Genomic DNA, 144,179 nt, shown 5'->3' with positions numbered 1-144,179 from the left:
ATTGCTGCGAGTTAGCAGACCCTTACGCATGAATGTTCCTTAGTTTGGAAAGGTACCTTGATGTTACACAGATAAGCATCTTAGAAGGAACTTAATAGATATTTTACCTTAATTCAGTGGGTGTTAATACAGAAAAAATGCTGGAATGCTATTGCCTGTGCAGAGTTATGTGTCTCCTTAACACCGTTAATGCAGTGTGAGTGTATGAACAGTGTCTTCATTTCAAATGTACGTGTGAGTCAAGAGCACTTGAATAGCATCAGGCCATTTTAAAGGCTGGAATGCTTTTTCACAACATACAGGAATCACTTAAAAGCTAAGAAAACAGTAAGACTGGTAGCAAATATCTAATACTTGCCTGCAGATTATGCAGTATTTGTAGAAACAAATGTATCTGGATATTGGTATCTCTGTATAAGATCAAAATAATGGGACTTTATGACTTTATTGTGACTCCTCAGATAAGGCAAAGGAATTATTGAGATGATACTACAGCAGACTGGCAAGCTTCTAAAATCAGAGGCATTTTTATTGAACAGAATAAGGAGATGCATGGTTTGATCCCTATCTTAACTGTAACTGCTGAGAATAACTCCTGTGGTTTTCAGTGGTTTAAAGATCCAGACAGTGCCTTAAAGCTCAAGATAAAATACAGGCTTGTTGCAAACTTTGGCAGATCTCCATCTGAATTCAGTTCAGTGAAATCAGGATAAATTGCTAAATTTCTTTATTCTGATGGTATCTCAGTTTGAAAGAAAAGCACAAAGACTTGTTTGTGATTTTGGTTTTGAGTGAAATTGTCTTGATTTTTCTTTGGAAATTTCATCCTGGTTTTACCTTCACTATTTTCTTTAACTATTAAAATTTAATGCATTGAGATCACTATCAGCTGGGGCTTGGGTTTATTTTAAATACACAGATAACTGACAGTCACTGTAATAATCTATTTTAGCTATTCTCTAACTGGAGCAAAGCCAGGATCCGGCATTTTGAAATTGAGCTTCCTTTTGTTTGATACAATTGTTGAGTTGGTCAGTTCCATGATAGTTTAAATATTGGTGCAATGCATTTTCTGCATCATCTAACATACAGAATAATGCTATATGTTATGGGCTCAAGGCTATTAATGCTGCTGAACTTGAGGTATAGCAGTTTCCTTTAGCAGGTGAAACGAACTTGGCGTCACACAAGATCCTGCGGAAATTATAAGAATGTGCAGGACCATTCTGCTCCAGACCTTTGGATCAGAACATAAGGTCATCACTCATTCACACTGCAGGTGAAAAGGCATTTCAGGAAGCATAAAACCTGTTAGAAGTAGCCATCTCCACCCTTCAAGATGAAAAATCCCACCTTTTTTGAAAGGTCTCCATGCTGAACTTTCTCTGGCCATATTTAAAATGTAGGAAATCAGTCCTGTTCCGAAGGGAAAACCCTAAATAATAAAGATTTTGTCAGCAAACTGATACAAGCCAGAGAGAAACTAAAGGTGAATCAAAAGTGAAAAATATCATGACTCATACAGGGAAAAAAGTATGTTTTTATAGCCATAAAAAAAGATTCTATTTGGTTCCTTAAACTATAATTAACCCAGAATATGGCTTATGCTGCTAATTGCTAGACTTAGTATCTGTGTGCAGAATGATCTTTGATAAAAACTTTTTGAGTTCAGAACTTTTTCTCAGCTCTAACTATCAGGACTCAAATTGTGCATGTGTACATTGCAGGATCAGTTCCTAATTATCCACAACAGACCTCTAAGCCTAGATAAATAAGGAAATTCCACTTATGGTAGTAAAAATAAATAGCAGGAAGATGCAAATCCATTGCCCCAGCAGGGCAATGCCGTTAACATTATACATGTCTTCATGGTCAGTTAACACCTTAGATGGCTGGTTGGAACCCAGTATTGTCTCAAAACTGTTCAGGTACATTAAAAAGGGTACAACCAAGCCAAATCCTCCCTGTCCTGGCTTCAGAGCAGGACGGGTTTGCATGTCATTAGCTTGCAGCCCAGACAGCTATAGCTACAGCTGGCTGTGTCTCGCTATTATATGTATTTGAGACTAAGCTGAAGTTTGGCACTCGCATATTACTGGACCTGTGTCTAAAACTCTGGCCCACACACATGTACTGAGCAGCTGTAGAAATGTGCCTGCTCAATTCAAAGCTGGGTTTATCTTTGTTATTTTGGGAACATCGGTTTTCTCTTGCTCTAAAAAGTGAGGGGGTTTGATTTTTTTTTTCCCAAGTGAAACAGGCATAGATAAGTTCTGTCTCATTTATCTGAATAGTTCTGTCTCATTTATCTGAATTCAAACTATGCATTCTCTAACTGAAAATATGTCGCATTTCCCAAAGTTACTCCAAACAGGAATAAAAAAATCTCTAACTCTTCTTTTAGTGCTAATCTGTAACACTGTGCTTAAATGAGTTGTCGTAATACCTGAGGAGGTAAGAGGTAAGAGCGAACTCTGGAAAAGCAAAACATAGCAGGTTCTGTTCAGTACTGATGTGAGATGGGAGCTGTAACATCTTTTAAAGTCAGCCTGGCTCAGAGCTTCCCAAGCCTGCTGCATGGAACTGGCCTCCTGACTCAGAACTGCCTTGGCTGGGGGAATCATTAAATAGCTAAAAGCAATTGAAAATGAACCAAAAGCCAAACCAACACCAGAACTGCAAAGCAAACACCAATACCCCCAGGTTACCAGGTATGCTGGATGCCTGGTTTGGTGCCTACTGCAATGAATGTGAATTTCCAACTTGCCTTCGCTAGGCCCAACCTGAGGCTGCAGGAGTGGGATTCATCTAAATGCATGTGCTTTGGAGCTCTTGTCTGACCCCCATGAGCAATCCATATGAAGCACTGGAGCACTGTGAAATAGGCACTCCTGGAACAGGGTTTGTTATTACCTGTCCCCTTTAGAAGGAAATAACTGTTCTGGAAACACAATTTTCCCCTGCTGATCATGATGGGAATCTCAATGATGCACCTGCCTGTAGATGTCCCTATCTTGTTTGTCTCAGTTAGGTAAGATGAATTATACACTCAGCAACTGGTCCAAGATTTCAATAGCAAGTAGGAATGGGACATAGCAAAGAGCCTAGAGATCCTTGTGGACTGGGCACCAGGTTGTATGTGCACCTCCTGGCATTTTATGTGTATACTGTTTATAAGGAGTAATACAGAATAAAGCCTGCGGTAGCCTTTATAAGGAGTAATACAGAATAAAGCCTGCGGTAGCCTATGTGCTGCCATAAAACACATGGTAGCCGTGTAGGAAGTGCCTAAATGCATTTGACCTGTGACTTGTACCTAAGACTGCTCACTTATTTGACCTGTATGTGCTTAAACTATGGTTTAGGACTTGCCCCCAGTGCAGAGGCAGGGATCAGTATTTCAGGTGCTGAAGTTTCCTTTGAAATCCCTGCAGGAAGGATGCATGCAATTAAGGGAAAGAGCAGCTAAGAGGGGAAAACTGCTTCAAAGGAAATACTATCAAGCAAGTATCTTTCTAGTAAGTTTGAGCTTCATTCTGAAGATGCTCATTAGTGCCTCTCTCATTTCACTGATGATGGTGCAGGTGCTCTTGTGAGCCAGTGTTGCAGGATCAGGTTGTTCTTGGGTGTCATAAAGCTGTAAGGAGGATGGACATCTTCTCTTCTGTGTATCTCTGGCAAGGTGATGGTGAATGTAGGCACAGATCTGGGAGTAATACCTGCACTAGAGGATGGTTATTTATTGCCATCGCTGGAACTAAAACCAAGCCTTTCTAGAGGTGGCTAATCTTTTCTCTTTAATATGATACTTTGATTGTAATGTTAAGTGTGTGCTTTGCTGAAGTGGGACCTTGACTCTGCAGAGGGAACTATTCTCGAGCTCTTGGTACATGAAGAACATTTCCCATTAGGTCATAAATTATTTACATTCAGGTCTAGTGAAATCCCTCCTGAGTTAGTGATGTATGGGAAAGTCAGACCTACAAACTTACTCAGTTTGAGTAACTCTTCTGGTAGATCTGGAAATATTTAAGCTCATTCATTTTTTATAGTACTGTAAATTTAAAGAATTTAATTTTCTAAAAACTTGTTTCTTCTGCTCTGTCATACCAATTGACTGTCACAGAATGAACTCATAAGCACCATTGTAACATTTGTAACATAGGTAAGTGTTTGCACAGCATTTGCCACCATCTGAAATACATCAGATTGGTGTGGATCCTATGTCTGCATCAACCCACAAAGAAATTGCAGGAGGATAGAGGCAAGTGATGGCTTTCATTTGGCCCCATCCAGCTCCGAGGGCTGGAGCAGCTCTGCTCTGGAGCCAGGCTGAGAGAGCTGGGCTGGGTCAGCCTGGAGAAGAGAAGGCTCCTGAAGGGGAGACCTGAGAGCAGCTCCAGTGCCTAAAGGGGCTGCAGGAAACCTGGAGAGGGGCTTGGGACAAGGGCCTGTAGGGACAGGCCAAGGGGAATGGCTTGAACCTGCCCGAGGGGAGACTGAGGTGAGCTCTTAGGCAGAAGCTCTTCCCTGTGAGGGTGCTGAGGCGCTGGCACAGGGTGCCCAGAGAAGCTGTGGCTGCCCCATCCCTGGCAGTGCTCAAGACCAGGTTGGACACAGGGGCTTGGAGCAAGCTGCTCCAGTGGAAGGGGTCCCTGCCTGTGGCAGGGGTTGGAGCTGGATGAGTTTTGAGGTCCCTCCTAACACAAACCAGTCTGTAATGAGAGGAAACAGCCCTGCCTCTCCATGCTATTGGACTCCAGTGCCAGCAGCAGCAGTTCAGTGCATCTGCTCTCTGCAACCCTGCTGTGCCTGTGGCCCCATGGCAGGGAGCAGCTTGGTGCTGTGCATGGTGGAGACCCGTGCTCTGCACTCACAGATGCCCAACTGGTACGGACGTTTCCCCTGTAGGAGCATGCAGCTGTGCCTGCTCTCTCCTTGTATGAACCACAGAGCAGCCATACAGGATGGGAGGTGTCAGGCTGGAAGAACATGAAAAGAAGTGGAAATGAAAGGTATTGTGGTTTGCTCCAGCATTTGTATATACATGGATCAGTCTCGGTATGTCTCTTGGATTTTGAGGACATGCAGCGCTCTGTAGCTTACAGATTATTAGTGGTGAAGGGCTTTGCCAAGAGTTGAAATGCATTTTTCTGCTTGTAAAACATCCCAAAATGTGGCAATACCATCATAAGGAGAGGAACAATATAGTAATTCTTTATCTTGAAGGCTTAAAGGGAATTGTAAATGAAGACCGAAATGGGAATTCATAAAGAGCTACCAAATCTAACTCACTGCAGTGTCAGTATCTCAACTGTAGAACAAGCTGGTGAAACAAAGACATTCTTTACAGACCATAGTTTATTTTAATCAATGACTATTCCAGCAGAAGTTAAGGAATGAAAGGATTTTCTTAAATGTTAAAAAGAATTGTTTTGTGCATCTATTTAATTAAAAAGCAGCAGATAAGCAAACCCTGACTGAATCGTGAACACTGGCAAGTGACCTTCGATGTGATTTGGATGTTTGGGCACGGTGACTTAGCTTCTAGATCACCCAAAGAGTTTTGAAATCTGCTTCTTCTCTGTAGAGCTAAATAAGACATCACCTGCACAGTCCTCTTCTTCTGGGGCCTTTAGAGGCTTTTTGCATATTACAACATTTACTGTGGCATCATGAAGAAAGAGAGAAGGCTGCAGGAGCTTCAGAAGAGCCAGGTAATTTGCAGTCGCTTGTTTGGAAGCAGGGTTTTGCTAGGATCTATCACCAGGGTTTGTATAGCTGATCAATAAATGGTGCTCCCTGTTCGTCTCAGGAGAAAAGTTCCCTTCCCCAGTCCCTGGCAAACTGCTCTCCACCCTGGTCCTTCTTGCCCCAATGGCAGCAGGAAGGCAGGTGCACTGGACTTGTTCAGTGAAGAACCAGAGGATGCTGCAGCATAGAATTTCCCCTTGACCCACCTTTCAGATGCCCAAGTTCGGACCTGTGCTACTTCACATCCTCCAAATGACACAGATGGCAGGATAGAGCCAATCGGAAGCACTTGATAACAAAATGGCAATTCATTTTGCAATTCCTTCAGCATTCATGCTAACAATACCGGTCCTGATGGGCTCCTTGGGTATGAATGTAGCTTTCAATATGCAATTCCATAGGAATTACACCACTGCTCAGCTCTCATTAAGTCTGCTTTATTGTAAAGTGTTGCTGAGAAATCCTCCTATTATTGATACAGGACAACTGCTTTGCTTCAAAGAACTGCCTGATTTCCAAAAGCCCCTGCGTGTGTATCTGCAGGGTTTTTTTAAATGCTCTCTTTACAGCACATTATCTCACTTTGTTTATATTTTGGACACTAATGTGATGTGTTTAAGTATGTAAATTGCCATAATGTGAGGAAATTAGATGTTAAAAATAGCTGTGGAGTACTGAAGAGAGTGGAATGGGATAAGGTGGCCAGGGTGGGAGGAGGTGCTCTTAGAGCCACAATTTCTCTCTCCATCTTTTTAGGGAGATAAATCCCTCCCTGAATTCAAGCCCCCAAAGAAATCTGATTACAAGGCACTGCCTTCTACAGATGAAGCAGTAAGCAGGTAAAACCCTCATGTTTATACAAACACCTCTAGTCTGCAGGTCTGGACATGGGAATTCAAGGTTACCCCCAGCAGAACTGAATCCGCTTTCTAGAGAAGCAGCTGGCATCCATTTAATTTAACCTCATGATCTAAGTATGAAGTTAGCAATCCCAATCTGACCCATGCAGGGGGTGATGATTTAGCTGCTAGGTACCTACATTTTGCCCACTGTTAGCAGTGTCAGGTCTTGAGAGCCCTGGAACTACCACTGGCACTGTGGCTGAACTGCATGCAGTATAGCTTGGATGGGCTGGAGTACAAAGTCAGCTCCAAACTACATTAACCCCTGATCTTAGGGTTTATTTACACTCTTTCTATCTACTCTTTACAAAAGCTCTGGACAAAAGGAGTGATGAAGTGGTTTAAATAATGGCATCCTTGTAGAAGAAATTTTGTGGAGCTCCTGGAGATTTTCAGTTGTGAATTCATCTTCAGCTTCTACTCAAAGGCCTAAAGTTCATTCACCTGCATTTGGGTGGATGGGTCAGTCATTCCATAAACAGCTTGAGGCCAAAGTAGTGAAAGCAACAAATATCAGCTCCCCAGCTCATGTTTTTCGGCAATCTGTCCCTGACACTGTACTTGTTATGTCCATCCAGCCCTCATTTCCATTGCCTAAAATCCCAGGTCTGTTAACTTGAATCTCTCATTAATAAGTTTTCCTGCAGTTGCCTATGACGGTCCAAAATTTACTGTCTTCTGATCATGTGCTGAAAGCCGTCTTCACTTGGGCAATCTCAAACACCGGTGCAGTAAGTGGCCAACACCTGCACCCCCACAGCTCCTTTCCTTCTTTTCTGGGTTATGTTACCATGCAGCAGCATCATCAGGAACATAAAGCGCTCAACAGGAGGGCTGGTCATTGCTGCCAGATGCTTGTACAGAGGCAGCCCTTTCCAGGCCCTAAGACCACAGAATCCCAGGCTGGTTTGGGTTGGAAGGGACCTTAAAGCTCACTCAGTTCCAACCCCTTCCATGGGCAGGGACCCCTTCCACTGGAGCAGCTTGCTCCAAGCCCCTGTGTCTAACCTGGCCTTGAACACTGCCAGGGATGGGGCAGCCACAGCTTCTCTGGGCACCCTGTGCCAACCTAACATCACCTTCACCAATAGAGAAGTGCTGGTGGTGGTGGGTGCAGGACTGGGTATTCCTCACTGCTTCCCAGCCATGGGGTTGGTCTCTCTGCTGTAACCTCCCATTATTTTAAATATGAGGAGTGAAGATGTTCCCATAAGAATGAGGCTCAAAGTTACAGTCCTTGTGGGGTGATGTTAGGGTGACTGATGGATATTCAAGCCATCCGTGCACTTGTTTGTATAGTACTGGGAAGCATCTGTACCTGGCCTCCAGTCCTAGAGGATCTGTGTGAAAGCCTTGATAATCAAAACATGTTGCATACTGGCAGGGTGGCATTAAAATCAGTTCTAATGAAGGGTTCTCTGTCATCTCTAGTGATTTGCCTGTCACACCAAACCCTCCTTACCCTTGCTGGGAAGAAGCCTGGGGATGAATGTGGCAGAGACAATGAAGCCCCATGGCCTGCTGCTGTGTTGCTGATTACCATATTAATGTGCAGCGTCCCACCTGAATGCTGGGCAAAGGACAGTACATCTTTAATTGGAAATATAAAGGACTGCTCATGGCCTGGCTTGAACTGGGAGGATTTATGTTTCTCCCTCTAGATGGGATTGAAGGGAATGGTATGATTCACTGCGCAGCGTGCATGTCGACTGATTTACTGCTCATCATTTACATTCCACTAAAGTCAATCAGTGCAGAAGGTCACTCCCAACCTGAATTTTTTCATGTTAAATCTTTTCTGTCCCAGACTCAGTCAGGCCAGGCGAGACGCTTGGCAACCCATGCTCGGTTTGGGGTTGCTAATTTTAATTCTCCATTTAGGAGCAAGGAGACTGTAAAAACAAAGAAAACCAGAAAACGCTTGTGTGTCCATTGACGGAGCCTGTACACAGCCTAAGTTCAGCAGACTCAACAAATGGCTGCTTCCCTTCTATTAAATTTGTACTTGCATACTTGTCACGAGGCTGATGAATTCCTTATGCTCTGGGTCAGCAAGTGTAGTTCTGCCAACCCTGCCCAAATAATGCATTTGTTTGTTTGCCTAAAATTTTGGCCTGTCCCTATCAACATTTGCTGGGCAAAGACTTGAAGGATGACATGTTTTAGATACTTTTTTCCCCCCAGAATGGCGCTTTTGAACACAAGTCACACATTGAAACTATTTCAACATTTTTATAATGAAACTTCCAATAAGTTAAGACTCTCCTTGCAGTGTACTGGCAATTCATAATAGAAAATTAGGACCAGACTTCTGTAGTAGATGTGTGGTCTGATTCTCTAATCACATGTGCAGTTCAACCTGAAAGCTTGGAAGTGGCTTTCCAATAGTCTGACACAACTAAATATGAAGCCTGTTGATTCACTTGTGCAATTTTGTGATGTTACATAGGACCATGTGCTTTGACAAGCTTATGTTTCACCCTGAATTTGTATTTAATTTATTATTGAATGATGATAATAGAGGGTGTTTGCTTTTGCAAGATTTTAGGTAAGTAGGAGCTGAATTTAGAGAGTCAGAGATTCATTTAGGTTGGAAAGATCTCCATGTTCATCAAGTCCAACTGTTAACCCAATACTGCTAAGTCCACCACTAAGACATGTCCCAAAGCACCACATCTGCATGTCTTTTAAATACCTCCAGGGATGGTGACTCCACCACTGCCCTGGGCAGCCTGTTACAGTGTTTGAATTGTGATCTATTGGATTGACTTTTCTTGTTGTCTGACTGAACAAATACAGAAACTAAATATGAACATCATTCTGAATGAAAAAGTGAAATTTCAATTACATTTGAACAATATATACTTAATAGGACTCTTGTGGTATCAGTAATAACTCTTAAGACCACTGTGTTTGTTAGAGTAGAAAAACAAGTAATTTGAAATGTCTATTTTGTTAGGCATTTTTTTATATGTAAAGAGAGTAGCTTGAGAAAATAATGGAGCTCAGCTGCTTCAGGTGCTCTTGGCTCTTTTCTCTCTCCACATTTTGAAGTTTTGAGGAAATGTTGAAAACTTTTGCTGGTGATTTTTTCATAAGAGGAAACACTCAGGCTGGGCCCCCCCCCCCCCAGCAGGAAACTGGCCAGGGTGGTGGTGCAGAACGTGTGTTCTGCAAAATATAGCTGAGGAAGTCATAAAATAAGACCAATACTTGCATGTAAAACACAGAGCTAAGAACAGTTAAACGCAAGCTACATCAGATTTGTGCCGCTTTGGGTATGTGTATGTTTTATTTAGGGAATGCTTAAACAAATGGTTTGACTTCCAGGGGATTACAGAGGTATGTAACTTCTGAGAGTATAATTGTCTTTCTTCATTGGGATGTACTGGTGAATACCTTGTTCTAATTATCTAGCCTTACTGATTAACTCACAGGAGCCGCTTATCGGTGGCCTAAGCCACTTAAACACTTCAGGAGATTATTGCAGCTTAACTGTTTTAGGGGCATCTTAAAGTGTTTACTGACATTGCTAAACTGGTCAGAGCTACAGGGCTCACATGCTTGTTAACAACTGTAACAAGGGCAATAAATAGTCATCAGTAGATGGAGCAATGTGAGCACATTAAGTAGTGTGCTGTCACCTATGGCAATACCTGTTCCTTCTCCATACATACTTTTCTAAAGACCATCCTGATTGAGCTTTCTTCAGTTTCTTTGCAGAAGACACAAGTATTATTCTGTAATTACATACAGCTGCGATGGCAAAGTTGTTGGTGTGTTGGATAATGACTGTAATCTGTGCCAAACTACCCTTCAGATGATTTTCAGCATCTTTGTCTGTGAAAGGTGATAGCAATATAAAATAAGTAGTATAGAAAATCAAATCTGGAAGGTAAAGCAATAAAGGGAATCTCAAACTTTTATCTCAGTGAAACTCATGCTTATTCATTTTTCAACCTCTTGTATCAAGCTTATACGAAGAACCAGAAGGTAACAATAGACTGGCAGAGTAGCTCTCTGGAACTTACCTAAACTCAGGTACGCAGAGTCTATAAATCCTGTGGCGGTTTTGAAAGCAGTAACATTATTTAAAAGTACGCCAGTTTGTCCAGTCAAAATGAAGTAATTCTGTGCTGCAGTTTCTATTTTTACTCCTGTGCTGTGCCGCTTCTTGAATCTGTGCCAATGGCACTTCCAAAAATCTGGAAGTGTTGTAGTGATCTTTATTATTTGGTATTTTCTGCTGCATAAATACACTCACATCTTTCACCCCTATTAAATTAATACAGCTGGAGGACTGAAAAGACAAATTAGAGAGGAGATTTTCAACAGGATGAATGTCAAGGTGCTGGTGGAATTTATAAGCTAATTTCTTTGCATGGGTATGATATTGGGAGGATTGCATGGCCACTTTGCTAAGGTATTGGAGTAGCTTAAGGAGCCTGATGTTGACTAGGAGTGGCCACATCAGGCACCATAGGACTGAATTGCCTGAATGCTCTTGACTTCTTGGCTCTGAGCGGGCAATGACCAGCTTCACACACCCTTCAGGGCAAATGCCACCCCTTGGATGTGATACTAAAATCAGCCAATTAATGTAAAGGGCTTTATCACAGGTTGTCCTAGAAACTTGTTTTGCCCATGATTTGAGTCTAGAGTGCAAGCTAAATAGGAAAAGCCTCTAAAACATGCATTCGCATGAGAACTGTTATTCGTGGTTTGAGCCTGAATTCCTGCAAGAGAGGAAAACTGCAATCCTTAAGAATCAGTGTTAATTCACAATTATTAATATGTTTCCCCCTTAAAGGTGATTCTTTAATTAAGCACCTCCTTTTCTCCTCATCAGAAGTATGAAGTCTATATGAAGTGAGATATTTTGGGGTTGGCTATGGATTAAAATTCAGGTGGTTATTAGCTTTCGCTATTTTCTTGGAAGTTGATGCTCTTCTTCCCCATTCCCCTTCCCTGAAGGTTGCAGAGAATGCTGTGCTTAGCAGAATAATAAAAATAAAACAAACACCTGCCCTCAGATTGGTTCTGTGATAGGAACCACAGAAAACGTGGGAAAAAACCTATCAAAATGCTCTTTGTGTCAGATGTGCATGTTTGGGACAAAAAGCAGAAATGTGTCTGTACGGTCATCTTTGACAGGGTTTCTGTTATGAAACTTGAGTTCTTTTTGGGAAGCACTGGAAGACCATGAGTTCTTGAAGCATTTGGCAGCTTTTCATCTGGATGCAAACTTGCAAAGGGCATTCTATGAAGTTGTCAGACATACGAAAATACAGACCCGCAACCCTGCGGACCTGTAGATATTGTCTTCAATTCTGTGAAGTGGGAACTATGTTCCTGTTCCACATCATGGTAGTTATTTTTGAGACCCTTATAAGTATTTAAGGACACACAAATTCTCACTACATGGAGCAAAATAAAGTCAAAATAATCTGAAACTTTAATGAGACCAAAGGTATAACACTTTAAAAGTATTGCTAACTAAGAAAGTGCAAATATTTTGCTATAGAGTGGCTGGGCCCTGGAATTACTGTGTAAAAGAGTATATGCTATGCCTTTCATTTATGGCTCAAGACCACCCAGTGAGCTATTAAATGGGGAACGAGTTGCAGAAGTTTAATTTCTAAAGGCTGTATTATATCTTGCCTTGTCTCTGTGTGGTCACCTATACTTGTGTAAATAGAGGAATGAACTGCATTGCCTTTGCAGAGAAAAAATAGGACAGGATGAACGCACTAAAGAATTGGTCCCTCTATGTCCTGTTCCAGGAAAATTCCAGTGTCTTTCCGGCCATGTTCACTAAACAAGGGCAATGTTTTCCTTTGTTAGCATTTCCTTATGTCAGTCTCTTGTGTTTCTCCCTTTTCTTCACACTGCAGTGGACCAGTGTGAGCAGCTGTAACCACAGGAGAGTATAAAGCCAGCTCTTAAGGGTCAGCTGAAAACTCAGATCTTACCACATCACTTTCACAGGTATGTGAGGAAATCAGGCTTAAGCTTAAATGGAGATTTAGGGTCAGCATTAAGATGTTGCTCAAGGCACGGCAATTGCATGGGAAGAGCACATGCTGCATTGAATGCAGTAGACAATGCCAAAAAAAATGCAATTAGACCACCTTTCTGGAACAGAAAGTAATTGCAGTTTGAGTAATGGTTTCTCTTATTGACTTTGAAAAGACACTATTATGGATTCATCTAATCAGGGATAAAAATAAAGGCGAATTATCTTAAACCCATGTATTTATTTGTTTCTTTGGAATCCGTTTCATTTCTGTTTAGATACAAGATTGCTTGAGATTATCTTAATCTTTTGCTTGTGTATCATGCACCTATCAAGTTGTATAGAAAAAAAAGAGCCACATTTCCTCCCTTAAGTAGGCTCATATTTCTCCCAATTTACAGGTTTCTGAGCAGTCTTTCTCAATGCAGGCTCCACTCTAACAGTAAAGGAGTTTATTAGTCTATTCTTTTTTCTGTTTGAAAACTTAGCGTCATAGAATCACAGAATACTTTGGGTTGGAAAGGATCTTAAGACCATCTAGTTCCAACTCCCCTGCCATAGGCAGGGATGCCTCACATTAGACCATGTTGTTCAAGGCTCTGTCCAAGCCGGTCTTGAACACTGCCAGGGATGAAGCATTTACCATTTCTCTGGGCAGCCTGTTCCAGCAGCTCACCACCTTTACAGTGCTTCTCCCAGTGTTATATCCATCCTCTCCATTGTTCCGCATTTTTACATCCTCCCTAAACTTGACTTCTTATATTTGGCTATGCCAAAGGGTAAGTTTAATTTGTGCTGTGCTCCTGTGTATGCCAATTAGTGATCAAACTCCCAAAGCCGAATTGTGCTAATGATATGTTTCAACTAATTGTTCAGGTAAAGTCACATGCTCATGAATAAGCAGCACTGACTCTGCATTACAGCCTTGTTCCTGTTTTCCTCTCTGTTTTTTTTTTTTTTTGCTTCTTTTTTTTTTATGATGCAGAGTTGTGGTGCAGATGCGCAGAAATAGTTCACTAATCCTCTGATTTGAGGGCTGTTTTCCTGTGCTCCATTTTGATCCTTTATATTCTTAGTGCAAACATGTCAGGTGGAAGTCCTTTCAGTCCTTAACACTGAAAAATCACTGTTCTGATTGGACCTGAATCATATAGATCAGCTGTCAGTATTCAATGAGGATGAGTGTCGCAGCTCAATAAGCAATGGAGGTACGAATGACCCTGGTATGGGATGTCTGTCCATCACAGGGTGATTGATACTAGACCCAGAGGTGCCTTGTAGAGTAAAAGACCCCCAGGTAAAAAGGTTTGAATTCTCTATTGGATAGATTGAAAGGTAAGAGTTGTCTCTGCTGTCTGCAAACAGTATTTCAAATTATGGTATTGACATATGATAGAAGAACAAGCCAGGCAGGAGGAAACTCTGTACAAGCTTTCTTGGACAGCAGCTTTAAGCCACGTATTTCTTGACCTTTATCTTAAAATTGTCTTTGACTAACAAGAATTTGGTAAAATACATAAATCATGCAAGTCAAAAAGCTGTACAATGTTTTCTTGGTATGAGGAAAGCAGAAACTGATGTGATTGGTTATGAAGAAACTAACTGAAATCTAGTAAGAACATGAGGGATGAATCGCCTTTTCAGGAGTGCATGTCTCGGTCTAGCATTTCTCCTCTTGGTCAGATGGAGAGGCATTTTCTCTACAAAATGCACAAAATAATGCATTTCTTTACACTTTATCCCTTCCTGGATTGCAGATTTTAACACAATCAGATTCTTTGGGGGGCAAAATTTGAGCAGCTCAGCTATCTTTCCAATGTGATTTGAGTCAAAATTGCACTGTTTTGTTTCACGTCGCATTGTATTTCTAACTACAATTATACAGTAACTACAAAATTCCAGGACCTCGAAGAGGCATATGTACCTCAATGGCTCTTGACTATTCCAAGACCTCTTCTTGATCTTGTAATTTTCTTCTTGGAATTATTTGGCCAATGTAATGCTTTTGCCAAATATTCCATGTCCTGTGCTACCAAAGCTGTGGGCGGCCCAAGAGATTTACTGTGAACTTCAGAGAGGTGCATTGCCAGAAAAGACATCATGGGAAGTTACTAGGTGTGGTAGTTAAGGCACATTTCAGCAGAGGGGTCCAAGGGCTGATTTCAAGGTCTTGTCTTGTTTTGTTGGCCACAATATCATGGCTTTGGGCACTCTCCTTGGAGATAATAACTAGCAATTATAAACCTTTAAACATTGTGGTCATGAGACATTTGTCTTCTTTTTCCTTTCCTTTATAATTTACCTACCCAGAAAAGCTTAGCTCAAATCTTACTGACCATCTGGAATCTGTGTGGTCCAGCTCTTCATTGCATTATTGTATCCAAGAATGCAGATGGTAAAAATATAAGTTCCTTGAAAATGGTATAGACAACATGCAGGCAGGGTTACAGTCTGCTTGTACCCATATAAAACGGGTTGCAAAATTCTGTTTGGGTGATGTCGCAACATCTCTGTGGTCCTACCTCAAGGAAATTAATTTTCTATCTCTTGACAGCTCAGAGAATTCTAAATTGTAAAATGATAGAATAATTTTGTAAGAATTTTGATGCTGCGAGGGCTGGAGCAGCTCTGCTCTGGAGCCAGGCTGAGAGAGCTGGGCTGGGTCAGCCTGGAGAAGAGAAGGCTCCTGAAGGGGAGACCTGAGAGCAGCTCCAGTGCCTAAAGGGGCTGCAGGAAACCTGGAGAGGGGCCTGGGACAAGGGCCTGTAGGGACAGGCCAAGGGGAATGGCTTGAACCTGCCCGAGGGGAGACTGAGGTGAGCTCTTAGGCAGAAGCTCTTCCCTGTGAGGGTGCTGAGGCGCTGGCACAGGGTGCCCAGAGAAGCTGTGGCTGCCCCATCCCTGGCAGTGCTCAAGGCCAGGTTGGACACAGGGGCTTGGAGCAAGCTGCTCCAGTGGAAGGCGTCCCTGCCCGTGGCAGGGGTTGGAGCTGGATGAGCTTTAAGGTCCCTTCAACACAAACCAGGCTGGGATTCTATGTTTCTGTGAAGAAGTAAGTATGAGCCTCATAACTCTAGTCTGAACTTCAAGACTTTTCACAACCTGTTCTTTTCTGTCCCCAGGGGGCAACAAAACGTGCTGGAAACCATTGCTTTCCTGGGGAAAAACTGGAGTTGAATGTGCTGCCTGCTCTTGTGAAACTCCACAGGCTGCACAGTGAGGGGAGGAAGGGAGTTGCAGTGAGACTGGCTCTATTTCTCTGCACATGTGCCCATATTGATGGGTGGCCAGGTCATCCTGGGTGTGAAGTTTATCCCGTTACTTGAAGTCTGTCCAGATTTACCTTCTAGACTCTTTCAGTTTTCTCAGTAAAACTGGGGATAAATTCTGCTGATGTTTTTCCCCTCTGCCATCGTGGCCTTGCACAACACTGGAAGCTGGAGTTAAAAAGCATGAGTTGATATTTTATCTAGTTACTTATTCTTAAAAAATCAGACCAGGAAAGAGGATGTCCTTCTGCAGTTTTCAAAAAACCTAGTGATTAGCAACCCTGACTTGTGTTGACTGCGGAGGGGGAATTCACCTGTCAGCCAAGTATGAAGACTGCTTTAGGAGCCAATACACTTGCAGAATACAAAAGAAAAATCTCAGCTTTTTATCATGCTTCTGGGATGAAGACTGAACTGTAACAGTCCTTGTGTTCCCTTCGCCCCTCAGTTTGTCACCCTTCACAACCACAGAGTTCATTGCTTAAAAAAAACCCAACACAAACTCTTCTGTGCGCTGCATGTGGAGTAATGCTGTAGTGACAGAGAGCTATGGAGCTGCTTCTGGGTAAAGATCCATCACCAGCTGACTGATATGTGACCCACAGGTACCACATCTGTTACCTAATGACCAGTCACTTAATTATAGACTAGGTGACATGTTTATAAGGGTGAACTTTAGAATGCTATTAGGAAATGGACAGATGAACTATACTGGTGCCCTCCAGGTAGATTTCACCCAGACTCTTCTGCCTCTGTGGACCCATTACACAGTAATTAGGGTGATTTTTAAGAAGGATGCAAGGAGTTAAATGACTAACCTTATTATTGCTTCATTTGTCACTGTGGTAAGTGCTGCTTTGGGGGAGGTGGCTTGGAAGAAAGTGAGAGAGAGAGAAAGGAAGAAAAGAGACTATGAGGTGTAGAAGCCTCCTCTTCCCAAAGTCCGTATGAGAGGAGTGAGAAGATGAAGGGAAGTGAGTGGTGTGGGATCTGGGGGCACAGGGGCTGTTCAGTAGGTTTCTGTGGCATGGGAGGGATCTCACCTGCCAGCCCTGTAGTAAGTCTTTGGATGACTCTATAGCAGTGGAGTAAGGTAAATCCAAAACCCAGTCCCCAAAGTTATTTGATTTCCCTCAGTTCCTGCCTGTGGAGGGTTTCCAGGCTCCAGAAGTTCCCTTTAAGCTATGCATGGGATGGAGTGCTCTGCTCTCCACTGGCAGGTGGGAATCAGCTCTCGTGAGATTTCTGATAAATACCCTGTCACATGAAATGATTGATTTCAACTGTCTGTGGTGAGATGACTCTTGAGAGTTTTTATGTAAGAGGTCTTCAGTCTTAGGTGTATGACAGCCCCTTGTTTAAGGGCTATAGTGTAACCATAGAACCAAAGTACTCCAGGAGCAGATCATCGCAATTTACTCACAGGGAATACTGAAATTGCAAATAATTGAACAGTTCATGGGAAATCTTCACTTTCCGGTTACAAACATAAAACCCGTTTTCAGTCACTGCAAAATACCAGGAAATAAAATTTTAAATGTTGGTCTGATCTTGCAAAACCTTTGTATTCCCTCACTTTCAAAATAACAGTTTGTTCTCCATCAATTTATAGGTGGAAAATTTTCCAAAGCTCTTACAAGCTTTTGAGGGAAACTGTATCACTGAGCTTTTTTTCCAAAAAGCCAATTATGGCATTTTTGGAAGAGCATCCATCTGCAAATGAGAAACATGTTCAAGTTAATGTCACAACTGATTTAACATGAACAAATAATTTTAAGAAAAGATGATTTTGCCTGAAAAAAATTGGACCATTGAAACAAGCTATAACCTCTCTTACAGTTGAAACTCGTTTTGATACACTTAACAAAACAAGGGAATTCCAAATTTCTCCCACCAGATTGGACTCTTTACAGACACACAAAATAAAATTCCAGATTTTTTTTTGCAGCAGAAGGATTTAATTTTATATTTGAAATCTTCGAAACAATTTTCATTTTTCCCACAGCACTGATGTTAGAGATGGTACCCAAAGCCCAGGTGAAGTCATAGAATCCCAGCCTGGTTTGTGTCGGAAGGGACCTTAAAGCTCATCCAGCCCCAACCCCTGCCACGGGCAGGGACACCTTCCACTGGAGCAGCTTGCTCCAAGCCCCTGTGTCCAACCCAGCCTTGAGCACTGCCAGGGATGAGGCAGCCACAGCTTCTCTGGGCACCCTGTGCCAGCGCCTCAGCACCCTCACAGGGAAGAGCTTCTGCCTAAGAGCTCACCTCAGTCTCCCCTCGGGCAGGTTAAAGCCATTCCCCTTGGCCTGTCCCTACAGGCCCTTGTCCAAAGCCCCTTTTCAGTCACCAGGGGTAATGCATACTGCTAAAAAATATGTTGCTGTACATAGAAGGCAGCTATTGTCTGTTACTATACTTGGCATAATAATTACTAATAACTTTCCAGGCTGAGTTTTTTGTGAAGTGCTGTGCTCCCTTCAGCTGTTGAAAACACCTCCACACCCCAGGATGTGGTCTGACGTTACGAGTGATACAGTCTGCTTTATTACTAATACCTACAAATTAATTAAAGTGGGTTTGATTTTTCTGTTGAAAGGGTCAGTCAGGAGTAACAGAAGCAAGAGGGAGTGGTGGGGTGGCCCACTGGAGGTGCGGAGAAACCTGAGCCACGCAGCACCACCAGGAAATTCCACGGCTGGATTGGAAGCTGGTACCCAGGAACTTTGGGTTTGGGAAATTAATTTCAGATGACTGTGAAATTTGCCTCCTAAATAAATAGTCTGCATAGTCTGAGCCGAGGATGTAATTTAAAACAGCGTGGGGTATTCAGAGCTTTAGAAACCAAAAGGAAAAAAGAGGGATGGGGGTGGAGTAAAGAGTCATTTGAAACTGTGATTTAATTAAGACAATCAGGAACCAGAGTGTTGACAGGAAAATTCAGGCAGTTATCAAGTCCAAGGGTGTCAGTGAAATAATTAAAAGCACGCAGTATGAAATGGCTCTGGCTGCTGTGACAGACACAGGGTTGCCGTACATACTCTGTGGTATTTTCATATAATAACATCACCATTAGGGTTTGGACTGAGCCAGGACTTGCAGGAACTCTACACTGGCCCTTGTTTTGTTACTTTAGCCAGAGCACTTCATTTAGTGAGACCTGGGAAGACACGCAGTGTGGAACTTGCTGCTGCTGCCACCTCCTAATCAGAGGAGAGAGGCCTTGGAAAAAGGAGATGAGGGTGGGTGGGAAGTTGCAATTGTAAAGGGACAAACCCATTGATCACAGGGAGGTCTGTTACTGCCCATAGTTTCCATTTATTTTCATGAGACCACCTCTTCCACTCGGCTGGACTGGCAGTAGTGCACGTCCCCAACCCTATGTGATGTTGATGGCTACTGTTTTCCTTGTTATTTTTGTACACTTCATGGTTGGTGAGACCCTCCCTGCAGTCCTGCGTCCAGCTCTGGAGTCCTCACTGCAGGAAAGACATGGTCCTGTTGGAGAGGGACCAGAGGAGGACAACAAAAATGATCAGAGGGATGGAACACCTCTCCTGTGAGGAAGGGCTGAGCAAGTTGGGCTTGCTCAGCTTGGAGAAAACTCCAGGGAGACCTTATTGCAGTCTTTCAGCACTTAAAAAGGGCCCATAAGAAAGATGGGCAGAGACTTTAGCAGGGCGTGTTCTAATAGGACGAGAGGTGATGGGTTTAAACTAAAAGAGGGAGATTCAGGCTGGATGTGAAAAAGAAATTTTGTACAGTGAAGGTGCTGAGGCGCTGGCACAGGGTGCCCAGAGAAGCTGTGGCTGCCCCATCCCTGGCAGTGCTCAAGGCCAGGTTGGACACAGGGGCTTGGAGCAAGCTGCTCCAGTGGAAGGGGTCCCTGCCCGTGGCAGGGGTTGGAGCTGGATGAGCTTTAAGGTCCCTTCAACACAAACCAATGTGAGTGCCAGTGCATGATGGTGCCAGCCAGCAATGAGTGGAATAGGACAGCCTAGTGCTGATAGATGCTAGTCCTCAGCAGACTTGATTTCGACTCTAACTATGATTTCTAAGAAAGAAAATAAATTTGTTTTAAAGAAAAAAAAGTTTGGAAACGTCTGGAAACCCCTTGCTTTTGAGAGAAACAGAATGCACAGCTTTAACCTTTGCTGTAAACCATCTAACCCCGCTGGGGTTTGAACTTTTATCAATTTCTGAAAATGAGCTTCCAGTCTGTTCTGTATTGATCATCTACCCCATGTCAATAACAGCCGTTGTGAAGGTGAGCCCTGCTTGAAATTCACGTTAATACTACTCATGGAGGAAGGAGCAGGGGAATGTGTGGAAGTAGTTAGAGATTTATTTCACATTCCGAAACTGAAGTCTCTGCAGAATAGTAGGTGGAACTGCCTGGGCATGGAGCAAGCAGCGCAGTCCCGCTCTGCTCCCCGACATCCTTCAGACTCCTGACAGCCCCCGCAGCTCAGCCCCTGCTGCAGGACCTCCTCCAGGGCGCACCGAGGGCAGCCCTGCCCATTGCGCACCCTCGCCGCAAGGGACCAGTGCAGGCGCTCTCTACACCCCGAGCTCTGCGCTGCAGCCGCCGCTAACGCCGCCGCTAACACCGCCGGGGAAGGCGCTCACCAAGCCACCGCCGGCACGCCCAGCCCTCCAGGCACCAACTGTCGCGATATGCCCTGGTCGCTGCGATCGCTGGGCTCTGTTTTACCCGCCCAGGGCGGTGCCGTCCCTCCTGACACCGCCCCTGTAAGTCAGCGGCTCCTGGGCAAGGCCCGTCGAGAGCTCGAGGTGCCCGCAGAGGCTCCTCCCGTTGAGGGCCGGGGCTCATGGGCGCTGCGTTTCCTCTGGCTCCGGTGCGGAGACATCCTCTCCGGAGCTGCTCACCGCAGCAAGTGACTGTCCTTGCGGTAGGATTTAACCTCCTGCGATGGACAGGCTGCAGTACTGGGTTGAGGCACTCCCGGGCATAGGAGAGGCGAGAATAAACACACTTGGTAATGGCAGGTGTAAGGGTTCATGTGCCTCTGCCGTAGGGTGCACATGTATAGTGAGAGTGTGTGTTGTTCTTCAGAACAACTTTGCAGTTGCTTTTCCCCCTATCTTCTGGAAACCCCAAATGCTTCTTGTTTCACATGTGTTTTAGATCGCCATTCCCATGGAAGAGGAGCTGCCTTATTTAATTACTATTCTAATGGAGGGACAAGAGTGCCATTCTCCTTTCTGTGCCTGAGAATACCTACTGACGTGGTGGTCAGGGCAGTGGGGAGCAATGCCTAGTGACAAATCCCAGGGTATTGGTTTATATTAACTTCTGGTGAGGAGGAGGTGGATGGGTTAGGGTTTGTCCTGAAGTGTTGGGAGTTTGCTGAGTTCTCCCATGGAAGCACTGAGCTGATGGCAGAAATCTGTGTGAACTTACAGCAGTGCAATTATATGGCTATGAACACATACATTATAGTTTATTTGTATAATATATAATGCATTCTATGTTTGCATGTGTATACATGTATATAAAAGTTTGGAATGAATGTTTTTATACATACGTGATGTTTGTTTATATATACACAGACATATTGATGGGTCTGTATATTGCAAACAAAATGAACATTACCAGGAAGGGGGGCTGAGCCCAAGTTAGATTTCAGATAATCTGTGAAAGGAGTTAATTAATTGTGAATCGTTGCTCCTGGAAGTCCAAGGAGGAGAGCCCTGTGGTAACAGACCTCACCCCAGCAGATCAATGTTTCATTAGCATGTCTATGGGAGATGTCTGTTCTGTTTTGCACATAAAATGAAACAGGAGCTTTCATCTCCCTCTCTGTATCACTCTGCCTTTGAGAGGGAATAAGTGTCTTTGTTCATTAAACTCCAGACTTCCACTGGTGTACATCCCCCTGTGGTTTTTTTTTTTTTTTCCTTTTACTCTAAAGCTCTCAGTCAGTTTATAAAGAGAGAACCTCCTTTAAGGACAGCTGCCAAGTAAATGTTGGTTTTCGTAATGCATTTATTAAGGTGTAAAAGAGAGGGAAACACTGCTACAAGGATTGGAATGTACTTTCCATATCTGTGTCCATGAACTTCTGCATAGAAGCTTTTGCAGAAAAGTCAGATTATTTGCAGTACTGGTTTTCATCATCAAGCAGGCTACTGAAGGCACAGTTATTTGCATCTTTTAGTCTGGAGCCTGAATTTTGGCAGTGCTGTTTCCTACACTTTCCAAGTTTAATCACTGAATCCCAGCCTGGTTTGTGTTGGAAGGGGCCTTAAAGCTCATCCAGTGTCCAACCTGGCCTTGAGCACTGCCAGGGATGGGGCAGCCACAGCTTCTCTGGGCACCCTGTGCCAGCGCCTTAGCACCCTCACAGGGGTTCCTCACAGAGAGGAACTTCTTCATATAATCAATGAGGTTGGAAAAGACCTTTAAACTCATCAAGTCCAGCTGTTCCCCAGCACTGCCAAGGCCACCACTAACTTACATCACCTAGGGCCTTGTCTACACAGTGTGTGAACACTTGCAGGAACGGGAACTCCAGTGCTGCCCTGGGCAGCCTGTTCCAATGCCTGAGCACCCTCTGGGGAAGGAATTGTACCTAATCTCCAGTCTAAACTTCCCTTGGTGCAGCCGGAGCTCTAACGCCACTAAGATCTTGTATGTGATGAAACTGTAATTATCAGTAGCATTATTTAGAATTATCCTAATAAACAGTTAAAGGTGTTAAGGTTTACAATCTTAAGGCCAAATCATATTTTCCTTATCTACAGAACTATTCTGTTTGGGCTCCTTTTTCCCTGGTTATATAGATGCAAATCAATGTATATCACCAAGCATTTGCCTACTTTAAAAGAACTGCTTGTGACATTAGAATTAGTTGCAGTCTACCATCACTTAAGGAAGCAATATAATTCTGAGTAACGTGGTATAATTCTTAGCAGCCATGTTATAAAAGAAACATTTCTTCTGGTCTCTTTTTTCCCGTTATTGTTGTCTGCTTCAGCTCATTAACCAGTAATCATTCTGGGTCCGTTAGCTAGATATTGATATTGTATGCCCTGTTGCTAGTTGTCATGACTTTAAATTTAGCATTACCTGTATATTTCCTTTAAAAAAACAGTTCCTGCATTCATGTTATTAATGGGATTCTTAGCTGCATCTTAAATAAATTCCTAGCCCGCAGGCTCTCAAATGTAGAAATGTAACTCAAAAGCACCCTGGAAGATTAAAATATAGAAAGCAAAGATAGGGAGTCCCAAATCTCATGATTTCCAAGGCATAACTCTGTTATTGTTGAATCCATTGGTTTGGCAATATTTTTCTTCTAACTGAACAAACATTAAATACCTGGTTTTGTGTCTTGCATTGCTTTCTTTCTGCAACATGTGTTCTCTGTGCTGATAAGGAAGATGAGTGCTGTGAAAAGCCAAGAAACTTCATTTGTTTGGGTTTTTTTTTCTCCCTTTCCTGTATTTTGTTTTTGGGAAATAACCAAAACTCTCAGCCTGAGCTGGAAATTTGGCCAATAAATCATTTTTTTCAAGGCTAGTTTTCAGAATCAAATGCTTCCAAAAACAACTGCAAAAGGGCTTTACTCTTCCAAGGCTCCTTCAGCCTTTCCTTAGAAGTTTTATTTTAGGTTCTCTCACCTGGGCCCAGGTAAACGTTAGGGGCAGCATGGAAAGGTGATGTTAATGGGTGCAGAGGCACATTTTATAAGCAGCCAGTTGAAATGACCTGGCTTTGTTTCTTCAGAGAGTGAGGAACCTCAGACCCTTTCATGTTTAGAGGTCTCCTTTGCCTTGAAATTTTTGCAGCAACAAACAGGGAAAATACCCTGTTACAGTGCTGTCTTTGGAAATGCCCTCTTCTTCTCCTCTTAGAGCACTTCTATTAAAAGAATGTGGACCAGATGCTCACTAAATCTAGATATCTACCTAGGTTTAAATTGAGTAATAGGGACCTCAATTCACTTGGTGGTATTTGTCTTCTATTTACATGCAGGAATTTCATAGACTGGTTTCTTGACTGGGTTTTATCACTGGTTTTACATCAGCGTAATCATAGTTTTGAGCAGTTGGTCCTGATTTTTGCATGTATGAGTTGACTCCAAGGACTTCTTGAAGTTGAGCCTGTTTGTGATCCAGGAGCAATTTTTCCAAGGGATTTTCCAGGCTGGGAAAGTATAATAAGTTTCTTCCCATCCCCAACAGGCACCAGAGACCTGATGATGAGATGGAGAATTGAAGATCTTTGACAAGGCTGCTAATCAAAATCTCAGTGCCAGGTTCTCCTCTGCCAAAAAAAGGACATGTGCTTATTGACTCAGCTTGATTGTAACCATGTAAGTTCAGAAACAAGTGCTATAATTAACTGTGACTGTATTATTGGATCTGTGCATGTGTAATTAACAAAGCAGGTATTTTTGTGTTTGTGGCTTTACTTATTTGTTCAGGAAAACTCCCCACCATTTCCATCAGCATATTAAGGTTAATTAAAATTAATTCTGTTTGTATTGACTGGCTGTTCACGTATGCAGAGTTTGTGCAAATCAAGTGTGTGGCCAGGGCGTTCTTCCCTATAAAATCCATAATGTTTGCTTTCAGAGCTGGGGGAAAAAGAAATCAAAATTGCAGGCTGTTTGAAATTTAAATCAGAGCAATGCTGGTCAATAGTATCAAGGTTACGGTGCCCTGGAGGTTTTGATTGGGTGCTACCAGGCCCATCCTGGGTGACAATGATATTGAAGGTCAGTTGAATGGAGTTTTAGGATTTCTTTTTGGTTAATGCTGGGATTCCTGGCTGAAAAAATCATGGAAAGCCATGATCTCTCTTCATGCAATAGAACTGTACAGGTTTGGGGATGATGTTCAGCCTGTGCAGAGGGAGAGCACAAGACCAGTGTTTGCATTCTGCTAAGATGAGGATCACCCAGCTAAGAGCTGTCTTCTGCTAAGCTCTGAACAAATACGTAACAAGACACAAATGTTGTCCTGGAGAGTTTGAAACTGTAATGAATGGGACTGACACGTATGTGAGGAGGGAACTTGGGGGGAGCCCCCTTGCTGGCTGCCCAGCCCCAGCCGTGTCAGAGGAAAATCAGGTAGAGCCAGCTGTACACAAACAGCACTAACACTGTCCATCATGTCGACATTTAGCTTGTCAGGTTTTAAGCCTCATAGTTAGCCCATGGAGAGGCTGTGGCTAATCACAGTTCTTGCAGCTATTGTTACGGTCTATCTGCAGGCTCAGAATATACTTCTACATGGCCTTACTCTGGATTTATGCTCGTCTGGTTTATTCCCCAGGGAGGGAAATCTCTACAGGGCGTTAATCCAATTTTTTTTTCCCTTCCTTTTTTTTTCTTTCAGAGACTGGCTCATGATTCTTTCAAATGTAAATCTGAACATAATTCTGCGACGACAATAGATTCTATGGCTAATCATGTGGCTTCAGGCTCAGTCTTTATATCTCTGTAAAGCTTCAGGCTATTTCTGTTGAAATACACAGAACATCTTCCAAAGAATAAAATAGTGATGTCCTATGCTATCCAATTGCTTTTCCATAAGCCCTTGTAAAGGTGAACGTGTTCTGCTTTGTTTGTAGAACAGTTCTATCATCTAAAAAGTAGCAAGGCAAAATGTGGGGAGATTTTTTTCCCATTAAAGCTGCCTTTTAATCTGCTTCCTTGACAAGTGTACTTGGTGCTGATGGTATTTTTCCATTCCTATCTACTCCCAGTAAGACTGACAGTATGCTTCTGTCTCTCTCTTGGCTCTGATAATGTTTTTGTACTAACATAACATAATGCCATACAATTAGAAATTATATGTTAGCTGTTAGTCATAGCCCAGTGAGTTTACATTAGACAAAAGAAATTAAATGGGAACCAGAGGAGACCTAGTAAGCGCAGTTTATGGTTTTTTTATATTCAGAAATATCACATTTCTATTGATGAGCATCATTTATGCCTGTATGGGGGAAACTAACTGTGCTACAGGCAAAAGAATTCCTGGTCATTTCTTCACATCCAAATTATGTATAGCTTGTAAATGCAAAGTTAAGAGAGTTTTTCCTCTGTCTTGGAATTGATGGGTTGCTCTGAGATTTTTATCCACTCCCTGAAAGCAAATAGAATTATTTTTAGTCTTGATTCTCTATAACACTAAATGATGTCTTGTAAATGGTTTTCTTGTAGGGAGTTGTTGTGGTTTAAACCCAGCCACACAGCTCGTTCACTCACTCTCCCCGACCCTTTTCTCCGTCTTTCTTCCCTCCCTCTCTTCCCCCCCCCGGCTCCACGCACCCGGAGGGATAGGTAGGAGAATTGAGAGAATGTAACTCCCACAGGTTGAGATAAGAACAGCCCAGTAACTAAGGTATAACAGAAATCACCACTGCTACCACCAATGATAATAATGATAAGAGAAAATAACAAGATAATAGAATACAATAGCGTCACCAAACGAGTTCGACCCCCCCAAAGAGAGCCCGTGCCCTTCTGGGTAACTCCCAGTTACCTCCCTGGGCATGGCATACTGTGGCATGGAATACCCCTTTGGCTAGCTTGGGTCAGGTGTCCTGTCTCTGCTTCCTCCTGGCCTCCCGTCCTCCCTGGCAGAGCATGAGACTCACAAAGTCCTTAGCCAGAATAAACATTACTTAGGAACAACTAAAAACATCGGTGTTATCAGCTCTGTTCCCAGGCTGAAAGTCGAAACACAGCACTGCACCATCTGCTAAGAAAGAGAAAAACTGACTGCTACTGCTGAACCCAGGACAGGAGTGAGAATTCAGACCCTACTGAGGCACTCGAGTCCCTGTGTGGTTGTCCCTGTAGGTGCCTCTCTTTAACAGGCTTTGCTCAGCTGGACCATTGCTGGACCACTGCTTGTCTGCATGGTGTGTAGACATTGTGCAGACACTGTGTGTCTGGTGGTGATGGTACCTTGTACTTCAGAGGAGTTTGAGGGAACCTGTCTTCTGGAAAGTTTCCCTCTATCTCATCACAGACTGTCTTAGGCCCTCACAATCCCAGATGGGGATGTTTGCCGTTTGTCTGGTACCTTTCTTGTTCCTGCCTTTAATACTTGCTTCTAAATTCTTCCTTCATCCATCTGATGCTCTGACGTGAAAATACTTGTAATCTACAGAGCTGCTTGTGCTACTGTTTTGCTTCATGTCTCAGTAACAGTTCCAGGTTACACTTCTTGATGCTTTCTTTGCACCTTCCCTGCTACTCCAGGCTTGGCCTGTTGAATGGCTCATTTACCTCAGCCTCTTTAAAACAGAAAGCACCAACTCAAGTGTTTCAAAGGCCATCTTACAGGTTTTGTACTTGTCTCAGCCACAGCACCTGGCAGGAGCAGTGCTACTGTTCCACTGCTGAGACGAAGGAGTCAAACTGGGCTGGTTCTGATGAGGTGGGTATATCCCTGTTGAGGTGAAACTAAAGCCACTGAACTCACTTCAGAGCTGTGTCCCTCAGGCAGGTTAAAGTGTGAGCAGTGACACTTCAGCTATCCTCTCTGCTTTTGCTGCTTTGTGCTGCAGGTTGGTTCAAACCAGCCCTATTGTGATACGCTTCTCCTTCTGTATTTCTGTGCAGAACAGAGAAATGAGACATTTTAGGTAAAAAGAGGGTGCAGCAACTTATTGTAGGATATTCTACTAATTCTTGTGGAATTAGACCAGGTGTCAGCTTCCCTCAAGTGATGTTGACTAACATGAGTCAGGCCTTCTGCTCTGTTTTTTCTGTAATTTTCAAGGCTGTTTCTCCCAGTGAATCCACAAGACTGCAGGATCACAGAATCACAGAATCACAGAATCCCAAGGGTTGGAAGGGACCTAAAAAGATCATCTAGTGAACCCCCCTGCAAGAGCAGGGTAACCTACAGTACATCACACAGGAACTTGTCCAGGCGGGCCTTGAATATCTCCAGTGTAGGAGACTCCACAACCCCCCTGGGCAACCTGTTCCAGTGCTCTGTCACTCTTACAGTAAAGAAGTTCTTCCTGATGTTAACGTGAAACTTCCTATGTTCCAGTTTACACCCATTGCCCCTTGTCCTATCACTGGATATCACTGAAAAAAGCCTAGCTCCATCATCCTGACACCTACCCTTCACATATTTGTAAACATAAACAGAGGATCTCTCTGTTGTACCTGATACTTGGTCCTCATCATGAACTGGAGGGTATTCTCACATGCAGAGGTGGCACAAGGATCTGTTTCACTGCTATGAGAATTTTATGGCTCAGCCCCGTTATGGTGTGACTCTTTGGCCTGCAGTTAGTTGAATTAGTCTGTTTTATAAATGTGTAAATTTCTGCCTCCCTTCTACCTGGATGTCTTCATAATATACTTGTCTCTATAGGGCTTGGAAGATTAGATTTCATTGATCATTAAATGTATTCATGATGGCTTAAAGTAAAATTGTGCTATCTTTCTGGCTGGGGTTTGCAGTTACCATGAAGCCTTGGATTGGATTCACCTGTTACAACAGGGCACAAAACCTGAGACTCTTTGCCCTGGTGTTCATGTTGTGTTTCATCCCTCAGTGATATTTGTGTAATACTAATTTGGATTCCTAGTAATTGCTGATGGAGCTTTCTTAGGCTGAGATTGCAAAAGTAAGTGAGAAATCTGCCTTTTTCCTTCTCTTTACTTATTCCTGCCTTTATTTTTTTCTGGTGTGCTTGCAGTTTGGATTGAACTGATTTCTGAGTGGGTTTTCTGCAGGTGTACGTGGTCTTTTACACCTGTGATTGTCATATGCGCATATGGGCTTTTGCGCAGGAATAATTTTCTTTGAAGAAATGGGGAAGGAAGACATTCGGTTATTGATTGGTACTTGCCTACTTCTGTTTCTCATTCTTGTATATGTGCAGCAGTGTGTGCCTAAAATGCAGAAAATCTCACAAGACAAAGCCACCAATCTAGGGATGGAGGGAACTGGGGAAAAGTAAAACGTTTTAGGGGAAAGACTGAACTTTTTCCAGGTCCTCCGGAGGACTCCAGAGATGGAGTTAGCTACAGAAACTGATGGGTTTGTCCTAGAAAAGGTTCACTTTGAGGAAGAAAGCCTGAGAAGGGGGGAGCAGGAGAAGCTCCAAACCTGGGTATAAGGGGAAGAAATATTTCACATTTAGACCTCACATACAGGAATGTATTAGTTATTTCCATTTTCTTTCCTCATAATGTCTTTCAAAGATAAATGTTTTTGGGTGCTGTAAATAAATATCTGTAAACACTACATATCTTTATCCTAATGTGGCTTTAGTTCAGGATGTTTTTGAGATGGAGTGAACAGCAAAACATTTCTCACTCAACAGAACAGCAGATCTATAAAATGGGATGTTGGGACCCTTTAACAACGTTCCGGCTGACTGCAGCAGTAACCACAGGGATGAGTGCTCATCTTTCAGGAGTCAGAAAAAGAATCAGGTTTTCTCTGGGGCAGGTGATAAGAGTCTTTTCCATATGGGGCACACCAGGATCTGTAGGTCTCAGGAGCCACACACTGCCAGAAATCTGGGCTGAAGTTCTGAAAAGGATTTTCAACCTGTCTGATGGTGAGATTCTTTGTTCTGATAGGCAAGTGCAGTAAATAGATGGACTAAATGACTTGGACAGTTTCCTCAAGAGATGTCCTGAGAACTTCTCATCATGAACAGCAAATCATTAGGGCTTCAGAGCTAATGAATGGCAGCTCTGCTGCATGGTCTTCAGGTGGCTGATATTAATGAATGATCCCTGTGACATCCAGTGAAAGGAATTGAGCCAGGGGATGGCTTCAGAAGTTACTATTTGAATCCAGAAAAGAATATAGACCAAGGAGAATGGATCCTCTTGACCATGATTGTTCTTCTTAGGCTCTGAAGCTTATAGTCTGACTTGCAAACACTTGCTGTCTGTGTCTCAGTCCTCTGAGCTTCTGACCACAAGTCAGCAAACAGCACCAGTTGGACAGTGAAGACCAATTAGCCCCAAAGCAAAATCGCAGAACAGCCATTCAGAAACATCAGGAGCATTACAGAGATGTAGTTTGAAAACCACTGTCGGAGTATCAAATGTAACTTGTAATAATTTAATGGGGTGTTAGATTGTTATTTTTAGGTGTATAAAACTCCTCCATGTAAATGCTGGCTTAGTTTTTTTTCATAATCTGAAAAAAGGAATATCAGATGACAGAGAAAATGGGGATTAAGTGTAAAATTGGGGTCATTAATAACATTAATTTACTTATTGTAAACTACTTTTGGAAACCCTTTGAAAGGTTGTCTTGAAAACTTGATTTTTTTTTTCTCCTAAGAATTTGATTAAGATGGTTTTAATTTTGCCCATAAGTAAGTTTATTCACAAAACAGGCTTCACCAGATCTACCTGTGCATGTTTCTCATCTCCCTCTGATGTATTACAGAAGATGTTGTGACTGAGTTGGTGAAAATGCGTTCTTTGATTTTGCCTTGCAGTGTGCTCTGATGAGGCTCGCTCTTTCTGTGTCATGCTTACTGAAGGCAGTGATCGCTGCTGGGTGTTGGGTTGCTACTTCCCAACTTTCTTCAGTCACTTTGGTTCTCATGTTCCATGCAGGCACTGGGGAAACTTGCAATACCTTTATCAGATGGTGGGGGTTTATGGAGGGTGAATTTTGAATGGCTGAAATATTCATATCTTGGGCTTCTCTGATGTTCAGCCACCAGTCTGTTACAAAACTTCTGTTCCTGCGTGGGTGTGATAGATCAGCACTCAGTTCCTTCTGTTAGTACATAAGTGGAGGTTTAAAATGCAAAGAAAAGGGTGGGTGGGAACCTTACATTTGCTGCCTTAGATTTTGGAGCATGTGTCAGTGCTCTAAACACTGAAGCTGTTCCATGGTGTTGGTGCAGACTCCACTTAGCTCCACGGAACAGGAAACAGTTTCCTCTTGGAAAACAATTTTACCTCAGGGGGGAAAAAAGCCAACACAAGCAACCAAGGTCTGTTTTAGGGGTTATTGGTGTTACTTGCACAGCCTTAGTCCATTACTCATTAAGGCTGCCACCTGTAGCCACTGATTGCAAGGTAAAGAGGCTTTGTCTTCTCTGATCTTTTCCCAGCGTTGTTTTGTTTCCAGCTTCCAGGTTGGTAGCTGAGGAAGAGAGTGTGGTGGTGTCATTTAAAATTGATTTTTATATGGATCTTTTATCAAAAGGTATGGGTTTTTCTTAGCTATAAGAATCATATTTGAGATTCTGCTTGCTTACTTGTTTCACTGGCCATGTAAATGGAGGTGGCAGCTGCAGCCAGAGGTATAGAAAAGCACAGGTGCTACCTGGAGCTGCAAGAGGGCAGGCGGACAATAACCAAATCTCTCTAATGGTAAATTCACTGATGCTCACTGTGGCTTCTTGCTTCTGATATTCGGTGGTGCATGGATTGAATACCTCTAATTTCTAAGCTTCATTAAAGATTGATTCCAGGTTTGATTTCAGCTCTGAATGAAGATTCAGATTTGTTGTTTTCATCCAAAAATATGTTGTGGTCCATGTTTTAGCGTAAAAGTTTCCTGTTAAATCTGAACTCCAGTTTGACTCCTGACCTGAAGGAAATCCTTTGGGGTCCACCACATCTTCCTTGCTTTTGTTTTCCATTTGTAAAACTCTTCCTCACTTTTTGCACAGATTTCAGCTTGGTGGGGTAGGAACAGGCTGTTCCAGCATGCACTTGGGATGCCAAGAAGGTGTATGAAATTTTCTGTTGCAGAGGAATACTTACCTGAAACATTTCTCCTATATTTGCTCCAGAATCCTGCTATGCCCAATGTCTCTTGCAGTTTGCGTCTGTGAATGTTATAAATTTACAGGCCTAGCAGTACTATTTTATTCTTTCAGGTAAGGAATGACTGATACTTGATTTGGTATTGCAGCAAGTATTGTTTTCTAGGTATCTAAGGCTTTTATAGCTATCTAAGAGGGAATCTAAGCCCTGAAACTGTCCTTGTCCCTGCATCCCAATCCTTTCAGTGTTCAGTGTAATTCTGGGGTACCTGTTGAACTGAACTGGGGGTTCTTGCAGCATTCAAAGTTGCATTGCTGCACTGCTGTTTGGACACAACTTCCATGTTGTGCTAGGTGCAAACCTTGTAGCAAGGTGGTTGAGACACACCTTTGTTGATCTGGTTTTTGCAAGTCTGAATCTTGGTCTGAACTTCAGTTAAATGCTGTGTTCGCTTAACAGCAGTTATGGTGGCTTAGAAGTGCCATCTATACCATGCTTTTTGGGCTACAGAAGCTGTTGTTGCAGGCAAGGCTGATGTCCTCTTGGTGTTCCTTGCCAATCTGCTGTGCATGGCAGCCTTGGAAGAAAAGATCTTGCACCAATTTGTGCAACATTAATAGGATGAAATCCAATGGTTGGCAAGTTGTGACTGGGGCGAGTGTTCTGGTGTTGTCTGTCTGAGGTCTATAGGAAATAGCACCTGAAGATTTTGTGTTTTCTTTTAAATATCCCTATCCCTAAGTGCTTGTGCCTTCCAGATGGCTCCCTTGTAGTTCCCTGTATGGTTCCCTCATGGTTCCCAATCATCAGCACGTTTCACTGTTGTTTGAAGTTTTTCTTTTGTAATATGTATTTATCAGTTTTTCAGCTACCTTCAGGATCAGAACCCTTAGGAGTAAGATCATTTGCATTCTTATTTCTATCGTGTAAATATATGTCTTATTTTGATGGGTTGATGAGATACTAAAATGTCAAGGTTGTAAATTTTGCACCAGTGTTCTGCTCCTGTACTAGCCACAGTTTTAGCACCCAGATTGCCTAATGACAAGCCTTTAGTGGGTGGTGATTGCAGACTCACTTGCCTTCACACCAGGGCATGTATTCTTTGACCCCAAATGCTCTCTGGTTCCTGCTGAAGCACTGGGGCATTAGGTACTGCTTTGTGAGTTTTGTGTCTTTGCTAGGACACAAACTGAATTCCAAGCCTCCTAGCTGGCAAATCAAAGCACAAACAAAACAACCCCTTCCCACACTTTCATGATGAATGGAAGGCTACTGTGGATGTGCTTTTAAGAGGACTTAAGAAAACGGGGCTCCTGATCTGAGTGTTTAAAAGGGGCTTTATGCTTGCAGTGGCAAATGCCACTCTGACAAAGCATTAGTCAAACTTTGAAGGTCAAAGTGCTGTCTGAAGATTCCTTTTCAATCTTGGAAAAGGGGCTTTCAAAGGCAAATTTCAATACTTGACATGCAGCTTTCCCCCCTCTGTTCCAGCCTTGCAAACAACAAAACAACCAATGACAACAGAGTGAAGGAAGGAAAGCAAAGCATGTAAACCAGCTTGCAATCCTTCCACCCAGTGCTGAGCTGCTCCTCAGGGGTGGGGCTTTCTTCTATTTATTGTTTTATTTCTTTTGCATAGTTTCATAGTTTTTTTCTGCCAGTTAAATACTGGTGCTTTCTACGGAGGGAAGCTTGAAAGGGGGAAATCTGATACGGGAGCCTCACAAACCTGTGTATGTTAATAACTGACAGCCAGGTTTTGGAAGTGTTCTATACTGAGCAGGCTGAATTCCCTCCCTACCCACCCAGCTGCCACACAGAAATAACTGAACCAGGCTGGTGTAGTTTCTCTTTCCATAAGAACAACATGAAAAGGAACCAGGAATGGGTGGAGTGAAATTGCCGAATTATTTAGAAATCTTTTCTGGCTCTGATCTCTTTGCAGGTTGAGTATTTCTGGACACGCGGCCAAAGCTGCTCTGCTGCTGGCCAAGAACATGTCAGATTTCACTAGCTAAGCAATGTGGGGTATGGTCAGTGCTGGTTTGGGAGACTTCCAAGGAAAACTCAGGTGCTGTAGGATGTGGTAATTACTAATTCAGTAAATAGACTTCTCAGAGTCAGTGCAGCATATGTGTCCGATCTAGGAGGATGTTGGAGCACTGCTGGCAAAAAGGACTGGGTAGAGGTTGGCAGGACAAGTTATGACCCCATAAAACATTATGGAATTATAAAGAAATATATATTCATAGAATCATAGAACTGTTTGGGTTGGAAGGGACCTTGAAGCTCATCCAGCTCCAACCTCTAAGGTGTCCCCATCAGGAGCCTTCTCTTCTCCAGGCTGAACAAGTGTATCATATGTGTATCGTAGTGGTATCAAGACCTTGTAGTAATGAGGTATACTTCTTGCCTTTGAGATCCAAATTCACATAGCTCCCCTGGCATTATTCCCTGTCCAAAATGCACGTTCTGCCTGCCACAGTGCATGCCACTGTGGCACAGGGCTGTTTCTTTCTTTCTTTGACCAGTGATTCTGAGACAAGGCTTGGCACACAGGAATGGCAAAGCCATTTTACCAGTATTGTCAGCTATAGCTGAACCATCCTGGGACCTTTTCTGGGTTTCAATTTTCAGACTTCCTTGGCTTTCAGTATGCAGAACATTAACTTCTGACAAGGTAACACTTCCTGTCCTGCCTGTAACCATGCAGGGTTTCTCTGAAAAATATGTGAGTTTTGTCTGACCAGGCCTCCCCAGCTCCTGTGAATAGTTGGTGAAGTAGGTCAGGCTGCTTGAGGATGAGAGTTCTGTCTGGTAGATAGGAAATGGTATTTTTCCGTGCAGTCGTAAAAACATTGTCTCCTTACCTGGGGGAAATTGTTTCTGGTGTGTCTGAGTACCTGCTTAAACAGTTCTGTAATCAAGAGGGCCTTAATAAGAGATATGACATCTTTTAAACTTTGGAATAATCAACTTTGAACAGGTACTGTGATGTAAAACCTGATCGTTTCAACAGGAGAGGGTTTTACATGAATTAAGCTGTGGGAAGGTCGAGACTTAGTGCTCGCCTTGTTGAGCTAAATCAGGATAAACTTGAAACTTGATCTTCAGCTAGACTTTCCCCCCTCCCTGTGAGCCAGCTTCTATATTTGTAAAATGTACTTTTTTTTTTTTTTTTGCAGTAAAGATATAGACAAAGTGATGATGAGTCCTGAAAAACAGAGAAGTTAAATGTCTGCATTAACTTAATCCATTCGTGTAACTTTCTGATACTGTTAGTACTGCAGCTTGGCCTAAAAAACCAAACCCAACAAAGCAGAATTTCTTAACAGGTAATCTTTGCTGGATGTAGTCTTCAGTATCACTCCCTGAATCAAAGCCATAGGCTGAAATAGCCCCCTCTTCTGACCAGCTTTTAACAGGTTTTCGGCTGCTTTGTGTCTGAAGGCAAAGCAGAGCATTCCTCATCATGAATGGGAAAAATCCTTTAATTGCTTGTAGATGTTTAAGTCCTGACTTAGCACCAGTCTGTATAAGGAGAAGAAATTTCGTGAACCGTTGTTAAGGAAAATGTTAATTTTCCTGCTGATTTCCGAATCCTGTAGTATCTCAACAACTTGTTGAGTCCAGATAGGTGGGAATTACCCTTCTTGTTGTCACAGTTTTTATTTTTATTTTTTCTTTCATTGAAGGTGCTCAGGAAGTTGTGCAAATTGGAAATAGGCTGCTGGGATATGCTGAAATGAATTTCTGGCTATGACCATTTACCTGTTTCATCCTTGAACTACGTGCATCCAAGACTGTTTTTATTTTAAACTAAAAGCGTGTAAGAATACAGTTTCTGTGGGTACAAAAATTCATATTCAGAGTAAAGTAAAGCAAGCTCTTCCTTTTTGGAATGTATGTATTGCCACGTAGGCTGAGAGAACATCTGGGTTTCTGCAGTATTAGATGGTCTTCAGTAGATTCGTGTTCTTTCAACAAAAGTAGTTGCCTCTTAGAGTATGTGAAAGAGCATGGAAGAGCTTGATCCCTGTTCCCTTTGCAACCCAAAACTGCGCTTTCAGATAGGTTTGGGGAGGGAGTCACAATAAAATCTTTGCTAATTCCTTCCTCATCTGTGTATTTAGGCAAAGTCCCCATCCCCTACCTTTGGGTAGTATCTAGCTGAGGGAGACAGGGAGTTGGGTGGGAGTAGGATGGGGAAAAGAGATGAGGTTCAAGAAGGAAGGGCGAGTGAAAGTATCGGAGGCTTTTCGGGAATTTCATTCATTCAGGGGGACTCTATAGTAGCATTAACTTATTGATGAGGGATGAGTAAGTGAGAGGATGGATGGGTTTTTATTCAGGCTGCTTAAAGTAATGCTTGTGTCCAACTCAAAGATGGAGTGAGCAGCTACATATGAATGACTGAGCTGATGCCACTCACGTCCATTTTCAGGTTCATAAACCACTACTGATTCTAATGAAAAATCTTTGTTCTGGATTTTCAGGCTTTTGGCTTTTCCACCCAATGTCTCTTTTATGTATTTAGTTCTGGTGTTTGGCTTTTCTTTGGATGTGGTACAGCAATGCCTGCATAAGTTGCATGTTACTGTTTCTGCTCTCCACTAAGATGCTTGATGTGTATGTTTTCCTTTCTGTCTTGAAATTCCCCTTTTCTATAAATGTGTGATAGTTTGGCTTCTAGGGACATTGTGTTGGAGGCTTTGTGCTTTGCATGGCTCACACGAAGAAGTATTATGAATGCTAGCAGAATCTTTTTAGGAAGTAGTTGAAATGAAGTTATGTTTGTAGCTAAAAGACACTTTTATTTCTTCCAAGGCCTGTTCTTGGAGATTCCTAGTACTAAGATTTAAGGATTTTAGTAGTGGAACTGGTTTGAATGAGGAAGTTTAGGAATCATTTCTATGTTTTGTATATTCTACCAGTGAAATGGGCAAAACTCCTCAGTTTCTAAAGCTCTCTGTGGTATTCCAGCATGGTTTGCCTCCAAGATGTGTTTCTGCAGTCTTCCCTTGGTCCCTTATTTTATTCATGCACAGAAGATAGATAAATCCCTAATGGTATAGGTTGCCTTCTTGGCTCAGTTCTTCAGGAGCTTTGACTGTGATTTCAATCCCTGTAGTCACTTCATAGAAACACAGCAGGATTTTTCTGGGATGGCCTCCAAGATGTTCCTTGGAAAGATGAAATATAGCCACTAATAAGCCATTCCATTTCTTTCTGCCTCTTGCACTGGGCAGGATGCTCTTTGCTGTCATATTTGCACTCCTATAAAACAGAGATGTGCTGTCTCTTTTATTAGAAATTAATAAATAAAACCATGTAGTGGAAAGGACTTGACCTGGGAAGACCCTTCCTTCCTTCCTTCCTCCCTCCCTCCCTCCCTCCTTCATGTAACTTCAGGCTCTAAAAATGGTGACCAGAAAAGAGGAAGAAGATGGGTGGGGGACATTTTTGGTGGGTTTTTTTAGGTTTTTTTTTTTGTTTGTTTGTTTTGTTTTGTTTTTTTTCTTCCTTGCCTAACACCTGGACCTCCCCAGGGGATTTCCCGTCAGCTGCAGCCTTTGAGGTTGACCATGGTCGTTGGCTGGGTTTGCTTTGCCTTGGATCAGAGCCGCACCATTTGGACATGTAGTTCATGTGTCCCAGGAGCTCTTCACCTTCACCCCTCCCTCCTTCCCTCCTCCCAATGTCTTGATGTCTGCTAAAACAAATCTTTGTGCAGCCCAGCTGGGGAGACGTTTGAGGTGGGGAGCCATAAGTCTTCCTGTGTGAAGGGATGGGAATGCCAGGCATTCCTCTCTGGGCTTCCATGTGAACTCCAAGCTGTCCCTAAGCGGAGCCCAGAGAGACTGTCTCTAGCTCAGTCCTGTCCCTGCATTGCTCCCATCACTGAGACCCTGCTGCTGCCTCTGCTGGAAGTGCAACAACAAAGCTTGTAAGAATACCCGGGCAGCCAAAAATAACAGCAATAAAAATAAAGATGTTATTAAAGCCAGATATGACTGATCTGAAGTCACAGCGAGTGTAACATGACTCAGTCAAATCCCCAGGACAGTTGGAGACAGAATGGGAAGGAGAGGGGAAAATCTCTATCTGCTTCAAGTTCTGGGCCCCAAGCTCCTTACAAGTCGGCTTTGATAATTCATCAGACGACCACAAAAAAGAATGCCTCCCCCGCTCCAGATGCACCCGTGTCTTCTCCCAGACTCTTTTTCCACAGCCTGTGAATCTCACCACATCAAGAGGGAGAGAAAATACATTTTAAAGTTCTCCTTACTTAGGTTGGGTAGGTTTGAAATATTCTCTGAAGGCAAATGTGTGTGTGTGACTGAAGGCAAATGTGTGTGAGTGTATACACGTGTAGAGCTGTACTTGGGAAAAGGGGAAAATTACTGGAAAAGCAGCATTTGCTGTTCATACCCAATGCAATTGGAGAAAGAGGCAGCAGTAAGGCTCTTTATTGTGGCATGGTTAAGCTAAATAGAGAAAAAAATATCCCTAAGAACCTACATGAAAGAATAGAGTGCCCAGTGCCTGGCTCCAGCCTGGTATGGGTAACTGCACCCTCATCCCATCAGCTCCAAGAGGGGAGTAACTCCGAGCTCAGGCAGTGCTGCACAGAACAGTCAGCTCTCACAATGCATTCATTTGGCTGTTGGTGGGACGCTTGCTAGAGAAGCATATTGAGGTTCTACTGTGCAACAGGAAGAAACGTAGGTATGAGCACTGCTTGTGATGCTTCTCTGCTGTCAAGATGAGAGATGAATTTTACAGGCTGTTGTCATTTTAGAGGTCTGAAGTGGTTGCCCTGCAAGAGGGTCTCCCCCTATCACCTATGGAGAGGGGCTTTGACTAATGGACCCAAAGCAAATGGTAGAGAAGGGGCCAACCAAGAAGACTTGGATCTGTTTTCAGTATCACACAGTGTGTGTGTTTTGTTGTAAGGTTTTAGCTGAGGCCAACTCTGGTATCAACAGATGGACTTCAAAGTAGTTGGTCTGAATAAAAGCTTACATGATATTTTAATGATTCAAGTCTTCTGGGACTGTAAAGCTAGATTGGAAATCTCAGAGGGTATTTATTTTTGCTTTTTGGGCGAGGCTGAAATACAAGAAATAGATGTGGTTCCATTTTTTTTGTTGATGTTTTGTTTGTTTTTCAGCACTCTGTGACTCTGAGATGCTTTTGCACATCTTATAAGGGAAAATAACCTGCTTTTGACTGCAGTTGTTACCCAGTGTTTCTTCATTTTTTGATAGTTTTTTTCAAAATGTGAAATTTTTCAGTCTTTCAGGGCTTGAGCTTTAGTGGCGCAATGTCCAACTGGAGATGGGTAACAAGAGTGGTGTCCCTCAGGGGTCAGTGTTGGGACTGATCCTGTTCAACATCTTTGTTGGCGACATGGACAGTGGGATCGGGCATCCTTGGCAAGGTTGCTGATGACACCAAGCTGTGTGGTTTGGTTGATACGCTGGAGGGAAGGGATGAGATGCAGAGGGACCTGGACACACTTGTGAAGTGTCCAATGACGACCTCATGAAGATCAGCCAAGCCAAGTGCAAGGTCTTAAGCCTGGGTCAGGGCAATCCCAGGCACAGCTACAGTCTGGGCAGAGCTGCCTGAGAAGGACTTGGTCGATGAGAAACTGAACATGAGCCGGCTTCAGTGTGCACTCACAGCCCAGAAAGCCAACTGTGTGTTGTTTTTTTTTTTTTTTAGGAAAAGTTAATGAGACTTTCGCTAGGCCAGTTCTGAGTGCAAGACATTAACTTGTGGTAACCCTGCAGCCCTGCTTCTGGCTGGAATCAAGCAGTGCCAAATGTGATCAGGCCAAGGAGATTTCATTGCTCTTCTCCAAGCCTGAAAAGCCTTGAATAATTTTGTGAGGGATGAGTGGATCTGCTACTGAATATTTAGACCTCAATTTTGGTTATTTCATGTCATCTTAGTCCTCCAGCTTTGTGGAAAACCTGCTCCTAAGGTGCAAATCCCAAGGGATTTCAGTGCCAGCACAGATGGAGTGGGTTGACATTGTCCTGGGTTTTCAAGAGTGAACTGCAAAGCCAGGGTTTGCGATCTGTGTTCTGATAAACAGCAAACGGTGTGATTTGCCCAAGCTCTGCCCTTGAGACAGAAGCTGGGGCCTGGTCTGAAGGATTTCTTCTGTTTGGGAATCTAACCCAGGAAGACGTGACTGCAAGATGTGACACAACTGGAGCACTTTATTTCCTAGTGCTTGTTACACAAGTTCCAGACAGGCAATATGTTACTTGACTAATACCACAAGCACTATAACCACAGTCTTTCAGAATGTATCTGATGTCCCTAACAGAGCCTTGTAAGCTCTGCACTGTGTGCCTGGGCTATATACAGAAGTTTTAATTTAGAAATGCTACTACTTGCACTTGTGTCAATATTACTTTCAAGTGTTTGGGTGGAGGTGGTTGGGAGATGAGAGAGCAGTTTTGGACCAGATTTCTGTGATCCAGTATGTCAATACATAAAGTAAAATTTTGTATAGAGGATTATATACAAAATGGAAAATGAATGGTCTGAAGGTATTTTTGTGTGAAACATTAGCTGGCACAGAAATTCCATGTTTTCTGTGGCCCTCATTGTTGTCACAGCTGAACACTGGTAACTGACATGACTTGCATCTGTCCCACACATTTAATAGAATTGTAGAATAGTTTGGACTGGAAGGGACCTTCAAAATTCATGTAGTCTGACCCCCTGCAATGAGCAGGGACACCTTCAGCTAGATCAGGTCATCCAGAACACATCCAGCCTGACCTGGAATGTCTCCATCACTTCTGCTCCTCCAGTGGAGCACTGTGCTGATTTTTAAATTCATACGTTCTGCTGGTACCTATAGTAGCAAAAGGTGGGCCGTGTTGGTCTGCTGTTGGTGTGGAAGGCAGACAGGCTGCAGTGGTCCGTAACTGTTGTGTTTATTCCCTGGATGCTGGGAAAGGTGAGTCCAGGACTAAACCAAATGCATCTTCTTGAGACAGGAATAGTCATCAGCAACTCTTCTTATATTCGAGTTAATCTGGATCTAGGTGGCTGTATTTAAAAAATGAATAGTCTTAAATGCTTTTAATTAAGGCTTGGTTTTTGTTTGTTTCGTTTGTTTTTATGTTAGAGCTGGGATTTTTATAGGGAGTGAAAGGAGTTACACACCCAATTTCTATGTTATGTAGCATATATGGATGTGCTACTGCATCAGGTTATTCTGGTCATTCCCACCTATCTGTTAATTACTGCTAAAAGAAAAAAAAAAACCTAAAAAGTGTTGATTAAAATCCTTAAAGCATTTCCAGAATGTGGTGTCTTGTTGCAGTGCTGCTGTGCCCAGTGGGCTGTTGAAATAGCTCACATTTAGAATTTGCAGAGGGGCAGTTTGGTGCATGTGCATGCCTGATCCCTGCTTTGGTCTCCATCTGGGATAAATTGATTCAGAGTGTCAGATGAGCCTGGAACTTAGGATTGATTTCCACGAGGTGTCTCACTTCTGTAAAGCTGTTTATAGCTCAGCATTTAACACTGAACTGAACTTCCTGATTTCTAAAATATGTTAATGAATCTGATAATAATGGGTGTCTTGTCCATGTGTTTTGTAATTTAAGTACTTATTTGGAACTGTATCCAAACATAGAGCCGTATCTCTCACCTTGGAGCTACTTTTTGTGCTATTGTTCCTTTCCCAAAGATCATTTTCAGCTGTGATCTGTTAGGTACAAGTGGCCACTGTGCCTGGACATGGACGTTCACAGAATAAGTGGCTCTCAGGATGTGTTTCATTGGCTTTCTTGGACACCTGGATTACTCTGAGAGATGTTTGTCCTCCTGTATTTTTCATAAGCGCAGTTCTGGCTGTGCCCTCCCCATCCCTCAAATGGCAACAGACACCGGTGGTGAAGCCTCATTTTTGTTTTGCTCGCAGTGCACCCAGGGCATTTTCAGAGCACTGAATTTGAGCGTGAGCCTGTAACCAAACAGGAGACACATACGAGGGCAAAAAAATGGTGTTTGATTGAACCTACCAAAGTTTAAGATTTAATTGGAAGGATATTGTTGGATTGTTGCAACATATTGCTTTTCCATATTTCCATATGTGATCCTAGCTTGGGGTCATTTGAGAGCAGTCCAAGTGATGACTTCAGCAAGTATCTTAAATAAATTAGGATCAGGCAGTGACGGAGGAATTCTGGTTGTGGTTGCTCTGTCTTTTGGAAACTAGAGCATATTAGCAGAAACCAACAACAAATTTAATAGCATGAATCTACTGGGAAAGGAGAAAAACTTCCACGTTGCAGCATCTCCTACCTCAAAGTCAAGGATGTGAAATATCTCAGTTGGCCACCACATCATGAAGGACAATTTATTGTGTCTGTTTAACAACAATTCTGTGTTCTCTGGGGGCTCTGTCCTTCACCAGCAGTGTTTCAGACTCAATGATCTAATAGATCTTTTTCCATCCCTAACTTTTGTGGCTTACCATATGTAGAGATAAACATCTTTCTTTCCGATCAGCATTGATGGACAGACTTTCAGGCATGGAAACATTATTGTGTGTGGGGGATAGGGGGAGGGGAGGTAAGGCCATTTGCTGAGTGTTATTGTCTCCAGGGCATAGGATTATTGGAAAATGATAAATAGCTGGGCAGGCAAAGGAAATATGAAAACCCTGTTGCGGAACAGAGCTGCCCAAGGTTTCTGTTCATATTGCAGTGACCAAAAGAAATTTACATTGGAAAAACCCTCTTGCCTTCAGGGCTGAATGTTATGAACCTTCAAAGTGATTCTTGAGAAGAAAAGGGGCTGGGAATGAAAGGAGTGGGAGGGGTTGCCTTGCTGTGTCTGTGGAGCAGGGGGTCATTGCAGAATAACATTCATCATCTTGTTGGTGCCGTTCCGAGAATGGGAACAAGGTGGGAGAGATAAAAGCAACGTTGAGCCGCAATCTGGCTTTTGCTGCTTGTTCTCTAGTCCCATGGGAGCTGTGAATGGACTAAATCCAAACTTTTTTCTTCTGGATTTCATTCAAGGGCTGTTCAGCTGGCCTGTGGACTGGGTGCCTGTGCAGTAATAACTTGTTTTTCCCTCAGCTTGCTTGGACTTCAGCAGTCCGTTCAAGTGTGTTAGTCACAGGCATATGTATAACGGACAAATCTTCTGCCAATCTTCTGTAAATCAGCATGGATCTGTGAGTTTATAGCAGTTGAAGGTAAAACACTGGCCATAATTTGTGCCTCAAGAAAGTAAGGACAGAGATGAGTCCATCACTGACAGAGAATTACTTCAATTTGGGGAATATCCCATTCTAAAAACATTGCCAGGTTTGTTCTTGTTTATTTCAGTTCCTCCTCCACCTTGTCCGCCCTACCTAAAACCAAACTCCTGTCAAACAACAGACCACCTGTGGCTGGGTAGGACAAAGTGTTAATGAGGCCAAACTGAGACTGTCTCTGCTTCTTCTGAAACTGCCCATGGTAGATGGTTCTCTGTGTTCTTTATACATGTCATAGGGCAAAAGGGGTAAGTAATGGGGTGCTTCGTATGCAAAATGACCATCAGAGGAACCTGGAAAACATGGTGTTTTTCAACAGCAGTTGATGTAAGATCAAAATAACTTTTTTTGAATGGCAAGCTTAATTTGCAGTTGGAAAACAGGAAACTGCATCTTTGGTTTAGTTATTGACAAAGTAATTGAATGCAAACTGGGGGCCTAATTTTCAGAGTAATCAAGCACCCTGTCATTGCATGTGAGGTTTCCAAATGGGGGAAGAGAGGTATTACGTTTTATCATGTCCTCTGCCTTCACTGTCCCTGAGAGTTGCTGCCATGAATTGCATTGTATTTTGCATAGGGATGATGGGAGCAGCGCATCAGGACTAGCAGCACAGATTAAGCTGCTGTATTTAAGTGTGCAATGTTTGCTTTTCATGCTCAGGAGCTGCCTGAGGCATTGGCTCAGCATTCCTGCGGCTCTTTGGCCAGGCTGGAAGGCCATCACTGCTGTGCAGCACTTACCAGCTTCTTGTGCCTGGCAAAACACTGATTTAAATTATCCCATTTTGTAGATGTGTCAAGGAGAGATGAGCACATTCCTCTTATATCTTCTAATCCGTCTTCAGCTGTTTTATGTTGCTTTCTAGCCGAGCGACATGGCACTTCGGTAGTATAGGCTGAATGATAGCTGTAACAAGGTTGAGATGCATATGAGAAGTGGGCTTGTTTGCAGGTTCCCATTAGAATGGTGGGGAGATGGATTATCACTTGAGAGGCTGGGGCCCAGTGGTTGTGCTGGGTGATCTCAAGGACTGGTTTTAACTTAATGTGTGCTATTGTGCCCCTACATGGTGCATTCCCTTTTCCTTTCTCGTGATCCAGCCTGGCTTCAGACTGTCTTTAAAGGGTATTCAGTGCCACTGCTGTCTTAGCAAAATCCCTGACCACGTTATCCACCCAGTGCTTGTTTTGTAGCAATACCTCAAAAGCTGATAAGAGGTCAGTTTGGCTGCCCTAGGCACACACCTCCAACGCCTGTTGCTATGTCAGGAATTCTTGTACTTCTGAGTGTGCTGAAAGCATGAACAGAGTTTGGCTGTTGAAAGGGCTGTGTAGATGCTTCCAGAGGATGCAGTGGTAAGGTAAAGTACGTAGCTGGGCAGTGAACTGGATTGGGAGCCTGGTTCTGAAGCAGGTCAGACACTGCAGAGTTGACTCATCCCTGGAGACATTCAAGGCCAGGCTGGATGTGGTTCTGGGCAACCTGATCTAGGTGAAGATGCTCATTGCAGGAGGGTTGGATTAGTTGAGCTTTGAAGGTCCCTTCCAAGCCAAGCTGTTCTATGATTCTATGATTATCAACAAAGCCTTTTTCCAAAAGATGCTGAAGTATTTTAAGAGCTGTGGATAGAGCATTTGTGTCTTTAAGATAATTCTGAAATAGAGTTCTAAATGAGAAAAAGAAACAAGGCCGATGGCTATTATGTGTACTTGCTGGCCAGGCCATTATTCAGAAATCACAGTGACATGCTGCATCATGTTTTGAAGTTGATTTTTCATTCCCAACATATGGCTTGCACAAATGGGGAAGTGCCTTGCTCCAACTGGTATCTCCACTGGGCACTTGCCAGAGCCATAGGAATTGGTGTCACCAGCTCAGGATGCTGGTTCATTCAGCCCAGTGACTTGTTCGAGCCTGTGGCCAAAACCAGATGCTACTTCAGCAGGACATGTAAGTGTTCTAGGAAAGGACAGTTACCAGATAACTTGGTGTTATGGGAGAATTCTTGATTTTCCAATGCGGACTGGCTTATGCCTTGCAGCGCTACATCCTAATGCTGGGATTTGGATATCATACAGAGCAGTTTTTCTAGGATCTGTAGGGAATCTGTTTAAACCTGTGCAGCTAAACCTTTAAAGGAGATTGGGGACCTGTGGATTTTGTACTGTGGTACAGAGGGCTCGTCTCCTGGGACTGTTTTCCTTCTTCAGTACTTCTCAACCCATGTTTTCCATTTGACAGCTAATCTGTGCGCTGGCTGCGTATTTAAACCAAATAAACAAACAAACCCCACAGTTTCTTCTTTCCCTGTAATTTCTGACCTGAGATGACATGAGCTTTGCCTGGATCAGGTTACACAGCATCCTACTGCACATAATGCCATAGTTTTCCCAAAGATGCTGTTTAAATGCCAGCAGACTGAGCTCATGTAACAGTACTGGCTGTGGGCTCTGGCACACTGGCATGCCCTAGGATGCATTATAGAATCATCATCATAGAATAGTTTGGGTTGGAAGGGACGTTCAAAGCTCATCCAGTCCAAACCCCTGCAATGAGCAGGGGGCAGTGAGCAGTCTTCAGCTAGACGAGGTTGCTCAAAGTCCTGTCCAGTCTGGCCTTGAAATTAGAATTGCCCAGCACCACATCCAGCCTGGCCTGGAATGCCTTCAGAGATGAGGCATCCACCACCTCTTTGGACAGCCTGTGCCAGGGTTTTACGACCCTTATTGTAATATTTTCCCTCAGATCCAGCCTGAATCTCCCTTTATTAGCTTAAAACCATCACCCCTTGTCCTATCATAACTGACCCTGCTAGAAAGTCTCCCCCCTCCTTTCTTAAAGGTCCCTTGTAAGAGCTGGAAGGCCACAGTAAGGTCTCCCTGGAGTTGTCTCTTCTCCAGGCTGAACAACCCCAACCCTCTCAGCCTTTCCTCATAGGAGACTGTTCCATCCCTCTGATCATTGTTGATGATGGTTTTGATCATGGCTCTGGCAGCGCGGCAGCAGTGGTACCTCTGCACCACTGAGGCTGGAGGCTTAGCAGGACGAGCCCTTTTCTTTTTGCTTTGTATGCCCTGGTTATTCTTTCACAAGAGCCCTCCCAGTAATTGCATCTCTCCAGACAGTCTGCTTGAACTTGCAAAGTGTATTTCTGATCTCCTAGTCAAAAACACAGGGGTCCGATGAAAAGGGTAGGACATGTTGAAATGATAGAGGCTGGACCAATCAGGTCACAGGCTAACTGTTGCCAACTCATCTGCTTCTGATGTTGCATAAACACATGTTGCATAAACACACGCTTCTCATACAACTAGAATGATTTACAGTGTTTTGCTTACCTTTGTTTCCCCCCCTTATCCATAATTCCTTAATACATTTCTCCCCAGTCGAACTGTCTCTCAGCCCCTGAATCATGGTTGTCCCAGACATGGAGGCACGCAGGCATTGTCATGTCAGATTCAAACCTCACTGACCACAAAAAGCTTGGAAACTGTACCTCCTGGTTCTCTCTTCTTTTTTGGACTATGTAGAAACTTCATCAGCATTTCAGTTATTAATGAATTATTTTGCCTTTCTTAATATTTAAGGCCTTCCATGACCCTACTAATAATTTACAAGAATTTTTGTATGTCTGTGTTTTAATTCCACTGCTTTCTGTGTCAGCTCATGTGCTTTGGTTGGTTAGGTTTACCTAATATATACCCAAACAGAGACAGTATCTGCATGTGGTTTACTCAGATATGTAGTTTCTTTCTAGGCATATGATTCATCGTCTGTGAGAGGGACTGCAGCTGGACAGCAGGAGCTGCAGGAATGGGGATGAAGGGCTCTCTCTTTTTATATGTTCTCCTTGATACTTCTCCCTAACTTTAGCCTTTTCAAAAGTGTTCATAAAATTCAGAATATAAAGCTTGTCAGGATCACAAACCCCTATAAAAACCTCTGTGATCTATAAGAAAACCAAGAGAAATTCCTGTTGACCATAAGTTGGCTGAAGAGTCTCTAATCAAGACATGTCACAGCCTATATGTAAACTTGTACATAAGCATACATTTAACTGTTACAAGCAGTGGCCAGCCTTCTAATAGTTATAATGTAAAATATGCAGCAATAACGGATTAATGGCACATATGTATGTAATTCTGTGCCTAAAATGTAGAGAATATGTTCACCTTTTATAACTCCTCATTTTCCAAGGGAAATCCAAGTGTTGGCTGTCAGTTTGCTGTCTTAAGAAACCTGACTTTGGGTATTGAACTGGAATCTTTTGTCATGCAGCTAGATATCAGTCTAGCAGCAGTTCTGCATTAAAATCCAGTGTCTGGAGATGATACACCATTGCATCTCTAGAAAAAGAACGCATCTTTAGGAATTAAAGTGGGATTATTTTAAACAAGTATGTGTGTGGGTGTGTGCACACAAACATATGCATATAGATATACTCTGTAGAAAAGATATTATGAGGCCTTCAGCAGTTATTTTTAAACTGGAAATGAGACGTGACTTAAATAGTAAGGATAATTAACTATAGGACTTGTTTACCCAGGGAAGTGATAAATCCATTGTCACTGGGGTTCTAACTTGAGATTTGGTCTTTTTAGAAAAGCCTCAAGGTAAAAAAAAATATATTAGTTGTGTAGGAGGGAGGCACAACCTTCCTGCACTGGGGGTGGATTCTGTAACCTATTTTATGTGGTGGTTGTAATAGGAGTTCTTAGTGCTCCTTTGGTCCTGAAACTTATTCTGTCCCCCCCCCTTCAGTTTTAAAGAGTTCACTTTGTTAGCAAAATGGAAAAAGGAGAGAAATACTCCGTGTGTGAGGACTGATTTCTGTGTATGTGCTGCACTAGGCACCTACATGGTTTTGCCTTTAGACTTGCCACACCAATCAGGTGTGCATGCAGATGTTAGCACTGACCAGTATTTGATGTTTCAGAGGGAAGTGAAAGCCTTCTGTATGGGGAGTTTCCTCAGGGTGATTTCCTATAACAGTAAATGGGGGAGAGGGGCCCTCCAGTGATTACTTTGTGTATGGTGAAATCCAGTCAGCTTTAACTTCTATAGATATACATCTTATTACTGCTCACAGCATTAGGTTGATTTTCTGGCAGTTCAGCTACAATATTTAACTCAAAATTTGTACAGCCATGAACAGAAGAGCTTGGCTGCACATGGGGTGAAGACAGTTCTTCTTTATGTTTTATTTCCTTATAGTGATCTTTTGGTGTGGGCCATTGAGAGACATTTCTGACACCATCTTATAAATTTTAGTCACTATTCTGCACCATTTTCTCAGTCCCAGTTGAGCTGAGCATGGACTTTGATGTTTCCTGTACAATTTCAACCATTCTTGCAAAAATCCATTTGCTACTTCTGACCTTCTCTATTGGGCTGCAAAACTAAGTACCTGGTAAGTCTGTTTGGTACCATCGAAGTGATAGTGCAGGACCATCTTAAAGAGATGTTTCAGATTCCTTAGGCAAGGCTGGGAGCTCAAATTAATACTTAAGCTTAATGGCATCTGAGTATCTTCTTGTGTGAGCCTGAATTTGGTGATCTTTGGTGAAATAGACCTGGGCCTGTTGTTTGTGCTGAGGACAGCGCGGGGTTGGAACCTTTCCTTGGTCCATAGGGGAGGTAAGGTGCTTTGCTTCCCTCCCCAACCTCCCACTGCTCTTACCCTACCCTACAAAAGGCAGGCTTAGACATTTATTTCAAAGCTTGATGGTTTCAAAGCATTTGTCAGGAATATGAGATAGTAATTTATAAAGTAGGATTATATTGTTTGATCTCAGGATTTCTAAGAAAGATCTAAAGTTGGTCATTGTCATCATCGTGCTGAATATTCTCCCTCCTCTGCCTTCTTGTTTTGGTAAGAATAGAGCTTTACACCCCTTTTAAGGTAAAATAATGTTAATAAGTCATTGTGCCAAGTAAAGCTTTCTGGAATGCTTTTGCTGACAGATGCTATTGTATCACAACTGAATCATTTTTGAGAAGTCTGTTTCTGCAGATCTCTGGTTTTGTGAGATGATTTTACAACAAAGCATTCATTTTTTTTCTAGAACTACAAGACAATTACTGCAGTCAAACCCAGCCTGAAAGATGAACCACTTTACATTTTTTCAGTGAGAGGCATGCGTATGTAAGGAAGAAGATAAGTTTTCTCACCTGGGAAGTAGTAGCCAGCATTTCCGGTATCTCCACTCTTTAGAACCACTAATTATAGTCACGTATGTTTGGTCTGTGGAGAAAGCGTGTGTTTGTTTCACATCGAAGTTTGTTTTTTGCAATGATAATAGAAACTTACAGAAGTAATAGGTTGCCCAGAGAAGCTGTGGCTGCCCCATCCCTGGCAGTGCTCAAGGCCAGGTTGGACACAGGGGCTTGGAGCAAGCTGCTCCAGTGGAAGGGGTCCCTGCCCGTGGTAGGGGTTGGAACTGGATGAGCTTTTCCAACCTAAACCATTCTGTGATTGATTCTGTAATGTACTGTAGGAGTAAAGAGCTGTCTTCAGCATGGAAGAGTAGTGATGTGTCTTATCCTTCTGGCCTGAGACCTTCAGAGAAGTGTCATGCTTAAGCAGCTTGGTCTTGGGTTGCTCAAATTAATGCTTTCAAGTAATCAGATTTCCAGAGAGCAGGAGCACTGTAATTTCAGAGACTAGTGTTCCTTCAAGTCCAGTGAGGAGCAGGGAGTTGGACTCCATGATCCTTATGGGTCTCTTCCAGCTTGAGATACTCTGTTATTCTCACATGTCTCAAGTCAGGTTCCCCAAATAACTTGAAAGAGAGATCCCTGTTTATTTGGCAGTGACATGTCTCTCTATTGTGTTTTACTGAAGGAAAAAGCATTTACTTAGTGAGGAAGATGCAGGCTGTTTTCTGCTTGAGAAAGGGCAAGCATGTGGAATACTTCTGCTGGCTTCAGTATTTTATACTTGTATTGAAGAGCTTGGTCTGTTTTGCTTTTACTGCATTTTCAGCTTTGCAAGTATGTGATTGGGGAGGGTGGTTTTTTTTTTTTATTTTTTGGCTTTGAATGAATAAAATTAGTTTGAATTAGTAAAACGTGATACGTGGGAATGCATTGACAGGCATTAAAAGGCAACAGGACAAATGTTGGTGCCTTTGAGTCAACCTCGCCTTGCGTTCATCATCCCCTACAGTACCTTGACACTTCTGCTTAATACAGCTAAATTCCTGGGCCTGGGTTGCTCCTCCATTTGGGCTGGAAACATGCTTTAGGCCTGATCATTTACTGCAAGTCTGTAATTAAGCTCTTGTATATGTTCAAACAGATCACAGGCAACAGGGGCAGAAGATGGCACCATCATCATTTCCATAACCTAAAGATTTTTTTTTTCTTTTTTTTTGGTTATACCATGAATTATTCTTATTATTTTGTGACTTGGCAGAAATAGCCTTTTAAAGGTAGGCCACCATGTCCTCTCCTGTGGTCATCGTAAGTGAGCTGCCAGGAAAGCCCCAGACTGCCAAGGCCTCTATTTTTGGTTTACTTTTGCAGTATGAGGACAAAGTTTCCTTCAGACACAGCTCTAGCCAGGGAAGTAATCTGATGGACAGCACCATATAATTTTACTAAAAAAGAGAGGAAAAAACCATCATCTGTAGTCTATAGTGCCCCTCTTCACTATGTGTGTTGCTGAAGGTCCGTGTAATAGAGCAGGCACCAGGAGCAGCCACTCTGCAGTTAAGGTTGAAAACATCTTCCGTTATGACACTGGTTTCAGTGCTTGGGGCCTTTGGGGAGGAATTACCTGTTAGGCTGAAAGGTTTGTTTCTTGGCGACTGCCAAAAATTGTGCTCTCTTCAAAACAGTGAGCAAAGTCAATCTAGTCATTTATTTTGCGTTACTGATGAGAAAAAAACCTCCAAAACCTCAAGCTGTAGAATGAACCACCCCCCCCCCCCACCCCCCCCCCAGCCCTAGACAATCCGGTCCTTTCCAAGTGGCAAGAAGATGTTTCTAGCATTTCAAACATTGATGATTTCAAAGCTAAACTCTGAAATTCTGCCCATCTCAGATTCACACTGAGCACTGCAGCTTCTGCTAGGGAAAAAAGGCTGGCTAATTTTTCCTGATTCCTTTAAAGTTATGAATACATTGATGATACTTGGGATGGGATCTGTATTGAAGTTATGCCCCATTTATGCTCTTAATGATATCTCATTGCACAGTTTGTGCTACTTAGGGGATTACTTCTTCTGAGTTGGTGCTGGAAGATATTTCCAAAGGAGCTGCTAAGTGCAGACCTGTGTTTCCCATATTTTTGGTATATTTTTTTTGGTGAATTTGCTATATTTTGCAGTATATTCTAAGATTGAAACTTTACTTTTGAAAGGGAAAAATTATTGCTTTTGTGAAGATACTTGTCAGAATACAAGCAGATATACTCTTGTGCTGTCAGTCCAGTTTTGCAGGATGCTGTGTTCAAGCTCAAAATTGCACCTGATCTAGAGGAAGGTGTCCCTACCTGTGGGAACTGTATATAATATTACAGAATCCCAGCCTGGTTTGTGTTGAAGGGACGTTAAAGCTCCTCCAGCTCCAACCCCTGCCACGGGCAGGGACCCCTTCCACTGGAGCAGCTTGCTCCAAGCCCCTGTGTCCAACCTGGCCTTGAGCACTGCCAGGGATGGGGCAGCCACAGCTTCTCTGGGCACCCTGTGCCAGCGCCTCAGCACCCTCACAGGGAAGAGCTTCTGCCTAAGAGCTCATCTCAGTCTCCCCTCGGGCAGGTTCAAGCCATTCCCCTTGGCCTGTCCCTACAGGCCCAGACTGTGTTGAGCAGACTGAAAATGCTTGGTGTCAGCTCTGATCCCTGTTGGAGCTTCAGGAGCCCCATGGATGTTCTCTGAGGTGCTTCAGCAGAGGGGAGAGTTATGAGCCATCCCTGGACAAGCAGGCATTGAATGATGCCCTGATGCCATCTCCTCTCATGCGAATTAGGTTCATGGCTCCAATGGGTGCAAATCAACCTTCAAAATAGGGTAGTGGCTCTCCTTTTTTCCCTAATGATTTTTTATGAATTTAGAGCTGAGCAGAGCTGCTATTGCATGGGTTGGTTGCATAAATGCAAATGCAACCCTGGGGCCGCGATGCACCCTGACTTCATACCCTGATTGGCTTCATAGCCCTTGCGTCAGGCTCACTCTGCTGTGAGGGAGCTCGCTGACTGGCTGTCTTTGTGTGCTTCCCACATACTATGGCTTATGTTGAGGCTTTTTCATGGCTTTGTTACAATTCAAATGTTTTTATACCGGCAAAAGGTATTATTACACAGCATCTTTGATAATGTCCCAAATTGAGGTAATAGTTGGGTTTCCATAAAGAGCTCATGTGATGTGGTGATCTGGAAGGCTGATTTGGCTCTTGAATGACATTGGTTTCCTCACTTTGTCAGTGTAGTAACTGGAGCCCAAATGTAGGAGATTCTACTGCCTGTGCTAGAGTGAACAGTTCTCTTGTGATCACAAGAAATATGTCTATTCCTAGTTCCAAGTATTTTTAACAATTTGATTCTTTTAGTGTCCTGATTGGTACATGATGGAGCAGAAAAGCTCATTATCTTATTGATTCGTTCAGTTTTCAGTGCATATTTTCAGCAGTTTTGCAACTGTAGGTGATTCACTGGCATCTGGCTGCGTTGCCATCATTTATGTTTGCACAATTTAATGTATTTAGCTAACAACAGGACACTTGAAATTGTGTGTTAGACTTATGTTTGATGATTCCACCATAAAATTTGAATGCCATGTGTAATTGCCTGTGTTCTGAATTCACCAGGAAGACTACTGGTGTCATAGACATTGGGAAAGAAGTTCTTCCCTGTGAGGGTGCTGAGGCGCTGGCACAGGGTGCCCAGAGAAGCTGTGGCTGCCCCATCCCTGGCAGTGCTCAAGGCCAGGTTGGACACGGGCTTGGAGCAAGCTGCTCCAGTGGAAGGGGTCCCTGCCCGTGGCAGGGGTTGGAGCTGGATGAGCTTTAAGGTCTCTTCCAGCCCAAACCGTTCCATAGTTATGTGATTATAGTCCTGTAATTCGCACAAGTTGCACGTGCCCATGCTAGGTGGGTATTTTATAAGGGGTGTAAATTTGTTTACAATTACCTGCTAAGCCAGTAATTTCTTTTGCTTTCATTTGAGAGAGGGAAAGCTCTGGGTAGCAGAGCTCGGTCCCTAACAGCAAGCTGCGAGGCAGGGAGCACACACTGCACGTACCTCAAACAGTAGTGACCTTGGGGTGCCACATGAAGAGGTTTATCTTTTTCTGCCGTAATGTATATACAGTGTTGGGGGCTAATTAGGATCACACCATGTTTCTCCGAGTGAGGATATGTTTGAAAATGGCTTTCCACTGGTTTACAAGTGAAGAATGGGGAGGAGGGGAGCAGAGAGGGTGATCCCACCTTTCTTCCCCATGCACATTTCTCCTCCCAGTGTCTTGCAGCAATACGAGGACTTGTGTTGAAGCTGGCCAGGAGTCCAGGCTCCATGTGCACGTCAGGCACATTCCATGGTGAGCCTGGATACCTCTGGAGTTACTCAGCTAGGGTTGTCCCAGCCAGGGGAAGGAGTGGGGGGGGGGGGGGGGTGGTGAGGGGAGGGGAGGTGTGCTAGTGGTGAGAGGTGTCCTGGGTAGCTGAAAGGGGATCATTGAACAGCAGCTCACTCAGAAGGAGTTGTCAATTCAGTGCTCAGCAAGCATCAGGGCAGGGGTTTGTGCAGGTTCTGGCACTGGTGGTGGCTCTATAAATTAATGCAGGTTTTAAGTAGGGCCAACTTGTTTGTAGAGAAGCAGCAGCCAACCCACAGAAGAGCTGCCTTTGGATTTTGGACAGTGAGCAAAGTTTAATCTCCAACAGGGCTCATAGTTTTCCCTTTAAACACCTTTCTTTATTTATTTCTTTTTTTTCTTTTCATTTGCTTCTGTCTCATTCTTATATCTCTAATAGCTCAAACATGACTGGGCTTTGGTCCAGGCTTCTGGCATGTGATGCCAGGCTTCACCAACCTTGAACTGACTGCAGCAGGCCATGGCTGTTCTGATCAGCCCATAGTGAGGAGACCATGTCTTTTTCCAAATCAGAGGGTGATGTATCCCCATACAGGAGCTGCATGTAAGAGGACCTTTGGGTTTAAAAAAAGATGACCAAAAAATAGTGGGTTTTTTTCACTAAGCAGTCTGGCAACCTATTCTGTTTGAACAAGTATGTTAATAAACGAGGTTGTTGTAACAAATGGTAATAATAAATGGTGAAATTGAGTTGGGATTGTCACTGATGTCTAACCCTGTTTGCTGGAAAAAGCATAGTCAAAACTCTGCATTTCATCAGTGTTTTGACAGAGGGTGTCTTGTCTGTGATGTGCAGTGCGACAGCCCCAGGGAGCTTCCGTTCCATCCGTAAAATAGCAAAAAGGTTTTGGATGGAGAGATGCAGGAATGGGAAAGAAGAGTAATCGCCCTTCTGCTGCTTAACGAACTGATGAGCAAATTAGCTGGTCTGGCACCATCTGGGAGGTCTGTGGCAAACTGAAAATAGAAAACATTCTGATTCCCAGTAAAGTCCTTCAGCCATTAAACCTTCTTTCTTTTCAGTCCTGTTCCTTATATATCCCTCATTAGTGTAGTTCAAAGCGTCTTGCTATAGTGCCGTGAGAGATGTGACTAATGTGTAGTGGGTTTATTAATTTTCTCCTTTGTTTGGCAGGGCCTGGTGTCTCGCTGCAGTCTCTGCTGCTCAAAAGCCTCTTTTGCTTAATTTTTAAATGTTTGTGCCACTCTGTGCTTACATTTGAGAAGGAAGGTGGGAAGGTGCTATGGATGTGTTACTGAAGGCAGTAAGGATTGTGGTGTCCTTGATTCCTGGTGGGATTTGTAGCCTTCATTTCAAATAGTTAGATTTGTCGGGGTCCAAGCATCGAGTGTCTTTAAGATGAGCACAGAGATAGGGATTGATTAGATCTTATGCAGGGAATGTGTTTGTGCTTGTTTGTACTGATGAGGTACCCTCTCTGGCATCCTTCTATCCACTCACATATGCTAGTAAAAGTGCCCCTGCAGATGCAAGTACACAGTCAAAGTCCTTTTTGGCAGAATTTAGGGGTATGGAGAAGAAATGGCACATATCCGCCATCCTGGCTTAACTCTGGTGCTGTGAGGTCCTGCTGTGGGAGGCAGGTCTGTGCTCCCATGGAAATGACAGCACAGGGAATTTCAGGATGGCCTTGGAAAAATGTATCCTAATTAGTAAAAAGTAAACCTCCAAATGCTACAGAATCACACCCCAGAAGGAGGGGCTTTCTGTGTGCTGGGAGGAAAGGTTTGGAAATTGCTGCGGAGGATGCCTGTGGTGGGACCCAGGAGGCCATCAGGGGATGTTTCTTGAGTTACCGTCCTTGTGATGCTTAAATGTGTTCCAATAAATAACCAGAAAAGTAGTTTGGGTTGCCTTTTCATGGGTTTTCCGGTAGAAATGGTTTGCTTAGCTTTCAGACGTTTTTCTTTTTGATGTTTCTGTGCACTGCAAAGATGCATTTCATGTTTGCCAAACACTGGCCATGTTGGCCTTTTCCCAAACTCCCAAATCACTCAGTGCTCAGTCTATCCAAGCCTGAGTTCCCTGCCCTTCTTTTTCCTTCCTTTATCAGGGAGAAAGCGTCTTGTTATGTTTATATAGATCTGTTGAGGCCTTTAGCTGCTATTGTGATAGCAACGTGAAGAGCTGGTGCTGTAAGTACTGTCAGGGTGGCTGAGGTTAGGCTTAACAGGATCACAGGCAGTGATCCAAACTCTAAGTACACATCAGTGCTATCCATGCAAGTGAGCCGGCAGGTTTAACGCACCAGGAAGACAGACTTTCTACTGATACAGCTTTATGTGCTGCCTGTAACATGGCACCCTCCGCTATAGCCAATTCACCTTCTCTACGACATCTCACACAATCAGGACTTAGGCAGGGCAATTAAATGGGATTTCTTAAATGGCAGTGAAAGAATGCTAATTGAGGTGTGAAATATAATTATCCTCCTGGGCTCCTTGGCTTGCTTTTGTTCGTGACTGCTTTTGATTAAACAGCTCTTACTTTCTGGGCCTGTTGTATCCATTCACCCACTCTTTTCTTCCTAGAAGCAGGCAATGCCTAAAAAAGGCTGCCTGCTTGTGCATCCCAAATATTTCCCAAGGCAGGAAAAAAAGGGGAGGGGAAGTGCAGGCAAAATCAGTCATCCTGCTTGGTATGTGGGTCCTTTCGGAATGCTGTTTTTGGGTTGGAGCCCTGCATCTGGACTCCAGCTCATGCCAACTGAAAAGGAAACTTCTATTTTGTTTGCTTAAAAGGCAACAAGTCAACGTTTAAAAAGGCAACCTGAGGGGATTTTTCAGGGACTTGACCTGATTGATCTGGAAAATAAGTTAAATGAGGTGTGGCCAAGAACTTCTTAAAGCAATCAAATGCTTTCTTACCAGGATAGTCAGGAAGCAAGAGGGTGGGATAGTGCATGTGCTGCTCAGCATTGCCTTTAAATAATTCTTCTTATTTTTGTCCTGGTGGGCTCTGATAATGCCCTCCATATGGACTGTTGTAGCCATCAGGATATGCAAGAAGTCGATTATTTGGGGAGAATTGTTTCTTCTGTGTGAACAAATGTCATCATGAGAGAGGGAAGACACCAGAACTAAACCTTTGTGGTTGTTTTCTTCATCCCGGGTCCTTCAATTATTGGAGTTTAATATAAAATTTACAAGTTATTAAGGTAATAATGAAATATGTGTCCTTTTTCTTTCCAAGTACCAACAAAATTGGGTTTGTGTCAGAGTCGGGGTAGACATTTTAAAGATTTATACTGTATTTTAATTCCTGAAATAGCAAATTCGGATAAATTTATATAAAAGCTTCTGTTAAAAGTGTACTATGGTGGTGGTGTTGGTTTGCAGTTTGGCTTTTGAGGTACCATGTCATACAGGTCCGAGAAATAAACAGCTCCAGAAAGTCTTTATGCTGAGTGAGGGAAGGCTCTGGCATTCCCAGATGAAGGCAGAAGTGCAGGAAGTTACAGGCTAAAACCTCCTGTGATCAGCTCCAGCTTGGGTGTCCTACAGTTGACTGACATCCCCCTGTGCATCCCAGGGTGCCTGCCTGTGTTCAGGAAGGCAGATGGGGAGTTTGTGGTCTGTTTGGTTACTTTGGCCCTGCAATTACACCAAGCTTTGCTGCAAAAGCATGTGACATCCAAGATACGTGCTCCCTGTCCAGCAACAAGACCACCATTGAACATCTTGACGTAACCCTGGCTCCCAGCAAGTACTTGCTGTTGTCCATGTGGGCCAACCTCTCTCCTCATGAAACTCTAATTTTTCTTTTAATGCTCTTACATCAAAACATCCCTTAGCAGCAACAGGCAGTTTAAATACATATAGCATGAAAAGATCCTTTCTTTTGTAGCTTGAGGCCCTGTTTCATTGAGTAATCCCTAGTTCTTGATTGATTAGAACCAGTGAATATGTTTCTTAATAACTGTTCTCATATGGTTGGTGGTTGTAGTCGTCCTCTGTACTGATCTCCATTTTTGCAGACCTCTACTGTAATCCCTCCTTACTCATCCCTCCTTTTTAGAAGCCTGTTTAGTCTATATAGTCCTTCCTATACATCTCTGTTCAGCCTTGTTGCTTTTTCTGTTGTACTTTTAGTAATGTTAGTGTTAGATTTCTCAGAGGTAACTAGAACCACACATGATGGTCAAGATCTTGGAGTCAGTGGTGGTAAAATGAAGCTTATTTTTTGGCATTCTCAATTGCTAACTTCCTATTGCTCTTCATCTATAGCTAAGCACTGGTTAGATCCACAATGAATTCTCCGAGTTAATACTGAGCTGATCATTCTGTAGGTCTAGTTCAGATTGTATTTCTTTATTGCATGTGGTTTTGTCAGTGCCTCTGTTTCCTAATGCAGACAGCAGTGTGATTGTTAAAGTGACATTTTCATAATACTGGTCAGAATTCAGCAGCTATCAGACCCCGTCATGGAGTGCTCTGAAAACCAAAGGTTGAAGTTGCATCTTTAGTTTCCAAAAGGAACTTTTATCCACATTTAGTACATGTACCATCTGCTGGTTTTTATTCTAAAATCCCATCTCATTTCTTCCCATTAAAACATTTTGATTTTTTGCCCCAGTGTGACACAAAAACATGGTTTGAAATGTTATGAGTGTCTGGCAAATGATTTGGGTTTGGATTTTTTGCCCACCTTATTCCTGCATATGGCCTATGTGCCTGTGCTGAACCGGCTCTTCATCTTCTACAGCATGAAAATGGCACAGTGGTGGCCTGGACTGGGGCTGTGGCTGTTAAACATGATACAACATGAAAATAAATCTATTTAAAATACTGAAAAGTCAAGAGGCAACTGAAGGACAATGAGGGAGAGATGGGATGAAAGTTGGTTCCAGGAGGAGCTGAGAATGCCGGGGGGCAGCAGCAGCTCTTAGGGTTACAATCCAGCACGTGGGTTGAAAGGATGCGTGCACGTATTTCTGCTTTTTCAAGGAAAGCTGCTATGTGGCCTGTCCATCCAAAAATAGTTGGAGTGGAATATTTGGTATGGAATTGCAGATGTTCTGCTTCCCTGCAAAGGAGATGCTAACAAAGTAAGAGAGAAGTGACAAAACTGCATGTTAGTGGCAGCTGAGATAAGTGACGCCTTTCCTAGAGCCTGGAATGCAGAATCCAGAACCAGAAACTTGGGGTATGTGTAAATCACTTGCAGGAGTTGGGGTATGTGTGTGTGAGTGTTTGACTCCTTTCCTGGCACAATCCTAAGCAAGGAAGATGGAAACAGAGAAATCCTCAGTTGGTGGAGCTGCTTGGTGGAGACAGTCACTCGATCCCCTGGTACTGCAGCTCTTGTTCTAGCTCATTTAGCACCACAACCCTCCATAAACCAAAGGGAGTACAACATGCCTAATGTAGCGTGAGAAGCAAGGTGGGGTGCGCCCGGCAGTGGAGATTTACTGCTACCTGATGGGCCTCAGTGAGCAGCAGCATCCCTCATCCCCTCGAGAGCTATCCCTGCCTTCTCCCCTCTTCCACACGCACTCACATGCACACGTCAGCTCTTGAGGATGCACTTGGAATCTTTTGTTTTCCCTCATTAAAAGTGCCAAGATGCATGTCAAATGCCTGGAGCAGTCTCCCGCTTTATAGTTTTATTATAGTACTATTATGACTTATCTAATTTATTTTTTCCTCTTTGTGTGTGTGTCTTACTACTTACACTGAATGTTGATGTCAAGCGGAGATAATCTCTTTGTGTTTCTGTCTACATACGTATCTTTATTTGTGAAGGGGCTCTTAAAGGGACATGAATATTTCCTTTTCTCCTCTTTTTCAGGTATGTAATAGGATTATTAAAAGGGCAGAACCAGCCCCCATTTTGCATACTGTGCTGCTACTTTAATGATTACGGGTCTGTAGAATCACAGCAGCATCACTGCTTGCTCTCCAGTTTACACAGCTGTGTATTGCAGGTACAAATTAGTTTAATATATATTGAGGTGTTTTAATATCAGTGGAGCTGGGACCATTCTTTAGAAAGAAATATTTACTGAGATAGTAAATAGTAGTAGAGATGATCCATTCTAAAATAATATCCATTGGGGGTTTTCTCATGTAACTAGAATTATAAATCCTCTACACTAGTGTGTATATAGAGTAGGTTGCAGTTGGTAGAGTGTTGTAGGACAATCTGCTATGTAATGGCAGCAAGGATTCACTAGGCATGAACTGTTCACAGGAAGATTGCTCTGCATAGTGAGCTGTAATGCATTGTACTGTATTTCCTCCCTTACAGCAAAGCCAAATTGGTCTAGTAGCTTGCACTTCCTTTCTAGCAGCCCTCACTGCTTTGCACTAATTGTCAGTGCCAGACTGAAAACTGTAGCAAGGAAATCTAGAGTGAACATTGCTGTGGGGCCAGGACCTTGGTTTTGTGACTCACCCCTTTGGCGAAACACAGCCCTAAGAGGATTCATTCTGAGATGGCCCCATGTAAATGACTCTTAGCCAAAATACAAATCCTGTTTCCACTTGTTGTAGGAACAGGGGAAGTGGATCTGCCCCCAGGCAGACTGTGAAACTGGGCAGGACGTTGCAGTATCCTTTTTCCTCTACGTTTGCCTCTGCTCCTACGCTTGCCCTTCCTTTAGGACCCTTCTAACCTTTCAAATGGTAAAAGCAAGTGGCTTCCTGTCCTGTATGTTTATGGAGTGAACTGGTGCAGGCTGGGTTTGAGGGGGGCTGTAGATTTCCTGGCACTCCTTCAGCCCTTGGTGTCCTGGACTTCTGTGCAAACAATCCAAGTGTTTGCCGTGTCTCTTGTAACCCACCAGTGTCCATTTGCCGTACAACGATTTCATGTATTTTCTTCAAATCTTAGAGAAGTGAATTTCTGTCTTCTTAACAGATGATGTCTTAGATGCTGAGACATAAAGCAAGCTATACCTCAGGGTCAGAGGTTATTTGTGGTCACAAAGAATAAATTGGGACCCTCTTACTGTCTTGGCTGTTGGGGGTAAGTTTATGGCCTGATTTTGCTCCCTCTAGGTAAGTACAAATACTTTGCAGTGGAAAGGGAGCGAGACCTGCCTTGCTGACACTGTTGCTATCCTCACAGTTTGTTGGTTCGTTATGGGATTGAAATCTTGTGGGAACAGCCCTGTGTCTCACAGTGGAGCTGACACACTATCCAGTGTAGCTGATTTGCCATAGACGGTCTTCAGATGTTGAAATCTCAGACTTTCTAAGCACAGGGCTGCTATGCATGGGCACACTTCCTGCTAATCCTGAGGCATAAACACTCAGTGGCTCCAGACGCTTGAAGAAATAAACACACTGACTTGGTATTAATATTTCATCACAACACACTAAAGTTAAACCTCACTGATCCACAGTGACCTGCAACCACTCAAGAAAATGGTTCTTTTTTTTTAAATAATTAAACTTTTTATGGGGGGAAAATAAGAGGAAATGGTCTCCTGCATGGCAGGCTTAGCATGGATAAACAGAGCCGTCTCAGCTGGGGCAGAGCTCCTCACGTGCACAGGAGTTGCTTTGGAAAAGTTTGTAGGTTCAAGGAGGACAGTTGAACAGCTTTGCTTGTTGTCTGCCATGTCAGGTGAGCCAGACACATTCCTAGTGCTCTGGAGTAAGAGAGTTCACAATCCATGCGCACTTAGAGCAGCAGCTCCTGTAAATAATACCTGATAGTCACTGCTGGAATGTAGCGTAGCCCTGAAAAGACGCACGCTTCACGTTGCTGCCACCAGAAAACCCTGCAACCTACTCTGTGCGTGGTGACCTTATCTCTGAAGTCTCCTGTAAGCTAAAGGCAGTTATAACCATAAGAAAGTTTTTCGCAACTGATTCCCAAGGAGTTTCCAAGCAGCATTATCTGAACTGCATGTTAGTGATCTGACCTTAAACACACTGCATGTGGTAGGTGATTCTCTGTGGAATGCCAATGATGGTCAAGTCAGGATTTACCATGAGGCCGGCAGGAAATCCCTCCTGAGCTCTTTCTGCAGAAGAGGCTCACAGCCTGTGCGGAGAAGTACAGTCCATAGCCAGGGTTAGGAGGCTGGTAGCTGATCTTAGACACTCACTTCAGGGTTTCTAGGCAGTTGTTAACATGGTTCCTAAAGCTCAGGACTAAAAATTGTCATCTTGTCTGCAAATTAAGCTGGTGGCATGTGACTTGAAACTATTCCATGTGACTCAGTGTGTTACTTTATATGCTCTCTAGCTAGGCTGGGCTTTGCCCCCTTTTTCTTTATTTCTTTGGTAATATAAAGCAGTTTAATTAATCTAACAGTGGCCTCCCCCCCGCCCCCAGCCCACTTGTTTTGAGTTGCTGAGCGTGTTTAAGTCAAGTCTTTTTAATTACTTAATTTGCCTTCCTTTGCAATGTCTGTTCTCTTATTTCATTTGATTTGAATTAGTGCTAAGCACTCTGGGATCTTCAAGTGAAGGCTGTTACCTGTGGTGTTGTCTGTTCCGTTGAAACGTGGAAAAAACCACGATAAATGATTCCTGTAGGGCTGGAACCTCAATGACCACAGGGGGCAGTGGAGAGCATCAATAAAGGGATTCGGAGGGGAACATTAGCAACACTTTAGCAGCTATAGCTGCTCCAGTGTTTTATCAGATTTACAAGGGCCCCTGTAAAATATACTAGGGGAAAATGTAAAGGCTCAAGTGCAATTTAGACAGTAGCATTCTGATGTACTTGGGATCAGCTGGTTTTGATCACAGCACCGTTTGGTGCAGGAGCACCACTTGTGCATTGTGAGTGAGGATTGGAGGAAGCATAAAGCAGCTGTGCTTCTATATTTGCTCACTCTCTGTATTCAAACCTTGGCTTGAGAGCTCAAAGGAAATGAGATATGTTTTGCATACCCCAGTTGCAATTAATGGAAGCACCTACTAATCTGCTGGTACTACTGCTGACCTTTTCAGGATCCGATTCCTTCATCAGAAAATGAAAACATTTTTAAAAGAGGAGTGGATGTGCTTATTGGGGTGTGTGTATGTGTGTGTGTGTCGTGAAAATTCAAAAGGCATCAGTGAAAATGCAGATTTACACAAAAATTTGCATGGTAGTTTTATTCTCCTGGCCTGAAGAGCCTGATGTTATCCATAAAGTGCCTGTTACAAACTGATCTCTGAGATTATTTTGTAGACTTATTTGCTTTCACTGTTTCTGGAAGTGCCTATAACAGCGTGCATCCTGATGACATTCAAAGTAAAAGGCATTCCATTGTATCAGTAGTGATAGGTTTGTTAAAGTATGGTTCTTTGTCTGAGAATTGAAATGTAAAACGATGCCAGTGGTCCTGAATAACAGAGGAAGGGGAAGACCTTGAAATGTGAGGTTTTGGTGTTGAGAACTTGGAATAAATCAGGGTCATTCATGGAAATCACTACTAAATCCCAAACTGTCCTGCCTCTTCTGATCCAAATGTTTGTTTGGTAAGGCTGCAGTACAAGAAATAAATCCTGAATTACACTGACTTTGTGTGCCCCCCCCACCTCCCTCCCAGATTTAGCATCCATCTGGGAATCAGATCTTCATTTTCCTCTCTCATTTTCTGCCTTCTTATTTTCAGGGCTTAAATAATCAGGCAGATCCGCAGAAATCAGAGTTCAGTATATGCCGATTAATAATTTGATGTGAAAAATGGGTATCAAATGTCGAGCAAAAAATCTGCAGGGGATTTGGAAGCCTGTTCTGTGTTAGGGAAGCAGGTGCTGAATGCTTCCTGAGATCTTCTGGAAGAGACTGCTCCTTTCCACACCACCAGAACACTCAGAAACATTTGGCCTTCTCTCATCTACCAGAATGGGGAGCACTGCTTTGTGCTATTGAGCTGAATGCAGTTCAAGTGGCTGTGAGTATAGCTTTTCTCTCCTCATCCTGGGCCATGCTCCTTCCATCAGGGCTAAACAGAAGGTTTGCTCACATATGCTCACTCTCCTTTGTAAACACAAACCCCCTTACATAAATAGTGGACAGGTCTTTTTTTTGCTCTTTTGCTTATTAGAAGGACTTGGCTAATCCCTGTGTTTACCAGTAGTGGGGTGTGTCAGCCTACGAGCCAAGGGAGTTAATGAAACTCATCTGTTCTCTATTTTCCAGCAGGATTGAAGGGAGGGGGAAAGCCCAACCACCCTTCAGTGTGACCCAGAAATACGACTAACAGTGGTGTTCGCAGGCAGAGGCTCAAAAAGGAGCAGCGGGCAGGAGGAGGTGGAGTGGCTGAATGGGAGAAATGAAGGGAAATATTCCCCCTTCAATTAGAGTAATTAAAAAGTAGTAAAAATAAACCACCCAAAAGAGAGTCTGGCCAAAACAAAGTTTTAATGTACACTTATGGTTTAAAGAGTCTGCCGGAGGCCACCACCATGTGTTGCCACAGCTCTCTTTTGTCTGCCTCTGGCATGAACCAAATACCAGGCCAGAGATGAGGATGGGGGCATGCCAGCAGGCTGAGCATGGCGTTCACCAGAGCAGGGCTGCCAAACACCAGCACTGTGGCTTTCAGGGGTCCAGCCTTCTGTGTGCAGCCAAAGTTTAGCACAGTGAGAAGCTGCTGTAGCACCGAGTTGGTCCATGAAGGGAATTAAAACCCCTCTGAGAAAGTGATAAATGTGGACTTGTTGGGGAGGGTCCAGAGAAGGGCCACAAAAATGATTGGATGGATGGCACAGCTTCCTTTGGGGGAGGGCTGAGAGAACTGGGCTTGTTCAGTCTGGAGAAGAGAAGTCTTCAGGGAGACCTTATTGCAGCCTTTCAGTTATTACAAGGGGTCCATAAAGAAGATGGGCAGAGACTTCTCAGCAGGGCCTGTTGTGATAGGATGAGGGGTGATGGGTTTAAACTAAAAGAGGAAGATTAAGGCTGGATGTGAGGAAGAAATTTTGTGCAATGAGGCTGGTAAAGCACTGGCACAGGATGCTTGAAGAGGTGGTGGATGCCCCATCCCTGGAGACATTCCAGGCCAGGCTGGATGTGGTTCTGAGCAACCTGTTCTAGTTGAAGATGTCCCTGCTCATTGCAGGGGGTTGGACAAGATGAGCTTTGAAGGTCCCTTCCAACCTAAACTGTTCCATAAGTCTCTGACAAAGTGTCTGCCACTGTCTGTTTTACTACCACATGCTTGTTTTCTCTGGTCTCCTTATCTGTACTTGTTCTTGTTTGGGGTTTTCCAGTTTAGTGTTTTCTGTTTATCTTCTTGGTCTTTAATTCCCTGCAAGGGAAGAATTGGCAGGGTGAAATGTCTGTTTCACTGGTGATTTCTCCCTAGTAATTTGTCAGTACAGATGTATTTTGTCCCATGAACTTCATTGAAGGGCAGTAGGAGCCAGCGTGTTGAACTTCTCGTTGTGGTACATTTCCTAGAAGCCTTGGTCCTGACTCTGCATGCGTCTTGATGAAATGTGGACAAGAACTTCTGTCAGATTGCATTGTGTTTTAATGATGTGGAAGGAGAAAGTGGCTGAAGAATGAGTTAAGTGTCTTCAAATTTGTAACTGGAGATTTTAAATCATGTGGGGAAATATGGTAATTTGAGTTTCTGGAGATGCACCAATCCCGTCTGCAACCCAGAGACTCCTTGGAAAACTGGCTTAGTGGCAGGAATTGTTGGCATTTCCAGTACTGGGGTTACTAGTTGTAGTTCTTGGTTGTGATCTCCAAAACACGTAATAATAAGCATGTCTTTTTGACGGCTTCTGAACAAAAGAGGATAAAACAGTGACATTTGACCTTTGCAATTTCAAAGGACTAAGATCTAAAATTTTAGAGATATTAAAAGCTTTTTGCACTATAAACCAGTGTAAACTCAGATGGTCAAATCTTTAGCACTTGGCGCAGTGATTGGCTTCAGTGTGTGGACGCCGTAGTTCTGGTTTTACGTTTTGTAACATCCATTTACTTTGATTTTTGGTGATTATCTCTGAATTTGTAATCATCTGTAATATGAAAACTCAGATGTCGGGGGAAGAACTGTCTTGGTGGTTATAGAGCTGGCAGTATCTCTGTTACGTACAGTGAATGCTACATAGCTGTTCAGAGTTTGGTTTCAGTGTGCCAGAGAGGTATTGCTCTGCACATGCCAGGATGATAACTCCAAGATAGCAGAGTTTGGGATTGATACTAATAGGAAACCCAGATCAGCTTAAGTGTTAAATAAACTCACAAGAATGGTCAGATTCTTATTTCCTTGTTTCTTCTTTTTCTCCTCTTGTCTGTCCTTTGTCCTGCTTAGCCTGTAAATTCATCAGGGCAGGAGCTGCTTGTTTGTAACCCACTGTATAATTCATTTGTAACATGGCTGCATCTGCAGCCACACAGATTCATGGCAGCTGCGGTTGTGGTAACTGAACCAAAATACAAGTGAGTAATGAGAAATAAATCTGTTCTACACTGGCTGTTTGAGAATCACTGCTTTAGATTTAGATGTGTGTGTTTTACAAATAATTAATAAGACACAGCATGCACATACTCCCCTTTCAGGCCAAGTGTTCTGCTCTCAAGTGTGTGAAGTGAGGAAGCAGAATGTGCCAGGAAATAAAATATCTAGATGCACCCCTGTTTTCAGAAGCAGTACCAGAGATGGACCTTGAGTCTGCCTTTCCTTAGCTGAGATTAGAGAAGTGTTACAAGTCCTGATCCTCACAAAGCTCTGCTGTATCATCCCTTAGTAAGCCGAGTCAGTGGAGAACTCAGTGTCAGGTTTTGATTAAACCTAAATCAGTCCCAGTTGCTGTTCCTGTTTGCTGTATGAGCTCGTGCTGTCTCCTGCTGCAACCAGAGCTTGAAAACAGCAGCTTTCATTTCTGTGTTGTGTATGAATACGAATAAACTTCTGTAGGACTTTACACAGAAGCATCCAGGTGATCTGCCATACAGCTAAACCATCTGTTTTCTGTTGCTCTTGCTGAGAGCCATTTCAGCAGCAAAGGCCAGTGTTGTGTGGAGCAGAACTAGGTTCTTGCATGCCCATTATGAATGAGGTGAAGCCCTTTTGTTTATGTTCTGAGAAAGCAGCTCACATTTAACCCTGTGGGATGGACTGAGAAGGCAATACAGTGGCAGAGTCCATGATGCTCTATGCTGAGCCAGTTGCAAAAGGTAAAATGTGAGCATGAGATCCATCTCAGTTCTGAAAACTTTTCTGAAGGTTGTCAGTTTAATACAGTGTCAGTGATACCCTAATTGCTGGTCATTTAAGTAGGAATACAAGTTACTGCACGATATATTGTTAGTGTGGTGACTGTAGGTAAACTGGTGAAATCCACAGTATGAATAAACTTGTGCTGGCTTTTGCTTTCTATCCACAGGTGACAACTTGCAGCAGGGATGAAGTTGTGTTCAGCTTATAACATCAGTGTTGGGTTTTGAGCCATCTTTCAAGCCTGTGAGTAGTCTGGTACATTCCCTGGCATAGAATAGAGGCCAGGATCGGTTACTGTGAGGGAAGAGTGGTACTAGTGCAGATGATAAGGAATCTAAATTAAACCATAAGAGAAGAGAGAAGAGGACGCTATAATATTTAAAAATGGCAAACTAAATAATATATAATTTACAGAAAATAACAGGGTACTGCTGGGACTATTTTTAAATCAACAGCAAATTAGAATTCAGACCTCTGATAGGTTTAACAGATGGTCTGGATCTCAGAATCCAAAACCCACACACTTCATTTCCCAGTATGTTAAGAACAAAATAATGTTGTACAGCCTTTGTGGAATGTTTCTTGCTCTTCAGCTATGTTGAAGATAACTTTTGACCAAGGAGGACTGAACTGGGAGTGGAAAAATGGGGTAAGCTGGTTCAGTAAGAAAAAGCACGGTCAGTGCTGTCACAGGTTCTGGGCAAGGAAGCCAAGAGAATTTGGGAAGTCAAAGGAGTGTGGTTTCTGACTGGTTCCGTGTAGTCTAGTTCACTGTGGTATAGTGAAAACAAGTGGATGCATCCCTGCCCCTCGTCCTTCACGAGCTCTAGAAAATGTTCCCTCATGTCAGCATTAAACAAAAGTGTTCTAATGTCAACGCAGTCATCCTGGAAACATTGCAGAGGACACCCTCACCACTTCTCATAGAGGTGGAGAGAAGGAAGGTTGGGGTCTCCTGAGGAACATCTCTTAGTTACAAGAGAGATACTGAGGTACTGGAGTGGGTCCAGAGAGGGCAATTGAGCTGGTGAAGGGCCTGGAGCACAAGTGTGATGAGGAATGGCTGAGGGACCTGGGGGGCAGCCTGGTCTAGTGGAAGGTGTCCCTGCCCATGGGACACCCAACCAACCACTCTGTGATTGTATGACTCTACACTGGGAGGTGCCTCCATAACTTGAAAACTAGAAAGGACTTCTGTCATTTCATAAATACAAATCTGCAAATGAGTTCTGTGAGGTGTTTTTGGTGGTGCTTGCACTGGCTAGTTAGTTCTGTTGTTGTTGATCATGTCCTATAGCCCATAGTAATCTGGAGAGAGCACCAGTGAAGATGACCAACCTGTTAAGCTGAATGAAGGTTGTCACACTGAAGAGTCAGGGTGTTCTGGTGAATCTCGATTTGGTTTCAGAGCTTTTGTCCTTGCTGAAACTGTGTGTCTGAAGTGCCTTGCTACTGAAATAATGTTCTTGAGTTTCAAACTTTTCCCAAGGGCTGAACAGTTTTGATGCCTTTTTTTTTTTTTTTTCAGGAAAGATTTCTAGGGAGAGGCGGGATATTTAACTGTCATGAGAGCCCAGCCGATCAGATATTGAATCAGGCAGAACACAGATGTGACCCTAAGTTTCTGGATCTATGGAAAATGTTCTGACCACCAAGTTGTACACTGTTCTTGCTTGTAGCTTTTGAGGAAATATGTGAAGTGTTCTTTTCTACACTGTATAACTAGCTTTAAAATAATGTACATGTGTGTATATATATATACAGAAATATATGTGTATATATGTATATATATACATGTATATGTAGTGTATATATATGCACACATGCATGTATTTCTTTTAATCTGAGTTTTCTGTAGGACAGGGAAATCTTGCAACCCATCTCTTAATTTTTCCTTCTGACACCTGACACCATTTTTATGGACATGAAATAGGGAAGCAGATACATACGTTTGCTATGGAGGAGCAGGGGGTTTGTGTGTTTAGACTATGCACTCACTAGTTACACAGCTGCAAATTCTCTTTAAATTCTAGTGTACGCAAGAGGTGCAGGAAGCAGAGGTGCTGTGTCGGTCTGGGTGCTGCACACAGTGTGAGCAGCAGCAGCACAGCACACGCCTTTCTAAATTCCTCCATTACAGGGCTTTTTTTCTTCATCAAAAAAGAATTGTTTTATTCTCAGGTCTCTCATCCTTATCCACTGACATCTCTGCTCAAAATGCTCCTCGTACCCACTGCACTAACTCCGTTTATGGTACCTCCACAGTACCTCACCTATTGCCCTGTGAAGCACTAAGAAATTACGAGTTCCTCAGCAAATCGTATCCATAAGCCTTCTAGTCCAATATCCTGCCTCCATCTGTAGCCTGCCAAGACACTTCAGAAGGAACCCTACATGATACCCTGTAACTGTGGAATCACATCTTGCACATGAGGTATTTTTATCTTGGGCAGTTAATAACTGACACATTCCCAACTGTATTTTTATCTTTTTGTTGTAACTTATTGTTTTGATTATCAATGCCAATGACTATTGCTCCTTGCATCTTTATAAATACTTAATGCTATAAAGTATTTATAGTATTAAGTATTAATAAATACTATTTTATATGAAGCACCATCTCCCTTACTTGGTTGTTGGCTGCGTAGAAAACAGAATTTCCTTTTTTTTTAAATTGGTTTTGAATTTGTTTTCATTCATCTTTACCTGATGTTCCCTTGTTTCTGTGTTATAAGGATAAACTAGAACACATGCACCATGCTCTCTGCTGCTCACTCTTCCTGATCCCTCACTAAATCAAGTCTTCTCACCAATATCATATGGAAGTCTTCCCCTGAATTGAAAACCTTTCCTTGTCCATTCTTGGGCTGTTTGTTTCTGCTGCATCTGGTTTTGAAATGGAGTGAGGAGGGAAAACAGGCATCCAAGGAAGGGTGTGCCATCAATTTACTGAATGTTATTAATATCACTGTTTGCAGATTGTTCCAAAAATGGACTTATTTTCAGAATTCTGCTGCAGTGGGTGTGTGGGGACAGAATGTGAGTTTGAAATATTCTGAAATTAATTACAGACATGTTTCATTTCTATATTAACCACCTCTGCTTTGATTGGCACCTTCTCCTGATATCACCAGAGAATTTAATCTACTTTTTCCCAGGGGCATGCTGAATGCAGAGGTGGAATGGTAGGAATTAGTCAGAAAATAATTGCAGAGACAAAATAATCCCATCTCTGCCTGTTATGATGCAAAAACCCATGGGCTGGATCCTTAGCTGGTATGTCACGATTGGCATGAAGCCACTCTACACTAGTGAGTGCCTCAGTAATCCTCACTGGCCTGTCACACAAGGGCTGGTGGCTTGGGTTAGTGACAGAAACCTGGCTGCTGTTCCAGCTGGAGGCAATGTGGGATTCGTGAAACTCGAGGAGGGTTGTGGCAAGAGTTGCCCTGAGATTGCTGAGTCCATTCCTGCTCTTTGTTGTGTTTTCATTGGCGTGCTGGGATTGTTTTCCCTCTTTGCCAGGTGCAGAGTTGAATGACAGGTCATGCTCAAAAGCTCTTCTTTCCCAAATCCACCCACACTATGGATTTCTGTGTTCCTCACGTTCAGTGACATGTAGCTCTTGGAAATGTGCAGCTTGGAAATAATATCTTTGAATCTGAGTGTGCTTGGACTCATCAAAGCTAGATTTTAAACTGGCCAGAAAGGGCAGGAAGAGAAAACTATAGAAAAATAACTGGAACCTTAGATTCCCTTAGAGTAGGACTGAACTAGAACATTTGATCCAAACCCTACCAATTATGAAGATACAGACCCAAATAGGCGAGACCATGCTCATGTGAAAAATAAAGATGGGCCATGGTGCCAAATAAAGATATCTGCTGGGACTTCAGTAAGATTTTGAATTCCCTACAACTATGTGTCTTGGTCCTGGCATCCAGTTGTGTATGCTCGCTCTTGTCCAGCTGCCTTATCCTCACACATTTAAGGTTTCTTACATAGAATCATAGAATTGTTAAAGTTGGATGTATCTGCTGCCAGTGATGCCTTTTTGTCTGTAGTCCACAATCAAACCCAGTTCACCATGTCCAGTGAAGTTCCCATCTGAATGCAGCAAACATGTACACAGTGAGCTGAAGCATGAACAGTCGATTCTCTACCAATAAATACTTTGGGAATAGCGGAAACAAAAGAAGAGCTGAACGTGTTTTATTTGGATTATTAAAAATCTGACTTGACTGTCCAAACGTGGGATAGTTTTTTGGTCCCCTACGGGAGTTGATTTTCTCTTTGTAGTTACTTTATTCCAGATTGAGTTCACTGATTTTTCAGTATCTTGCCTAGAGTTTGCATTGAAAATATATTAGAGAAGAAAAGGAGCAACAATTTCCAAGCTAATGTGGAGAAAATAAATTAAAGACAAAATCCAGAAAATTATGGGGGTGAAACTAAGACTGGTAGTTTGGGGGATTTCTTAATGTTTGGAACAAGGTTCAGGGCTGTGATGATTATAAATTGCTACCACTTAGTTGCTACTACCATTACCACTGAAGAGGAGAAAAATCAGCAGACATGTAACGGGAAGCTGGATCATATCCAGCGTGTCCTTATCAAAAAATAAAAAGAAATGCAGAAACCACAATTTAAATGATCCTCCCTGTGTTAATATTTTGGCACATATACTGGTGCCTCCTTTGCTTCTGCTTTATCTTTATGGTGACTATCTCTAAATACCAGAAGATGGGAGACAGACTAGGCAGCCTATACTTTATTCAGCAGCATTTATTTATAGCATTAACTATATATCTTAAACTGCTTGAGATTGTCCTATTTCAGCCTTTTTTCTTATAATCTACTAGAAATTAGTCTAGTGGGAGTCTTTTAATATTACCCTTTTGCCTGTAGCTCTCTGATTTTGATTATGCATTGCATTGCGGGTGAAATTTGGGTTAAAGATAATTGTAAATATGGTATTGATATTAAATGATGTTTTCCCAACATTGCAATAATGCTTGTTTTGTTTGCTGGAGAGTTTATTACTTTTTGATCAATAGCATGTGAGATTTGTGAGGGAAATTAGCATAGTGAATAACAATTAGGAGAAAAATCAATGGCATTCAGACAAATAAGTGACTTGAAAAAATCCCATAGGCACACATACACTCACACAGATTCTTTAAAGTGTAATACATCTCATTTTGAATTCCAGAAGAGGAGAGAGCTATTTGGACCAGAACTGAAACTGATGGCAGTATAATTGAAGTACTGTGGGGCTATTTGTTGCTATTTAGTGTTTCTAATCGCTTCAGTGTATGACTGCTTCATTCACTGGCTCTACGAACTTCCTTTGAGTTCTGACAGGGTTTTTTCTGTAGCCCCTACAGTCCCACTTTCCTGAGGTTACCCACACCATGTATATGTTGTGTCACTTTACCATGTGGAAGGGAAAAGCAAGTGTATTATGTTACAACTGCCTTACAAGAGCCAGGAAGGCTTCAAGTGAGATAAGCCACTGGAAAACTTCAAAATAAATACAAGTTGTTCTTTCAGAAAGGAAGATTTAAGCTCTGCCACAGCCTGTCGCACATCCTGAAATGTTCACATGGGCTTCTGGGTTGTTTGGTGGAAGAAGAATCTAGATAGGGCTGTTAAACAGAGTAAAATCCTCCTGGCTCAGCAAGCCTGTGTTCTGGACACACTCAGGAGTTTAGAGGGTACTTTGGTTCTCTGTATGCCTTCTCCCACTTGTCATGCTCTTCCCTGAACCTCTTCCTGACAGACCCATGGCCCAGTGAGTGTTGTTATGTCTTTATTTTGAACATGTAGCTAGACTTTTCCTCTTCTGTTTTAGGGTTGGTGACAGCAAGACTGATGTGAGACGGGAAATTTGTTCTGTTTGGTGCTGTGAGTTAGTGTGTCTCACCCTTCTGTCTTCTACCTTATGCCAACCATACCGTTAGTTGCTTGAACGTTCTCTTTGAAAGAGTTCAGTGTGTAGCTGTGGGAGATGTCTAGGTATCTCTTCAGTAAGAAGGTAGGTCTTTTCTGGTTGTCAGGGCCCTGGGACCTTTCAGAGTACAACTTGCATGCCAAGTCTTGGTGAGGCCCCTAAAGAAGCCAGTGGTGATTACAACCCAGTTGGACTGGACTCTCTTGTGGAGAACTGAGGGATGGGTGGCAGGTTCTCAGAGGTGAAGCATAGCCCTGAGAAGGAAAAGTTATTTCTATCCTGTCTATAATGGGAAGGATGCTTGAGCTCAGGAAGAAGCAGGATGGTAGGAGACTCAAGGCAGCATCTGTGGGAAGCAGAAGTGCTTGTGACCACATGATGATCACCTTGTGGTGATCACCGCATGATGGTGATGTATGGCATGAAAGCAGCTGAGAAGTGAGGCTGAAGGCAGTACAAGGGATCTAACAGGCATTTTTGGATCACAAAAGAAGCTGGAAGAATGGGTGCAGAAGAATAAGGGGCAAGCCTGTGAGCAGTAATCCTGGTGTTTAGTTGGGTGTTCTCAGAAGCCAAGTGTATTTGTATTTGGATGTGCTGAACTGGACTAACTGAGGCTCTTGGAGAGATGCAGCTCTGCCAGATGTGATCATTAGTAGAAGAGTCAGCCATGAGAAATAGGTGAAGCTCCCCTTTTCTAAGGGGAAACTGATTCTGAGACTGGGAGCCTCCACTTTTTTTGGAATGAGGTTTGTTTGCATGCATGCTACATCTGCCTGAGCACACTCCTCTCCTGCAGTCCTGTTCAGGAATCAATGTTTTAGAATAATGGCTCTGCTTTCCTCTGAATTGAGCTGGTTAATAACTATTGCTGGGGAAATCAATCAGCTCTATGATATCTTATTACTTACGCTAATTTAATCACAAGGAATGGGTCATTGCTTCAGTTCAGAGGGCAAAATGAGTTTGTGTGGCTATGAGAGTGTATGGAGAAAGAAGCAGAGGAGGGGAACGTTCGTGAGCTGGCACACAAGTGGTAAAAATGGCATGGACTCTCTCAAGGCTGTACGATGGATGATAGAAAACTCCTGTCCACTCTCTATAGTTCCTGGTAATCTACAGGTTATAAATCCATTTTTAATGTTGTTTTCATGTTCTGAATAATTTGATAGGTGGAGATAAATGAGAATTTGTCCTTTTTCACCCTTCTCTATTTTCTCTGTGCCTACACAGCCTAAAAGAGGAGGATCATCGAGAGGGACAGACAGACAGAAAAGATGGGTGACTTCCGTCAAGGACCTCTGAGCCCATTTCAAGTTCTTTCACACCAAAGAAAAAGGTAAGTGCAAAGGAACCATCAGTGCACTGACTGTGTAATAATTGAAAAGAAGGAAACAGCATGTAAATAGGATGTTTGAATAACTGAATTTAGAAATAAATAAATAAATTAAAAACCTTAATTAAATAAATACATAAACTTAATTTATAAAACGTGCAAATTCAGCCTGGCAAATATTGCCATAACATTTTAAAGCTCTTGTCTAAATTCAGTTTCCTTTCCTATATACCTGATTATGATATGTAGAGCCTTTCCTATATCCTCTGGTTCCTAGTGGAGAGTACTAGTTTTGTCATTACAGAAAGTAGATAAAAATCAATTTCCACACCCTGAACTATCTCCCTGCTGTAAAAATGGTTCTCAAAATAAAACTTTAATTTAGAAACAACAACAACAAAAAGGCAGTACTTGTTCTCTAGTATAACCAAGCGCTGAGTTCCAGAAGCTAGGCAAAAGACCAGTATATTAAGCGTAGCTGTGTAGAAATCCATGTATCCCCGTGGTTTTTGTTTTGATACTACTTTGGGTAACCCAAGTTACTAAAACATTAGATTCTACTCAGATCCTGCTGGTTTTGGATGGTTTTCCCCTCCAGTACAAGAGTGTAGATAAGACCATTTACAAACTTGCAGAAAGATAACACATGTTCTAGCTCAAAACCTTTGCAATGTTTGTATATAGCATAGTCCAGCAGGGCCAGGGCAGTGACTGTCCACCTGCACTGGGCACTGGTGAGGCCGCACTCACTACAAGAGAGACATTGAGGTGCTGGAGCGGGGCCAGAGAAGGGCGACAGAGTTGGTGCAGGGCCTGGAGCACAAGTGTGATGGGGAACGCTGAGGGACCTGGGGGGTTCAGTCTGGAGAAGAGAAGGCTCAAGGAGGACCTCATTGCTCTGTGGATGATTCTGTGATTCTGTATTGTAGCAAACAGTCCATATTGGAAGAAAGGCATTTAGCAAAGTCTTAAATAGAATATTGTTTTGTGTAGACAAAACCATTTAAAAGTACTGGCTGTTCATGCTTAATCCTGCAGGAATTACTTTCTCTGAAATGCTGGAATTGCTTTTAGAGTTGGTCCCTTTCTAGAGTGTGGAAGAAAAGAATCAAGAACTGACCCATCACACTATAAACGCATATCAGACTGTTACTGAGTCTCTCCATGCAAACAGCACTGCTTTCATGACAAATAGATCTTGGACACTGAAAAAAATAGAAAACACTTGTGCTAACTGCTGCTCTAACATTAGCTACTTCACTTTATTAACTAGGTAATGGGCTAAAGCCATCATGGTCTAATTGAAATAAATAAAACCATTAAAACTGTGAATTAAATTAACTACATTTTGATGGTTTGGGTTATTCATATTGCTTCAAAATGTTATTTTTAATCCAAACATGGCTGGACACATCTCCTTGTGCCCCAGGGATAGTACAAAGTAGGTTATTGGCCTTTATTTTTGTACCCCATTTACTTCTCATTCATACCGCTTCCAACTGATTTTTCCTAGCAAGATCTTATACTTTAAAAAGAAAAATTAATAAAAGAATGAGGGAAGTGTCAAATGATTTTACAATGAGAACCAAGTTGTAGATATCTGGTGTTAGGTATCACAAACTCCTTTGATGAATGTCAAAAGGTTTTCAGAGCTGATCACCTTCAACCAAACTCAGCTTCTAAGGAGTTTGATGGGGATTCTTAGAAACAGAAACATTTGGCTGATGCAAAGCAATTTTGAAGTATCTGCCCTAAGCGTATTTTTCATCAGCTGCATCATTGGATGCAATAATACTGAATGCATTTCAATGAAGGTTTATTCTTATCATGCAAGACTCTTCAGTAAAAGAGTTGTCTTGTTTTGTCCAGCCAACATGCTTGTGGTCCTTCCGCACTCCGTTACTGTTGTGGTTCTGCATCCTCTTGCATCCTGTGGCTTGGGGGTTCCACGTTGACTCCAGGTTTGTTCTAGTTATTGCATTGTGTTAGGCAGATGAAAAACACACTCACTTTGATCTTCCAGGGGGTCGATTACTACGGTTTCTACAGAGATACTTTTTCATCAGCAAGAGGGAGGTTATAAGTGGAAGGAGAGTGCTTTCAAACGTCTCTTTGTGAAGCTGTATTATGAACTGTGACATGGAACTTTCCCTGTGACATTTCTTTTTGTCTCCTGAGAAGATTTTGTGGCTTTACTTCATCCTCTTCTTACTCAGTTAGTGATCAGCTGGGCAGGTAGAAATAACCTCTCTTCTTTTACACTCTTTTTCATTTAAATGTGCCATTTTACTTACAGCAAGATGTGCAAGCACTTATAGTCTGGATTTGTTTTCAGTGGCATAGATAGAAAGCTAGAGAAACTTTAAATGTTCTGGGTTTGCACCCACTGAAACAGGGATATAACTTAGCCCTCTACATAGTTATGCCTACAAAGGTAAAAGGCTGTCTGCTGGCTTTAACCCATGGCCTCCTGCTTTTGTGGAAGGAGCAGTTTCAGGGCACAAGTCAAGACTTCTCCCCAGGCTCCAAGGATGCTTGGACTGTAAGGTGTAATCAGCTACACAAGTTGATTAATACTGGGCTTGATTTCTCTTTTTTTGGCTGATAAAGTGGGCAGCCATGTGTTCATTAGTTTGCAGATATCTCTAAACTGAGTGCTTAAACCATCCAAGCCAAACAAAAAGATGAAGACCCTGGAATAAATAGATTATTTTTGTGTGAAGCAAGAATATAAAATTACACCCAAAGGAAAGCCCTTAGTCTGTAACCAACTACAGTCCTAAAGTACTCCAATGCTGCTATTTAAGTTTATTGATAAGAGCTGTGAGATCTTAAGAGAAATGTTAGCACTGCCATTTTGTTTTGTTGCTTTACAGTTTTGTGGGAAATTACTAATAGAGATGATGCATTGTGCGGCAGGGGTCCATGGAAGTTCATGGGCAGAGAAAGAGTTTGGGGTTTATTTGTTTATAATTCTAATTAGTTCTATACCACCTGTTATGTGATAGACTCCTGATATCAGCAGTGTCAGAAATCAGGACCTGATCCCAATTCCCTCTGAAATCAATGGCAGTTTTGTCATTGATGGAGCAGCTAAGCAACTTGCAAGAATTCATTTATTCAACAAATCTCACTGCTGCTTCTGCTTATCTCTATTGATTGTACTCGTGTCCAATCAGGTTTGCAGCATTAGCTGCATTACCTTACAATAACAGGGTAATTCACTTGGGGCATGTTCTTACCAAGTCCTAGAATCCACACAAAGATAAAAAAAACATTTATCCTGTGCAAAGATGTCTTCAGGTTTATTTTTCAGGGGCAGTTGCGTCTTTCATTAGTCGTGTATCTCAAGGAGCTGTATTCACTTTTTGGAGCTGACAGACTGAGGACAGGAAAATGAATGGGGCCAAAAAGAAAGCTAGAGAGGGGCTTTGAACAAGGGCCCGTAGGGAGAGGCCAGGGGGAATGGCTTGAACCTGCCAGAGGGGAGACTGAGATGAGCTCTTAGGCAGAAGCTCTTCCCTGTGAGGGTGCTGAGGCGCTGGCACAGGGTGCCCAGAGAAGCTGTGGCTGCCCCATCCCTGGCAGTGCTCAAGGCCAGGTTGGACACAGGGGCTTGGAGCAAGCTGCTCTAGTGGAAGGTGTCCCTGCCTGTGGCAGGGATTGGAATTGGGTGTGCTTTAAGATCCCTTCCAATCCAATCTGGGGTTCCAGTCTGGGATTCTCTTTACCCAAGTGACTGTTGCCCCTCTGCATGTTTGCATGCAGAATAATTGGTATGCTTGTGAAACCCTTCCTAGAAATGAAGTCTGCTGTCAGATGGCATTCACTACGTAGGAAAACCCACTACTGAAAAATCTGGTCACCTGAATTCAAGTTTCAAAAGCTTTTGGGCTTCTAGTGAAGCTGTCAATTGAACATTTAAATGGCATTTGGAATGGCAAGGTAAGCTAAGTCTGTTTGTCTGTCAGCTGGGTCCTTGGGCCACTTCTCTGTTATCAGCAGAACCATGTGTGAAAGACATCCTGTGAATGGGAGCCATTCCTTTCTGCTGGAATTGCCATGTTGTACTGCTCTGTTGAGTTCCAGGTGTCAATGACTTCACAAGGCAGCACAGATGGAAACAAATGACGGCTTCCCTTCCTACCTTTTGCTCTACCAGGAGTTTGTTAGATAAGCAATAGGTGACGGGAACACAGTGACAAGAGATAATAATCATTTATTAGAGATTAATTTTGCTCTCAAATAACAGCCAGTACCTGGTGGGATATGTGACTCTTTAATTCCTCAAGTTGTCACTTAGGATATTTTTTGCATATTTTGCATGAATTGGGGCAGAAGTGTCTCTTCAGAAGTGAGCTACAAATGTAGCATGTGGACAAAAAGATGAATATGGGTTAGTGGTGGCTTTGGCAGTCCTGGAATAACAGTTTGACTTGATGATCTTAAAGGTCTTTTCCAACCTAGTCGATTCTACGATTATGCATGTCTCGATATTTTTGGACAAAGGGACTTGGGTCAGGATAATGGGGAAGGGATGAGCTGGGCTCTACCACACCGCTGAAACGGTGCAAGGTAGACTCAAGGAATTCTGAACTTCTTTTGACTTTGAGTAGAAACTGAATCTCCAGCAAATTTAGGCTACTCTTCAGAATACTCCATGAAATCACGAATAAGGCGCATGAGCAGGAGGAATACTTTCCCCTTCTTTATTTCACATATACTTAATTTTTTTTAAAATTATGCTCTTTTCATTGCTCCCCCCCAAATAAATTTTATTTCAGAGGAACCGGACTAATGACATGAATGTCTTTGGGGAGGGATTGTGAGTATTGCCCTTAAATTTTATGCGCCAGTTACAATATCTACAATATGAAGGGAGGAGAGAGAGCTAGTAGACTGGAAGAGCAGAACTGCTTTCAGATCAATAGATGAGCTGACATTGAGGCTGGAGGACTGATAGAAGTAGTGGAAAGGATAGACGTATTTGGCAGATTTCTGAAGACATTCAATAGCGACACCGAAATGGAGCTGATAAATCAATAGCTCTTTGGGCAGATTAGATTGATATTTTAAATGTATATGGAACTGTCCTAGCCAGGAAGACTGAACAGTCACTGAAGGAATAGATAAGCAGAAAAAAATTAATTCATATTTCTGTACCATTTTAGTGTGGTTCTGAAAGGAAATACGTAGAACGGCAGGCCGTTGTCTTGTTTGCAGCTGGGAGGTTGGATCAGATATTAGGAGGAATTGTGTTTCTACCCTGGAATTTCTCAGACTGGTGGAGATTAAGTTAGCAATAATGAGTAAATTACTCTTGTAGATAAAAAGGGTTTAACAGAGAGGTTGGCAGTTAACAGCAGGACAGGGCTATTGTATAATGCTACTGTAGGTGGAGTGGGAGTTGGCCCAGTCCCATCATGTATGTGATGTATATGGTCTGTGTGTGGGTGTTTTCAGGAGCATGAGGATGTAAAGGAAGGCATTCTGGAAACCAGGCCATCAGCGTGACTTAGGATCTAAATTATGCCTTGCTGAAGACAAGTGGAGTTTTGTCAATGATTTCAACGGGAGCAAAACTGGCCCTTTATACCCAAGGCTTTGTATTACTTTTGACCAATCGGGCTGTTCCCTCATGCTCCCAATTATATCAGCTGTCATAAATTAGAGACAAAAAGTTCTAAAGTGGTTTTAATCATCCTGGCATTCCTGGGGGGATTTGCAGCTTTTGCTGTCTGGAGCAGTGCTCTGCTCTCCCATGATGTCCCACTGCCTCCTCTCTAAACTTCCTACAAGTTCAACTTGAAAGGTTTCTTGCAAGTCATACTGTTGTTGTGTTCACCAGATGTTGTGAAGCTAAATTAAAGGAGAGCTTGTACTAATGGAATTTCCTAGAAGTTTACAAGTGAATTATTATGGTTGGAAAACTTAGGCTATTTAATATATATTTCCACAGAGGCATGAAGGGAGGGCTGTGCTGAATAAAGTAAATGGCTAATGATGAGAGGGGAAGGATGTCCTTGGTTGTCTTCCCTTATTTTGAACTTGATGGAAAATAGATCAGCCTAAAGACAGATCAGCCATTCATCTGTCCAGATTACGTTAGCCAAAGTGGTTTGTCAGGTACCTTTCCCTTTCTGTGGACTGGCCTGTTCAACAAGGATCTGTTAACTGCTAAAACATTTCAAGAGTAATTTTATTTATTCTTATTTAAATAATTCTATTAGAATTTTGTTTAATTTTTATTTATTTATTTATGCTAGGAGGAAACCAATTCCATGGCAGCTATGTTGGCATGATTTTGCTGTTAACTGCAAATACCACTTTATTGTATTTGCATGTAAATAGATGACAGATACCTGTGTCAGATGAAGAGAACAGTTCAAAGTCATTTGCTTTCTGGAAAACAGAATAGCTCAGCAGGACTTGGAAGGCCTCTAACTTGAGCTGTATTTTATTCAGGGTTGATAAAATTGGTCTTTGCAAGTTTAGAACCTCAAAGTTACCCTGAAGGATGGCTGGCTCTCTGAGGCCTCTTGCTGATTATTGTTTAATTGTGGTAAGGTGTAATAAACAGGAATGGGGAAAGGAGGCCTGGTAACAGTGTAGGGCTACAAAAAGTGCTTTTGGGGCTGACAGGATGGATTTCTTCACTTGAGAGATCAATGCTTTAGTAAAAAAAAAAAAAGGGAGTATCACTTTCCCCACTAGATATTTGTGATTGGACACTTAATCTTCCTCCTCCTGACACACATGCTTGCTTCTACTTATGTATACTGTGATTTCTCAAGTCACGAGCATCTACTATTATAAGGCAGGGCTTAGGACTAATTGATTACATGCTTAAGTTATTCTCCAGGCAGCCTCAGAAATGGGGAGGCTAGCCAAGCTCTGCTGGCTCTGGTGGTGTCGGGTTGTTGCATTTGGCAGAGGGTCTGTTCTTGTCCTTGTAGAGAGCCGGGTGGAGGCCCAAATGGCTCTTACCTGTGAATTAGAGGACTTCCAGTGCTATGTAGTGTGTGTTCTTTGGATTCATTTGGTGTTTGGTTGGTTACATTTGGTAATGTGAGTTCTTTGGTCTCCCAATGGCTTGAGCAATGGAGCAATCACTGCAATAGCTCACACCCGGAACAATGGGCTCTGAGAGCTGGATTAGACCAGAATGTGTCCAGGAAAGAATACGAGTCTGTGTGAGATAGCTGTTTTCCTGGTGATCCTATCATTCCCAACTGTGAAATATGAACAACTGACTTCAGTCCTCTAGAAAACTGCAAAAAGTACCTGTAAGTTTGTGGCTGATGTGACCCCAGTTCAGTGAGTGTGAACCAGACCAGGCAAATTCAGAAAACTGGAAAAGAACCAAAACCCCAAATGCATGGTGCCTCTAAAACGTTGGTGACCCCGGGCTCAAACCACTAAAATGCCTTAATCAAAGCAATTTGCATCACTCCAGGGCAGAGGTGAACTCAGGAGGATAATTGAAATGTAATTTGCCTGGATTTAATTTTATCTGAAGCTAACTATTGAATTTTCCTGAGACTGATTTCTGAAATGATTTCAGTATGTCAATAATTACCCAATTTTACTCCAAATTTCTTTTTAATATTACTTTTGTCTAGGAATACATGTCTATGTACCTGCAGGATATGTGCATTCCTGCTTGTGCATTTGTATGAGGTGACTGCATGGGTGTGTGACATCAGGCGTGGAAGACCTGGGCATTGTTCTTGATTGTCTTCCCACAGTGTGGCTTGTTCTTGCCTTCTGCATCCCCACTTGCACTTCCTGTCTTGCTTATGGGTGCCATAGCTTTTGAGGAAAAGCTTGCTGTGTTTTGCTTTTCCAGGTTAGTTTTATGGTGTTTGTACACTGTTGATAGAGATGGTGACTTCTGGCACCACTAAAATTCAGAGAATGGAAGAAACTTAAGGGAGTATTCTACTGCAGGCTTATGCTAATGATTAGCAAATAAAATAGTACTTGTAAGCACTGGAGTTTAAAATGACATTTGTATGGTTTAAACTGATGTCTAAGCCCAGGCAGATAGGCATTCTGTGTAATATTCCATGGGCCTTGCATTTGATTATGTATTTTGCAATTTCATAGAATTACAGACTGGTTTGGGTTGGAAGGGACCTCAAAGCTCATCCAATTTCAACCCCCTGCCCATGGTTAGGGGCATCTTCCACTCCAGCCACCGCACCCTCCTGGTTCCCTTCTCCCCATGTCAGTCGTGCAGGGCAGCCCATCAGACATGGTTCTCCATCATGAGGTCTAACAACAACAGGCCACTGTCTGCCCGCCTTGTGCCACCTCAGCTCTGTTGGTGTATCAGACAAGAGATGGTCACATCTGTCAAAATTCCATGTAAATAGCTATCAATTGGAAATAGCGCTTCTTGCTCTGGAGTCCGCATGTCTGCTGGTGTTGGCTCACCATGCTGCTGTTCCCCAGGGAGATTATAGCCAAGAGGAAAAGGAAGAGCTTCCAAAGATCTCAGCAGCTGCTCCCTGGCAGCCTGGTACAAAACAATCTCCCTTAACAATGGCCTAAAACACAAGTGCTACCATACAGACTTCACAGGCTCACCCTCGCTGAGCACTGTGTTTGTGTATCCCGTGGCTGCCACATTGCCCGTTCATCAATATCATCACTTCTGAGTGGGGAAGCGAAAAAAAGAAAAGCAGCAGAGGTGTTCTGAATGGTTTCCCACTAAAAGGAAGCGGCACACGTGGTGTTTGTGTGCATGCTTCAGGTTTCCATGCTGGGCAGCACCTCTGCAATGGGCAGGGTGAGCTGCACTGAGAGCATGATGTCTTTGGTTGAAACTGGCAGTTCTGAGTCTCCCATTGGCCCCAAGGCAGCTTGTTGACACAGGGCTGTTTGTGACAGTGCAGGAGCCTGTTCCACATCCGGCCTGTTTCGGTGAAGCCTTGCCAAAAGTAGTTCTCCCAGTAGCATTTCCAGTAAAATACTCGTCCTGGAACCTTTTCATTTCTGAAATTAAAGTAGATTAAGAAAAATCAAAGGTTTTTCTTTGTTAATTAAACCACAGTTTATGTGGCAAATACCTTCTTGTTTACAGAAAATGCTGTCTTCTGCTTAGCCCCACACTAACTAGCTGCAGGCACAGGCTGTGCTGGAGCCCTTGAGACCAGGCTGAAGTGTCCCCAGGACAACCCCACATTCCTTCCCCTACCTGCCTGCCTCTAGGCAGAGTTTAGGCAGCCTTAGCTGCAAAGTCGGGTCTTACTGGAAATGTAAAATAGATGTCTAAACCAGGACAATTTACCAGATCAGTTCCAAGTGGCTGAAAGCAGATTGGTATCAGCACATCGATTTGCTGCTGGAGATCTGCAGCATCCTGTATTTCTGATGGGCCCTGGCCAGAAGTGGTGGTGTTACTCCTGCTGGGTTTTACACCAGTGTTTCTTTATTGCTCACATTTGCTTTCCAAGCAAATCTACAGGTACCCAGCATTTGAGGCCTGTGGCCTGGCCCATCTGAAGTGTCTGACATTTGAGACATGTTATCCAGGAAGGATAAGGAGGGACTCAAGGAGGGTGTCTTCAGGTATTGGGTAAAGCAAGGAGTGGGAATGCAAAACTACAGGTTCTGTTGAATCGGCTTTGCTATATATATGTGCATATTGAAGTGTGAGGGCAAAACTGTTGCCTTCCCTTACTGTTAGAGCCAAACACTGTATTTTTCAAGACCCTAAGGCTGCTCTTAAGCTTGATGTGGGTACAGACACCTGAACTTCCTGTAAGGGAGACATGCAGGGCTGTGTGCTGGGTTAAATCACATGGCAGGAATGGCTCTCTGGCTCACTGGGCTTTGTGGTAGGCTTGGGCTTCATCTCTGTGTTGCAGCTGGGCAAGTCCCTTCAAGCAGTGTCCTTTGAGCACCACCACTCCTGCTGTGCAGCACCATTGCCTTTCCCTCCCTGACTCAGCTGCTCAGCAGATCACAGCTCAGCTGCGTCTGACACGTGGGGTGATAGAGCAGGAAAGCATTCTAATGTGGCTCTGTGAATTCCTGAGCTGGTACCTCTGTGCGGGGCCATGGTCTCCAGATGTCACAGGTGGCTTTGAAAATTGCATCCTCTGCGATGCTACAGTTCAGATCATAAAGTATTTTTCATTCAGGTCCCCCTCTCCACCCCCGATGTGTATGTGCTGAAACGTTGGATCAAGCTGGATGGAGATTGTCATTCTGTGTTTCAGATGCCTAGTTTAATGGGATCCTTCGTTCCCAGTGGTATGGCTGGGGATAAGAAATAATTATAGTAAGTAACCTTCACTTGCTAATATGATGGCTTTGAGTTCGGATTGTAGTTAACTTGTTCTTTGTCTTTCTCATCGATACTTTGAACGTTTCAGATTAATAATCCATGGCTCAGCTGCTGGGTAAAACTTGGGTAGGAAAGAAACAAAGACCTTAAGGTTGACACTGGATTTTTACCGTGAACTTCTTTGACCTTTGAAAAAGATTCATAACTTTTCTAAAAACTCTTTTCCATTTTTACCCAGCTCACTTCCTGATTGTGCCTGGGAACAAGAAGCAGGAAGCACCATCAGTCTTGTGGAAAAGCCTGTTCTGGCATGTTTCCTAGCCCAGCTTTGCTGATCACTGAGTTTTGGATCATTTGAATAAACTCCATGTAAGTAGCCAAGCTCTGTGCTTCTCCAAGCCATTTGCAAACTCCGAATCCCATGAAGCCAATTCATTGCTTAGTCTAGGCAGCCTGAACTCTGCCCCTTCCTGCCCAGTTTTCTTTCACGTATAAAGCACAGTTTTAGGGCCACTTTGGTTTTTTGGATGAACTTGCTGCTAATGTGACTTTCAGTTTTACAGCCAAGTATAACATAAGTAGGTGTCCTGCAACTTTCCTTCCCTCTGCTTTGCTAATACATCCTAGTATTGTCTGGTGATACCTTGTGCTGTTCAGAGGCTGAATTAATCCTGAGCAGAGTTTACCAGTTATGCGAAAGCACCATAAAACCACTGCGTAGCTTTCCTAGGCTTAGCTTGAAGTGATCGAGTTGTTCCCCGTGCAACAGAGAAAAGCAGCTTTGAACCCCAAAGAGGGAAGCAGCGTATCAAAAATGAATTAGGAATAGATTGTCAGACTCATTCCCTTGTCATCTCATGGTGGCGCAAGGCTCTGTGAATAGGCACAGTAAAGTGGGTTTGGCATGGCAAGCAGGTAGGAACAGGCGTCGCTCAGGGCTCTGCACACAGGTACTTGTATAGTTGATATTCCCAGATGTCTGCCCAGCAACAGGGTGCTGGTACTCTCTGGGCATTAGGTCCATTTTAGTCCAGGAGCAAGATGGTATTTGATGTGGGCAGTACAGCACTGGCTGACAAAGGGGTCTGCTGCCTGTCACACCTTGACTTGTTGAGCACTAACAGCCCCAGGGATCACAAAGCTGTCATTACAAAGCATTAGCATGAGAAAAGGAGCACTCCTTGTGTTTTGGCATGTCACACCCAAGTGACAGGGAGCACAAATACAGTCAGGCACTCGGAACAGTGCAAGTCAGCGTCGGCTTTGACAATGTTGGGCACCAAGGCTGTCACTCCTTTGACACGGCCCCTCCTTCTCCCTACCCACGCTGCCATTCGTAACAGCAGCTCGCCCACTGCTTTTATTTCTGCACAATGTGTCAATAATTACTTGTCAGGGCTCTGCTTATAGACCTGGGTTGGGGAATAAACGCTTATTATGCCTGAAAAATGTTGCAAGCTTTACCATAAATCTTGTGTTACAAATGCACACAATAGGGGCTATTGACAGAGGCAAACACTCACATTATCATGTAAAGTCATGCTGCTGAAAACAGAGTTTGACAAACTAACTTGCAGCAAAGGAGTTTGTTGACCTTTTCTTTGCCTTCCTGGTAACTGGACCGGGCTTGTGTATATTAAAACCGCCAATGAATGGGAGATGAGAAGAGATACTAAACATCTTTCTGTTAGGTTAGGGCTGCTGGAGTAAGGATGCCCTACCTCTGAGAGCGCTTCAGAAATGGCATTATCGGATATTGTCCTTCAGAAACACAGGAGCTAAACAAGCATTCAAAAGCTAAAGCTGGCAATATTTGAATTCAGCAACCCATAGACTTTTGCCTGTGCCTCTTTACTCAGTAGAGGCCCTAGTCAAAACATCATTTAGGACTGGCAGCTATTAATGGCTTGCCCCTGCAAATTGCATCTCTTTAACTGCTTTTCCTCTTTGGGTTTCAGATGGCTTCTTGCAGTGGGTTGGAGGTTTGATTTTGATGCACTGGAATGAATTGGACAGAAGGTATTTATGTAAATGTGCAGGTGTCATAAACTGAGCTCAACGTAAGAATGTTTGAAAGAAACTTACAGAAGTAATAGGTTGCCCAGAGAAGCTGTGGCTGCCCCATCCCTGGCAGTGTTCAAGGTCAGGTTGGACACAGGGGCTTGGAGCAACCTGCTCTAGTGGAAGGTGTCCCTGCCCATGGCAGGGGATTGGAACTGAATGAGCTTTGAAGTCCCTTGAACACAAACCAGGCTGTGATTCGATGATGATAGGGTGGACTTTCGTTTAAACACTGAACTAAGGACTTGGAACTGACTTTTTTTTTTTTAAAGAACACAGGGATTTGCCCTCTTCAGAGGGACAGGGGAACTTCTCGGCAGCATGGTTCTGCCTGTAGGTAATCTGAACTACTCCCTCTAACACTTTCATTGGTTGCTTTCCATTAGTTTAATTTTAGTTCTGTGGTTTCTGATGGCTTTATATATTTAATCTTTGAAATGTTCTTGTTTAGTCTGTACCTACCTTTTCCTGTATTGAAGTTGTCCTGTACTTGTTTAACCCTTTCATTTTTTCAGTATTCTTCCCCCAGAGCTGTTTTCCATCTTTCATTAAGTCCTCCTACTTATTCTTTACATTATTTTGGCTATAAAAGTTTGATTTACTTTTTCCTGGCCAATTTCCCATAAGCTTCCCGTCCTGGGGATCCTGTCTGGATCTTGTGATCCTGAATTCGTGTCTTCAAATGCTCCAAAAGAATATTTTTAAAGAAATGCTGCTTAAGCCACAAGAAAATGGGGCCAAATTTCTTTTGGCTGCAGTCTTTCCAAAAGACAACTTCTTTGAAGAAAACAAGCTTTTGTTTTGCTTTTAATAAAACCCTATGTGTGGAATATATTTTACCTAAACTATTTAAGTGACCTGAAGTCTTTTTGGCAAATAAAATTTACATTGTAAAATATGTAAACCAGTGATTTATAGGCATGTTGTGATACACAGATGAATGTGTAAAGCTCTGTGTACCAACCACAGTCAAAATTGCACACAGGTATCTATAGAGCATTAAGTTTACCTTGTAAAGTCAGTCTGTTAGGATAATCTCTGGAAGAAGCTCATGGCCTGGATTCACCCCACCTGACTGAGGTCCCCTCCTCTCTTGCATCAAGTCAAGTGCTTGGCGAGTATCTCCAGGGGGCGAAGCTGGCACAAAACTCTTCAGTATAGTTAATTTGCTTTTGGTTGAGCTGCCTGAGCTGGTTCACTGCAAATTCAGACCAGCACAAATGAAGGATCCTAAACACAGCAGGGGAGAAGGCAGGCAATGAGGAGAGGGTTATCTTTGTGCAGAACCACACCTTCAGGCTCTAAATAATTCACCTGTATTGGAAGGCTCATTATCCTTGTCCTTCTTCTCCAGTCAGTAAAGGCAAAAAGCCACCATCAGAAGCCTTTTCACATCCCAGGTGTCTCTGAGGTCCCTCTGCTGATGGTCCTTCATTCTGGTGGTATTTGACACAATGAATTTTCATCACTATTATCTTAGACCATGTTGGCTTTAAGTTGTGCTGGTGTTAGTGTGGGATAAATGCATTGATTGCAAATGTTTTATCAGCGTAAATGAGGTTACTGGAAATCCCTGTTGCTGCTTAGCAATGAACAAGGAAACTAGCCTCTTCTTGGTTGTGAGGAGGAGGGATTTTTTTTGCTTTTAATTCTCTGGTTTCCTCTGTCTTGTAAGAGCACCTAAAAGTCTCCATAGCATGTCCTGGGGCCATGCTGAGCCGACCTGAATTCTACCTTGAGCCCTGAATTTAATGTTTTTAATGGAGAGGTTTCTCTTACAGCCTGGGGCGAAAGCACACAGAGAGGTGTAGCAAGACCAGTATGTAGCCTTGATAAAATGACTTCTATAAATCTGTTTAGGTAGGAAAATACTTGAGGAAGAGCTTGTTGTGTTACCTCTTCTGTATCTCTTTGGTGGCCTCCTCTTCTGGGAAAAGATACAAAAAAACTGAATCCCCTGTGAAATAAATTAGGTATTTTCTTTCTCAGCTGTGCAGAAACTCAGAAGGATGAAGGCTGTAATAGGAACAGAGATGTTGGCTGTGTTTGAGAAGCCCCTTCTTGCTTTGGAAAGAATAGACTTAGAAAGTCTAGCCTATTTGCTGGGGAGAACGCCTTCCTAAAACGCTTATGAAGAATACTGTGTATGCTTTGTAGTTAATGTTTATGGCTTTTTCCTTTAATCCAGTGCACACGGGTCACTAGCCTTCAAATCGGTGAATGAAGTAAAAAAGCTAGTAAATCCAGCATGCTACTTCATAACCTTGTTTATTGTGCATTATGCCAAATTAAAGTATGTCTGTGTGCCATGAATCTGCACAATGATGGGCATCTCGCCCTTCTATCTGTTAGTGAATGCTTCAGACTGCTTACCTGCACTCTTGTAAGTCTCTTTGTTCTAGACATGGTCTAGAGTGAGGTGTCCCTGCTCATGGCATGGGGTTGGAACTAGATGATCTTAAGGTCCTTTCCAACCCTAACTATTCTAATATTCTATGATTCTTTTTGTTCCCACTGTGCCCAGTCTCAAACTTCATGAAAAATTGAGAAAATATTAATAGCTGAATTCTTTATTGTTCAATAGATGGGTATTGTATTCTTTCCCTCCGTTGTAGGAGTGAAGCCCTGAAGCAGTTTGAGTTTTGCTTTCAGCATTAAGGACAGGGAGGGAACAGGGCTTGATTCAACTGTAATTGCAGAAGGAACTTTGAGAGGCAGAACTTAATGAGGAGCACTGGTACTTGGTCTGGAAGATAAAACTAGGCCCATCTCTTACACAAATAAACAGTCACAGTTTTTTCTCAAATACAAGTGGGCAGGAATTTAGTCTTGCATGCAAAAGTCCAACTGAATGGCCTCCAGTTCTTGGGCCCTGCAAATGTTATATACCTGCTAAAGGTACCAGGATGTTGACAGTTTAAACTGGGAGGCTTTAATTCTCTACCTTTTTTCCACGTGGCTACTTCCAAAGTTAATCTGGGACCATTAGAGGATTTAGAAGAAACAAAAAAAAGAACTTGTCACTTCGAGTTTTATTTTTACTCTTTTTATTCTGCAGTTTTGAAGTTCTGAGTTGATTGCAGGTTTGTTTCAGGGCTGCGTTCTGTAACAGAAAACCTATGCTTATAGTTCTGGAAACAGCCTGTGCTGCAGGACTGACATCTGCTAACAGAGACATGATGGGCAGAGTTGGCTGGTTTGTGATTTTTGGCCAACTTAACTACTCCAGCAAGAGTCATTGGTGTAAGAATAGTTGTACTGACAAAGCTTCCAGATTGTAATTTTGTCACTGCTTATAAGACATGACCTTTTCCACCCAAAATAAACACAGTACAAAAGCTAAACAGTTGCCTAATACCCACTGTCTCCTATACAGGGTCCTGTGAATCTGTGGGCAGAAAACAGGCAGGGGACTAGTGCTGGTGAGTCTCTGTAGATAGTGGCGTGCTTTGTTTGTGGACCTATTAAAAGTCTTTTGAAACTATTATACTTCTGAATTGGATCTTGGCCTTCTCTGTACATCCAAGTCTCCTGAAGGCCTTGGTATGCAGTTTGTAAGGGTCTCTGGGGAACCCCCGGATTAACAAAAGAAGGATAGCAGCAGGGAAAATCTGTTTCTGGAGATAATATGATCTGAAGGCCTATGTGCAGCTCCTCAGAAAGATCTTCTGCTGGTATTGGTGTTCAAAATCTGATTTTAAGATAGAACTTGAACATGTAGTCATTTGTCTTGGTCTGGCTTCAGCTTTTAAATCTCTGAAAAGTGCAGTTTTTAAGAAGTGCCTAATTTTTGTTTTAAAAACGTCAACTACTGAAGTCAAGGTTTACATGTATAAACCATTAAAATATGCTTTTTTTTTTCTGAGGCATCTCAGCATAGCTGTTCAGTGTTACTTTGCCATTAGACCTGACCTTCCAGATCTGAGGCTAATACTCCTCAATGGAAGATACTGAGATGGAGCAAAAGTTTACTGATAGAATAACAATAATAAATATTATCTGTGTCAAGACTGGCACTTCATTTTGAAATACTGAAGTTACATGCTTTATCAGGATACTGAATGTATGGAAGCAGTTTTCCTCTAAAACTGTTAGTTGAGGGTCCTGGGCATCAAAGACACAGGGAGGTACTTTGATTGGGGGCAGTGGTGTGTGGGTAGCTGGATTATCTAGTGTTTGTCATGCAATCTGGTTGTATTCACTCCGGAATTGTGATTTGCAGTGATTTGTTGACCTCTTCTGCTCCCCCAATCACATGGTGACAGGTTGCCCATTTTAAAATGTCAGATCTATGTCTAGGTTGGAGATTTTGTGTGCTACCAAGATGGGGGATTTGCTTGTGATACTTCAGAAGGTGCCCATGGACAATGCTAATCTCATGCCAAAGTGTGCAATTATCTCCCTATAAATTCAGGAAAACTCTTCAGGATGTGATGGTCAACATCCATTGTGTAGACCAGTAGAGTCCAGGCTTGGCTTTGTATGCTCCCATCAACTGCTCAGGAGTTTCCGTATGACTTAAAGCAGATGATTGATAAAGTGCAAGATGCAGAGGGAAAATACCCCTCTGCTTGTTTTTCATAAGCATTGTCATGAGTCAGCGGCTCATGACTGTGCCTTTCAAGGTTACATCTGCAGGAGAGGACAAGAAGTCGGTCTTGAGTGCAAGAGCACACGTTCAGCAAATTCTCTGCCCGTATCTGGGGTTGTTTATGGCTCCTCTGGGAGGACTCTGACCTTATATCTCCTTTCCACAGAGGGTGGATTTTGTTTTGAAAACATTTTTTTTTCTACAGAAGTGTCATAGGCAGTTGGAGTCAATTGCATAAACTTCACTTCTCAAACTGGAGTACCAGCAGACTTCCGTTTTTTACTTAAACGGTGACAAATCCAATATGATGGAGTGTATTAACCTCTCTGCTACTGCAATATTATGCATTTTGCTGTTTGTTTTCTGAATTTATTTGGCTGAACCTCATCTAACCACTGAAGAACTGGAAACCTCAAGTTTAAGTGCAGACTACTATAAACTCCTGTTTTCCAGGCTGTTGTACTGACATACCATTGCTCCAGGGCAAATGTATGTGTGGTTGCTCCAGATTATAGTTCTGCCCTTCTAAATGTTGAGGGCAAAATATATAGTTTTAACTGTCTTGTGCCTACCAAACCCAATTCCTATGATTTCTATTAGGAGTGGAAGCTGTATTCTTTGTTAGAGAAAGTTGTCTAACACAGCTTTCTCTCTGCAAAATAATCTTTCCAACAGAATGCTTTTATCCCAGCCTCTTCACATACTGAGCTTCCAGATCTCTTTCAGGAATGGAAATTAAATTTTATTACAGCTTCTTGGGCATTTTGATACTGAAATGGGACACCGAAGCACCTCACTATAGCACAGTTTCTTTCCTCCTCTTCCTTTCCCTGCTCTCTTCCTTTCCCTGCTCTCTTCCTTTCCCTGCTCTCTTCCTTTCCCTGCTCTCTTCCTTTCCCTGCTCTCTTCCTTTCCCTGCTCTCTTCCTTTCCCTGCTCTCTTCCTTTCCCTGCTCTCTTCCTTTCCCTGCTCTCTTCCTTTCCCTGCTCTCTTCCTTTCCCTGCTCTCTTCCTTTCCCTGCTCTCTTCCTTTCCCCTGCCTTCTTCTCCTATAAGACTAGTCTTCTGACGCGTCTGACCTTTGAAATGCAACTTCCATCCTTTGCTTTGACACTTGGTCTGCATAGCCTATCGTTTTCCTGCTGCAGGTGATTATTCTAAATAGGTAGTCCTTGGCCGCTGAGTTTATAATCATTTGATGAAAAAGGGGTCTTCAGTCTGTGTTTCCTGACTCTGGGGGAAGTGCTTTTGTCTCTATACCATTACACAGAAATACATTATTGCTTTTAACAGTGTATTCTTCCAATGCCATGTTTTTTTGTTGAACAGAGCTGTAGTTGTTGTTTTGCAGTAAACACAATGCTATTCATACCTGGTTCAGAATGCTCAGGGTTTCTGGTGCTTTGGTACTGAAGAGCAGGTCCTGGACTACTCAGATAAGACCAGTCAGCTGAAAAGTTGAAATGCAGAGATGGAACTTGTCCGGGTTCCTCTTTTAGCTCAATGCCAAATTTTCTACAGGTGAAATAATAATGACTCAAATTTTTCACTCTTTCTTGGATAACCAGTTCTGTCATAGGTCCTGATTTTGGTGAGGCTTTGACAGTGGGTCTTGGAGGAGGAGGAAGGAGGGAGATGTGGTCAAGAATAAGTGACCATAAAATAGGTTCGTGGTTGCCGCAAGGGGATGGAGATGAATGTCAATTTGATGATTAAAAAAAGTGTGATGTTAGACTTGGAGGGTGTATCAAAGGAGTAGTTTTGTAGCTGACTGTGCTTGGCGCACATACGGTCAACATTGTTATTGCTATCTTTGATTATGTGTTTGAGAGATGAAATATGAGGTTTGCAAACAAGAGTGAACTGTGAAAGGCTGCCGATATCCTTTAGTGTGATGCTGGGATTCCAAACTTCCTGGTGAATAGAAGAAGTATTTTAAACTGTATTTAAGACGCTGAAATTCAGTAAAAGCAAATGCCAGGTGTGACACTGAGGAAATGCACGATTGCTGCACGTCAGTGGAAGTGCAGGAAAGGGTGTGGAATATGTAAAACTTTTCAGACTGAAGATGAATATGGTTTGTGGTTGCAAAAAAGACATCTTATTCTGGTATGTATTTGTGAAGGTACCATATATGGAGCTCAGGAGGCAGTTTGGTTACTTTTGCTGTATGTAAGAAGTTCTTATCAAGAAAACACTGAGATTATTCTCCATGTCAGATGGAATAAGTAAAAAAGTAATTGGATTAAATGACTGCGAAGTTGCAAGTTGATTTATGTAAGATATTAGAGAAGATTAAATTATGAAAGTTATGAAGCACTGTGAGATGTATCCGAGGAGGCTTTGAATTTCCTTCACTGTGCGTTTTTAGCAACAAATTAGATTGAAATCAATCAGGAGCAGTCTTGAAATATTTATCCAACTGTTGTGCAAGGGGAAGAACTTGCTGACCTTTTGAGTCTTCCTTTTCTATGATAATCTGTCTCAAAAATCAATTCCTGCTATTTTGCCTACCAGAAATTCAGCTTCTAAAGTTCTGTGTGTAAAGCTGGTTTTGTGACTGTTTTCCACTTTGGTTTTTCTCTTACATGTTATATTTGATTTTGCCTCACACTTGTGGATGTGTGTTGGCTTTAAGACCTGCATGGGGCTGGATGAAGAATGATGGTTTTCTATATGGAAAATACAGAGATTTGTTACCTACTTGTGAAGAAAGAAAAGTATTTTTTTTTTCCAAATGAACTCCATAAGATTTGGGGAAGATCAATGCAAAATATTCATTTTGATATGTTTGGCATGTTTTGGTGCCTTTCAGTGGTAACACATAGGGAGATAGATGTGGAATTACTAAGAGAGAGAAGAAAATTGCTCATATATTTGGGCAATCTAGAAGACCAGATTCCTGCCACTGAAGAGCTAATAAGTGCTTGGACAAGAGAAGTAAGTGTGAGTATTGGGATTTGAGCGCACAGTTGGCATGTAGCAGCAGAGGAGCCCACTTCAGGCCATGCTGCTCCTCATGCCAGTGCCCATGCTTTTCATGTGGCTGCCACATATGCATGGCCTTGCCAGGACCAAAGGAGGCAAACATTTCATTAGAAAGAAAATTGTCAACCGCTGCTTTTACATGATTCCAAGAATGAGTCCTTCACCCCACCCCCACTCCCAATGCTGTTATTTGCAGGGAGGAAAGCTTTCAGGATAGAAATCCAATTTCTTGATCATGTGGGTAACTAGAGCTGGCCAGATACAGAATTTGCTGCCTTGATGATAGCAGTGCCTCTCCTGAAAGGCTAGAATTTATTTTGACTCATAGAATCCCAGCCTGGTTTGTGTTGGAAGGGACCTTAGAGCTCATCCAGTTCCAACCCCTGTCACAGGCAGGGACGCCTTCCACTGGAGCAGCTTGCTCCAAGCCCCTGTGTCCAACCTGGCCTTGAGCACTGCCAGGGATGGGGCAGCCACAGCTTCTCTGGGCACCCTGTGCCAGCGCCTCAGCACCCTCACAGGGAAGAGCTTCTGCCTAAGAGCTCATCTCAGTCTCCCCTCGGGCAGGTTCAAGCCATTCCCCTTGGCCTGTCCCTACAGGCCCTTGTCCCAAGCCCCTCTCCAGGTTTCCTGGAGCCCCTTTAGGCACTGGAGCTCCTCCAAGGTCTCCCCTTCAGGAGCCTTCTCTTCTCCAGGCTGCCCCAGCCCAGCTCTCTCAGCCTGGTTCCAGAGCAGAGCTGCTCCAGCCCTCGCAGCATCTCCATGGCCTCCTCTGGACTTGCTCCAACAGGTCCATGTCCATCTGGATGGATCATTGTCTAGGATGACGGACATGTGTCTTGGTGTCTTGATTAATATTGTCAAAGTTCGGGTTAGTGGTAGAGATGACAGCAGAAAGAGAAAATACATCAGTTAATGAATCTGTGTGAGTCACTACTGGGTATCCATGTTAGAATAATGCTTTCTGACCCTCCTAGCAGGATTCGTGACCTCGTATGCCCACAGGAGACTATCTGTTGGATTTGTTCCATTTTGTGTAATTTTGAAATTCATGAAGTTCTTTGGAAGGATTAATTATGTATAAGGCATGTGTCTGCATGTTCTTTTCATCTGTGACTGTTACCCTGCATGCAGTTATTAGGGGTTTGATTGCACTGAACACTTTGACAAGAATTCAGTGACAAAAGGGGCCCATTAGTCTTTGAAGTCATGGGCCAAGGAAGAGGAATACAAGTAACATCAGTAATGACCTCATTTAACTTGTGACAGAGTACAAGATAATCCTGAAAGGTCATTGTAATGCAGCTGTGTTTTAGTCTACACACCACACTGCTCGTGCTTCAGCCAGTCTGTACTGCAGTTGTGACGAATGCTGCAATCCTCTTGTGTTCAATACAGGAAGGATGGACAGAACATGACAGCAAAACACAGAAAGATCCTTCCCTCTCTCATTTGCTTAAAAGTGAATTAGCAAAGAGCTGTAAACAATGAAAGGCTTTTCATCTACTGTGAGGTTTTCATGGAAAATTGAATTTTATTTTATTTTATTTTTTACTGAAGGAATGAGCTTGTTAAACAGAAAGTAGTTTCTGTAGAAAATATGCTCTTTCCATCAGAGCTATGGGGTAAAAAGTTCTTTCTTTTCAGTCAAAACTGAAGAGCTGTAAGGGTGAATGGTGTGTTCAGAATTGCCAGGGAAAACAAAATATAGTCTGCATTAACAGAACATTTCTGTGAATTCTTAATGCAATTATCCAGCTGGTTTTGTGAGTAGCAGGCAAAGAGTATTCAGTGGCAAGGTCTAGAAATCCATCCACTTTCTCCGGAACAGCTACGCCATAAGTCACAAAACTTATGGGAAAGAAAAGAAGCAAATAAAAATGAACTCTACTGTCTATTTCATGCTCTGTCCTTATCTCTGTCCCTGTTATGACCCTGTGCACTTCTAGATTTTTGAAATAGATTTATATAAAAGTACAAAAATACCCTAAAAATGTCCTAAACCAGACAATTCTCTAGTGCTTTTGTCCTAGTGGGAGACAGGAATTACTGGAAATCTCTTTAAAAAGCCCTGCACCTCAGAGGAAGGAAGTCTCCATGCAATCCTCAGAGATCTGAGTATTTTACAAGTGGCTTGGGTCAACATAAAACTTTTATGTCACTAATGTGTATCAGCTTTTGTATATTAACACTGTGGGCGGTTTACATTAGATGTTCATAGGCTGTTATTCTCTCTTCTGCTTCTTAGATGTGTCTTTTCAGCAGTTAACTTCTATGGTCCCAGCAGTTTCCACTTGAGGTTTGCAGACATTTCATGGAATCCCAGCCTGGTTTGTGTTGGAAGGGTCCTTGAAGCTCATCCAGTTCCAACCCCTTGCCATGGTCAGGGACACCTTCCACTAGAGCAGGTTGCTCTAAGCCCTGTCTAGCCTGGCCTTGAACATCTCCAGGTAGGATGAATTGTCATCCATATGGACAGACTTCTGTTTCATCAAATTTTTTGGAGAAAAGAATATTTTGCCATCAGCATAAGAAAGGATGGTATGTTCTTTTAGCCCTTGTTGGGAATGTTTTGAGCAGATGCAGCCCACAAGGGCCCGAGGTCCGAAAATAGTTCTAGATTGTGTCATCAGCTTATTTCGCTCCTGTGCAGCAAGCCATCTAATAGCCAAGGTTGCATGCACAGGCAATTACTATGTGGATCTGGTTGCAAAAGATGGCAAATCTGTATCTGTGTTGACCTTGGGTTCATCAGAATTGAGATATCTCCATGTTGTGTCTCAGAACTAACGTGACCCTGTAAGAAATATGCAGCCCCTCCCATTCTGCACAATGTATGCCATGTTTAAGGGTGAATTCAGCAGCAGGTACGTGTGATGTAAGGTCTTGTCTGTGCCTTATGCATAGTAGACAAAATTGTTTGGAAATCTGCATGCTTTTCTGATTTCTTCATAGTATTTGGTATTATGTAAGTACCAGTGGTAGTAACCACCATGCGCTCAATGTTCTTCATCAATCCCATGAACACTGGATAAGCTTCCTCACGGTGGTTACTGCATGTTGTGGATCATGTCTGGGGATGTGTTTGCAGAGTAAAACACTGTATGGATTTTCAAAGCTAATTCCTTCTGCCAGTACTTCACAGTCCTCATCAAGAGTTTCCGAAGGGGCATTTCTCGCCCCCACTCCTAAAATGTTGAGCAATGCTACAAATTTCAATTCCACAGTTTTCCTTGAACATCCAGTTGACTCTTGTTTCACAATAGCTGGTTGTTTGAAAACATTCAAGTGTGTAGAAATACTGTTATACTCATGTAAATCTCCCACAGTCGAGCCTTGCAGTTGTTTTCTTGCAACACGTGTCTCTTACTGGAAGCAGAACAAGTGGGGCTAGTGGAAAACATGTGACACTCTCCGTTATTTACATCCCCTTCCCACCCCCGCCAGCCAACACAGTTTGAACATGAAAGTCACTGGAGAGCAGGAGCCTATAAATATTCAGAGAAATCCAGGCAGGGCAAAAGCGTTGCAAAAATCTTTGCCTAACAGTTCCCAGAGCCTGGGAGCTCAGGGTAACCACTGCTGGCCTGGGACATGGGCTGGACTCAAACAAAGACCGATTGTAATTTTGTGGTTGGACATGAATATTTTGCTCAATGCTGATTGGGGCCACTTTGAAAACTGGGCCAGGGTTGTAAAATAACCTATTTACTGCAGTGTGCATTGTATTTGAAAACACAATGAAGCCTTGTAGATTCTAACTGGGCTTGGTAGAGACCTTGTGGCTGAAAAAAGCTCTTCTGGCTATGAGGAGCCTTGTGGGACCTTCAGTATTTTATTTGTTGCTTTTGATTAGGTGAGCTAAAGTGAAAACACAAAGCAAGGAATTGGTTTTTTTTTTAAGTTCTAATTCCAGTTTTACCATTGATTTTTCTCCCTGACCTTTCCAAGTTACTTAACCCTTTGGCTCTTTGATTTCTTACCCAAAGAACTGGCATAAGACTGCTACTCAGACAACTTGTTGTGAAGACTAAGGAATTAATGCTAATGAATTAATAATTGTAAAGCCTGTAGTACATGAAAAGCTTTATGTTAGTGGTAGATGGTACAGGAGTCTCGTGAGCCTGTACAGCACTGTCTGTGTATGATGAAGTCACTTCCCATTGATTTACTTTGGAGCCTCAGTTGAACCCAAGCTTGAGCTTGGGGATTGAACTTGTGGCACATGGCATTAGCAGTGTGATGACCACCTGCCTGAGGCGGAATGACATCAACTGGAGTCTTCAGAGTAAGCAGGTGTTGAAAGATGCAGATTGGCTCTTTCTGAGCTTTTCATATCTGAAGGAGGCCTACAAGGATGCTGGAGAGGGACTCTTCATCAGGGACTATAGCAATAGGACAAAGGGCAGACTTAAACAGGGGAGATTTAGGTTAGAAATAAGAAATTCTTTACTGTGAGGGTGGTGAGGCGCTGGCACAGGGTGCCCAAGGAAGTTGTGAATGCTCCATCCATGGCAGTGTTCAAGGCTGGATTGGAGAGGCCTTGAGTAACCTGGTCTAGCAGAATGTGTTTCTGCCCATGTCAGGGGGCTGGAACTGGATAATCTTTAAGGTCCTTTGCAGCCCAAACAAGTCTGTGATTCTGTAATAAGGGCCTGAAGTCCACTGATCTTCATGGAGCTCCCTCAGAGCCTGTCTATAAGCAGCATGGAAATACAGGCAACTGCACTTCAAACAAGTTGAAACCCTTTTTCTCCTATGTGGTGTAGTCTGAGGAAACGCAGGCATCCCAGACACAGGCCCTGGTCTAGCTAAGGGAGTGGGGGGGGAGCAAAGGCAAATACTTGCTTCTTGCAGCGTAACCTGCTTGCCCAGGCTCCCTCCAGTGCAGCAAGGAGTAAGTGGGTTTGCTTGACTACCTGAAGCTATTGATCAGGCTTTTCATTAGATAGTTTATTATGTTATTTCCATCCTGTCTGTTATGTTTCACACAGTGGATCTGATACCTGCCTGCCCTGGAAATACAAGTTGTTTGAGATCTGAAAGAAGTATTGGCTGAAGAGATTGAGCCTCAGCTGAGGTACTTAGCAAACCATGGCTTTCGGTAGTTAGCATGTCATAAGCTCACTTATCCCTTTTCCAGTCATTTTGGGGTTTGAGAGAGACCCTAATTAAAATACTTGCTTTGGTAAAAACAAGCAAACCAACCAACCTAACAGATCGTGGCTAAATTCCAATGGTAAAGGCAAAAAGGGGGGAATAGACATGTATTGTAGATAATTTACTATAGCAAATTTGCTTTCTGATGTAGCTTCGGCTTCTTTCTCATATGTTTAGGGGCTAACTGCTACAAATCTACTCTGCATGATCTGCCTCCATATATTTATATGTCGTCTGTGTGACTTCCGCACAGAACAAGCCATGATAGAAATCTTTCATTTAATTAAAATTGATTTTAAAATTCCCTTGATCAATAATGAGTTAAAATTCATCCCAGCAGTGATGGGAACAGCAAACCTTCTGAGAAAAGCTTTCAGGCCAGTGGTTTTGGCTTTAGAGACTGGGTCTTGCCTGAAATTATCCCTTTCTTGGCTCCAGCCTCCATGGTCCTTGGCACATTATGGTTTACCCTATAGCCCAGCTGTCAACCACCCATATGAAAAGCTGAGACATCCAGACTAAAGGTCTCTTTCTTTTTCTCTCTTTTTCAGTATAGATGCTTTAAACATCAAACTTTTTATAACATCTCTTGGCATCAGGTTGGTCGTGCCTTATGAGCTTCCAAATGAAATTAGTATTCTGTGGAAAATGACCCGATATTTCTTCTTTGATTCCTACTCTACAGCCTACCTCAACTTTTTGAAGTGCTCACTCAGGTGTCAAAACTGGCTAAGTCATTAGTAAAGTCATATTTAACAGTGAGTTTAAAAGATTGGAAAAGGGCCCCTCCTTTAAGGTTTATTACCCTGTAGAAGAAAGACCCAAAGCAAATATGTGTAATATAATAGAATACCTTTTATGTAACCATGCCTAACATAAATTTGAGTGATTAATAAAAATCAGCTTCAAATGATGATAATTGTCTGTTGTTTACACTTGAGGGTACTTCCTAATTAATTGTCTCAAACCTTCATTGAGAGATACTTTACCACAAGTGATCAAGGAAAACTAAGACTGGGATACTCACTTTGATGGTGCTGCTGTCCTGAGAGCTACTCATTTGGTCCCATACCAGCACATAAGAACTTTGTTCCTGATGAGGCAACTGGGCCACTTCATTTGAAGCCACATTGGCCTGAAATAACAAACGAAGACAGAGGATCTGGCAGCAGTATAGGGGCTCTCATTAACTTTGGACTAGAATAAATGCAGAAGATAAAACACTAGAGTAGTTTAAATTAAGGAAAAAAAAAAAAAAGAAAAAGTCACCTCTATAACTAATGTGTAAGTGGCAGCAGTTTACATAGTTTTATACAGGGGTGCTATAAATAGTATACTGAAAAGGAATTACAGATCATGGGTCCAAGCAGATAGGTCTTGTGTCAAACAGGAAGGAAAGGAAATGCCAGCTGTGGTAGAAAGGTCTGGGATGATCTTGGTTCAGGTGGGTATGCATTTAATTTTCTTCATTCTCCCTTCTTCCTTGCTCTGCTCCCAGACAATTAAAGAATATTGCAGGTAATGTGTTCTGACTACTGATGTCTTTTGCTTGTCTTCCTTAGCCCTGGATGTAGGAAAAAGAGGCTCTGGAATAACCAGTAGTATGAAACATGAATGTCTTTCTTAAATTTGCTTATTTATATCTATTTATAAATAAATCATTAACTGTCTGAGTTTTTGTTTTTTCTCAGGTGGATCCTTCTGTGGGGGCATATTCAGATTGGGCAGTGGCAGCACTGGTTTTTATTTCCTGAGGGAAGACTACTGTCAGAAGGATAGAAAAGTGTTTACTGTGGGTTTTTTTTTCTCTCCACTCTCCTAATACACTGTTCCATAAAGGAGCAGAAGGCTGTTAGATCCTTGCTAATAATGCAGTTCCAGTGACTGTGCAAAGAAATGTCAGAATGTTAATATAGTCATCAGGAGCTCCTGGGCTGCCTCAGCTATTTGAATCGATTTCAGAAAGAGAGTTCTGATCAGAGAAGCAGTTCCTTGCTCTGAGTTTAAATGTGCTTTATTCTCCATGAAGGCATTTTGGAGCTTCTCTCTTCCTTCCCGAAGATGTAGTCACCCACCGAAACAACCCCTATTTTCCCTCCTCACCCACGCAGCTGCTATTCGTTTCTCTGCTGCTCCATGCTTGTCGTTGTGCCATTATGGTTGCTGCTCCTTGCCACGAGGGAACTGGGTGCACAAACCCAAGGTAATTTAAGGGAAATGTCAGACAGACAAATGTAATTGCTTGAATGTTCATATTGGCCAATGTGGGTATGCTAATCTACAGGCATTGAAACAAAAACTTTCATATATTTCAGGATGAAGAATGGCCAGTGCCTGGATTTCCAAATGGGTGTGAAGAGCAGGACCTCTGAGCAGCCTCATGCCACCTCCTTCTGCCAGAGTGGGAAGCTCAGCAAGTCCCATTTCAGAGGAGAGAGACGTATGAGCAGCCACCAGCACCTCCTGGGTGAGCAATTTGGTCTGTTTAGTGCATCAGCATTTTATTACCCAACATAATTTAAAGTTTCCTGGGCAGATTCATTAAAAGATATGGGTTTTGCTATAATGAAAAGAAGAATATGTATCATCTTAGCTATGGAGAAATGGTGGTGATTTCCTACATCTAATTGTATTTTGATTGGAGATGTAAATGGACAGTGCTTCCCAGAAGAAAGCTTGACCCCACACAAGACTATATTGGAAGCAGTTTTGGGATTGTAGTTTGTGTTTTATGAAATGATTGTCTGTTACATGAAAAATTCAGTTTTCAGAAAGTCCATAAAACTTGCCAGAAAGAGATACATTCACTTCTTTCAGTTTCAATTTCAAATGGTTTAGATGAAAGGCCTTTTCTTTGTCTTACAGTTGCTACATCAACCTTACTGCTCGTAAGCCATGTATTTATAGTCTGTAGATCTGAAAACAGTACCAAAGTCTTGGCAAAGTATTTTGTTTGGTGTTTCTGATGTGGTGTATTTGGTGTGTTGGGAAATGTCTTAGAGAGCTTACTTGCTTCAAGGGCAAAAAGTTTGGACAATGGTTTGAGGATGCTGAAAAAGGAAAAGCAGCAAAAGCTGCTGCTGCTGTATCTGATTTTCCAGTACATCCCTTTCAGTGGTATTATTGGGTCCCTGGGGCACACCATGAGTTCTCTTACTCTCTGGAGTTCCCTTCTGGTTGCTTTTTGTCTCTTCGTTTTATGACACTTTTGACCATCTGTGGCTTGGGGAGAACATGAAAGCTTCTTCCTGTGTCCAAGATCAATAGCTTGAAAAGCAGAGCATGAGAAGGCACTAATCGTCTTTCCCACCAGGCGTCATTAATTCCTGACGTGCTTCAGCTGCTTCCCTTTGAAGTTCCCTTCCCAGTTTTGTATTTTAATATTATTTTGTTCAGCAAGTGTCCAAGATTTGGGCTTCCTGCCCCCCTCCATGTGTCCTGCCATAGGCTGGGGCTGGCAATGGCTCCTCTGGAGCCTGTGCTCTTTGGATGAGGGTGGTCTAGAGCACTTCTTGAAAAGCTCTCCCAGATCCTGGAAATCAGAAGCCAGTTGAGATGTTTCCCAAAGCAGCCCAGTCACGCTGGGAAGTGCTGCTGCTTTCCTGCCTGAGTCTTGGGTTAAGAAAAGAAGGAAAAGGGAGGGGGAGGAAAAAACCCAACCAGCCAGTCACTTAATGTGATTTGGTTCCTCAGCTCCACTCCAACTGAATAAGAGAGTGACTGAGGCAAGCTCCATCCCCCCAGCCACCTACTTTTGATGTGATAACTCAGACATTCCAGCAGTGCTGAATTTAAGAGTATTATTTCTAACAGTACCAGGTCACCCATAAAGCCACCTTCTCTCTCTTCCTGCTCCTACTGCACTCCACACCAACACTGAGGGCTGCTGTTGCTACAGCATTAGTTACAGGAGAGATTACATGATGGGTGTGTGAACGGGCTCCCTGAAATTCTGAAACTACACAAATTCAACCCTGTTGCCTTTGCAAGTACCAACATAGTGTTTGTAATGAGAAATGGGTGTTGTGGTATTGGCTCACTTGGGAATGAATGTGCCAGCAGATCAGTGTGGATATGTGCATGAGCCTCAACATTGCTTCCAGCTGTATTTGACCAGAACTGTCTACTACATCTTTGGCACTCGAAGATGTGCACTGTGTACAAGCCATTGATGGCTGACTCGTAACTGATTGTTGCTCGATTTGCAGGTACAAATGAACACATGCATGCATTTCCTCCTTTGCACAGACACAGAAGTAATGATCAGATGTTGAAAGTTTGTTATATTGCATGTGAGGATCAAAAATGCAGGCTACTCTTGTAAGATCCCCACTGAATGCTGGGTAAGGAAAGCATCCATAATCTGTTGCCAGGAGATTCCCATTTGAAAACAGGACCTGGCAATTATTTATTTTTAATATACTGGATTTACATATTTGTTTGACCATAGCCACTCCTGGCTGCTACAGAAGTGCTGAGGCTCTGTGAGGTCTGTTTGCTTCATTTCTGCAGCATTAGGATGGAATTGAGATGTAATGAGGAAGCTTGAGCTGGCAAGGTTTCTTACCCAAATGTATCAGCTTATGGATTTCTGGGCATCTGTGCTCAATGTGAAGCACCTGCTCATGGAAGGTATGTGCTCTACAGGCTGGATGATGGCTGAGTTGGAAAGGAAGAATTCTCACATTTAAGAAAAATTACCTGTTGAAGGCAGAGCAGTGAGCAGTGCAGCACATTGCTGTACCATGCACAGGAAGAACAGGGGTGGGAAGGAAGTCTCTGCAGCAGGAAAAGAGAAATGTACACAAGGAATTAGAACATTCTGTCGTGATTGCAGAAAACTGCTCATGTGCAGAACAGAGGAAAGTGGTTCCCTCTGTGGTTCTGGAAGTGTGAAATGCATTTTGTGCTGTCTCTTGAGGGTGATGCACTTACAAAGCAGTTGAATAACAGTAGACTTCAGTGAGGCTAAAACTAAGTAGATACAGCTGTAGACACTTTCGTAAAAGAGAATCTCCCAGGAAATAAGTCTGTTGGGAATCCAGGCCTTGTTTTTAGTTACTACTGGATGCAGTTTCTCCTGATCTTGCTGGAGATATCTGTCAAACTGAGCATAAAAATTACACTCTGTTTAATCCATTCTCCCTTGATTCTCTCTCATCCATCACATGTAAGGAGGCTGTTCCTGTTGTTTCTTCTCAGCCCTTCCTCACAGCAGAGGTGCTCCATCTCTCTGATAATTTTTGTGCCCTCCTTTGGCCCCTCTTCAATAGGTCCATGTTTTTCCTGTGCTGATGACTCCAGAGCTTGACACAGGACTGCAGGGGACTGCTCCCAGAGCAAACCAAAGGCAGAATCACCTCCCTTGACCTGCTGGCCACGCTCCTCTGACTGCAGCCCAAGACGCAAGTGCACACTGATGGGGCAGGGCCAGTTGTTTACCCACCAGTACCCCCAAGTCCTTCTCCTGAGGGCTGCTCTCAGTCTCTCCGTCCCCAGCCTGTGCTGATACCGGGGGTTGCCCCAACCCATGTGCAGGATCCTGCACTTGGCCTTGTTGCACCTGACGAGGTTCACATGGGCCCCTTTTGAGCCTGTCCAAGTCCCTCTGGATTAGGTCCAGCCCTGGCTGCTTGGATGAGATTTGTTTAAGGTGCTGAATAGTTTTAAGCTGCTTTTTTTTTTTTCTTTTTGTTCTCCTGTCTACTTTTCTCTCCCATCACAGCTTTTCTGTTCTTGTTTTTGTGGTGTTTATGGATGAAGCTATAGCCTCAGTGAAGTCAGTAAGAGTAGAGTTTCATCACACCCACAGAAAGGATGGTTTGTGGTCCACTCTTCCTGTATAAATGTTTCACTGAATCTGTAGCCATTGTATTAAGCTGCGTTTTCTCCCTGAATGGTTTTAAAATGGTTGGCAAGAGACAATTTGGGGGCCCTTCAAATCTCGCCCAACCCCCCAAATAAAATGAATGTTGTTATTGAGCCTTTTGTATGGAAAAATAATGCTAAAAAAATGGCTTTGAAAAACTATGAATGCAGAAATGTATGAGGTTTTCCGTATGGTTGTTTAGTGCCTTTATCTTGTGTCTGGGAATGCTATTTTGGATGCATGTGTGAAATGGTGGGGGCTCCCCCATCTCTCTCCTTGTTTTGGAGAAAGAAGCTTTGCAAAAAGAAAGGAGATAAAGGGAGGGCTGCATCAGTGTAAGGGACAGGTGATGGAGTGCTAATGCTGGCATAGGGACAGATCTGTCTTTTGTTTGTGGCTGGCTGAAGTGCACTGCGGTATCCCTCTGTAAGGCAGTGTCTGCTTGGCACAAGAGCTCCCCAGTGCTCATGAAACTTAAGCACATGAGGATACATTTCTTTCTCTTCCCCACCTTTCCCCCTTCTTTTGAAACCTGAAGGTGTTGACTGGGGGCTCACTATAGCACATAGTATGTTACCACCCATTCACACCTCTACTTGTCTTCTGTCCCCACCTCCTCTCACACTTCTCCTGCTGTAATGATGTGTTGCAGGAATAAATTGTGTTGCACAATGAATGCGCAGAAAGAACAAGGGGGTATTTAAATGCTGAGAAACAGGAGAACTAGTGTGGAAAGAGAGAGAGGGAAGTGCTTTTGGCACATGATGCTGGTACTGGGTTATAACTCAAGCTAGATGACTGCTGCATCGGAGTGATTGTAACATTCATTTAAGTGCTGGAAGTTGAATTTAACAGGGAGGTGTTGGGAAGCCCAGGGATTGGGGTGCTGCTTGTGAGTTTGGGAGATCAGAGTTTTGCTTCTCTGTTTTGCTGAAGGAACAGTATGGTAAAAGAAAGCTTTTCTGTCTGTCTAGTTTGGTGTATTTTCCCCCACTGAGGTCTGTACCCAAAGCAGGTCTGGGGCAGGTGCTGCTCGAATGTGGAACCTTAAAAATCCCACTCAGATCTTGGTGATTTTATTTTCCTTAGTGCGAGTGAAGAGACTTTCCGAGGGAGAAAGATGAGTTGGAAAAAACACTGAGCGTTTTGGCTGTGCCATTGTAAAATTTGCTTTTAATTCCACGTCTCTTTGGGAAGATGATGCTTGTTGGCCAACCTTTGCATGAGAGCTGAGGCTGTGCTTTGCATTCAACAACACAACCAGACACAGGCAAGTTTTGCATTCCATGTGCAAACCTCCTTTGCTTGCGCCTTGGAAGCTGGTGCTGTAAGAGATGGCACAGAACTTTATTGTTTTCTTTCCAATTTGGTTAAATTTCAGTGAGCTCACAATCTGAAATGATGGCTCGCCCTTAAAGAGCTGCTTGTACTTGACAAGTGTGTGGCAGTGCTTCATTAATTACCCACAGCCCTCCCTAGCCCAACCTCACTTAGGTAGAAGATTTGTTCAGTGCACGCAATTATCTCTCTGTCGTTCCCTCTCTTGTATTGATTCATGTGGAAAATATGATTAAAACATGAACATCTACAAATGATTCCGAATAACAAGAGAGGAAAGGCCATTGTTTTTTTGCACTGACTATACTAGATTACTATAATTACAGCTGGATGGTTCTGCGTTTCTCTGGTCCCTCATGAGTCTGAGCGCTCATTCACAGCCTCAATGTACCATTTAAAAGTACAGATGTTTAAAAGCAATATTCTCTTAAGGATGTTTCTTTGACCCATTAAGAACCTTTACCTTGGCACTTGGACATGTAATCTCTGGCAGCAGGTCATGTGAAGAGGGGGTAGGGAAAGGAAAAGAAACACCAGCCCTGCAGACATCTGTTGTGTTTCCTGGGCCAAGCGTGGAGGGGAGGCTGTGCCAGCTGGGCAGCCGCTCCTGCAGCTTGCAGTCGGCTTACTTCTGGTGCCAGCAGTAATGATGTGGCCTTCCCGCGGGGTGGGTGGCACTGCCAGATTCCTAATGAGAACCCACGAGCAGTAGCAAAAGGGGAAGGGGTCATTTCTTGCCACCCCCCACATCTTCATCTCTGCTCCCGGTGGGTTTGTGAAGCCTCGGTTTTACTTTGCCCAGTGAAGAGCAGTGGGGCAGGGCCCTGCCTGCTCTTGCCTTGATGTCAAGTTAAACAACTGGAAATTCTGCTCAGTTGAACCCCTCAGGAAGGCTGGTTCACCCTGGTGGGGGTGTGGAGATGACAGAACGAATTTCACACCTCATCCATTGTGCGCAGTGGGTTCACTTGGTTGCTCTTGCAGCTGGTACAGGCTCCTAAGACAGGGCATCATTTTCCTCTTCTGGTTTGGACTGCATTGGAAGAGCCTCATTCAGAGAGCAAGAACACACATGGATTTTTCCACTGGCAGCTCTTGCTTCTTCTTAATATACTATAAATACTACTCAAGAGGTCCTGTTTTCTTCTGAATACCTTCAGGTCACTTTCTGGTCAGTTCTGGATTAATTGGCTGATTTGGAGACCCTTGAAAAGGTTCTGGCAGCTGAGGCTGAGAACTGTTTGCATTGTAGTATTGTCGGGATGGAGTGTTGCTGGTGTGGGTGTATTGTGCCAGTGTCCTCTGCGCAAACAAGCCTGACAGCAAGCAGGACACAGAGGCACCGCTTGGGAAAACCAGAGCAAAGTCACACAAGCCAGCCTGGGGGTGCTGTGGCCACCCCTCTCAGAGGGTGGCACTTCCCAGGAGCTCTGTTGTCAAGGAAGGGGGATGGCAGGTGGGGTGGAAGCTGGAGTAGCAGTTTCCCAGATGAGGTTTTGTGTAATTCACCTCTGCTCTCCATCATGTGTCATCTGTCACCCCACCCCCCTTTGTTTTTCTTAAGAAGGGGCCTTGTAGAAACTCATTATAGATCTGTTTCTCTCTGCTTACTTGAAGGAGGAATGGGATTAGTTGAAGCAGGCAAATGCAACCTGCAAACCTTGGTCTGAAGAGTTCAGGCTCAGGGCTACAATTCCTGCTGAAGTGACTGTTGCTCACAAGGGATGTGCAGCCCTTTTTTTGCTGACATGAAACAGGGCATTCAGCCTTCTCTTGTCAGGTTTTGAGTTGCAGACCTGGAAGTCAGGCTGTGCAAACTTGCTTATGAATCAAAACTGAAGAAGAGAGCCCTGTCACCCTTTACCAGCTGCAATTTCTAACTTTTCCTTGGCTTTACCTTTAATTTGCTGTTAGAAAACCTGTGATCAAGTTCTACCCTGTGAGCCAGAAGTAGCCAACTAATCAGCAGCCTCTCTCATCACCTGATTAAATGAAATCCTTCATCCCATGCTGCCTTTTGATCAGTAATGCAATCTGATGCATATTCCAGTAATTGTGAATGTAGAACGAGTCTTCTGCCAGAAGTATTTTAACACAGCTGCACTGCCACTGCAAATAGCACTAGAGGAGCTGACCTTCATGATGGAAGGGAAGGTTTCTTCTTGATGCTTCTTGTACTGTGAGCCAGTAAAATACCTTCTAGGTAGCACGCTATGTTGGGTCTTTTTATTTGCATCCTGTAAAACAAAACATTGCCAACTCTCTTTTTGGGAATCTACTGACAAGGATATAGTATTTAGAATAATTAGCTCTTAAAATCCCAGGAACATATGCATGGATATAAGTGAAGAGGAGCCGGAAAGCTGGAAAAAAGTTCAGGTTTGGGAGATGGGAAAAAACCCAAAGATTTTCTGAAAGACAGCAAATATGTATCTTCTGTTTGGTAATACAGTCTCCATGTAATGGCTCTGAAATGGCCACAGTTAAAGTTTATGCTACATTAGGAAAGCAAAGTGGTTTACATTGAAATTTAATAGAAGTCAATTGTGTTTGAAACATCTGATGCAGAAATAAAACACCTTATGTTTTATAGAAATGAGAAGCTGCATATTTGGCAGTCGTTCTTCTCTCTAAACACGTGTGCGCTTTCTCTATCAGTTTGAGATAATCCAGGTCTGGCTCCTGCTCAGTCCTTCTTCCTAACCAGAATTACACGAGGCGTGCTGAGCTCCCCTCACACACACAGATCAGTGTGTGAGAATCAGTTGGTATCTTTGACAAATCTTTCACCTTCCACAAGAACGTTATTAACAATGGATATTTTTTCCTTCATCAGCATGATCATTTGGGATAAGCTTGTCCGTTCCCCCCCATATATTTGGTGTTAATGATTTCTTGATGCAAGCTTCAAACTTTGGAAATCCACATCAGAGTAGAAGCTATAGGACTGCTGTTACTGTGATCCACTCACCTACACATCCAGGAACTGTAGTTTCACTGACAAACCTCCTCTATTTAGTATATGGGTATGGCTGTAAATTGATCCTCCAATTGAACATCGTTTCCTTGTGGACATCTTCCAACGCTTGCTGCTGCTTCCACTCAACTAGATGCTTATTTTCCTATGCCTCTACTTTACAGGCATGTTTATTTATGTTTTTGCATTCAGTCTGACATGTGAACTTCTGTTCTTTGCTGCATTGGTTGCATGTGAGTGCTGTCCCCTCCAGAGTGCAGGAGCATCCAAGTGCAAGCTTGTGATTACCAATACTAATGCATTTCTGCTCCCTTTTCCTGCTCGGGATTTGAAAGTCAATTCAATTAGCTATTGAAGTAGCTTGTTTGGTAGATGAGTTAGGATTTGGATTGTATGACGAGATGAATGTTTTGTGCCTACAAGGTTATACAGCAAGCCTAAAAGAGAACTGAAAATAACAACGAGAACTCCAGATTTCTCACTGTTTCTTCATACCTCCTTCCTTTAAATTTGACAGCGTCTTCACTGGGAGCAAGTAGCAAAGTTTATCCAATCACATGTGGATTTTAGGTCTAAACCAAGTTACTTGATAACTAAGTAAATGACATGTTTTTATTTTCTTGTCTAAATGTAGGTAAGATAGTAATTGAAAAATTATAACTGTTGTCAAAAAAAAAAGACAAAAAAGAATGAGCTTGTCAGTCAGAGTTAAGATTATATGTATTTAGCCAAAACTTTAATTTAAAAATATATTAGATATATTTAAACGTATTATTTTAAAATATCAATTAACTTTTATTGGAAAATTAATCTGAAATATTTTGTTTAATAAATGCTCATTTTATATACTAACAGAAGGTGAACACCTTTCAAACACTTTTCAAGGGTGTAAGTTCTGTAGAGGTGACAGATATGAGACTTAGCATCATTTCTTATGCTTTCAGTATATTTTAGGTAGATGTTAAGGTAAGCCTTTGAAACTTTGAGCAGTTGTTAGTTTTGGGCTTCTGTTTTTTTGGTAACACAAGAATGATTCATTTTGCAGCTTTCAGCTTTTCCACTTCTGTCCTTACTTGTCCATCTCTTTCTTTTTTTTTTAACAAGAATAACTCCAAAATGGACAAGGAAATGAAATGAAAATAACTCCCCTATGTTAATGCGCATTTAAATTTGAACACACAGCATAAGGCAAGAAATGCAAGTTTTCTCACAATGACATTAATGTTGTCATAAAAACGAGACAGTGGTGTAGTTAAATGTCACTCCTACATGGCTTTTCTCGGTATTCTTCCTAAAGCCTCAGTTCTTGTAATTTCTAAAATTAGGTGAATGTCTGATCTGCCCAGGTGGAAAAGAAAATTTAGGAACTCGAGCAACAATACTAATTTAAAACTAGAAGACATGTGACTGTTAGTTTAAACTTGATATTTCTATTTATTTATTTAGTTAGTTTAGAATAGCTTTGTGACCTTTAAGTCCAGGGCTGTGATTTTTGAATGCACAGATTTGACAGTCCTGCAGTAACCTGAAGTGGGAGGCCATTCCTGGTAGGGAAGACTGACCCAAACATCCCAGTTGTGCCACGGTGTGTAAAAGTGAAACTTAATACTGCCTTGTGCCAAAAGAGAGAGGCAGGCAGACAGCCGCTGGACAGGCTGTGCTCTCAGGGTCCTCCTTCCCCTGCTCTCCTTGGACATATGGTCAGCTCCTGTGTCAGCCTCGCCCCAGGGCTGCTGGCTGGGGGTGCTGGGATGTGGTGGTCCCACAGCTGGCTATCACCAGTGCTGCTGTCAGCAGCAGCCACTAGCCTGGAGCACACACTGCTCCTGTGCGGAGGAAAAGCCAAGTCCCAGCATGGTTCCCTGGCCCAATCTGTTGAAGACAGTAAGTCTCCCTGAGCAGGGAGCTTTTGTCTTTGCTCCCCTTGATCATACTGACACACCGATAATTATAAATACATTTCATGTATGATGTCTGTGGAATTCATACAGCAGTGCAGACTTTAGTGTTTCCTGGTACTTTTAAGTTCCCAGTGTTAGCTTTGCATTCATCTAGGACAGTCTATCTCTTCCCTTCATCACTGCAGTTGCAGTATGGCAGGAAATCCTCTCTTTTGGGTCCAGTCATCACTGTCTCCTTCTTCCTCTTCTAGCCCCACACTTGAGCAATCCTGTTCCTTGATTGCTATCTAAATTGTCCTTATCATATGCCAGACACTGAAAGAGCTGCAAGGCATCATTTCCTGCAGGGCAATGCCAGGCACATAACATATGCTAGACATCTACAGGCAGATGGGGTTGGTTAGGGCCAGTGAAGCATGAAAAAACAGGGGCTTCGGTAGGAAGAGGCTAAAGAACTCCACAAACTGGTTGAATGCCATATCCCAAGCAATGTTAACAGCTCATTAACATTCCCTGCAGGCTGGCAGGTCAGCACAGGAGGTCAGAAAAATTAAGATCTATTTTCTTAAGGAAGCAGGAGGTAAAGAGGGTTAGATACATACAGCTGATGTAGGACACAGTGTAAGGATTGGTCTGAGGGAAGGCAAAGGGGAATGCTGCATCTCAGTCTCTGCCTGCTTAACTAGGACCAGCCATCTGTCCATTTTCTACCTGGGATTCTTCCCATGCTGAGTTGAAACTTGCTTCATTATTCAAAAGCAAACTTGCCCAATGGCACAAGATGTTGGGAGGCAGCTGATTCGTGACCTAGCCAAAGGCATCGGGAGGAGGGAGTGAGGTTTTCCTTTGAACCAGCCTCTGTAAGCATATGGTAGGCCTTGTACTTCAGGACGTGGTCCATATGCTGCTCTTCAGTGCCCATATGCTTTCTATATTTTCTGTATTTATTTATTTTAATCAGGATTGAGCCTGTGATCTTGATTTTCCTTTTGCTGCTAGCTGTAATTACATTTGGTTGTGCTACTGGAGGTAAGGCAATGAGGTTAAAAACGAATACCAGAGTGTTCAGTTGTGTCCTTTTAACATTGTCTTGTCTTGGGCGTTTTGAGAAGAGAATTGTATTCCAGGTTAAGGATCTGTAATGCTTTTAGTTTGCATTTCTTCTTGCAGCTTAGAAGTGGAGTTTCACTGACTACGATACAATTCTGCAAGCAGTAACTGATATTTGCTGTTTCTCGTGGGGTTAGATGCTATAAATCAGTGTGTTCTGATTTCACTGGGAAAAGCAATGGGATTAAGAAAGCAACTCCAGCCTCCGCCTCCAACCAAGGTGGCAGAATTTGACCTCAAATAGTTAGGATTTATGGGTACACAGAAGCTCTACCAGCCACTTTCTTTACCTTCCTTACTAACATGGGGTTATTTTGGCTTCACTAGAACAGTGTTTCCCAGTCTCTCTAGCTGAACCCTTCCCGTGAGGTAGGCTACATGGTGGTGACAGACACAGCTCCACAGATCCCAAAGTGAGCAAGATCCCTTCTGTTGAGAGCCCATCTCTGCATGAAGACCCACACTCCTGCCAGTGGGTGTTAGCCTGACCCAAACCAGGAGAAGCAGCACCTACTGAACACAACAGTGGGGCTGTCCTGGACTGCTGTAGCTGTGTACAGGATCCAGCCACAATGTAACTCCATTTAGAGCCTGTTCCCTTCTCCCACACTCCAGCACAGATGCCACTTGAATTCCTTGTGCAGCCCTACAGTAGAGAGCAGGAATAAGAGTAGCAAGACCCCTCTCTAGCACATTCAGCCCATACCCATCTGCAGAAAACCCACCATATGCCAAACCAAAGTATTTGTGGGTACAGCAGATACTCAGAAAAGAATGAAACCATAGTTTAAAAAGTAGAGCTACATGTTCACATACTTAGTTCTTCAACCTGCAAGAAGTCTTGCTTCAAGGTGCCTGCTGGAGTGCCAGGCCTGGAAACAGAAAGTCGTTTCATAGAATCACAGAATCATAGAATCCCAGGCTGGTTTGTGTTGGAAGGGACCTTAAAGCTCCTCCAGCTCCAACCCCTGCCACGGGCAGGGACCCCTTCCACTGGAGCAGCTTGCTCCAAGCCCGTGTCCAACCTGGCCTTGAGCACTGCCAGGGATGGGGCAGCCACAGCTTCTCTGGGCACCCTGTGCCAGCACCTCAGCACCCTCACAGGGAAGAGCTTCTGCCTAAGAGCTCATCTCAGTCTCCCCTCGGGCAGGTTCAAGCCATTCCCCTTGGCCTGTCCCTACAGGTCCTTGTCCCAAGCCCCTCTCCAGGTTTCCTGCAGCCCCTTCAGGCACTGGAGCTGCTCTCAGGTCTCCCCTTCAGAAGCCTTTTCTTGTCCAGGCTGCCCCAGCCCAGCTCTCTCAGCCTGGCTCCAGAGCAGAGCTGCTCCAGCCCTCGCAGCATCTCTGTGGCCTCCTCTGCACTCACTCCAACAGCCCCACGTCCCTCTTGTGTTGGGGACCCCAGAGCTAAATGTAGTACTTCAGGTGCAGTCTCCCCAGCATACAATTGAGGGGCAAAATCCCTTCCCTCGACCTGCCACAGAGGCAGCCCACAGCTTTACTTTAACCACATGCTCGTTGTTGTGTCTTGAACCTGCTAAAGAAGTAATAGTGAAATCTGATTTCTTTTTTATTTCTGTATAGAAAAATAATCCCTGACAAAATAATTCCTCTTTGATTTATGAACTTGGGGGTGGGGGGGCTGTTTTTTGATGTGTTTTTTTTTGTGTGGAAGAGAATGCACTGTACAGTGAATCTATCATCAGCGAAATCATACTCTTTTGAGGATTCACACCGGTAATTAAATGCATATTCTTCACTTTTCTTTGCATACAAATAGCAAATGACTAGCTCGGGTATTTCCTGCATGAAGTGGTAACATCTGTGTATTTTTGGGGAATACTGAAGTCCTTTATCACTGCGTAGTAACTCACATTAAGATTATTTGGAATCAGTGACAGTTTTGTATGAGCAAATACTATGTCCCAGTTTCTTAAAGGCTTTATCATTGATGTGTTCTACCACCACAAAATTCTTAGACGCTGAGAAGGTCCTGTGATGTCAAGGGCTCCGGACAAAACAAGGGATTTCTTGCAGGAAGAACTGTCTCCCAATTTTCATTTTGATTTTGTGCTGAAAAGTTTTCAGGTAAGAAAAAGTTATCAATATTGATCCATAAATACTTGATTTCATGTATTTGTTGTTACTGGAGTATTGAAAGCGTCGAAATACTGTTTCTGATCTCAAAAAGAAGCAGGAGGTATTACAGACTTTGTAGGAGGGCCTGCTTTGGTGAGGTCTTGGGGATGCTTTAGAAAGAAAAGTGTTCAGGAGATTTGTGCTGAAGGCAAGGGAGGTACATCATGGTCCTTACAGGAGAGTAGAGGCCATGTGGCATTCAACTGCAACTCCTGGGAGGCATCACACTATTTGAAGAAGATGCACTGCGGTGTTGAACCGGATATAAATTGACTGTAACTGGTGATACTAAAGTGCTTTGTATTAACAACATAAAGTATTTCTACTTTCTCTTGTAAAAATTGTATTGGAACTTTCTGCTTTACCCTTTTCCCTTGACAAATTTTACTTTCATCTTAATGGGGAAGGCAAATGAAGTGAAGAAATACTAAAATTTCCATAGCACCTGCGTTCCAGTATTTAGGAAAGATAGCCTTTGAAATGAAAATGTAGGAAATGATCCAAATTTCAGACTTTCCAAGGTTCAATCTTTTCTTCACTTTAGAACTTACCACATTAATATAGGGTTTCGTTTAGTCATTTTAATGCTGTTCTGCGTCATAGAATAGAAACCAAATCTTGTAGATTATCACAAGGTAATTCTCTGGGCAGTCTTTCCTTTCTGTCATAAGCAGCTGGGGAATGTGACAGCCTCACTCTGCTTTTTCAGCACAGGGAGTTAGGCTCTGCTTTCCTAACCTATGCAAGCCTCAGGCTGCTGTCAAATCAATTGCTGATAATGATAGTAATCATTGCTCTACTGAGGCCTAAATGACAATCTTCCTTACAGTTCTGGAAAGAACATCATTATCATATAACGTAGTCTGAAAAACGTCACATTTTAATTCTTCTGGAGAATCCATGGAAAGTTTCCAACTGTTTTATGGCAAGCCTTGGATGGGATTTTCCAAGCATAAGTAGACAATACAACATAGACAATTAGGGTTGGACTTGATGATCTCCAGAGGTCCCTTCCAATCCTCATTCTGTGAATAGAGGGAAGATCCAGTCTTGACTGTATTTTAAGACTCCACTGAGGCAGGGCATGTCCTTGGTACAAAGGAGATGTAAGCAAGACCATGAATGTTTGATTGAATGTGTTGCTCGCATGCTGAGCAGATGTGTAGTTGGCTAGGACTACTTTAGGACTCTGGACTCTAGGTAAGTGGAGAGCAGAGTAATATCTACCTTGTACAGCTTCAGGGAAATCCATCTTCCTTGTTTACCCTGAAGGGCTGGAAATGGGTAAAAAGAAGGAAAATCTGATTGCTAGACCCCATCTCTCTGGATGGGAAACACTATTGTTTTCTGTTTGTTCTCATAGTGAAATTTCAGTGCATCTGTCATTATCTCTTTTTTCACCATTTAAATGATGAGAACCAAACAGATCTGAAAATGTCTCCTGCATCTTATAGCAGTGAGCTTTGATTCATGCTTTCTTTAATTCACTGCTGTGAAAAATGGGTTGGCATCCTACTGTGAATTTAAATACTTCCAACCCAAGAATAAATGGATTCCATGGCTCATTTATCTTTCAGCTATTAATTAATAGTGGTTAATTGTAGTTATGAACTGCAGCATTCCAGTCTCCAGCATCCATACATTTTATTTAATATATTCTGAGTAAGGTGGAGTCAGTGAGTAGGCGAATAATTAAACCAGCTCCTTGCCATCAGCTTCTCACACGATTTCAGCTTCTTCATGAATTCGTAAGATACCTGCATCTGCCCCTGTAGAGAGAGGCGTTTTGGGACTGAAGCATAGCAAACCCTGTGAGAAGATTCATTTCCCTGTCCTGGTGGACCAGACCTGTTACTACCTTTCACAGCATTGCACTTATGGAGTAACATTGCACATCTGCAGTCTTTGCTGTAGATCAGAGGAGAACAGTCTCAACTCTTATTCCTCTGTTATGCAAAGGAATAGTTGATGAGTAGGACAATCTGTGGCTGTGAGTCTACAGTTGGAGATAATTCCATGAACAGCTGCTTCTGTATTAACTTTCTGAAACCTGTTGCTGCCCCAGAAAGGATGGATCATAGAACAGGGCTATGGGAGAAGGTTGCTTAGATGACCAGTGTTTTCTTAATTCACATTTCCTTTTTCCGGATACATGTAAATACTTTTTTTTTTTTTCCTGTGCTTTATTGAGATTTCATTTGTTGGTCTCATAATAAATAGATTTTAAGCTGATGGAAATAGAAAATGTCTTTTATTTGAATGTGTATTAGTGATTTTTGATTTCAAAGCTGACCCCCTCGCCCCCCGTCAGGTACTGAGAATAGACCTACATTTGAGTCACTTTACAGAGCTCTAGGCAAGTGAGGTCCATGCAGACTGGCAGGTGTTAGGCACAATACATTGCAAACTTTAAGGGCTGTTTCCTGAGAGATTTCCTCTTGAAGGCAGCTATTGTTTGTTGAAGAGAAAGCCACATCCACTCTGCTCCCAGTGGCATCCTGAAACATACTTTAAATGCAGAAAAAATGATGACTTAAAAATGGATTTGATGATAAAACTTCCCCCCTGCTCCTCATAAATGCTTGTGGCTGAGCTCTGGCAGAGAGATGTCCTGTTGGAAATTGAACTTGGTTCATCTGTGCTCTGGTGGGAGCCCTGTGTTCAAGATAAACATGATGGTGCTCTTTGAAGTTGTTTGCTCATGAAAAGCACTGTTACTTTGTTTGTATTATGCTTGATACTCCCATGAGATGTAGTTCAAATTATGGGATAAAATTTTGGCAAGAGGAAAGCAGTTTAAAGAAAAATTCCCCCCAAAACTAAACAAAACCCCCTTTACACTGCTGGGAAGGTGGGAATATTGCCCTCAGAGTCCATCATATATTTCTTTTCATAGCATTAACAGATTTTCCTTGTACTGTTGCTTAGTTCATATTAAAAATGTTCCTCATGCCTCCAACACTTTTCAAAGTCTTTTGGGGTAAGTTGCATGTAAAATGTCTTGAGATTTCAAGGCCAGAGAATTTAGTCTGTTACTGAGATGGCAGTTACTCGTTTTACGATCCTTGACTAGAGTTGCTGTAGGAGTAAAAATCCCTTTGTTGCAACAGTCAGCCGGTCCTTCTTTCTCTGCATCCCACAGGATGGATGTTACTGATGTACCTTTGATGGTAGATAGGGTTTTTTTTAGATGATTTCATTTCTAGATTTGAAAATATCTTTATATACAAATTCTGAGCTAGCTGAAGTACATGTTGCAATTTCATGACATCAGGAGGTGTCATGGAAAGATGGCAGTATGGGAATAAGTACCACTTCTAGTGAAGGCACCATCCATCCTCATGTGTGCTAGGATACATGCACAAGTATGAATGACTGAAGGTGTTTCAAAGGTATCCTCAAGTTCATATGGTTTGTTGCAGGTTTGTACAAAGAGCAGAGTATGTTCTGTTCCACTGGCTACCAGCCTTTGGACCTGAACTTTACCTTGGAAGACAATGTCTGTCCCTTACCTATCTTCATCTCATGGACCCAGTATGTGTCCCACTAAGCCTGGGTTTTGGAAGTGCAGGGAACTTCATCAGCAGTATGCTTCTTCTCACAACTGGGGGTTCATTCCACTGACTCATAACGGCTCTTTAGAAATAATCCATAGTAATGAAGCTCATGCTGAAAGGTAAATGTGTAAGTTTTGTGCAGGTACAATCGCATAATCTCCAAGTGTGGCAGGCCTGGCAGTGCCAGGAATTTATAGCAGGAAATGTACCATAAACATAAATATGTGCATTTATACATATTCTTTAACAGGTGGGTACAGGTGCATTCTGAGCACTCATGGCCTAACTGGGGGAAGCTTCTCATGACTTGGGACATCAACAGAAAAGGAATATGACTTATTTTTCTTACTATGTGCTTGCTTTGAGAGAAGTGTTACATCCCCCGTCTGTCTCTCCAGTCTACATCAACGAGAATTGGTACATCTGAAGTAGTATTGGTAAATTAAATATAATTTTAAGCTTCTACATTGCCTTCTGAGAATCTCAAAGTAATTTGCTTTTAGTAAAGAATTAAAGAAGGATGTCACTGCTATGAAAATGGCCATCATTGTAATGATGATAACTTTTTAAAAGGCGAGACATCTAAATCATGGAAAAGCTAAGCTCATGATTTTCAGAGCACTTTTAGTACATCATTTCTGGGGTTGCTTGCTTTCAGATTGCTTAATGTAGTCATCTAAAATTCAAGGCTCCTAAAAATCACTCCATGGAATCACTTCATCACTACATGGATTTTGCCCAAGATCACGGTGGGAGTCTGTAATAATGCAGAGTCCAGAACCTACATGCTGATTCTGACCTTGCTTCAGCTGGTCTTAAATCTTACATAGTTACTGATGGCAGTAGATTTACTTTTGATGCAGTGATACTGTCACTAAGGTTAAGATTCAGATTTCCAGACTTTTCATCCTATGCTTTAGCTCAGCAGAAAATAATTCTTTCATTATATGCTATTTTTTGGATAAGCCTTAAAATCAGATGCTTATCTCAGTCTCTTCTTTTGGCAAAAGGGAACTGGAAAGCCCAGCTGGAGCTCTCTATTCTGGTTGTGTCAAAAATGTCTCCGGAGCAGTTTTCTTTGCAGTGTTTCAGGGCTGCTCATTCTGTACTCTGTGTACTCCTTTCACTGTATCAGGAAGTACAAACCGAAGTTTGCAGTCTGGTGTTTTACACTCCAGAAAAAATACTCTGCTTGGTTGGTTTAGTGGTGGCTGAAAACATTCAAACTTACAAATAGTGCTGCATGGCTGGAGATGAAATCACAGATGATTTTTATGTTTTCTCTATATTTACCACTTCTACAATACCAAAGGTAGGATTTCAATTGGTAATACCCAGTACAGCTCATAAGTTCACACTCATTTGGCAGTCAGCACAGGGTGTTATAGAACCACAGAGTGGTTTGTGTTGGAAGGGACCTTAAAGCTCATCCAGTTCCAACCCCTGCCATGGGCAGGGACCGCTTCCACTGGAGCAGCTTGCTCCAAGCCCCTGTGTCCAACCTGGCCTTGAGCACTGCCAGGGATGGGGCAGCCACAGCTTCTCTGGGCACCCTGTGCCAGCGCCTTCACAGTAAAAAACTTCTTCCTTATATCTAACCTGAACTTCCCCTGTTCCAGTTTGAACCCATCACCCCTTGTCCTGTCACTACAGTTCCTGATGAAGAGTCCCACTTTGGCATGAAACTGTTTTGTCTTTCTCATTCTGTCAGGTTTGACTTACTGCTCTCTTCGCCAGAAGTTTCTCAATTATTGTTACAGTCTTAATTGTTATATGAAATGCCTTTTAATCTCTGAAGGATGTTTCCTCTTTCCTACATAAGAGAAATGCCCAGGTATTTCTCTGTGTCTTGTAGCTATGGGTCAGCACAAGGAAGCTGAGAGAACACTCTTTTGCAGGCAAGCCTTACCGATTACTTAGGTCAAGGTAATATGTTAGAGTTTTTCAGAGGCAAGTCTTTGCATCTTCAGCAAGGACCTCCTGAATCTTGGTTTATCCTCTGGTATTTATAGTGACATATAATTGGCTGTGAGAACAACAACATGTATTCTGCTCATGGGAGACAGCATTAGATAGCCTGGCTCACTCACCAAACCATGTGTATGGTCTGGTTTGTGCTAGAATCTCAGATTGGTTTAGTTTGTCTCTTATGTTGGAAGGAGCTGGCTCTGAAAAGAAGAGTTGGTGGGGAAAAGTTCACTGAAAAGAGCAAATGAATGTTTCCTGTCCTTTGTCCATATACGTATTTTTGGACAGTGCATCTGCTGAGGTATGTTCCATGTGTATGTACTCTTTAACTGGTTACTCTCTAAGTCATAACCTAGAGAACTAATACAGTGTTGTTGAGTGGATGAGCTACAGGGTTTTTCCTTGTTCTTTGTTCAGTATCATGGGTTTCCCGATACAAGTGGTGTTGGCAGAGCATGCCACAAAATGCTTCCTGGTTCATGGCAACCATTGCTATAGCTTACAACCGTTGCTATAGCTCAGCCTTGCAGGGAATGGGTTGGGGCTTTTGGCAAAATAGTATTTAAAAAAATGAGTATTTTTGGTTTAGAAGCTGGTTGAGATTCTGACCCATTTGTTTGACTGTGGAAATCAGGAGTGTACTTTTGTTGCAAATACCTTAATTGGTTGTCCTGGAACTTCAGCTTTTGAAATAGCTTCTCATTTGACCAAAAAACATCCTTGTTTGGTGTCCTCCAGCGCCTGCCATGAGGCCTATCCGCTCCTGCCTGCAGTGAGAGTCTTCAGGACTGTTGGGGGTTTGATGCTGTGTTCATGTAGTAAAAAGCTTGGGGGGGGGTGGGGGGGGGGGGTGGTAGGCGATGCTCACAGGTTTCCCTTGTCACTGACTGACCTGCCCTGCCTCCCTCTTCCTTGTCAGTTCACTTAGCTAATTCCTTCCCTCTTGGGTTACTCCCTTCTGCTTAACGGCTTTCACAACTTGTTTGCAACCACCCGCAGTTCCTGGGGTTGGGTATTCTTTTCTGGGGGATGTATTAGACTGTTTATTTAGGCTGAAAACTGCTAAGGGAAGGTTTGCAACTGTGTTTTCCTGCTGTCTAGCACAAACAGAGCCTGACCATTGTTCATTTCAAAATGCACGGCAATAAAAACAATTGATGTTGCATGCATTAATCAAAAAAGGCTATAATGCAGTTGTAACTAAATCCCTTTATTAATTAAGTTGTAGCACCCCATAACTCTGTGAACGGGACAGAGAAAGGCAAATGTGGCCCACAGCAACTTCAGCACATGCTGCAGTAATTGCTGCTTTGAAGAAGCCACTTCACCTGCTCTTTCCTCCTGGCTTGTTCCAGTCAGTGTCTCCACTTACAGCTTGTTCTCAAGGCTCCAATCAAGCGATCACCCACATTCCTAGAGGTACCATTTTGCACCAATATGAGCCTAATTGTTTCTAGATTGAATATTTTCATGGGATATCGGTCTCGGTGTTCCTGGAATTATCATGCTCACTGAAGGATTGAAGATGCTTATCGGGGCCGACAGCTTTAGTGTCAGTCGGATCATCTATAGCTCTGTGGAACTGGGCTGGGCTGGCGACGGTCTTTATTTGTGCGGAATGGAGACATATGGCCAGAATCATCCGCTCCCTTTCCTCAGTAATTAAAACATCTGGGAGTACAAAAGGGCTGTAACAAGTTAAAAAACAGCCCTGTCTCTGCTAAATAAAACAGGAGCGTGGTGCCTTCGCATAATTGCAAAGGCTTGCTTCTGCAGCCATGGTGGGGTCTCTGGAGGACCAGCCTTCTCTAATGTTCTGGATGTGTGGCAGTCAATAGGAACACAACTGAAATGAGCACAGTGCTCCAACTTTTTATTAATACTGTATCCTCCTTTATTTTCCAAAGGATGGATTTTAATGCTCCAGAGAGTAATTGGGGGCTATTTAAAGAGTAGCAGAAGCATACTGAAGTCATCAGCTGTTTTACAGACCATGATTACATAGTGATAGTTTTCTCTGTCTGGAGTATTCTGTAGATGTATCTTTGAAAAACACTAATTCACTGCAAGCTTTGAGGTTCAAATTCAGACCAGGGCAGTCTGGTGACAGCTGTTATCATTTGATGGATATTCAGTACAGTGTGTGAAGTGTGTTTAATGCAGTTTTATGTAATTTCCAGAGATTAGGTGTCCCAAACACAAAGCCATCACAAAATGAAGTCATTTTCTAACTTGGCCATTGCAAAATCTCCAGCTGAGCTGCCTGCTCTTAGCCTTGCAGGGTTAGAGTTGAGAGGAGGGATCTGAACTTTGATATATGACACTCTAAACTCTAAAATCTGTCCTCTGTAGAGCTGAGTAGCCATTCTGACAGGTACTGTTGGTTAATCAGACACAGGGCTGCCTCACCCTGTACTGATTTGTAGAGACTTTACTTATGTAGTATTCTATTTTTTTTTTCTTTAAAGAGGAGTAATGTCATGATTTCAGTGGTGGTCTTCTGCCTAAGAGCTGATCTCAGTCTCCCCTCGGGCAGGTTCAAGCCATTCCCCTTGGCCTGTCCCTACAGGCCCTTGTCCCAAGCCCCTCTCCAGGTTTCCTGCAGCCCCTTCAGGCACTGGAGCTGCTCTCAGGTCTCCCCTTCAGAAGCCTTCTCTTGTCCAGGCTGCCCCAGCCCAGCTCTCTCAGCCTGGCTCCAGAGCAGAGCTGCTCCAGCCCTCGCAGCCTCTCCGTGACCTCCTCTGGCCTCACTCCAACAGCTCCACGTCCCTCTTGTGCTGCTGCCTCAGAGCTGGATCAGGGCTGCAGGGAGGGAGAGTCCCCTCCCTGACCAGGCTACAGATTGGTCATTATGCATTTGCTTATGTTCAAGTGCTGAAGCTACCATGGCTTCACTGAGGGCAAATCATGCCTGACAAATCTGGTGGCCTTCTACGTTGTGGCCAGGGCATTGGTGGATAAGGGAAGAGGAACTGAAATCATCTACCTGGACTTGTGCAAGGCATTTGACAGTGTCCCGCGTGACATCCTTGTCTCTAAATTGCAGAGGCATGGAGCTGATGCATGGACTACTCTGTGGATAAGGAATTGGCTGGATGGTAGCATTTAAGTATTATGGTCAACAGCTTGATGTCAAGGTGGAGATCAGTGGTGGGTAGTGTTAGATAGTCTGGAGACTGTGCTTTTTATCAGCTGGTGCAAGGTAATAACTCTGCAGCTTGTTGCTGTGTGAAGTTTCATCTGCTGCCTCTGGTCTCCCCTTTAACCCGTGTCTGGCAGTGCCTAAGGTGACTTTAGCTGTCCAGGACTTGTGGGGCAGGATGAGCCCCACATATGGCCCAGGTTTTGTGAAATGGGGCATGCTGTGCATAGGAGATATCTTGATGGCTCCTGTTTTAAGAAGGGCTGTAAGGAAAGACATGGGATGAAATGCTAATTTAGAGAGGTGGGTAAAATAGCAAACAGGGGTGGTGAAGAGAGGAGGACTAAGTTCCTTACTGGGAATTTAGCTGGGTGCTGCTGCTGTTTATTTTGCTCTTGACACTCACTTCCATTGGTACCCAAGTAAACTAAATTCAAAGTAATTAGCAGTAATATCTAGACCAGCTTTAGTCCAGTAGTGGAAGCCTCTGCAGTGCAGCACACCTGCACTAATTTAGCTTTCTGTCAATAAAATGAGCCCTTGTGGAATGCTGTGACATTTCCAGTGGCTGAACTGGCTTCTTGACCTGGCTGGGTGGTGCCATGCTGCGCTGTGCTTTGGGTAGAGCAGCTTGACTCGGGAGTGAGACATGTAGGGGGGGCAACACCTCACTGTCCGTCTTTTTGTTTTGTTACTCCTTCTCCAGGCACTTGCTGGGTTCTCCTAGCTGCAGGTATGTAGTCCTGCTGTGTTAGTAACTTTTGCATTCAGTAGAATACCCCAGATAATGACAAGAGATTATTTTTCCTACAGAAAACTTATCCCAGTAGAGGTCCAGTCCAATATATTTATACGACAAACAGTTGAAGTCTTGGAAATGTCTGGCTAGCTCCAAGATTCAATTAAACCCAGCCCAGTTCTAGGTGTGTTTCCTGATTAAGGTATTTGACAGCCACACGGACATAAATATTTATGCTTGGTAGAACCTATCCTAAACAGCAAAATGAATTACTGACAACATGTGAAACATGACTGCTCTCCATGCGATACCTCTATTATCTGCACTAATAGCTGAAGTTTCAGCAGGTGACACTTTACAAACTGTGGAAGAAGCTGTCAGATGTGTTTGGAAGGAGGCTGACTGTGGTGGAAGGCGCTGGGTTTAGTGGGAATGGAACAAGAATCCTGCAAGCAGCACTGTGGGACCAGTTCTGCCCTCCCCTTCTTGGGCTCAAAAATCTGGGCCATGTTCTCAAAGACACTGATGTCCTTTTGGCCCTGCCCGTGTGCCTGAGCAGCCTGATCTAGTTGAAGATGTCTCTGCGCAATGCAGAGGGATTGGACGAGATGAGCTTTGAAGGTCCCTTCCAACCCAAATTGTTCTGTGATTCTGTTCTTTGATTCTAAGGTGTCCCTGCCCATGGGAGAGGGGTCAGAACTAGATGGTTTTCAAGGTTCCTTCCAACCCAAACCATTCTGTGTGTGATTCTGCGTGCCACAAAGACCCTGACAGTTCATGGAAATGTGGCAACAGATCGTTTTTACCTTGGGAATTGTATGTGAGTGTTTGGTGGCTCCGTGTTGCTGCCTCTCATGCTCTGGCCAACATCTCAGCCAGATGTGCGTTCTGCTTCCATGTTTCCTGGCTTCCCAACAAACACAGAAACCATCCACTCCCAAATAAATTCCAGTGTTATCAACCCACAATTCCTGCAACTCCATAGTCTAGTACAGACAAGCATTTAGGATAATCTTTAGGGGTTGTTTTGCTGCTTGCTTTGAAAGATAGAGTTGCTGGCATAAGTGGTGTTCTTAATTTATAGCAGTAGTTAATTTTCCCTGGAGACTCAGGATTCTGGACTGTCCTAATTCTGTGGTTTAGGCTGTATCAAGTGGGATAATGGGGGTGATCATGATGTAGCAATCTTCTGGCTGGTGTAAACAAGGGAGCTCGGATTCATAAAGACTCCAGTGTTCAAACAAAAACCGAATCTCAAGGAGGATTTGGAGCCAAGATGTATACAAGATGAGGTGTTTCTGCTTTGTTTATCACCCTCAATTTTACTCCTAATCTTCATTTTTCTCTGTGCTTTACTGTTAAAAATGGAATTAAAAAGAACCCAACCAACCAAACAAGCCCAGAGCTGGAGACATCTCATGGAATAGAAAACACTTGCACCTATTTTGTTTATTTAACAACAGCCATCTATTTTTAAAGGAGTCAATAGTCACTCGTGTCCCTGCTTCCAAGCAGGAAGAACACTGGTCATAAATAGTGCAATAGATTTGATGCCAGGTGAGCATCTACATATTTTTTCCATTTTCCTCCCTTTGAATTGGTGACTTTACTGGGTCTCAGAAAAGCAGCTCTCTTCCTGTCCTCTCTTCTTCTGCTGTCAGTTACAGAGCTGCTGCCCCTTTATACCACCTACCTTGGCTGTTCCCTACATGAATATCCCAACATGAGTATCCCAACCTCTCATGTCAGCCTCTGCTCCGTGCAGGAGAAGACCAGCAGGAGGGCTAGGGAGAGGTGTGAGAAAGGGATGCTGTTGAGGGAAACTCTAGTTGTGTGCCTTGTCCCCCTGCACATCTCCATTTGAAAGAACACAGTGTATAGACCCCTGTGGAGATGTTTATCAGAGTGGGAATGGTAGGATGGAGCAACCCGCACAGGCTTACCACAGACAGCATTTATAGGACTTGTTACTTGGGAGAGCAGCCCATAGTTACACGCCATGGCTGTGTAGCTGGTTAGTGTTAACATTGCTTCTGTGAGCAGAGGGGGAATTGTAGTAAATCTTCCAAGAGTGGAGAGCTGGTTTCATCTTGTCTGACACGTTGTTTCCTGATAAGAGCTGCTGGGAAAATAGTTCAGTTTTCTTGTCAGACTGAGCTTGCTGAGTTGCCAGGAGAGACTGAATCCACAGGGTCCCAGAAAAGAAATGTAAACAGCCAGGCCATGGAGGGATTGAACAGTGAGCTGTGAATGGCTGGACACCAGCAGCAGCTTCCTGAATACAGGCAAATGTAATCAGATATGTGGAAACGGTTCTCTAGCTCTTCCTGATGAAGAAAGGCAAAACTTTTCCTTTTCTCTGTGACTCCTGGTCTGTGCCTGTGGCTCGTTCCTCCAGCCGTGCCCTTCCTGAACCAGAGGATGCAGATGGATCTGGGTGATGGAGCTGGTTGATGCCACTGAAATCTGCAGTAGCCAAAGACTACATACATGGTACTTGTTCATGTGGAGAAGCGTTGGAGGGTCAATGGGACTCGAATCATACTGTACAAGTGATGTAAGGGCAAAAAGAAACGGACACAAAACTACTATAGGGATGTTCTGTATTTTTGGCTGAAGGGTTTTTTTGCAGCTTAGTCCTGCTGCAAATCTGTTCCTTATGTTGTAATTGCTGTTGGTGTTCCCATGCATCCCAGAGTCTCTGGTAATCCTACTCATGTTTCTTGGAATCACATTCTGCATTGCAAATATCATTGTTTTCAAAGTGTGTGTGTGTGCCAGCAAACGTGGAGGCTTCTGTACTGAAACCCCAAAGCCTGGAGAATTCCTGAGCTCTTTTTGTGTGCATGAAGTCAAACCTCAGCCTAGTTTTTGGTGGAACTAAAATTTTATGTCAACCTACGTTGCAGACCACAGACTGCGCGTGGGTTCGATATGACTTGATTGTTAGTTTGTGCCTCAAGTTCTTTCAGACTTTGAAATTCATGGGTTTCAAACTCAGATAAAATAAACCAGACCTGCCATAAACCACAGCGAACCCGAGCCACTCATTTTCAGCAAAACTCTCAGCCCTGAACTTCACTGACTCCAGCAGAGGCAGAACATTCGCTGTGGAACTGTTGTGGATGTTTAGTTTTTGTATCTCTGACAATCCAGCCCTGTGCACGAGTGTACGGGGAAGGTTTATTTGCCACCTGAACTGAAAAGTATTTCCTGTGTATCCAACGTGAAAAAAGGAGGCAAAACATGAGTGTGAAGATGGGTATGTTGGTGTCATCTGATCTGTGTGAAGTAGGAAATGTATCTACATACCCTGCTCATGGCAGGGTGGGTGAATCTACATGGTCTTTAGGGTCCCTTCTAACCCAGACCATTCCTTGAGTCTGTACCTTTCAGTCTGAATTTCTTCTTGCAAGGACACACGCTTGTGAAAGAGCACACTTGTGACAGACACACAGTGACAAACCTTTAAAAAATACATGTCCCTCATTTTGTGAGCAGCTGTTTCAAACTAGATACATGTCAAAGCTTACCCAGCGATGGCAGCTCAGCCTTTTGCATTTTTCAGTACCTGTCCCTGGGCAAATTCTGATCCCTCGCCCTGCACAATCAGTGACACGTTCCTTTGACAAATTAAAGCAGCGAACAAACGGGGAGCTTGACTAAAAGAAGCCTCTGAATTAGCCATGAAGTTCTGTAAACGTGTTTGGTGCTTTGGTTTTAACTTGTTTTTTTTTTTTTTTTAGATTTAACTGCGGCTCTGAATGTTTAATTTGGAGACAGAGCTGAGGGTTCTGGGGAGGCTGCTGCAGCACAGCCTCCTGTCTGTCAAATGGACAATGCTCCCAGAAAGAGCAGACCAGATCCCCCAATAGACATCTATGTCAAATTGATGATGAGCTCAGCTGGCATCTTAGAAAGATCTTGATGTGACAAGATTAACCCTCCGATGCCCTGGGAGGCAAAGGGCATGCCGTTTGAAAAGAGGGGTGCACACATCACTGGGCAAAGGGGAAAAGCTGCCAGACTCAGCTAGATCGAAGTCTTCTATCCCAAATGGCATTTTTTTGGGGGGGGGGGGGGGGGTGTTTATACCAAGAGTTTTGTTGGATCTCAGTGATTTTTCTTCAGAGGGTATTTCTTCTTTGACTGTATCTGCTATGGAAACCACCACCCCGGGGTGTGTCATGTGTCAGAGGCTGTGTAACGTTGTTCAGGATGTGTGTTGGGAGGTCCTGAGCATCTCCCAGCTTCTCTCCCTAACTGGAGACGTCACCAATAGCTGGCACTTGGTGCTGCTGTGGGGCTGTCAGGTAATAATGAGCCAGCTGAAAAATTCAACAGGTCCTTGATATTTTCCTGGAGAAAAAAGCAAAGAGATGTGAAAGAAAGACAATTGCCCTGATAAGGAAGGGAGAGCAGTTGGCTGTGTTTGAATCTGTGTGCTAATTGCAGTTACTATATTGTCAGCAATGCGCCTCCTGAAACAGAAAGAACCAGTTCCTCCGCTGGTGTGTACTGGTGTGTCTCTGCTGCAGTCAGTAGAGCAGGATTTATTCGCACCAGAAGAGCTAACTGTAAAGAGTCCTTGACAGAAAGATATACCCATGGCCTTGTCAGCTCCCAAAGGTTGTGTCAGTGTTGGGCTACTGGTGAACTATTGGCAAACTTCCTCTACCAAAACCAGCAAAATCTTTTCCTTCCCGGCTTCATGTTCCAGCATCTCCCGTTGCCGTAAGAAATAGTGAATTTTGCTGTTATGATCACATCCGTGCATAGTTATGCTGGTTAGAAATTCCATGTCACTGTGTCTGAGTGGCTGCATTCATAGCAAAGTTGGAGGCATGGCTTGATGTGCGTAATAACACCATCACTGAAGGTAATTGACTGTCTGGGTGAATTTAGTTTTATTCCCAAGGCACGCAAATGTTTCTAGAATCATGAAAAACATTACATTCTGGCTGTAAATAGCTCCTCTCGCTCTTTTTTAAACATATCTTTATATCTGATGAGGACATGAACTGAGGCAAATATTGCAGATTTTCTCTCATGGTATTCATAGGTCTCAGTTTGAAAATAGTCTTTTGAACCCAAAAGTAGATTGTGTGCAAGTCTTATGTTGCTACTGGTGTATGAGAACATGAGACCCCCCTGGTGCTTTCCCCTGTTTCTTGGGAATTAATCAAAACATGGCCAAAAGTTTATAAGGGCTCAAAATAGATATTTAATAGCGGATAAATGCTGAGAGGGTTTTATTCCTAAAAATGAACAATAAATTGCCTAGAAATAGCCACTGAAAATGTAAAAAGTATTTAATGTCTATTAGGCAGAAGCTGATGGACCTCAAGGCACTTTATTAACTATTAAGGAATATGGCTTCCACATACAGTTGTGATTGATATGACTGTCTCCATGGTCAGATGTGAAATAGCAATGGAGGCTTCAGTAGAAGAATTAGGACTCTCTTGGGGACTTAGCGTGTTACTTTATGCTGGTGAGAAGCAGAAATTAGCAGCAGGTTGTGAGGGCTGTTGCATTTTCTCACCTGTAGTATGTTCTTATTTAAGGGGCAGCAGTTTAACTGAAGAGAATGAAGAAGAAATGGGCTCTGAACATGCAAGCATTTGTAAGAAAACCATTAGGAAAAATGTGAGTACAGCTGTGAATGCCAGGTGGGAGCTTCTAAAAGTAGAAACCAAGTCTTTTGGGCTGAGATCAGGCTGTGACAGAAATTAGAGCTGGAAGTTGGGATGCTAAATGCAGCTCTACAGCTGAGAAGGGCTCTCTGCTGCCTTTGGAGAGCCCTTCCTACAGTGTGGATGGTGCCTGGGAGAATTGTGGCCGTGATTGAAATCCAGGGGATGAATAGCAGCCATTGGAGATAAATGCTTCCTATCGGTCTGTTCACCAGGATCATAAATACAGATGCCAGCATATTAGCCTTTGATCTAGCTCTGTGTGAGGCCACCCAACACCTTTGGGTTTGTCTGTTGTTAATATCTCAAAGTTCTAAACTGGCACAGACCACAGTGGTTTACAGCAAGTGAATTAGATCAATTAATTTCCAAAGCAAACCTAATGGGCATTTTAGAAGAGGATTTAATGTCTCATTTACTCTCTATAGCTATCTTGTTAAATGCCAATTAAGTATCTAAATATTTCTTACAACCTTAATGAATTACAGTATAATAAGTAATAAATGATCACTAGTTTTTGCTAACGTACTGGATTCTGCTGTTAACTTTAGAAAGTGAACATTAAATTTTTCTAGCACGCTTGTTTGTGCCACCAAAAGAACTACTTCTAGTAACTGGATAATATTGAAGAGACAGTAACTTGCAGAATACAGACTTTTTCCAGTAGGATAATGTCAACAAGGAAAAGTGGAGATTACCAGTGAGTGTCATATATTTGAATAAGTTTTAAAACTCATTATTGCTCCTAAATTGTGCAAACAGTTCTTTTTCTTCCAAGTAGTTGCTGATAGAAGTAACTCCATTTTCACATGCACTTGCACAGCTGAACTGAAAGTTTGGACCCGCATTTGTTCAAACTGACGAAAACAGCGGAATTTGAGAGTGCAGTAGCACAGAGAATCCCTTTCCAAGTGCACGTGGTGTCCTCCAAAAACATGTTTTTTATTTGCTGTGAACCATAGCAAAATCTATATGAACATGCAGGCACAAATAAAATTCAGGTGATTTCCTCCTTCCCTCCTCATATTTGGGCTCCATCCTTTCTGTTGTTTGTGAACCGTACACAACATCAAGGAGCTGATTTTTAATCATTCCATTATCTTCAAAGAGAATGAAATCTTACTTCTTGTTCTGGACAACCTGGTTTATGTCAAGATAAGAAGCTCAGTAAATTGCAAAATCATGCAAACAGTGTCAGGTGGGGTGATGGAAAGGACAGGACTTCCACATGTCTGTGAATAACCCATGGAATAATGTTTCAACTGCATGGTTTCCATAATAGCACACTGCTGTTGTGTTTCAGAACTACTGTGAATGGACATCCAGGGGAGTTGGAACTAGATGATGTTTAAGGTCCTTTCCAGCCCAAACCATTCTGTGAGTCTGTGATCTCTGCAGTAAAAGATGTTTCAGTCTTCTGATGCCAGCCCAGGACTTGGTTTCTCTGATGAAGTGAACATGAATAAACTTAACTCTTCACAATGTCCTTCCTAAAGTTAGAGGTGACACCCCTCCTGCCATTGTTTAGCATCCCATTGCTACTATCCAGAAAACATCTCAGTTTTCCAGCAGGATGAAACATCATCCCTAGAGACATCCATCAAGGCCAGGCTGGATGTGGTTCTGAGCAGTTTGGTCAGTTGAAGATGTCCTTGCTCATTGCAGGGGGTTGGACTGGATGAGCTTTGAAGGTCCCTTCCAACCCAAGCCATTCTATGATTTATGATTCTGTGGTTGGTGCTGGGTTTTTCAGGAGTGCTCCAGCGCCTGAACTCAGTCCTGAGCTGCCAGGTCGATGGGAGCCGTGCTGGGCACTAAGCTTCATTACAGGCGTGCCTGCAGTTTTATGTTCCTGTATGAGTGCTGATACAAAAAGTGGCTTGTGGGCTTTTTCATGCTTTGTTCCCAGACTGGGGGTTCTTACACGTGTTCTTTAGGTATCGTTTGTAAGCAGTGTCTGTGTACACTGTATTAAAGAGAATGCAAAGTTATTTCATCTCCTGTGCTGTATGAAAGAGAATACAAAGATATTTTAAGATTTATTTATTTATTTTTTAAGCAGTGTCCTCCCTATTTCTCTCAGCAATTGGTCTATTCTGAAAAGAAAGGAGGCAAACAGAGACAGCAGCACAGCAGCACTCAAACCATGCAGCTCCCTAAGTGCTTTTTCCTATTTTATGAAACAAACAAAATAAAAATACCCTCCAAGTTAAACTAATCTGGAACAGCCCCTGCATTTGAACTTGTCGCACGAAGCTGGTTTAAATTTTAATGCGAGCTCTGGAGTAGATTTGTGTAAGGCAAGGTAAAGCAAGTGCCATGAAATATTGATTCTGTACATTTTCTTATGAATTTTTATACTCCAATTTAGTAAATTTTTCATCTCGTCTGCACTTAGAGGTTGCCTATAAAGTCGTTACTACCAATTGTATTAACTGTTGTAAATAAATCATCTTGGTTTGGGCTATTTGTATGAACATGGGCCGACAGGATCTGGTTTTGTTTGAGCTGTGGCATGTTATGGCCTTAGACTGAAAGGGCTAAAGAGGGATTATCAAAATGTAAGATGTGTCATGGCACAGTTGTAGAGATGCAAAGCCGATGAGCACCTCTCAGGGTCAGGCATCTTCCTCTTACATTTCGCACCTGGGGCAGATAAAGCTGCAAGGAGGCCTCTCCAATAGAAAGGTTCTTTTCTGTTTCATGTCAGAAGCAGAGGGGGGTGGCATTACACCCTGCAGTCCTTACACCTGCAGATCAATCCATTGAAGCTATGAAAACCTAGAAAGGTTTGCATTGCTTTGGGTATATCCCGACCCTGCAAAACAGTGTTTTCTTTAAAAGGCCTCCTGAAAGAGGATATTGGCACCCCTGATTTGAAGGACATCTGTAAGGAAGGATTTTTAATTTGGCAGTTTCAAACATCTAAATCCCAGCTCTCTGTATACCTGCAGCTTTATCGTGAGCTCAAATTAGTATCCTCCATCAGACCTAGCTTAGATGTTCACACTGCCTCCTCATCTCTAATTACAATGTATTAAGTGGGTAGGTAGGCAAGGTTCTATTGTGCTGCTTTGGGTCTCTGTCTCAAGCACAGTGAAACACAGGTTTTCTTATGCTTTCCACTTAAAAGTATTTCAAATCAACTTTTAAAATGTTACACAGCATTCAGCTGAGTAGCTTAATGATTTCTTTCGTATGAGGTATAACACAGGTAAGCTTGACCACTTAACTCTTAATAGAAACACAGCACAAGAGAGACTCCAGGTGTTTGAATGGTTTCCTTTCGTTTCCTTTATTAATCTTGACCATTCCAAGGAATGCTTTTTAGTTTTTTAATTGTTTCTTATTTGTGTTTTTAACCCCCTTTTCTGTTTAACTCTCAGCTCAGCAAGTTTCAGCAACGTAGTTTCCTAGGTTGGGTTGGTCAACTCTGAACTCTGTGTGGACACAAGTGCAGGTTGTGCACTTGATACCGTGTAGCTCTTTGGGTCATGAACATTAGCAATCATGTGATGAGGACCTGATTTAAAGAATTTTCATGCATGTGCTTATACCCTGTACCCTTGAGTAGTGCTTAATAAGTCCTTAAAGATAGCATATTTGCTTCAGTGTTGTGAAGATGGATGACATGAGCGTGGCTAACTGTGGTTGATGCATAAATAAGAACAGATGGGTTTTCCAGATTCCAGTTAATGGCAATTAAACTCTAATTTATTATTTTAATTCTGAATAAATCTCCATTAAATTTCTGTTTTTGTAAATATTCTGAACCAAAGCTTTGTGAAACCCTGTTATGAATATTTGGGCTATTTTGAAATCAGCCTTATGGGAATGTGACAGCTGAGCACACCGGGTGCCCTTTTCCTGTTTCTCTGGTTTCTCTATGTATAATTTTCTGATAATTTTTCTTTAGTTCACCTAACCATAACTGAAGATGAGAAGTTGATTGTCACAAAACCCCTGAGCATAGCTTATTTCAGAAAACGATGCTGTTAATAAAGTAAGTTCTTTAGGTGTTTGGAGATAACAGCAAGATAATTGATAACTGATGGAAATTCTCTCCAAATGCTCAAATAATCCTCTGACTTTCCCTCTCCTACCCCAGCTTAGTGCTGCTCAGAAACCAGCCACGCTCTGTTCTTCTGTGTTTGATTGTAGGTTGATTTGTTAAATACACTTAAAGCTCTTTTTAGTAAACCAAATAGATTCGGACTGGCAGCGGTATTCAAAGAAAAACTCTTAACATTTTTCAAGAGGAGCAGCACCTCGTTACCTAACTCACTCTGTGCACTAACCACCTCGTGTTCAGCGTGGCTTGCCCGGCATAGCTGGAGCTGACCTTTCCGCTGTCTGTAAATTTGAAGTGTTTATGTAAACAGCAAAGGATCCCTTTAATTACAAAGCCTTCCTCCCATTCAGCAGGGCGATGTCCGGCCTCCTCTGATTGCCAGCGCGATAGGAGAAGCCGCTGGGAGACAGGAAGGAGTTTGCAGAAAGGGAAAACCGAGGGAGGGAGAGAGAAAGTGAAATGGAGCCGGGCGTGCAAGCAGCGTCTCGCACCGGGATCTCAGGAAGTTGTGCAAGGGATACGTGTAGTCACAGAGCTCAATTCCCTGTCTGTGCGGGGGTTATCGGCGTTACATCACCAAGAGGCATCGCCCTAAGAATTCTCACCAATGCCAGGGTTTGGTTTTACGCTGTAAAACACCCGTGTGGGGCAGACTGACGGATGAGGACTGAGCCAAAGCCTTATCCAGGCTCACAGCCCCTCACTGAAGCTCAGCGGAGTTAAAAGCCACCCCCCCCCCCACCATGTTGCTGCCGCTCCTGGGTATCCCTGACTGACCTGCAGAGAGGTTTGTCCCCTCAACCACAGGCCTCGCTGCTTTGCCATCTGCTGCTCCGGTCCCCTGGCACAGCACAGCTTTTGATCGACTTCATGAGCCTACAGACAGAGCAGGGCTCAGCCTGAGGTGCCTTTTCTCAAGGGACACTGGTGTTCTGTGTGATGAGAGAAGGAGTATCCATGAAAGGGTCAGCATCTACGTTTCCATAGTGTACAGTGTGAAGACTGGAAAGAAAAATTAATTGTAGAAAGGAAAATTAATCTTAGAAGAATAACAAAAAACTTGCGTAGTATTTCCTTTGTGGATTCATTTTTACAACCCTGATTAGTGTTTGTTTTTCTGAATTTCCATGCTAGTCAGCTTCATCATAGATACAGCATTCAAATGACTGTGAGGATGTTTTTCTGGCTAGGGATGGAAGGCAGCCCTGTCTGGGATTATTGGATTTGGAGAATCTCAGATGTGACTTTCGCACTATTAACCTGTATATAATTGATTCAGTTTTATTCAGAGATACAAGTAAAATCCTGCTCTTGGATTGGAACTGACAAAGTGTAACTCAGTTACACATGAAAGCCTTTTGAGGGCAGCTAGAAACCAATATTGCATGAAGTTTGGATATTTAGTCTTTAACATATATGGCAAAAGTCACATATTTAGGTTTTTAAAAGCCATTTGGTGAGAATATTCTCAAGCATTCATCAATTATTACAAAAAAAAAAAAAAGGCATAATTTTCAAGTACTGTATGTGCAAACACCCAGGTTGTAGGCACTGGTAATTAATCTGCATGAAGTATCAGAGAAGGGAGGACAGGTGAATGCAGGAGGAAAACCTTGCATATATTCAACTGAATTTTTAACAAATTGAGTAGAAAGGGTTGTCCTTTTGGCTGGGATGTCGCCTGGTGTCAGAATACAAAATTGCTCTCATTCTAAATGAAGCTCTGTGGCCACATAGACATCAGCTTACTAGGCCTTCCGATAGTTATATGTGGTTAAGTACTGTTAATATGAGTATTTTACTTTTTTTAATCAGCTGGGAGTTAAAAGCTCATAAAACTACATGTTTTGATAGAAAAAGGTCTAATTTTCAAACGTGCTTTCCTGCATCTTGCATTTGAGGTGCAGTGGAAGCACAGGTATTGCTTCGTGTGTTTAAAAGTGAAATAATGAACATACCTAGATATAAACTCCTAATGTAGGCATTAACTTTTGACACAAATCTGCTTATTTGCTGAATTTCCTTTTCTCCTCATAACTCACTGTGAACAGACGTGGATGTCAGGTGCTGGAAGGTTCAGCAGAGCAAGGTCAGTGCCGAGGGCCCGGCTTTTTCAAAGAGAGAAGCAAATGAAGTTCACCCTTCAGCCCTCTGCGCTGAGAACCTGCCATTTCAGTAACCCCACTTTCACTGGGGTCCCCAGAAGTCTGCCAAAGAGAAAGCAGAAACATCTCGGTATATATTTCTCCGGGAAGCAGGCGGTGTCACAGAATGCAATTTTGTTAGATGACTGCATTAGCCTTGAACTTTTCAGACAAATCCAAATGAAGAGAAGGGTTTATTCTGGCTTCCAGAGGCTGATGGGAGCCCTGTGGGGCGTAGGTTCAGGTTTTTAAATGTTCACATCAAATCAGATAATGGTATCCACCCCCTCAAAAGCTCAACGGGTGGAGAAGGAAAGAACATACCAATAAGCACATGCAATCCTTCAGAGTTCATTATACAGCAAGTGTGTTTCAAAGGACCTTGAGAGCATGTTTCCAAGGGAGGGGTAAGGTCGATGCTTGGATGGGAGAAGCCAATTGAAATCAATGGGAATTGATTTAGAGTCTGGGGGCACTGTGTTAAAATCTCCAGTCTTACTATACAGCTTCATGAATATTAACAGAAGCGGGATCAATACGCAGCTGATTTTCAGATGTACAGCTGGCTCCTTTTCGTCTGTAGATTAAAGAAACGGCAATCTTTCTTTCTTTAGATAAGATTGAGAATCCCCAAAAAAATGACTTGTGACTTCAGATCCCGTTCTCCAGGACTGTTTGAGAAGGTTGATGATATTTTCCTACTTTTTTAGGGTGCGTTTCCCTATTTTCATCCATCTCTGGTGTCCATTTAAAGGATTTCATCTAAAGTAATAAATCGGAGTGGGTTGCTCTGGGGCACTGAGGTGCATCTTTTACACAGTTACAAACCTGTGTTTTGGGGAGGCCATGAGCCTCTCTTATGGAAGTGAATGTTATCTCCTGCTTCACAGGAGGTCAGAGTGCTGCAGACCTCCCTGTGTGTCTATAATCTAGGACGGGCCTGCCTCCAGATGTGTAATCTGCCACGATGAAAGCCCAAATCACAGAATCGTTAGTGTTGGAAGGGTCCTCTGGAGATTATCCAGTCCAACCTGCTGCCATGCTTCTCCTGATGCACCCCAGGATACTCTTGTTCCTGCTGGCCACAACACTGGCTCATAGTCAGCTTGTCACCCACCAGCACTCTGAAGTCCTCAGCTGAGCTGCTCTCCATTAGGTCAGCCCCCAACCAGTGCTGGTACTTGGGGTTCATCCTCTCCAGCTGCAGTACCCTACACTTGTTGAACCTGCTTGGAAGAGCTCTTCAAGGTTCAGCCTGTGCTGTGGCTCTACATGTGATAGATCATCTGAACCTCAGGTGCTGCCTGAGCTGTGAAAGTGAAATCAGGCTTGAGAAAGGGGCTTCGTTAACAAAGGATGCATGCTGCTTGAAACATCCTGAATGTTTCTGTGTGTTTGTTGTGGAAGTGCAGGTCAGGACCCAGACTTGACAGCTTGTCCTGGCTTCCTCAAGGAACTGAACAAATCGGGTCCAACCAACCTGCTGAAATTCAGGGAACATTTTGGGCTCCTCTCTAACAGCAGACAAAGATTTCCATGTTCAGTCTACCTAATAACAGAGAATCATGGCTTTTATTAAAAATCATGCCTTTATATCAAAAAAGAAAAGCCAAACCAAACAACAAAAAAATGCTCAGACCCAAAGAACTTTCGCTGTTTAGAGGATGATTGTGATTTAGCTCTGATGATAAATTTGGTTTTGCTGTGTTTGCTTTGTTATCAGGAATGTCACCCCTGAGAGAGCTGGCCTCAGCTGACCTGCAGCAGCAGCAGCATCATAAGCATCATTGTCAGCTGCTGCTGCTCTTCTTGCCTCTCATGCACTGCCGAGATTCTGTAACTTCAGCAGCAGATTCAGAGGTATTTCCATGGGGTTCCTTAATTTTTTGACGTATGGTGTGAAGCCAGATTTTGGGTGCTGGGAATTGTGAGGCAGGATGTGAGAGACCCTCTTGTCCAGAGTAAACTGGGGCAATTCCAGTGTTTTACGGGCAGTTTCCCACCCAGCCAGTCGTGTGCTCAAAGTCAGAGGTAGTCGCTGTCAGATCTGTTGTGTGGCCTGAAGTGTTTCATAAGCACTGGTCGTTTGTCTTCTTGTGGCACCCAAAAACATGCTCAGGACATGCTGCTCTCTGCGCCAGCACTAGACGAACACAAGCCATGATCTGTAGTCTTTACAGAATAAAAAATACCCTAAATCCAGAATGTCCTCAATCTCACTTTGCCAAGGGACTGTGGTGTTGGCATGTGGTGTTCTAATTGTATTAAATTATTAAATAATTAAATTGCATGTCTGCTGAAGGGGTTTTGAAAATATTTCTGTGATGAAGATATTTTACACACGTGTTGCTCAACTAGTGCTTCTGAGGTTGTCAGGTCTCAGGTGGACCTTCACGATGGAGCTGAAGCACTGGGCTTTCAGATGTAGTGCTGTTCTTTGTGGCTAGTTCAGGCAGTATCTGTCAAACTGCATATCAGAAGATCATTGAAAGTGTGTTTGGTTTATTCCAGTTTTAGCACTGTGGCTAGCGATGTGTACAATATATACAATGGAAGATGCGCACTTTGTTCCTGGGGTTTAGCAGTTCATCACAGAGCCAAGGTGTGTGAACAGGAATGTTTGCTTCCAGACGAGGTTTGCCGGATCTTCTTCCTGCTGAGCTGTTCCTGGTTCCTGTACAGCACCGTTTCTTCCAAAAGTAACATTACCCTTGTGCTAACTCTGGTGCTTGCTTGCGCCTTTAACACCATCACTACCTTTGGATGTTGTGTTTGTTTTGCAGTTCAGGGAGTGCAGGCTTGGGGCAGTTTGAAGGCAGAGCTGATGCTTGTGACAGAAAATAAGAAAGCTTGAAAAATTAGGACGAATACTAAAAAATGGTTCCTCTGAGCTGTGTCAAGGCCCACACAGTGCTGCGGTGGATTTCGGAACAGCTTTTGTGAGACGAAAATGGTGTAGGAATCAATGTGAGCAGTGCGAAATGCAGCAAACTTGGGGACTTTGTCTTTCTATACATTATTCATAGCGATTACTGAAAGGCAGCTTGGCTTCTCCTCTGGTTCTGGCGGCCAGTTGGAAATGGTGGAAATGTTTGTAACTTCTATTGTGTTTTTTTTTCTAAGTAGACAAGGCAAATAGTTCATGAAGAGAAGGGACAGAATTAATCACGGGCTCTTGCTCCTCACAGCTGTGCTCTGAATGCCTGACAGAGCCACTTCATGGCATATAATTCAACATATAGAATACATGCACTACAAAGGATGGAGTTTTGAAAGCATTTTCAGTGGTGATCATGTTGTTTTGCAGGGTCCTGAGCACAACTGATTACAATTGAACTGAGTGGGAGCTGGGAGATGCTTTGGAAAGTGAAACCCTTGCTGGCATTTTCAAAGATCTGAATCTGGATTACAGCTTTTTATGCAATTTGGATATAATTTACATGTCTAATTTGGTGGCTGTGTAAGCATATTGAGTGCTTGCTGCAGTTGGTTACCTAAGCATCCAGCTCTTTGGCTTTAAAAGCATAGAAATCAGGAGGTTCCGAATGTGCTTTCAAGCCTTTTCATTAAAGTCTTCCCTCTATGCCAATCTTATAGAATCATAGAATAGTTAGGGTTGGAAAGGACCTGGAGATCATCAAGTTCCAACAACAACATCCCTGTACTCTACCCAGGCCGCCTGTCCTTGCTTCCACTTTTTATAAGCCTCTTTTTGCCTTTGAATTTTCCTCAGCAGCTCCTTGTCCATCCAAGGAGGTCTCCTGGCCCTTCTGCTGCACTTCCTTCTAGTTGGGATGCAGCACTCCTGAGCTTGTAGCAGGTGATCCTTGAATATCAACCAAGAGTCTTGGCCCCCCCTGCCCTCCAGGGCTATGTCCCATGGAACCTTACTAAGCAGGTTCCTGAAGAGGCCAAAGTCTGCTCTTTTGAAGTCCAGGGCAGTGAGCTTGCTACACGCTCTTCTCACTCTCCTGGGGATCTCAAATTCGACCATCTCATGATCGCTGCATCCAAGGCTGCCCTTGAGCACTACATTCTCAACGAGCCCTTCCCTGTTGGTGAGCATGAGGTCAAGCATGGCACCTCTCCTTGTAGGCTCCTCTATTACTTGCAGAAGGAAGTTGTCTTCCACGCAATCGAGGAACCTCCTGGATTGCTTGCACCGTGCAGTACCGTTGTTCCAACAGATGTCAGGGTGGTTGAAGTCCCCCATGAGAACAGGGGCCTGTGAGCGTGAGGCTTTTCCTATCTGTCTGTGGAGTGCTTCAGACTAGAAGCTGTATTTATATTCTGATCTGATGAATGATCTGATGCCAGTAGCAGCCATACTTCACATTTCTTACTAACTTCAAAATGTGTATTACCATTAGCTTTTTACATAAATATTAGCTAGTTTGTTTATTGCTCTTCAACTGTTTTTTTCTCATCCTTAACCAGATCTGAAATACTTCTGTTGCACTACTTTCAGTTTAAAAACCCTCACGAGCTTTTGCTTTAGTGAGTGTCCACATTTGCGAATAACATTACCCTTTGAATTGCACAACATTTATTTGGGTTTGTGGGGTGCAGCTGAAGGTGGCTTCTCACACTTTTACCTGAACCATGCTTCAAAAATGATTCATGATAGTTTTCAGTTGTGAATGGATGTTTGTCCGTCTCATACTTATCTATACTGAGTAACTGAACAAGTGCAAATCTTATCTAGTTGTGCAAATGCCATTCATGCAAGTTTAACTAGTTCTGTCCACATTTGAAAGGTCTGCTTTAAAGCGCTTTAAGCATGCTACTGACAGACATAGCCATGAATATAAATGTTAGTTCATAATATGTCTAGCAGAAAAGGAAGGTTATTAGTCTTGAAAGCAGCCCTGAGGAGAAGGACTTGGGGTTTTGGCTTATGAGAAGCTCCCCATGACCAGCCAGTGTGTGCTTGAGCCCAGAGCCCCACTGTGAGCAGCAGGTTGAGGGAGGGGATTCTCCCTCTCTGCTGTGGAGTGGAATGGCATTTTTGACTTGATTATTTGTATTACAAATTACAGTGGATGGTCTGTTATTAGCAGATGGATTTCAAAAGTCATTTCAGTGCCTGACATTGTGCACAGTGTTGTTCAGAAGAGTTTAGGAAAGTTCAGATCCTCATAATAATAGACCATGGAAAATAAAATCTCTATTTCTTACTGGTATTTGATACTTCTTTCAATATAGCAAATCAAAGTTTTACTGGGTTCAGAAATGCCAAAGCAGCACATATTGAACTCCTCAGAAAAATACCAGCTTCTGGGAGTGAAGAACATCTGCATCTAAAACATGCCAATTAGCAAGAAGACACGAGTGATGCTAATGCTCTCCATCTATTTTTGGTCACTGTCTACGTGATCAAGAAAAAAAGAAGAGAATGCTATGGCTTTGATTAACTCCTCTTATTCCTTTTTAAAAGCATTTCTTCTTGTTTTCTTTTGCGAAATGTAGATGAGCAAAGCATGTCCATGAAGAAGCGTAAGTATGGCTAAGAGCTGAACAGATACATGGTCATGGGTAATGATACACTGTACCTCCCGTACAGAAGGCCAAGAAAAGATATGTCGTATCTGTGTAACTAAACCTTGAATTTTCACATCTGCAATTTTTATTTAGTTTTGACTTCTGTCATCTTACTTGACATTGTCTAAACTTCCATGACAGGAAGCCAAAAGAAAATGGAAATTTAAATTTCAAAATCATTTAGAATAATCTTCAATGAAAAAAAATGGCTTTGAGGCCGGTTTTCTAATGCAGTTCTGTCCTTTGGGAGCAATCATGTATGTGTGGATTACTTGATGCTTGTCTACATATATCTCAATGACTTCTTGTTTCAGAAGTGACTTCTACAGACTGTGAAAATCACTTATTTCACCTAGTATTTATCTGTGAGATACTGTGCCATCATAAGTGAAATAGAGATAAATTTTGGGGTGTGGTTATTTTTCAGTATTTGTTGTGAAAATGGGATGAGATTCATAACTGTTGGAGTGTGTGAGTTTTAATATTCGTGTCTCAGGAGCATTCATGGAAGTCGTACTCATCTGCTCAAATGCTCAGTGAAGGTGATCTCTAGAGCAAGGTAAATGGTGAAACAAATTCACTGGGAAGTTTGTTTGGAGTTGCAAATGTTCTTCATGTTGTTGAGGTGACCTCCTTATAGTTTGACATATTGTTTCCAGGAATGTCCTGAGTTTAGTGATTAGGTCTAGTACAAGGAACCAGGATGGTCCTGGTACCTTCTAGCAATGCATCATGTTCTGGTTTTTATTATCCCCCTTTTCAGACATCATTGCTCTCACATTAATTTAAATCAAAAAATACTGTTGAGGTATTGATCTGAAAATAAATGGGGCTTCTTTCCGTAACTTTCCTTTTTTCACAAGAAAGTGTGTATTTGCCTTTATATGCATGAATTGTAATGTCAAACGCACTTGTCTTTTGAGTGAAAGAGTTATTCAGAATCACATAGTGATATTTTATAAATAAGACAGACAGCAAAGCTGTTTACCTGGATTAGAAATGAATCCAAGGGATGAAATTTAGTTGTTCTTACCCTCCCCAAAGGCTTCAGGAGATCTGTCATCCTATGAAACAGGCAGGATCTGTTCTGTTTTGCTGGCAAAAGATGAAGAGCAATCCTCTAGTGCAAGCTGCTGTAGCTGTGTTGCTCAAAGTGCTTTACAAAATTTAACCCAAAGCCTGAATTTGAAGTAGTTAAGACTTGGCCTCGATCCCTTTTTAAATCATTGACCGTTTGCTCCCTGAGAAGCTTTAGGCTTTGTGTTTTGCTAATTTATTGCCATCTTACTTCGTATTGTTTTTTATTCCAGGCCTGGTTTGTTTGGAACTCTGCATGGTGAGATTTCAGATCTGGTGATTTGTACCAAACTGTGTTGGCAGAAGAAATCCAACTCGGACCTGTCAGACTTTCTTTAGACTCGGTTGACATTCAGAGAACAGAGGTATACTGTCAGCATGGCTGCCTTGACTAATGCGGGTTTCTTTATTTTTAGTACCTTTGTTATAACTGTCTTTTTCCAGAAGCACTTGTTGAAGAGTCTTTTGAGAATATCCTTCAGACTGTGGGAAAGCATAAATTTACAATAGGTTGTAATCCTTTAGTTCTTCAGTCTGTGTGTCTAAATACTTCACTACCCTGCCCCATCCCTGAAAGTGTTCAAGGCCAGGTTGGACAGAGCTTGGAGCAGCCTCTTGAGTTGCAGCTTGAAGCCATGGCTTAATGGCTTTGAAGCTGATTTACAAATACTTCAGTGTTGTTTTATCTCAAATGTTTAGCAGTTTCCCTAGGTCTGTCAGGTAAAACCAACTCAGGTGTTAATTATTGTTATTTGAAGTGTAGCATATGGGGAAATTAAAAATGTACACAAGCAATAAAGTGAAATCATAATTAGTCATTGGGTAGAACTGACAACAAAAGAGGGCACGAGTTCTCTACAGATCCCAGGTTTGGTGTGTTCATGGGTTTCCCTCTCTGTAAATGTAGAGCACTGATAATGGAACAATTATCTTATTGGTGTGGAGTGAAATCTGTGTTTACTCATATTTGTAATTTCAATGGAATCCTTCCAATGCTATTTATGAGACCTTGAATTGACTCTGAGATAATGAGCAGGAAAGCTCATTGCAGAACAGCAGTAGCCTTTACTTTAATCCTCCAGACCAGATGTGTTGAAGACGTGTTCTTGTTGCTGCAACCGTGTAGTAGATGTGACCTCTTACAGGGACCACTTGAGTTACGCAAAACTGCACAGGATAGGGCAACACACACCACCAAGCTGCTCCTCCTGCACTAGAAGTGGGGTGCGTTTGTCCCTTGTTGGAGTTGGAGCGATCTTCATGTTGGTTTCCCAAGCTCTGTTCCAGAGTCCATTTAAATGAATGAGGAGATGCTTTCAGAGCTCAGTTGGGGTGACTTGGCTGCTTTTCATGCCTTGTTCAGGAAGCTCACATCTTTTTCTCATGTTACCTCAAAATGTTACCGTTTTGGTCAGTAGGAGTTACAGGTGGTGACTAGTCCCAGTCTGTGGAAGAAATAAAAAATTAGAAAAGTCCACCTCTTTTCTTGTGGATTGTTCAAGGTCCATGGATATTCTGGATTTTGTATGTTGTGTATGTAGCTGTGTATCTTCCCTTGGGAAATCAGATGGGTAAGAAAATGTGATTATAGCATGGGGTAGGTAGTTTAAACCTGGTTCAGCTAAAATATAGAGGGCCAGTACCTCTGGCATCAATCTCCAAAGGGTTCAAATAGAGCTGTTATGGTCATGCTGCTGTCGCTGCCCCATAGGCGGCTGAAACCCTGAAATGTCTGAACTCTGGTGTGAACTGAATGTCCT

General features: G+C 42.9%; 1 long non-coding RNA gene across 2 annotated transcripts; it reads left to right on the top strand.

Moving 5' to 3' along the window:
• The first annotated feature begins 31,071 nt into the window (after nt 1–31,071).
• On the top strand, nt 31,072–101,604 carry LOC136020537 (uncharacterized). 2 transcript variants are annotated; one of them, XR_010615390.1, is made up of 5 exons: nt 31,072–31,136; nt 73,952–74,057; nt 84,590–84,720; nt 101,262–101,353; nt 101,466–101,604. It is a non-coding gene; the product is annotated as an uncharacterized LOC136020537 (long non-coding RNA). The 2 variants fall into 2 exon arrangements; XR_010615391.1 differs by lacking the exon at nt 31,072–31,136 and adding an exon at nt 60,516–60,602.
• The last annotated feature ends 42,575 nt before the right edge of the window (nt 101,605–144,179 follow it).

Source organism: Lathamus discolor, chromosome 11 (assembly GCF_037157495.1).
Source record: "Lathamus discolor isolate bLatDis1 chromosome 11, bLatDis1.hap1, whole genome shotgun sequence".
Taxonomy (NCBI): domain Eukaryota; kingdom Metazoa; phylum Chordata; class Aves; order Psittaciformes; family Psittacidae; genus Lathamus; species Lathamus discolor.
This window is presented reverse-complemented; position numbering and strand designations above follow the sequence as displayed.